The 144179-nt window shown below is 40.2% G+C and overlaps 2 protein-coding genes across 3 annotated transcripts; one reads left to right on the top strand and one right to left on the bottom strand.

Moving 5' to 3' along the window:
• Positions 1 to 1484: 1484 nt before the first annotated feature.
• DPY19L1 (dpy-19 like C-mannosyltransferase 1) lies at positions 1485 to 46944 on the top strand. The gene is made up of 23 exons (XM_062509761.1): positions 1485 to 1776; positions 2750 to 2818; positions 7887 to 7911; positions 8430 to 8517; positions 9127 to 9264; positions 14058 to 14178; positions 15696 to 15789; positions 17968 to 18025; positions 21533 to 21624; positions 23061 to 23160; positions 24521 to 24598; positions 26205 to 26291; positions 27753 to 27812; positions 30226 to 30306; positions 31087 to 31188; positions 31889 to 31960; positions 33393 to 33442; positions 34096 to 34120; positions 37774 to 37893; positions 42545 to 42719; positions 43475 to 43574; positions 44883 to 45008; positions 45353 to 46944. The coding sequence occupies exons 1-23, from the start codon at positions 1485 to 1487 to the stop codon at positions 45507 to 45509; spliced, it is 2310 nt and encodes a 769-aa protein (XP_062365745.1). The 3' UTR covers positions 45510 to 46944.
• A 35002-nt stretch (positions 46945 to 81946) lies between these two features.
• NPSR1 (neuropeptide S receptor 1) lies at positions 81947 to 142545 on the bottom strand. 2 transcript variants are annotated; one of them, XM_062497225.1, is made up of 9 exons: positions 142056 to 142545; positions 128706 to 128838; positions 104818 to 104921; positions 104424 to 104517; positions 99636 to 99837; positions 85232 to 85308; positions 84465 to 84554; positions 82163 to 82343; positions 81947 to 82040 (listed from the first exon to the last, which is right to left on the bottom strand). In XM_062497225.1, the coding sequence occupies exons 1-9, from the start codon at positions 142200 to 142202 to the stop codon at positions 81947 to 81949; spliced, it is 1122 nt and encodes a 373-aa protein (XP_062353209.1). In that variant the 5' UTR covers positions 142203 to 142545. The 2 variants fall into 2 exon arrangements, with proteins under 2 accessions (XP_062353209.1, XP_062353217.1); XM_062497233.1 differs by lacking the exons at positions 104424 to 104517; positions 104818 to 104921.
• Positions 142546 to 144179: the final 1634 nt, after the last annotated feature.

Raw genomic sequence — 144179 nt, 5'->3', positions numbered from 1 at the left:
CTAACAATGCGACAGTTATATATCTGTTAAATATATTTTTAAATGCTTTGTACAGTATTTGCCACATTAGGCTCACACCTTGTGTTTCACAGGATAGGATTCATAAAGATAATTAGGAAAAGGAGATGGACATAAAGAGGTTGTAAATGTTTTAGAAGAAACCTACATATGTTATGTCAGAGGAAAAAAGTGGAAAGGCCGGGAAAAGCAAACAGTTGCATGGAAAACTCAAACATAGAAAACTTGGGAGCAGAAACAGAAAACGAAGAGTGCAGGGGGATAAAGAAAAGGCCAAAGATAGCAATGAGGAAGGCAAGGAATAGGTAGAGTCAAGAAAGATAAAGATAAGAAGCCAGGTAGGAAGGAGTGAAATTGATCTGTTTGGAGAAGTTGCAGTTACTAAAGAGGTTATACTCTGCTATATTTCATCAACACGATCAAAAAGTGGTAATTAATATATTTTTATCAGATGAGCAGCTGCCTGAGCACTGTTCTGTGCTGAGTAGGAGAGCACAAGGAGGAGGAACAGTGGCTTTGCTGTAGCTGGGTCTTGTTCCAAAGTTGCTGTTTATTCACTGCTCTTCAAAGAGGAGCAGGAGGTTCAGGGATTGCTACTGAGAGCTCCTGAAGATAACTGCTTTGGAAAAGTCATGAAACATCTCATGTCTCAAGGGTCCACGTTACAGAATTTATGTGCAATGGGGCCTTTTAACCTCTGAACCCAAAGCAAGGGTTTGGCTGGATCTGCAGGGTGCTCGTGAGCAAAGATGCTGCATTACAAAGGCAAACCCACAATAAAAGCCCAGAACAAGGAGTAGGAGAAGGAAGAGGGGTGTTTTCTGTGGTGAGGAAGCCCTGTAGGACATAGCAACAACACAGACGTCTTATGGGAGTTAAAATTTTGGGAATTTGGGCGGTGGGAGAGGTGACGGTTTCTTCTGGGGTGGACTCAGTTTAAGCAGTCCTGTTACAAAGCCGAACGGCACAGGACAGGGAAAGGCAACTGAGCGAAACACCAAGACGTGCCGGAGGACGAGGCCGCCGCAGCACGGAGGACACGGCAAGCCCGCCCGTACAGGGACCGGAGGACGAACCTCGACCCTCCGTCAAAAGGGAGATCGAACGAGTGAGCGCACGAGCGCAGCCACCACCGCCGCCTCCATCCCCCCTCCTCGCAGGGCTCTGGGGCGGTGCGTCCGTGAGCGGCGAGGCGGAGCGGGGGGACGCGGAAGCCGCTCACCGCCCCGCCGGCAGCACCGCCTCGCCGGCAGCACCGCCCCCGCCCTCACGTGTCCAGCCGGGCGGAGCGGGCAGCAGCGGCAGAGCGAGGACAGACCGCCCCCTCGCCCCGTTACTACGAGCCTGCCGGCTGCGGCTCCGCCCCGTGGCCTCCGGGCCCTGCCAGAGGGTGGGGGAACCTTCTCGCAGAGCAGCGCCCTCCTCGGCTCGGCTCGGCTCCCAGCCCCGGCGGGGACTATGAGGAGATGGTCGTCCCGAGCAGAGGCAGGAACAAAGAGTCGCCGCCGCTCAAGCCCGGGCAGCAGCATCAGCAGCAGTCACCGGGCGCCAGCCCCAGCCGCAGCCGCCGGCCGCACTCGCCCGGCCGGCAGGGCTCCGGCGGGGCCCGCACCATGCGGAAGGGAGGCGGCGGCCGGCGGGGTGCCAGAGGCGACCCTCGGGGACCCTACCGGGAGGGTCTCGCGACGGACGGGGAGCGGGACGCGCTGGGCCGCGGTCCCCTCAGTCTCCTGCGCGTATGCGGAGACCGGTTCCGAGGTGAGGTTCCTGCCCCGAACCCTGCCCCAACCCGCTCCTTCTGCCCCCTCTGGGATGGGAGCCAACCCTTCCGCCTGGGGTAAGTGCAGTGGGGCTGAGTACCGCTTCCCGTCCCTCTTTCCGGCAAGTGGCGGTGTCCTGGCCCCATGGCACGGGGTGGCTGTTGCCGGGGAAGGGAACGCCGGGACGGCTTTCCCTGGGAAGCGGCGATCGGGATGCGGCAGGCGGGAAGGTCCCTCCCTCAGGAGGAAAGGAGGAAGCGAGGCGGCGGGCGGTGTCTGGCGCTGCTTGGGGCAGCGGCGGCGAGGTCGCGCTCCCTCTATGTTCGGGGCCTGTGCTCTAGCCTGTCACAGCGCGGGGACGGTAAAGAGAGGGAAGAGCTGACAAAATTCACACAGGGCTCGGCGAGAAACGGGGACGAGGGAAAAGGAAAGGGCTTCAAGGAAACCACTTCATCATCCTTTGGGGGAGAAGTGGGGAAACGTGCTGTTTGTGTAACTAACTCGTGTTACAACAGCCTGTTTGGGGTGTTGACTGTCGCATCTTGCGGTGCTGGCATGACCAGCGTATTTCTGCTGGAAAGCATGATGGGTTGTGTATTCTTTAGAAGTCTGACTTTCTGTTTGAGCAAATTTGCCAGTAACATAGCTATGTAGAAATTCCCTTTTGACAAGTTATTCTGTAAAAGTTACTTAAGAAATTAAAAACCTGATGATTTATATAGTCACCTTAGTAGTCTATCTGTGATGTTTAAAGTTTTTATGTATAGTCATGAACTTGCTGTATGAAGTTTCTTTCATACTTTTTGAGGTCTAGTCAAGATTTTTAATAAAATGTTGATAAATAAAAATAATAAATAAAACTAACAATTTAATAAAATAATAAACAATAAAACTAATGTTGCAGAGTTCACATTTCCTTTTATAGACGCTGTGCTTAAGTGATGCTTAAGGTGCTTCTGTTCTTTTGGCAGTATTTGTTGTCGATAGAAAGACCTTCATCACAAAAGCTGATAGCAAGATATGGCTTACGTTCCTTCTGGGTAAGTAGAAGGACTAAAACTGGGGTGAAGGGAAGTACTGATCTTTTTTACCTTGCTTTCTCCGGAATTGTAAGTTGTGTCAAAATATATTTGGAAATACAGCTTGGAAAAAGCTAAAAAAACATAGCTGATGTTGAAAATGGAAGGAAGTAACTTCCTACCTGGTAACTTCTGTAAAGCTGTTACTGTAGCAGTTGATGTGGTATCGCAACGTTTGTAGGAAAAAAAAAATCCGGATATTTATGGATTTGTCCTATCCAGTCATTAATTTCTAGGAAAAAAATAATGGAAAGGCAGCAGCTCTCATTAAGTAATGTAATCACAACAACTTGTTTAGGAAGATGGGTGGAAGTATGTACAGTTGTAGAGGGATGTAAATTTGGATGTTACTATGTTTGGGAATATTTTTTGTGTAAATAATGGCTAATGACCAAAGTCTTGAAAAAAACACCTGAAGTATTTGCAAAGAGATGCATTCCTAAAATTAACAAATGTTAAGTAATAGCATATTTGTCAGATCCACCATTAGATAAATACCCTTAAAGTTATTTTAGTGAAGACTGTCAGGATATTCCAAAGATGTTGGTACTGTTAATCATATCACCAGTAGTCCTGGTTCCCAGAGGGAGTTTCTTCAGTTTGATAAATTACATTGCAATGTAGTAGCAGGGAAACGGCCCTTAGCTTACAAACTAATTAATGATTGAAGTGTTCCTGAATTGCTTTCCTTGCATCTGTTTATTCAGCATTTCCTAGACTTGTAGTTACTTAAATGACATAGAAATGCTAAAATGATGGTCAGAATTGAAAAATGCTTTCCTCTGATTGAAATTTGACAGCAGACTAGGGAGAGACCTTTATAATTTCTGGAATTTGAATTTGTCTGTGAATCTCAGATAACCTATTAAGTATTTCTGGGAGGTTTCTTTTCAATTGGAGTAAAACCTTAATAGCAAAGTATGTACTAGTGTACCGTATTTGGAGTAGTAAATAATGTACTTATACTAAATATGAAAAAATGAGTTTTGATTAAGTTTAGTTGCATTTGAATTTTTGTTGTTGCTTTGGTTAACATTTCAGGCCCATATATTAAAAACAGAGGCTCACACAGCTGGAGCTAGTTTAATTATGGGGTATGAATGTTTCTCTTGCACATTATCTCCAATTCATGTGAAGCAGTAAAGTTGTAAGACTTTCAAGGATATTCTTATGCAACTTCACCCTTTTATGTTGTTCGAGTTTTTTTTTCATAATAACCATTGACTTGAAGCCTTATTCCTGAGGACATCCGTATTACCTTACCCAGAATCTCAAAAGGCAACGAAGTAGTCAAGTGCTTGCAGGTTCCTCATTGTTCCCAGTTCTGCTGGAAACAGAATCTCTTACCTAGTCACTTTGTGGATATTTGCAAAATGTGAATCATTTTATTACACCCTTTACATCCTAATGGATTATAGTGTCTCAGGATTTGTTGCTCTCTTGGTAAATAAAGCCAAAGAATGGCCGTGTTCTTCAGTATTTAGTTTCCAGAATTAGAATCTTTTTTGTATGCCATTCATACTGCTTTTCTTAGAATAACACACAGGCGAATATAGGAAATCTATCAGATTTTACATAATAGCCCTAGTCTGCAAAAATGTTACTGTATGCTTTGCTTTTAGGGCTTCTTAGGCTGGTTGAGAAAATGGGATCTACAAGTTCAAGTACATAGTAGCTGTGTAAGTTTCTATAGCATCAGGGCTATAGTATTCCCTTCCTGTCCCTTCTTTCATTCCCTGTCCAGTAAGGACATTAATGAGATCAAAGGCTGGTAATTTAACAGAGCTGAGCTGCATGTTTTCCATCAGAAACTGGCTTAATGCAGTCTGTTGAAAAATGCAGATTGGGACTTAGAGTGAAAGTCTAAGAATTAAGCCCATTGTCTCTTGAAATACGAGTAATTAACATTAATTGCTGTGTGATTATGAAAGGTCTTTCACTTTGTACTTATAATAGAATGATACTGTGAAAATATGTATGAAGTTCTCCAAAATAACTGTGAATGTATTTACCCTTACTGCATTGACTTTCTATAAAACATTTACTGATGGGAAGAATCAGATTTAAAGACATTATTTTCTTTATGAAATAAGTGTTATGTCTGGTTGTGAAATGTAATTTCCATAATAATAGATAATTTATTTGCATCAATAAAACACTGCATATTTGCCGTATTTGGAACCACATGAATTTGAGATAATGAAAGTACTGGTAACTAATATGCATTGGACTTTACTGTATATTCTTACCTAACATGTGATCTGTTATAAAATTGTTATTTTTTATAGCTGGTGTGTGTGTATAAGTGAATGTATTTCAACATCTAATCTTACTGGGAATCTTGGGAATGTTGTTGAGAAATGAAATAATGCCTTGTTAACTTGTGTAACTATTACTCAATAAGCAATAACTAAGAAAGGTATGGGCTGCTCTGTTTCTTTCCATACAGTTGCTGAAAAACATGTTTTTTATATGGAATGTGGTTTGCTGCATTGCTGAAAACCTAATCTGCTTACCTGGAATTCCATATCATATCAATACCTGCTCTTCTGAAAAAGATATTTGCAGCTTTCCATGGGAATTAATGTAAATGTCCTTAGTATAAAAATAACCCCTGAAGCTCCTGAACCTTTCCTAAAATGTTAAGTTCTGCTCACACCAATTTTGGTGATTTTTTTTTTCTTCTAAAAAGTATATAAAAAGGTGAAGTTTTAAGTGAAAGATTGAGGTCTTCATTTTCTAACTGGAACCCAGGCTTGTCTTTGAAAAACCTACTTCAGTGATGGAAGTGGAGCTGTAAAACTCTGAGGGAAGCTTCAGTGTAGTATAGTACCACCTCACCTGCTGTGCAAAGTGTTAAGCATGAGGTAAATGTTGTTAATTGTACCAGCAGCTAGTTTAGCATTTTTTTGTAGGTAATTTTTTGTGTTTTTCTTTCTTTGTGGTGATAATTTGTTTTGTTTTGCTGTGGGGTTTTTTAAATTTTATTTTTATTTTTTGTCTTACCCAGCTTCACCTTGGATCTCCTTGCATACAAAATTTAAATTTTAAAATTTGGTCATAATGCAACACACTACTGTTAGGAACCTTGTTGTGACCATGATAATAAGTACTGTCAGCAGCAGCAGCACTTCCAGGCTCTGTGTTGGAGGAATATGTGGAATATATATATGAAATACACTTCATGCCTTAGTACATATACCCAATATATGTATATTAAGTCCACTCCCATTTTACATAAATTTAGTGGGTTTGCAAAGGTGTTATTCTTTCTCTTATCCCTGCTGCTTTCCAGAAACAGACAACCCTAGTCTTGTAACATCCAGCCTGAACAAATGTACATTCAGTAACTCTCAGACTATGTTCTGCATCAGCATGCAGGCATTGCTGTGTGTTTTACCAATGTCCAAGCAACGTGACTCAATCCACATCTTCAGAGAGGCAACAACAGTGTCCAGGTGCCAAAACGAGGGAAGGTGCGTGCCAGTTGTCACCCTGGAGAGGGACATGGTGCTTAGCACCTTTCTGGCCACAGCTGGGTCTAAGCAGGGAGGGTGGTTGTCCTCTCCACTTTCTCTCTGATCCATTCAGCTTATATGAATAAAAGGGTTCTTCATTAACCGTAAGGATTTTCATGGATTAAATACAACTAGTCTGCTAGATCTTTCTTTGGCAGAAAGCCTAGAGGACAACCGAGACACCTCCAGTCTAGGAGGAGCGCTGTGGTCCCTTTAAATGCCTTCCTATTATTCTCACCCATGCAGGCTTTGCCTCCATGGTAAGCTGCATTTGTTTTTAGCACTGCCCAAGTGAAATGGAGTGGCTCCTGCTCTCTCTGGATCTTGTCATGCTCAGGAGGTCAGAGACCTAGACTGTTAACCCACTGCTTTATCAGCATTTGTCTCTTCCATTTGTCCCTTGTATTACCTCCTGTGTTCTGTGCCTACGTGGCAGCAGTGCAGATAGTCTTCAGATGGGACCTATTTATGTGCAGAGTCTATAACTTTTAGTGATTTCAGTCTCAATTAGATTTGTGTTGGCTGTTGTAGTTCATTTGGATTTCTCATATTTACAGCACAGTGTGCTCTGTAAGTTAAAATTTATGGGTCCATTAGGAAAGAAGACAAACAAACATGACAAGCAAAGGCCACTTTGTGCAGGCTAGTCTAACACAGGAATTCACTAAATCATCATTTAAGGCATGAGGTTTTGAACTCACAAGTTCTCTAGTTCATAGCTCAACTTGAAACTTCTAACTTGTGCACCTCTGAGCAAAATAATTACCTAGATGATGTTGGTAGTGTTCATTCTTCCTTTTTCATCATAATGCTGTGTCACCTGTATCACACCAAGAAGCGTGAAAGCCTCAGGAGTCCAGCTGCTGCTGGATCTGCTTTAGAAGCTTTTTGACTAAGCTAATGTGCTTTCACCTTAGAGCTTGAAATTTTGGTCTGTAGTGTTTCCATGAGTTAGCAGATTTTGAAGAAGCTGCCAGACAATCAATACATCAGGAGGTACAGGAGATGGCTGCAGGAGACAGCAGGCTGCAGAGTGACCTTAAGCCCTTTCAGGCCACCAGGTCCTGCCTGTTGGTTATACTTGCTTTGACCTAGCAGTGCTCCTTGTAGTGTGCTTCAGGCCTTTTAGCATGAGTTAGTGAAAATCTGAGCAAGAGTTGAGTAAACAGTCACAGTAGGCATCATAAAAATGCTAAAAATATTTATGCTTATTAAAAAAAATACTTGTAATTCAGATTTGTTGTTGAGAACTGAAATGTGTGCATTAGATAGGTCAGCTTGAGTGATGCAAGATGTAGGTGGAAATGTTGCCTAGTGCTGAATACCACAGAAAATTTTCAAAGACCTATCTGTTGAGGTTAATTCAGATGTTCCTATTCTTCTGTTTTCTGGGGTCTTGAGTACCTTCTGTGCATCTCTGAAGTAGTTTTGCAATTACAGCAGTGAACATGATTTCATGTTCAGTAATTTAAATATTTGAGTAACTTTTGCACCTTTTGTTTGCTTTACAGCTGTTCTTGCAGGAGTCCTACATTGGTAAGGTTAAATTTATTGCTTCAGAGTAATATGATATTTTAAAATAATAAAAATATAATTTTTAGTTCTTTTTAGAGAAGGTATTGGGGTAATTTATATTTAGAACTTTCCTCTCAAGACTAAATTGTCTGTGAGCTAAATAATTCTGTTCTTGTGAAGCTGACATGAGAGGTTGCTTAAGCCTGTTCAGAGAAGCGTGAAGCCTGCTTTTCAGGTGAAAAATTGCTGCTTAATCCTGAAGTGTCTGCACTTAAAATACATTACAGTTTTATATATAATATATAGTGTTATAGTATTATTACTAATCCCATAATAGAATTTAATAAATACTCCATGTTCATACATTTTCAATTTAAAATTATCTGAATAGATGAGGATATTGGCATAATATATGAGTAAACTACAATAGCAGTTTGTAAGTAAACTTTGGGTATTCATTGAATGTTCTTTGGTATCTGTGGCTTAGTACATATTCTAAACCTCTTTATTCCATTTTAATTGTTACTATTTTTTGGCAGGTATCACATAACAACTCTGTTTGAAAATGACCGTCACTTTTCTCACCTGTCAACACTAGAAAGAGAAATGGCTTTTCGCACGGAAATGGTTAGATTATGTTTGAGTGTTTGGAAAACTTCTGTCTGTAATCTGACCATGGGCTTTCCAAACTTTCTTAATACAGACTGCATAAATATACATACTGATCTCTTACAACTACTGTGTGTTACACTTTTGCATGCAGGGTATTTGTGTGACTTGCAGCTGTTCCCTATGAATGTATCACTTCACAGTTCATTTAAAATATAATCTAAAAGTGTGGTTCTGGAGGACCCAAAATACGAAACTGCAAGTACCTTGTACCTTGTTTTTAGTTCTAGTCTTCTTATGCAGCCTTTTTTTCTAAATATTTTGTCAATATTTGGCATGCATACACATACACACACACACCCCTTTTGTCTGCTTTTATTTTGAGATTTGTGAAACGTCCAAATGAGAGATTGCCATGTATGCTATGAAACAAAGTGGAAGGAAACCCACGTTGCTTGTTTCAGTGGCAGTAATAGAAGAGATTTGAAAAACTGGGGTAGTCATCTTCAGTAAGCCTGTCCTGTTTGTTACGTTACAAAATTTGTTTTAAAATGAAGCTTGTATGTAGTGGTTCCTGAAGCAGAAGTGACATCTCTAATTGTAAATAATAAATCTGTTCTCCTGTAGGGTCTTTATTATTCCTACTTCAAGATCATTACTGAAGCACCATCATTTTGGAATGGAGTACGCGCAATTATGAATGACAGACTAACTGAATATCCTTTAGTGATTAACACCTTACAAAGATTCAATCTTTACCCAGAGGTGAGCTATGTTTTAAATATAATACCTTCTGCAACTCCTTGGTTGTTTTAGCTTTGACAACAAATTTTTAAGAAACGTTACTCTGGAAAATGTGGTTGTAAAGATACAGAGACTAATGAAGTGTTGCTTAATACTGTGTTTCAATTCCAGATTTCAAATGTCTATGTTAATTCATACATTGTGATCAATTTCCGAGCTTCAAGTATTTTCAATCAAGAGTGAAAGCTTTCTACATTTTAGTATTTTGTGCCCAAAAGTTCCAGACCAATTCTGTGTTTCTTACCTTTTTTTGTTCTTTTTCCTGAAAGCAAGTGGGTTGCTGACATTATGTACTTCAGGAAATAAGATATATGAAGTTTCAGCAGTATGTGAAAATAATGACTGCAGTGATGCAGGTTGCAAGAGGTTATTTAGTTTTCCATTTTGTGTAGGACACAGAAACTGACAGAACTAAGCATTTCACAGTTCCCAGTGGCTGTGAAATCCTTGAGTGGTAATAGTTTCTTTAGATGTTGCAGAGGAAATTCCTCTGTGGAGGACTGACTGCTGTTGTTTTGTGCATACTTAATGCTGGACTTGTTACCTGGTTAGATCACATTTCTACTCTGCTTTGTTTTTCAGTAAAAAGAACATGTGTTTAAAGTAATGTTGAGGTTTCTGTCTCTTAAGATTTTGCCAGCGTGTCTCAAACATTTTGCAAAAGGAAGATTTCTTTGGTTAATGTACATTGCTGTAATTTCATGTGTCAGCAGCAGTTTATTTTTATGAGAACCAACTAATGAGTGTGATTGTTGGGTACTAGCTTTTATACTCGTTCTCTGCTCTGTTGGAACAGATCTGCTTTCAGGAGCTGTATGTGTAAGAGTTCTTGGTGTGCATGTATTTGTATAAGTTGCATGTAGTGGTTTCATTTGCTTCTTAAGTCCTTGCTTGGAATAGCTAAGTGCTATATAGATTAGCACTTTTTGTTGCTCTCTCACTTATTTAGGGTTTGCTTGGCATTTTTTTCCTAACTCCAGAGGGATTGCAGTTCAGTTCTAGAAATGTCCCATTGTGAAAGATCATTTGAATACTAGAGAGTTATCTTCCTTTAGCTGATAAAGATTTATTGACTTCAGTTATAGTCTTACTTTCAAAAATCAAAGATTACTGGTCAAATGAACTTGTACTTAAAGACTCATCAGTATCATCCTGAAGGATGACTAAGTAAATTAGATTATGAAATCAAAACAAGAACAATTGTCTTGTACCGGCTTGCAAGAATTTGTGATAAGTTATGAACTCATTTATCTTTTCTGTGCCTGTGGGGGCATGCAAAGCAAATAGTCAGCTCTTCTCCTTTGTCATTTACTGCTTAATGTCTAGCCTTCCTATATTTAGTGCTTTGGGGTTTTTTTTAGTGTATTTCTTGAGTACTCTTGTTTCCACATAACTATTTATAAAACTGTCAATAGGTGCAACTTGACATTTGAAATACATGGTCCAAATTTATTGAATTTTCTTATTATTATGATGGAGCTGGGTGGTGATGTTTGTGTATTTCTTTGTTGGCAATAAAATTTTTCCTTCAGATGCTCACTATCCAGTCATGCTTCCTGAAAGTGTTTAATCTCCTGTTTGATATTTTGGGATCTTTCCAGCTCTTTCATCCCATTAGTAGCACTAAAGCTGAATTTTAATAAAATATTTGTTTAGTGGATATTAAAATTAAATTCATCAAAACCAATCTGGAAATCCCATTGCTAAATAGATGTTAAATAAATTAAGATAAACAGAACAATTCACTTGCTTGTACAGCCAGTACTAGCATTAAAAACTTTAAAAAAAGGAAAAAAAAAGGGTCTGTAGCATCAGACATCATTTATGTAAATTATACATATAAGCAGTAAAAAAACTATTGAAAGCAATAAGGTACTCCTTGCAGCTGTACAATGTTATAATCCAAATAAAGTTATTTACCAATTATCTGCTCCATAGTCAGGTTGTTCTTGTAATTGTGGTGTTTTCATTTCTGATGAAAAATGGGAGAGAGATGATTTCTGCGGTGGAGAGATAATGTTTTAAGTTTGCTCTCTCAGTGTTCATTGTTATGGAACAGTTGATATTTCTGTGTGTAGTGGTGATAATGAAAATGTGTGTTGCAAAGATCCATGCAGTTGGCTTTAAAGTGCACATTCAAAGACAGCTAGTGGAAGGGCTTGACTTTTCTACATGTTCTTTTACAGCAAAGGACTGGCCTTGTCCACAGAGCTCTTCTGGGTCTGAAAGCTAGGCTTTTGTTTTCTGGATTCTGTGTTTACTGCCTATCTGACAGAGAACAGTAGAAATTCCAGAAACATCACTGTGCTCCAACTGACCTAGAAATTTTGTACTGCTTACTGATTTGCTTCCATTTTTATGCCCGTGTTAACTGTTTCATGTAAAATAGCTTTTGGCAAAAAAAAAAAAGTTGTTTTTTTTTTTACATGAAGTACCTTGCCTGATACAAGTGAATACTCCCTAAAAAGGTAAAATCTGCAGCAGACACAGGCACCTGTGGCATTAACAGGTTAAATGGCTAACGTGATGAATTAATAATTGGTTTGGGTTTTTTTTGGCGCAACACTGATTTAGCAGGAATGCTTTATATGCTTGGGTAATGTCACCTTCAGGGCTGGTGATGCAAATATGCCATACAGATATCCCTAACAAAGCACAGTCAGGTAATAGGAAAGACACTGATTTGGTTCTCCATCCCTATTGATGTCTGTCTGGAGATGGGGCAGGTGTCTGGTTCATGTATGCACACATGCACTGCCAGAAGCGCTAAGGCACAGATGTTTAGAAAGCTTCCAGGAATTCAGGATACTGTACTTTTTAAGGTACAATGTTGAGGTATGGAGTCTTGGTCTAGAAAGATGTAGTCATATTTTAAATATACAGGATTTCTGTTGTGAGGGTGTGAAGGCCACAGATGAAGTGAACCTTGATGATTGGAGCCTTGGTATTAAAAATTAATGAGTTTTAGAGTCCCAGTTGAGGTTGGACAGGCTGTCTGAAGGTTTTCTAGTCTCAACAGTGCTCAACCAGGGTGAAGTAGAGCAGGTTGCTCCAGGTCTTCTCCAGTTTCAATTTGAATATACTCCATCTATGTGCGGGTTGCTAGTGTTTGACCACTCCCAAATTAAAAAAGTTTTTTTCCTGTGTAGAAGTGGAATTTCCAGTATTTGAATTTTTGCTCAATTGTCTCATCTCCTACCAGCCAAAAAGAGTCTCTCAGTCATCTTTATTCTGTGTCTTTCTTGTCTTGGACAGCCCAGAACTGGGCTCAGCACTGCAAATACAGTCTTAGCAGTGCTGAGTAGAGGGGAAGAGTCTTCTCTCTTGTCCTGGTGACATACAGCTGATGATATATTTGTCTTTTTTTCATCAAAGGCTTGTTACTGGCTCAAGTATAAATTGTCTACCAGGACTCACAGGTCCTTTTCTGCAAAACTGCTGTCTAGGTGGTCAGCTTCCAACTTTACTAGTGCATGGTGGTGTTCATCCCCAGTGCAGGACTTTGCATTTCCCCATTGGGAAGATTCCTGTTGGCCCATTTCATCAGGAATGTCAGATTCCTGATGTCCCTCCAAATGACAACACAAGGATCAGTCACTCCTTCCAGTGTTTATCCTGCAGACTTGCTGAAGATGTTCCCTTGTGCAATCATCTAGTCTTAACATGTAGAGCAGATTGGTACTAGATTAAAAAAATATCCACAGCTGTCTCTTTATCTATCAAGACAGTCATCCCAGAAGGTTATAAAGCTGGGCAGGTATGATTTCAACTTTGTAAATCCATGCTGATTGCTTCAAATCACTTTTTTGTCCTTTATATATATGGAAGTGGTTTCCAGGAGGATTTACTCCATCACGTTCTCACATGTTGTCTGTTTTTCCTTCTTACCCTTCTTGAAGTGACATAAAGAGTTGTATTAATTGTATGGGGAATGAGAAGAGAGAATTATCTTTCTTATACATGTTCTCTGTGGCACAGGACAGAGGCAGCTAATACTGCAGTGGTGAAAGATATTGTAAGTCTGGGAACCTCTGGATTATAACTTTAAAAGCAGCTCAACTGGAATGGCCACATTACTCAGTTATGAACTCTGTAAAGTCAGTTATATCCTGACAGAGTAGCTCGGTAATGTTACTAACTAATGACTTTTCTGTGAGGTGAGTTGTCATTTTTGCTGTGTGTAGAGTACTGATGTTTTCTCTGTCAAGTGTTGAGATTTAATTGAGTTGTTACAAGAACAACCTTTGCATGGAAAATGGAAATGCTTTCTTACATTGTATCTGGAAGCCCTTTGTAATACATGCTTAAAATTAACCTATCAAAATTTAACAGACTAAAAATCCTGAATATTTGGTCTACTAATATGCTTGCGAGGTGGAAAAAAATTAATTGTCTTGAACAGGTTAAATTTGGTCAGCTGTGCTCTGTCAACAACATCTGTGATTTTAATATCTGATAAATGAAAATACTCAAATGAGGAACCTTCCAGACAATATGTAGGGATTTTTTTTCTGAATGTAGCAGTTTGATGCATGAGATTATCTCTGTTATAAAGCAGCTAAATACCAACAGGCATAATTTTAGTCTGTTGACTAAATGATGAACACTTGGTCTGTTAAATGCCTCTAGGAAATTGTCATCAAAAGTGCTAAGTTGCTAAAATAAATTCTGAGTTTGAAAATGATCCTGGATGAGGGCCAGCTGTTATGAGAGGTTACTTTGAGCAGAAACTTCTAATCCTGTTTTCCCTCTAGGTGGTCCTTGCCAGCTGGTACCGCATATATACCACGATTATGGATTTCCTTGGTGTACCAACAAAGATGTGTTGGACTGTAAACAGAGGAAAAGGGCTTAGTCCTGTTGAAAGCTGTGAAGGTAGATGCTGGTTTATTGTGGTTTCTCCTTGGAACCATACAATTGTGGCTTTATGTATTTCAGAAATAAGTATTCCTGTGTTACCAAGGGTGAAAAATGTGGGTTTTGCTTTTTAGCTAAGTCCTCCTGCCTAGATTGAATTCCTGTCCTGGACTTCAAAACTTCACAGTTACAGTCTGAGCCTTCGTAATACTTCGTAATACAAAGAATAAGATGTCCTAAATGTAATTGGAAACCTACTGTACATTATTTTTTTAACTTCTGAAGTATCCCAAATACATCCTAAGTTCCTACATTTCAATATTTCCTCCTTCTATTTTGGATATTTTTGAGAACTCTTACTTAGTAATGCTGCTGAGAAAAGCCCTCTTCCTCTTATGAGCTACCATTCAGCATAAGAGTTTCAAACTCACACCTTGATTTTAACACCAAAGCAAGGACACTGCCACTTCCCCCCCACGCACATTTGAAATACTGGTCAAGTAAGTATTAAACAATAAAAGTACCTACCAAGAAGCTCATTTGAGGTGTTCTACCATCAGTTCAAGCTGAATAATTGGGGATAGTTTGTGAAGTTGTTTCATTGTATCATTTAGAATGCCTTTGTGTGATGACAGAGTACTAGTTTTCCTTTGTACAAAGGCTGTAAGAACTTTGGAGCTTGAATGGTTCACTTTCTCTAATTTTGTAAGAAGCAATAAACAGTGTACAACCTTTCATTCCTGTTTTTTGCAAAAAACAAAACCAACAGAAGCACTGGCTATTCAGACTACTCTGTTTGGTGAGCGTACCATCATCTTACTTTAGAAACCTGTCTTGCTGTATTTTCAGCAGTGGGAAATAATCAGTTCTGCATATGAAACTATGAAGTTTTCCTGACATTCAGTTTAATGAATAAGGCTTTTTATGCTGTATTGCTGAAATTATTAGAGCCAGGAGGGTGTAAAGAAATACTGGGAAAGAGAATAAGAGCGGAAGAGTGAGCGCAGAAGTGTCTGTTAATGAATAAATTGAAAGACTTGCACTACTGGAAAATACCTTGGCTTATAATGAAACAAAGCAAAGAACATTGTGTGTATGTTTAAAGATGGATTTACTCCTGCAAGAGATGGAAAGTGAGAGTCTAGGATTAACAAACCTGTTCTAAAAAGCTCTATGAAGTCAAAATGTAGTCTAGAGAATATTCTTAGCAGTACTTCTACGTTCTAAACCTCACAGGTTTCTCTGTGCAGTTAATGCATCCCTCTTGGCTTATTCTGTCACTGACTGCCCCAATGTTATGTCTACTCCTATTCTTCCTGTTTTCTTTCAAAGCAATGGTTTCCTGATTGAATCTTCACAGTAGTCATAATGATACCTACTTTTTTTGTCTTTTTCTGTAGAAGCACTCAGATATTATACTGATAGTTTATATATAATATAGATACATTAAGGTAGTATACTGATTGTATGGTTCTTTATAACCAGTATGGCCTTTCTTCTATATTTGACAACATATATTAACTGTTTTTTGTTAGGGTTGGGAGACCCTGCTTCCTTTTATGTTGCTGTGATTTTTCTGTTGAATGGATTCATGATGTCACTGTTCTTCATATATGGTACATACCTCAGGTAAGGCGGTTGAGACTGGGCTATTTAGTTGGTATAAGCTGTCAGATTTAGAAAAAAATTGAAAAAGTGAACGTAAAGATATTTTTATGGTATATTGATTATTTGTCTCTATAGCAGTGGTCCTTTTTTTTCCATCTGTGTTGTCACTAAAAAATTACTGAAGTAGAGAATCTTTTTGCTGAAAATAATAATGCTGAAAAAAATTGTGGAAAATGTCATTGAGGTGGTATCTCATTGATACCACCTGATTCTGAATAAAACTAGATGCTCTATATGTTTTAAACAGCTTTTGACATAATTCTGCTCTCAAAATTATCACTGTAACTTATTTTTACACGCAAGTTGAATGACACGTACTTTTAACCAAGATTGGGATTTTCCAAGTGCTTTGCTTCAAGTCATATTTACATGTATTTTGATTTTAACTTAACTAAGAAGGCAAAATAGTTTTGACATAATGCATTCTTTTGGACAAATTGTTTACACTTCCCTTTTTCTGTAAATTTGTGTTTTCAGTATCCTTATATTTCAGGAGCTGCAATACACTTTCATATAAAAATAGATTCCACATTCAGCAGAAAAGCAGAGTGGAATTATGTTTTCTGTTTACATCTGTTTTCATGTGTAGGCTTTGCTAAAAAGTGCAGCTTTTTTTTGTAGCTATATTTTCATCTGAGATATGTGATTAGTTTTCCTCCTCATTAATTTTCTGGCTTCATTGTCATGAGTTTTCTTCTTTTTCTCACTCAAGCATGTGATGATAGTTAAAATAAGGAATAGCCCAGGACACACAGTGTCAGTAAAAATAGGAAGTTGCCTAGTGTATGTTTTAAGGAAGCAGGTAACTTTGAATATTTGTGTCATTAACTTGTAATATTTCTCATAAGGGAGTTATACAGAAATTCACATTTTATATATGAATGTCACTGGACAATCATTGAGCTCTTTATTTCTCACTACTTTATTTAGGAAGCATAGACCTTGAATTTTGTTTCTGGTTTGGGGTATTTTTTGGCAAATTTTTATTTCTAGGGATAACATTTTTAATGTTAAGCACCTTCTTTTTGTCATTTTGCATTTTAGTGCTGAAGCTTTTTGAATTTATGGGATGTAAGGTTGAGTTTTATGTACAAGAATGCACAATACATGGAGACAGTTTTAGCACTCAGTTTCTTTACTCCTCAGATTTTGTACCCAGAACCTACTGTTTCTGTTTGAATTGTATATTAGTGATGGGTGAAGGATCTGGGAGGATTTGAAGGTGTTTCTTTGGTTGGCTTTTTTTATTTTGTGGGGGGTTTGATTTTTGTTGTTGTTTGGTTTGGGTTTGTTTTTTTTAAAGAATCTTAACATCTGCTGCTTTTTAGTACCAAAAATGGAATCATCTGTTATTCAGAGTAGTCGTGAACTTGTGTGTACAAAAATGTTCTTTGCTTTATATCACATAACTTGAGTAATTACAAATCTGTTCAAACGAATAGAGCCTTAGCTATTGCTCTTTTGAAGTGGGAAAAATCAAAGTAATGACTATGAGTTTACTTTTGCTATTTATTCAATGGTGAATTTGATATATATGGAAATGTATAATAATAAAATATAATATTATGTATAATAAAAAGTACTTAACTCAAAGGCTTAAAAATCTTCCTCATGTTTATATTGCAGTATTTCACATAAAAATTAAATTGTATCTTGCATTGACTATATAATTACTTAATTTTTAAGTATGTTTTTCAGATGTGCTTGATTTGATTACCCTAAATTAACCTTTAGATCCAGACCGAAATTTCTTGTTGGGTGATTGAGCATGCAGATTCTGAATTTACTGCTTAGCATCTTAGGGAAGTACTGCATTTATATTGCCTGGTTTTTACAAGCACTGGATGTAATGATATAAACCAAAATTTGTGAGCAGTGGAATTAAGTTTTCCAAGTTATTAAAATTAAAATTGGTGTTCCGCAAAAGAGTTGATGTGTGAAGGACTGATTTGCTCTGAAATAAACACTGACTAACTAGTATTTTAATATTGTATGTACTCTGTTGATTGCCTTCCCTTGATGCTTGAAGAGTTTCCTCCCTCTCCCCCAGTAAACTTACCTGTACACAAGTGCTTCTATACATTTTTAAGCAACATTGACCATTATAAGATTCTGTTGTACCCATTTTTCTTTTCACAGTGGGAGTCGTCTAGGAGGCCTTGTTACTGTGTTGTGCTTCTTTTTCAATCATGGAGAGGTAGGTTTCCCTCTCCCACCACTCCTTTTTGAAAAATTATTATTGAAGTTTAAGTTAATTCTTATTTCATTAAATGTAGTGATGTTGCTAATTTATTTGCGATTGAATTTAAATAACTTAAATTCAATTGAAGACAATTGAAAGCAAAATAGACTATGACTAGAAAATATATAGCACAGTCCAACGTCACTTTAGTGCTTAAAACAAAAAAATCAGAAAACAAATATATTGTAAATTTGTCCTGAGATTGAAAATAGCTCAATGACTTCAAGTTTCAAAACATCAGAATACTCTATTTTTGTGCCCATACCACACATAACTGGGCTATGTGTACTGTATGAGTAAGCTTCAGAAGCTTCTTTAAATCACTATATATTTTACTGGAAATTCATTAATAAAAAAAGTGCAAAGAAACCGCTGGATTACTTATATACTAAGGGTACACAGAATTTAGAAATAGTGTATGTATATAAAGGATTCCAATGCTAAACTTAAGCTGCATTGCAGGAAAGAAGAAAAAAAGAAACTGTCGCTTAAAATATTGCCTGGTTTTCCAGTTAATGCTATTCATGTAATTGTTTCATATTTTGGAAAAAAATTCATAGCTTTCATTCTGATTCCCTTGGGCTGTTTTGTTGTTTTTTTTTCCTTAGTGCGTGTTCTATGAATGGAAATCTGTAAGATATTCTAAATGGAAACTAACTACCTTATAATTTAGTTTAGGTTTGAGTTTACGTTGTGTTTTCTTATTTTACTAAGCTGAACTTGGTAGAGAACACTGAGTTGTAAGAGCATGTATCGTACATAACAGAATTAGAGATGCTTCCATTCACAGTAAGCTTTGACATTTTTCTTGTAAAACAAAAATCTGTGTGATGAAATAGCTATTTTCAAGTTTCATTTGAAATGTCTTTTCTTTAAATATCCCACATGCATGGGGGATATTTAAAGAATTTAAGAATTTAAGCATGTTAAAACATAGTCACCCATGGATATTGAACTCTCTGGTTGAGAACAGGTAAACATTAGGGTTGCTAAACCTTTTTTGCGCTCTGCAAGTGTAAATAAAACATTTTATGTGGATTTCTATTCTTAATGGCATCCTGAAGTGAAATGGTGTTTCATCCTTTGCTAGTGAATACAAATAGAATAGACACTGTTTTGCCAAGTCTGTGAAGGTGTAAGTGTAACTTCAGAAAGACATGTGTTGAAAACTTCAAGGTAGTGGTAGCAAAAAACCTATTTGTTTCACTGTGGTACAGTGCTGTTCTATCCATAGGTAACTGTAGGAGAGTTTCTCTCTCTCTGGGGGGAAGAAGCACAGATACTGTATTTTGGAGAATGGTGTGAAATCAGATCTGCATAGCTCTACACAGATGTAGTCTGGGCTTTGGTAGGGCTTAAGGAAGGCAAACCTGATTCAGGCTCAACTGTATGGATTTCTGGAGAACAGTAGGAAGTACTTGCAGAGGTGCATCATTGGATTTCAGCTGGCCCTTTGTGTTTGGACTGTAGCCGAGAGAAGTAACTCAAACTTACTTGATATTTTTGTGTATATAGTTATGGTAGTATCTGTAGTTAGAGGATAGCAGGGGGTCTCTCCTCACTGCATCTCTGTTGAATCCCATGCTGTGGGTGTGCCTGTGTGTGTGAAAGAAATGCTCAGCTCTTCAGTATGCTTTTGATTATGTGCAAATCATCTTGTGTAGGGTCAACAGTGTGTACAGTCGAGCTAGACCAGCTGCTAAAAGTTTCATTTGCTATTTGGGAAGAATAGAACTTAGCTACACGAGTAAGCCTGATCCGCAAGCCTTGGTATCTCAGCTCTAATGCTATGTAAAAGTGGTATGTATAAAGCTCTCTGGCTTTGAGCTAGTGACCTCAGGCTGTTTTTTTTTTTTGTTTGTGCTGTGTTACTATGTTTTAATGATTTCAAACTTAGGCAAATCTGATGTTTCTACCTGCAGCGGAGTGAGCTTACAGCCTTGATAAATCATCCACAGATGATTGAGTTTAGTTGTTACATTCCAAATTTAGAAAAGTAGCATAACCCACATTAGTCAATCCACTTGTAATATAATGCTTCCTTTTTATGGTTGTATTTGCTCCTCATTTTTTCCCCATCTTACCTTCTTCAGTGTCATAAGATTTGGTAAACCAAGTGTTGCTGTAGTCTTGAGAAATACTCAAAATTACTACACTTGTTTAGAATAATCAGATTATATTAATTAGATTATATTTATTGCTTATTAAAAATTAACTTATCACATTTGTGCAGTCAGCTGAGGACAGCACATTAATACATATATTTATGAAAGGTTTATTTTAATGATAATTGGTGCATCTTCTACAAAGAATGTTCTAGACATCAGGGGCTGTGATTCATGTGATGGGTTTTTGTACTTTGCTTTTATTTTACACTGTTAATTTAACATACATAGGGAAATAGCAAGACAATAACCAAAGAGTTATATAATGTTGATTTCAGTGACTTGTGTGGTAAAATGATATTTTTTAAAATGGTTTAAAGATTCTAGGAAGCAAAGGAGAAGGAACATCCTGGTAACAGTATCCTACAAGCTTTTCATAGATTCATTGTAGCCCATGTTAAGATGAATTACATTTTTCTCCTGGAGTTGTAAAGAGCCTACTTCTAATTTTTAATGCAAATTTCTTGATAGGAATTTTGAACCTATTTTTTGCATGTCAAGGTACTCCTGTAAAGTTGTATTTGTTCTTTTTCTATGGTCAGTGCAAGCACATTATGAAGAGCTGAATATAAACATTGGAGACAGCAGTTGTAGCTGAGCCATTTGCCATGAGGCCATTAATTGTTTGTCATGAACCCCATTAATAAAGAAATTAGTGAGGAAACTGTTCAGTTTACTTCATTGTATTATGCTTTGGTTTATTAGGGTTAAAGAGTGGAATACCTAAGTTATGTATAAGTAGTATAGGACTGTATGAACTTCATGAGGTTAGTGTATTTGCCTGTTTTGGAGGGCAGCTTCAGATTTTATACTTAATGTGCTGTTACTAAGAGAAATGTGAGGTGCTTATAACCTAAAGAACTCTACCATAATGAGGAGTATATTGGTTTATCCTTCAGATTATGTCCCCACACACTGTCTCTAAGTGTGGCAAGTCACTGCATGAATTTGAGAATGATTTACCTGGAAGAGTTTATAATATCAGCAGAACCAGGGACAAGTTGCTGCTGTCCTGCTCTTTTGGTGAATATTCTCTAGCTGCCACATTTCATTTTGGAAGAGCAATGATCAATAGATCATAATTAAACAGTGTAGGTTAGACCTCAAGTGTCAAAGCCACTTTTCCTTCTTGTTTTCTGCTTCTTGGCTTGTTTTTTTAACTTTCTGACTGAGACCTCATATAGTTTGGTTTTTGCTTTATTGGAGTATCTGTCATCATTCATTTTGAAATACAAATGTATGGTTTTATTGAAATGTATCAGTGAATGTTACCATCTAACCCAGTTCTTATTTTTAGTGTACTCGTGTCATGTGGACCCCACCTCTTCGTGAAAGTTTCTCATACCCATTCCTTGTGATGCAGATGTTGCTTTTGACCTATATTCTCAGGTACCTTTCAGTTTATACTGGTTTTTTGCAATACTTAAAAAAAATTGAATGTCACAGAACATTTATCTAAGTGCCTTTATTTAAATATTTATTTAAATGCCTCCATGTGCTGTTACAATGGTATAATTAACAGAGAAACTTTCCTGTGGCTGTTACATTGCAGACGCTGCACCAGTAGAACTGCAGTTGTATTACTCAGTTATTAAAAGGAAAAATTTTGCAACTTGAAGACATGATTAACATAAAAATCAGAATTACTGTGTTGGCAAATACGTATCTAAAGTAAAAATCAGAATTTTTGATTGATGTCCCTTCCTTCCAATGAGAAACAAGCTGATACTTCATCAATTGGTTTTGTCCCTCTTGGAGAGTGGTATGTTGGCTGCACAGAGAGTAAGCCTATGCTTTGCAACAGAGGATGCTATAGGCACCCATAAGCTAGTGTGTTCTTGCAGTTTTCTATGACTAATTAACTAGTCTCATTAACTAGTTCAACGATTTGGAGCTGTCTAATTACATTAATGCAGGGATGCTCTTCAGTTCATTAGCCCTGCTTTTCCATGATTATTTCTGGCTTGCAACATGATTACGTTACTGTCTTGTCTCTGTTTTAGAAAATAAGCATGACCATTCATACTTAAGGGCTTCTCCACCAACTCCGTTGCATCAGATTTACAATGTATTTTTGATTTACCTGAACTTAGTAATTATAACTACCAATTTTCCTTTTTTTGCTCATACTGATTTGTAGTTGTTGATGTTTAAAGCAAAAGTATTTCATGCTTGTCACTAATTTGTGTTGTTTATATGAGAAAAAGATAGAACTTAGTGAAATTTGAAACACGTTTCTTAATTGAACTTCAGTCAACACAGGATTAAGTATTTTAAAGTATTTATTTCAGGACATGGAGAATAGACTGGGGTTTCAGTTACAGATGAGTTTCATATATTTGTCATTGCCTCCTTCCCTGAAACATCACTAAGGATTGCTAGTAGAAAGTTGCAGAAAGTAAATATGGAAGAAATGTGAGAGGAGTTAAATCACTTTCAGATGCAGACCATTCTGAAATAATTGTGATTTCAGCTGAAATGGAAATGGTTGTCACCTGGCTGTAGAGCTGTCACAAGAAGGCGAAGCACTTGCAAATGGCATATTTTGGCCTGCTCTATTGCATACTGCCAGGAGAAGACTTGTTTCATAGTCAGTGGCTCATCAAATGGTTAAGGAACATTAAACATCAGAGCTGTTGTCATGGAAACTCAAGGAAGAAAAGGATTAAATTTACTTGAACAGTGTTATTTGTAGTTGATCAATATTGCTAGGTATCTTCCAAGGTAACTATGTTTTTATTGCATTTTCTTTTGTACTTTTCATTTATATGCAAACAGCTGTGTAATTGTACTTACTGATGCCTATTCTGTCTCTTTTTCCCAAGGATTCCGAGTATTAATACAGGAAGCTTGATTGCACTGTGTGTTTCTAATATCTTTTTCATGCTTCCCTGGCAGTTTGCTCAGTTTGTTCTTCTAACTCAGGTAAGCCCATATTTACCTCTAAATAGCCTCTCTGTCTAACTTGGAGAAATTGTATGCTTTGTATAGGCAGCCATTGAATTCACAACTGTATATCAGCACTTTCCTTTTAGCCAGATTTCATTCTTGCGGTCAGGAAAGATTCTCACTATTTATAACGTCAATATTTTTCTAGTCTTGAGTTTAGAAGTTGACCATTTACATCACCTACCATTCTGTCTCCAGGACTAAAAGTATCTACTTTTCCCAGTAGCCTCCAATCTGAGATCAGTTCATTAGAACAAGAAAAAAAAAAAAACTTCGTATTTTGAAGCACAAAAATAAATAGAGGCATTGATCTTGCATCTCTTCAGGCTGTACCAGTTTTTAAATGTACCAGTGTTTGCATGGCATGTAATATCTGGCATGATTTTGCATGGTTTCCTATATAATTTTGATAAGTCTTTGAGTAGTACTGGAGTCTGAGATTTTGGGTAGAGGTAACTGTAGTTAGCCTTGCAATCTAATGAATGCTGATTGGAACAGTAGAATACTGTCACACAGCAACTTTCTTAGTGTTTGAATTGATTGAAATGTAGCCTGTTGACTGAAATCCATCTGTCTCCAGATCTTTTGTCTTCCTTACTTGAAGCAGATGTTGCCTGGTTTGAGTTGATAGCTTTAAACAATCAATATAAACTGTGGTATGCAAGTTTTCTAACTGCATAAGAGGAAACCAATGAATTCTGTAAAATATTGAGAGAAACTTGTCACTATAACCTGCTTAAAATGCTGAGCCTGAAATTTGAAAATTCAGGTTCACTTTGTAACTCTCTTAATTTCCCATATGACTTTTAAGAGGCTGTTTAATCAATAAGTAAACAAGTCTTATTTTCTTCAGTGACAAACTGTGGATGTTTCCATACTTTGCTGAAAACTTAAAATTAATGAGTAATCTTTTGTGGTTTTGACTGATATTTTGGGGTTTTTGTTTTGGTTGGTTTGGGAGTTTTTGTTTGTTGGGGTTTTTTTTCCCATTTTTGTTTTGTTTGGTTTATTTTGTTTGGGTTTTTGTTTGGTTTGGGGTTTTTTGTGATCAGTTTTCTTTAAAATTTTGTTTTAAGTTTAAAGGTGACAGGTTATGTGTTAGTGCTGTATTTTGGTGATTTGCATTTTTATAAAGTTGAATACTAATTTCTTAAATATTCAACTATATTTGATAATTCTTATTTGGAGCACCAAAACAGGATTTTTTGAAATAAATAGTTGTGAAATGCCTAATACCTAGCAAAAAATAGCAATAAAAATTAATGATTCTTTGAATCTTTTCTTTTGCATGAATGAGTGAAAATTGTTTTAACTTCCCTTTCACTTTTGATTTTAGATAGCTTCATTATTTGCGGTGTGTATTATGGGTTATATTGACTCCAGCAAATTACAGAAGATACTATGTGCTCATATGGTAATACTTTTTAAAAAAAAAAAACTTAAATCTTCTCAAACAGGTCAAAGCATGAAAAGAGACCATTTGTCTGAAGTGTTTTCTGTAGTTGGACAAAGGTTTAAAACTTGCAGTGATAAGGGAGGGAGGGGTTGGTCTGGAATGGAACTAAAACTGGGTTTTGAATATTGTTGTAGTCTTAACCATGCAAAGATCCTGTGGTTTAACTATTTGGGGAGATACTTAGAAAGGAGGACAAGAAAATAAACTGTTAAGTTGAAAACCAGTTTTTCTTTAGTTTCAAAACTGGGTGAGAAAGTCAAGAAAGAAGGGAGATTATATGTAAAAGATGTGCAAGTTTCTCCATAATATCTGATTTTAATTTTTAAACTTGAGATAATGATTAGGCTTTGCTTTTTGAAGTGAGATTGCAGTTTTAAATGTAAAGGAAGATGTAGACAATTTTTTTAAGAAATGTGATGGTGTTTAAAATTTTTTTTGTTGGTGGTGGTTTTGCTAAAATTGTGCTACGATAACTCAGTGGGCAAAAAGGGAATATTTCCCCAGAAAAGAAACTAAATTATGTTTCATATGCTTTCAAACATTTTTTTGAAATACTGTAAATTATAAACTAGAGGTAGTGGTAAATTCTGTGCAACTCATTTCTCATATAAAGCAGGGACAAAATAAGCAGATTTGTTTGGTAGTTTTTTGACAGAACCAGGGTGACATACTTAAGCTTTCTAGCTTATGTCAGTAGCTATATTATAATTTAGGTACTGATGTGCCATAAATAACCTATTTTCAGATGATAAACAGTCATGTTACATTACAGAGACAGCTTAGTGAGACTGGGTAAACTGCCGGTCCATTTTGTGATGTTTTCAATTTTTGCCTCCCTCCTACCCTCCTCCTTCTGTGGAAAATGAAAGTCTTAATTATGTGAAGAGGGGAGTTAGAAGAGTCTGCAAATTACTGTTATTTTTCCTTATTCCTGTGTATAACAGAAGACAGAGCTTGCTTCCTGATTTTTGCCCTCCAAGTTGGAAAATATAATTCAGATTGGCTTCTGCTAAGAAAGAGTATACAGGAGATAAGGATGGTGGATAAAAGTTGTATTTCAGCCTTGACTTTCAGATTAATATAATTAGGTGCATATGATCAAGCAGTCAGAGTTCTGCTTCCTTGACTTTGATGATGGTATTTTAAATATCTGTTTGTTAGTTAGGAAGAAAGAAGACATCAAACATTCTATTCATTTTTATTTTTGTCCATAATTCTAAAAGGTAACAAACAGGATGGGAGAGAACTCATACAGTAATTTAGAAAAAAGGTAATATGTTAGAAATAACTTCAGAAATGTAGCTATTGTATTACATAAATTTATCCTCTGACCAGAATTTGTTCTTGCATACTTCTAATAAATTAAAACAATAATCTGCACTTGGCTACCTGCTGTGCCATTAAGTCCTTACAATCAGTGTTTTCAGAACAAATCTGCAAGTGTGAGTATCAGGCTTGCACTTTGCTGTAAAGTAGGTGATTTTTAAATTTAAAGCTGTTAACAGATTAGGTAATCCTTGCTTTTTCTGTTTTAAATTGAATGACTTTTATTTTCTTCTTTCAGGTATCTCTTCTGGTGTGTTTTATTCTGATGTTCGGTAATTCGATGTTACTAACATCATACTATGCTGCATCTTTAGTAGTTATCTCGGTAGGTTGCTTAAGAAGAATCATATGCTGTGCTAAGACTGCAGTGCTGTACTGTTGTATGTGTATTGATGTAAAATGTGAAACTGCTGCATTACCAGACCGATGAGCAACCTTTCACATGAGAAACAGAATTAGACTATAAAGGTATCTGGTGAAAGGGTAAATACTAATTCAAGAAATCATGATTTATACCAAAACCTCTTTATAAGAGAAATTCAGTTAAGACTCAGCTCTTCTACTTTTACAGTTCTCATCTTGTAATAAGTGTAAAATTTACCACGTATGTAATTTTGACCAGTGGCTGTAAAACAAGAACATGAGCAAGGAGGAACTTAATTTAAATACTTTTTATTGATAGTAAATCCTCTAGTGCAGAACAAATGACTAAACCATATATAACAGTGGTTTAAGACTGCTGCATCATACCACTGTGTTAGCAAAATTATTCTCTGAAGATTTGTAATCTCTCCATTCATTATCTTAATTTTTCTTTAAATAGGAAAAAACTCCACAACCTTCCAGTTTTGTGTAGTTCCTCAAAAAGGATTTATGTACATAAGAAATAGGAGATAGTGTTGTGAACAGATCCTATTTAGCTTACTGCAGATCATCTTAATTTCTGATTCTTTTTTCTTTTTTCTCTGTTCATATTTTGTCAGTCAGTGAGAGTGTGGCAATTTCTCACTTAACGCTAACAGTAAACTGCCTTGGCTGTGTATTTGCTGTAGTATAGTTTGCTTGTTATGAATCTATCCTTGTTTCTTGTAGCTTTTGTTATAGATATATATATATATGTATTTTGTTATATATTAAGTACAGGTTGAGTTGAGTTCTCAACCTGCTGAGTTCCTTGCCTGTTTTTCTGCTTTGAAAAAAGTATTTTTTGTTTGTCTGCTATTTGGATGTTTATATTGGCCTCAGTCTCACATATGGACTGGATTTCTGGAAGCTTTTAATTAGTCTGTTCATCAGATTAGTCTAAAATTGGTCTTCCTTGTGTCATGAAATGAACATGCTGTGAAACTGAAAAACATGACTCCTACTGCCCTCCATGCTCTGCTGTCTAACTTAAAAATTGTTTTCATTATTCTGCCAGTAATTTATTTATTGCTTCAGTCTCTTGTCATTCACAGAAGCAGACAGAACTCAGTTTCCTATTGGTTTTGATTTAAAGAAGCTTAGAACTGAATAATACAGAATCTCCTTACTCATTCAGGAGAAAAGCAGTCTTCCATTAATTGTACTCAAACTACAGTTAGAGTTTTTATGTTGGCAAGTTTTGCTAGTGCAGGGTGAAATCATACTATATATATTCGTGTCTCAGGTTGTATTAATTATGGAAGATTTTTAAATAAATATATGATGAAATAGGCTTATCAAAAGGAAAAACCTCTCATTCAGGGTACTGAACTAGCTTGATGTTATTACATTACCTGAAAGTGTGCATTATTTTTTTTATTAGGGAATTCTTGAATGGAGTCCAAAAGTCTTGAAAAAGCGCAGAAGAGAAGTCTGTGTATGGGTAAGGAATTTCATATATTTTGAATTTCAGAGAAAAACTATGACTTTTTTTTTTTTTGTCAAATACAGGAAACTTCTGGTTTCATTTCTAATAATTGAAAATCAAGGAATATAGCTGAACTACTGTCTTTATTAAATTGTCAATGTTCCCAGCAATTAGTCTTAAATTCCTGAAGAAATAAAGAAGGATAAACACATGTTTATATCAGAAAGCTGAAATAGCCTTTAAATGGCAACACGTTTAATTTTAAATTGCCAACTTTATATGTTTACAAAACCTAAGATCTGTATGGAAATCCTTTTAAAGTAAAGGTCAATTTAGAAAAGGCAAGTAAAATGCTATCAGTGTGTGCAGAAACAGAGATTAAGGTACTGCATTGGATGCTCACTAACATGTGGGTATCTATATAATCTTTAAGGATATTTTTATAACAGCAGGAAACATTTTAAAATTATGTAGGGAAGAAAGTCAGAGTAAAACACTGTAGGGTGTGTGGGTGAGGTTGGATGGTAGTAGAATTCCTGTCCAAACAGGGAGAACACTCCCAAAAACTATTAGGAATAAAATGTAACACAGTAGAGAACATGAGAAGTGATTTACTGCTTAAGACCTAACGTTAACATGTAAAAACACCTGAAATGGGAGCCTACCAAGACTTATGACTGAATTAAGACAGGCATTCATATGAAATAAATAGTAAGCTGTTAGCAAAATTGGATGAAATTCATACAGTTATTATACTGGAATTAGAATAGGAAGGAATTAAAATATTTATAGCAAACTGCAGTGCATGTATATATGCCTGACTGTAGTATCAGGGAAAATCAGAGTGTAGGCAGATTTCATGTCAGTTTTCTTAAATGGAGATCGAAGGCACTTGTGGAACAGCAAACTAATAAATTTTGTAAAAGAATAAGAACTTGTATGATGAGGAAGGTGTTAAGCTGTATGTTTGTGCAGCATAATGAGGGACATCCAATGCAGCCTTTGTGGAATGAAGTCATGCCTTGCAAAAGTGTTTGACTCCTCTGAAGGATGTAGATAAGGGTGTATGGGTGAATGTAATACACATAAATTTCAGGAATTCTTTGGAGAAGCTGTCTAACTGGAACTGTAAAGAAATCAAACTCCATGAGATAAGGTATGAATATTAGAAGGTCAGAAACAAGGGGTGGGATTAAATGTTAAGTTTTCAAAAGACCACCTCAGCCCTAAAAGCATATATAAAATAATTGTTCCCAAATAAGATGCTAGCATTCAGCAGAGAAATCTCAGTATTCCTACGCAATGTTCTCTGAACACACCAATTCATTACTGAGCAGGCACTAAGAAGGAAAATACTTGATGGTAATCACAGAGAAGGACCTGTAGAGAAAGCAGAATTTTTTTTTAATTTTATAAATTCACATGTAACATTGTAAATATTGTGTGTAGTCTCAGTCAATGTCTTACCTAAAAAAAAAAAATTAAAAACTGGAATGTCTTCCCCCAAATCTATTACCACTATGTAGAGTATGAAGATAATTATTAATGTAGATTCACCAAATAGTTGAGATTTTAAAATACATTACGATTCTACATCTTGTAAAATAAAGGTAAATATCACAAAGCCAGTGAATAAAAGTACAGAATATAATTATAGTTTTCTTAGTGCCCCTTATGCTAGCAGCAATAAGATTATAAGGAATAAGAAAGTTACTGTGGAAGAAAACAACCCAGAGCCATTCAGTAAAGGATTAGAATATCTCCTAGTTATTTAGGTTTCTTAGCAGCCATTAAATGAGACAATTGAACACAGCCCATCATCACATAAAATCCCTGGTTACATTAGGGCAAAGATCAGGTTTTTGTTGCATTCTCTCTTAAGGCATCTGCTGTGAGTCCCAAATACAAAATACTGAGACAGGTTGTCCTATTCAGTTGTTCCAGTTTTATAAGAATAAACTAGATTAAGCTACACTGCCAAGAATTTAACCTTCCTGGTACAGGAATAAACTCGGCACATAACTAAAAGCAGTAACTGTACATGCTTTGTTTATATTTCCATCAACTTCTAACATCAGATCATCTTGAGACAGTGCTGTAAACCATCAAATTCCTCCAAAGATTTGAATTACCAGGCTAGCACAGCCTGATAATATGGAGCAGCTCTTGTCCAAAAAAACAATTCCTAGACAGTAATATGTGCAAAACAGATGGAACAGACAGTGAGGCTGTGCCTGATTGAAGATAACTTTGCTACCCCCTCTGCTGCAGTGTTGTATGCAGTGGTACAGCTGTAGTGTAAATCAGTTGTGCGAAACTCTTTCACCTGTAACATAGGAGAGCTTATAAGTAGTAGCTAAATTCAAGAAGCCTTTAAAAAAATATAAAAGTTAAAGATATCAATTTAATTCTAAATATATTTTTGAAGGTCATTGAAGGATGTGCCTGGCTATTTGGGACAGTCACCTTGAAATACTTGACTTCTCTTGTGTTTGGAACAGCTGATGATGTAAGTGCTGTTATCAGAGTATTTGGTTGGTATATTTCAAAAATTGTATCATTCCTTACCTTTTATTTGATTTTGACATCTTACTGATACACTTTTCTGAATTCCTAGAATTTGTTTTGCGCAAGTGGGATAGAGATTGTATATTTGCTTTTTCTTTCCTTATGTATTGTCACTTTGAGATGTTTCTACCAAAATTTGTGAAAACACAAATATCTTTACTTTTGTCTTAGTGGATGCTCTATGTGTTTGTTTTTAAATGTGGATTTATAGGACTTTGTTTGTCTTGGCTTTCTTCTCCTGCACCTTTATTTACTCAGTATGTCAGTTCACTCTTCTCTTAAACTGATTTTCATTACAGTTTTGAAATGCTTGTTGTAACACGTACAGCCTTTGCTGTATTTTAGCCCCTTTATTCTACTGTTAAAAACCTGTCTGCAGATGCGTATCAAGGGCTAAAAGACAGGAAGGTCATGTCTTAAAATATGACTATGCAAAACTATACTTCTGTTGAATACAGCCACAATGGTAACACCCTTTTTACTGCTGTTTTCTGCTTTTTATTTAATACCGCACAATCTGTGTTCGACTCAAAGATGTTATTAAATACCCTGGAAGCAGATTTTTGGTGCTCTTGTAACAATACTGTAAGTGGTATAAACTTCCAATTAAAAATATTTCTCAATACAATATAATTTCTTATATTTATACTGCTTTGTTGTGGAAAACAGGACAGCTTTTGCTTACTACAGTTTGGTATTTCTTTCCTGTGGATCCCACCAGGCTCATATAGGAAATATATTGAAATCTAAATTTATTGGCTACAAGGATTTTGATACATTAATGTATACCTGCGCTGCCGAGTTTGACTTCATGGAAAAAGAGGTAATTTGGTCAAAATATGTGATTTTGGAAGACAGAAGTTCTTGCTTTATCTTTATTTGTAACTTAAAACATTTGAAAACCATGCCTCCTAATGCCATCATAAGTTCAAATACATGCTTGTGAAAAATCAATTAGCTAAAACTAAATTTAATTTGATTTAGTGCATTTAAATGAACTTAAACCAAAGCAGTGTTTTCATTTTAGATTTAAGAAATCTGCTTGCTTCAATGAAAGAAGTGCTTTCTCAGGAATAAATGAGAAGTTACAGTTCTGCAAACAAGATTTTATGGAACTCTCAGTACCTGGTTTTGAGTATATGGAAATTGTACTGAGAGCTGCAAGGGCCTTATGTGGTAGGTTTAGACTACAGAACAGCACTGAAGCTTAATAATGTGGCATTAATAGACGACTTCTAATTTATTAGCACCTAGATATGCATTTGAAATGTTTATAGGTTATTCAATCCACAGTAGTCAAATTCAGATGAGATACAATCAATTTCTCATCTCTGGATGGCTTGCCAAAGAACTGGAAATAATTTACTGATGACCCTAGTATTATGTCTTCAGTATGATTGCTGGGTGGAGTTTATATTTACATTTTACTCCTGGAAGATCTCCTTCTATTAATCTCTTTAAAATGGTGATCAAAATAATTACAGATGAAGGAAAGTGATTAATGAACTTGATTTCCATTTTAGACTCCAGTAAGATACACAAAGACTCTGCTATTACCAGTTGTTCTGGTGGTTTTTGGGGTAATCATCAAAAGGGTAAGTGACTGATTCAGTGAGTTGCCTTTACCTTGAACTTACACTTCAGTTTTTTTGAAGGGATTACTATTTATTTATTTGAGATGGGAAGAAATTGATGTGGTGAGTTAACCTTTGCTGACGCTAGGTCCCTGCCAAGCCATGCTGCCATTCTCTGCTCTCAGTATGATGGGGAAAGAAGAACAGAAAAATCTCATGGGTCAAGATAAGTGTGGGGGCCTCACTTCCTGATCCACTGTCATGAGCTTGAATTGAGGAAGATCAAATTAATTTTTTGTGAATTAAAAATAAAATGCAAGAAGCAACCCAAAAACTAAAAACATCTTCTCATCCCCAGGCTTAGTGAGTCGCTTCCATAGGCTGCAGTTGTTTTAAGAACTGGGTCACGTCCTTTCCATGTGGTACAGTTCTTCAGAAACAGACTGCTCCAGCATGAGTCCCCCACAAACTGCAGCTCCTGCCAGAAAACCTGCTCCTTTGTGGGCTCTTGTCCCCAAGATGCAGTTCCTGCCAGGAACTTTTTCCTTTGGGGGGCTCTCTGAGGGCTGCAGCATCCTTCCAGGCATGTGCATCTGCTCTGGCATGGGGTCCTGCACAGGTCTCACAGGTGAATTTCTATCTGCTCCATCTTAATCTTTCATGGGCCTCTGGGGAAAAAAAAAAAGACTGACATGACTGTGGTGTTCGCCAAAAGCTGCAATCTCATGGTTCACATGGAGCACCTCCTCCCGCTCTTTCACTGACCTCGGTGACTTCAGGGTCATTTCACTCCAAATTCTCCCACTGCTCTCTCTTAAACCTGCTGCAGTGTTACTTTTTTGTAAAGATACTATCAATAGAGGACCCACCAGTGTTGGTGATGTGTTCAGCTTTGGCCACTGGTAGATCTGGTATGAAGCTGTCTGAACTGGCTCTCTCTCTGACATGGGGAGCCCCTGGTCTTTTCCCACAGAAGCCGTCCCTGCAATGCTTCTGCTGCTGAAACCTTGACATATAAATCCAATTCAGTCAGAAAAAATACGGGTTTTCAAAAACATATATTTAAAATTCTGTGTTCTCTTTACAAAGATTTTTGCAAAGGTCCAGTCCTGAGCCCTGATAAAACTTGATTTGATGTTAGGCACCAAAACAATTTCTGTTACTTAGCTGATGAATACCAAAACTGGAGTTTGTAACTGTTTTTGTAAATTTGATTATGTATAATTTGTGTAAAAACAGCTTTCATTTTCCACAGGAACAGATGGGATAACTGCTAAATGCCTGGCTAATTAAACTAAAACTCTAAAAGAAGTTTTAGCTAAAACGTTGCATGTCTTTTATCTTAGCATTATCTCAAAAACAGATTACAGTTCAATTTGGCGAATGTTGAAAATGAGTCAAAATGCTTTTGAAAGTTTTGTTCATACTTTCTGTTGTCTCTTGTTTTCTTCAGGCAATTAAATATATTTTGTGGTCCTTATCTCGTACAGGCCGATATGAAAAGTAAGTATTGTCTTCTTTTTCAATGTAAAACTGAATTTTCTGCTGGAAGTTAATTTGATTTGCTGTATGCTACATAATTCAGAAGTCCACATTTTGTTAGTCCTTTTTGAAAGGTTAGTTATGTGCAGTTTGGTAACTGAATGGATGTATTAAAAATGGTATTTTTATATTATAACTAAAACTGAGGCTATCTGCTAAACCTGTTTTAGACATCTTAACCCATTTATGCCTAGATTTTATATTTAATGATGTAGTTTTTTTGCTCTGTTCCTAAACCAGTAGTTATGTATTACGTTTATGTTATAGCAAAAAAGCCTTTTTGCTTTTTTTACTATAGTGAGTGCAAATTCTTTTTTCCCTATTATTTTCTTCCAGGTTATAAAAGATACCAGAGTTTGATTTCATGGAAGTAATTAAAAAAAACCTGCTAAAATCAAAACTCAAGATTTACAAATAGATACAGGGATTGAGGAAGATAGTTGTGATTTGCAATTTATTTCAGAACTTGCAAGAGGGGAAAAAAGTTTTGACACTTGACTTAAGCTTACTGGATTAGTTGCATTGTCTAATGCTGTTAGAGATGATTTTAAAATAGAACAAGTGCTTGTGTATTACATAAATAATGTTGAGTTTTGGGTTGTTATTTTTTTCAGAGAAGAACGCTTTAATAATGGTGAGGTAAGATTCTTTTTCTGCATAATTTTATCAGTATTGAAATGCAGGTTGTGATGGGCTGATGCTGATGCACATAGTTTATTTGAAGGTAAGTATTTGCATTGTTATTTCCCTCATCTTAAGTTGGGTCTGGTATGTCACCAGAATAACTGGAATATTGGACAAAGGAATATACTGGCTTATGTGGGTGACTGTGCAAGAGAGGAATCTTGGGATTCTACTGTAGCTGCTCCAAAAGACACTGAAATTAGGCTGGATCTTCCATTTTCAACATGGAGACTGAGGAGATTGGTTCCTTCACATGATGTTCAAATTCTGTTTTGAGATATGCCATAATGAATGTTGTAGTACACATGGTTCTTTTTAGTAAAACTGTGCAAAGCAGTGTAGTGTGTCCCACTCTGGAGCCCTTAGCACAGGAAGAACATAGACCTGGAGCAGGTCCAGAGGACATCCACAAAAACAGAGCTATAGAACACTTCTCCTATGAGGACAGACTAATAGAGTTTGGGTTGTTAGACCTGGAGAAGGCTGCAGGGAGACTTGATTGGGGCCTTTCATTGCTTAAAGGGGACCTATAAGAAAGACAAGAACAACTTTTTAGCAGGGCCTGTTTCAATAGGACAAGGGATAATGACTTAAAACTGCAGTCGGGTAGATTTAGGCTAGCTATAAGGAAGAAATGTTTCTACAATGACAGTGGTGAAACACTGGGATCAGGTGGCCCAGAGAGCTGGTAAACGTCTCCTGGTTTAACCTCAGGTTGCTTTAGAGGGGGTTTAGATTGGATATTAGGAAAAATACCCAAAAGTATTGTCAAGCAGTGGGATAGGCTGCCCAGGGAAGGATTTGAGTCACTATCCCTGAAGGCATTTAAAGACATGTAAATGTAGCACTGAGGTCATGATTTAGCTGTGGAATTGACAGTGTTGGATGAATGAGTAGACTTAATCTTAGAGGTTATTTCAAACCTAAATGATTCTGTAATAATCAGATAAAAGCACTGATTTAAAAAATGCCTCTGATTTAGCACAGCACTTTAACAAGTAACATAGATTAATGTTAAGTAGTGAGTGACATATTGTAATAGTTTGGGATTGCCAATTCTAATATATTTACCTTTTGTTGCGCTATAAAATTAGGAGTAAAAGCAAAGCAGGCCTAAAACCTAAAAGGGACTAAAGAAAAACTTTATTAACAACACAAAGAAGAATAATAATTTCAGAATAGATCTTCAGACTACTCCTTCCTTCCACTTTGTCACAGTTTAACAACATAGAGAGACATTTCAGTCAATTTCCTTACTTAAATAATCTTTTTCAGTTCACTTTAGGGAGAGGAGTTTCTTCTCGTTTAGCTATAAGGATCTTTTGTCAAGAGAGGAAATAACCAGTTCTCTCCTAACTCCACTTTGTTCATGAATAACAGCCGCCTGGGATCTGCTATCATGAATCTCCTCCCACTTTACAGTCTTTTCAGAACTGATACAGTCTTTTCAGAACTGAATTGCGGGCCATGTTTAAAAGTCATGGGGTATTACTTTTAAGGATGAGCTACTCAAAGGCAAAAGTTCTCTTTATCTCACTTCTCTCTATTCATACTTCAGTTCCAGGAACAGAGATCCCCCTTTTTCCCTCGGTGGAAAGGATTCTTCAAACACCTTACACCTTGCTCCACATCCCCCCCCCCGCCCCCCCCGTCTCTCTTTTCTCACGGTTTAAAGGAATTTTTTCGTGTAGTACAGTCCACCCCTATAACTTACAGATTTTTCAGCCAACCTTCATGGCGTCTCCTCATTCTCCTTCCATCTAGAAACTCAGCTTTTACTTCATTGACTTTAGTGTATTCTTTCTCTTCGCCCTCTCACATAAGGAAAGATGAAAGTCTGTAAGTCTTACCTGAGCATTGGAAAATTACAGTCTCACCCAGAAGTTGCAGGGGTTGGGCCAGGCCATGCTGGAGCTGTGTCAGGATCTCAGGCCGCCCAGGCAATGCTGGAGGGGAACGGACGAAAACTGCAAAGTCCATCCAGAGGAGAAATGGGTGCCAAGGCCGTGTGTCCATGGCTTTCCTCCGGCGCTGCCCGCCCCCAGCTCCAGCCGCAGCCCGGGGGTTCTCCCTCTGCCCTGCCCAGCACACAAAGCCCTGGGGGCTCTCCCGAACCGGGCCCGGCTGCCTCCCCCAGGGCCGTGAGGGCGGCTGGGCGGGCTCGGCCACCCCAGGGCTGCTCCGAGCCGGGGCAGGGCAGGGCCCCGCTGAGCTACGGCCACACCGGGAAAAGGCGAGGATCCCAGCAATGGGCCTCTACTTCCCTTGGCCACTGGAGCCCCTGGTTAAAAACGGGGCCCAGCAGCCTCCAGAGCCCAACCTTGCCTGGCTTGGGCCGCACTGGAAGCCGGCCCAGGCCAAGTTAGTGTTACATTGTAAAAGGCCGGAAATGCAAGAGAGCTCTCCCGGCGTTTACTTGCTTCAAATGTGATTCACGGAGCGAACCGACTTTTCGGATTGGTTTCTCAGGCTGTCAACAGCTAAACCAGCCTCCGATTGGTCCCATCAATTCACAGAGGATGTTCTCATGGAGAAAAAACTTCCTAGTGTGCCTCCCCACAGGATAAAACCGGCACACATATCTGCTTTTTAGAATATTAAGCAAGCTGCCACTGATTGTGTGATTATCAAGGATGATCTTAATTAGCTTCTCTTTTTCCGTACTTGGGTATTTTGGGCACTAAAAAGCAGGGTCTCAACTTCTATAAAGAGGTTATACAAGAAATTTTACATATATAACTGTGTGATAATTGATAAAAGATTCGTGTTAATCATAAAAGCATTGGGCTTTGTATAAACCAGAATACTTAGGTCTGAAATGAAGCATGGACATTAGATAGAGAAAAACAAATATGATTAAATCATTCTGTTGAAATCCCTCTGTTATGAATATTGAGGTTTCTAGGAAATTGTATTTGATACCAGTTTGTAAAACAGGGGTTCCCACGACCTGAAAGATATTGCAAAAATCAGTTTTCCTGCCTTTGTATAATCAATTGCAACCTGAAAGATTTTGCAATACCAGATTTCCTGCCTTGGTGTAATCAATCCCAACCTGTCTGTTAAAACCAGACCCCCCACGTCTACTGTTCCTTATCTACCAAGACCATGTGGCTACTTGACAAACTGTCCGGAGACTACCAGGAAAACCCTACTATAAAGAGGAGCTGCAGACCAAGATTCGATGGAGCATGGAGTGGGCCGTGACCCCTCAGGTTCCCCAGTGCTGCTTGCTCCGTCTATATCAAATAAAACAATCTAAATTTTGCTAAATATCGAGATTTTGTTTCTCATTTATAACAATTGTCTGTTAATGTCTAAGGGTTTTTTAGACAGCTAGCTGTTTTTCTAGCTCCTTTTTCTTTTATTGATAATGTTTCTTCTTCCTGTTATTCAATTCCTTAGATGCACTCCATGCACTTTAGATAAAAGATAACAGAAAGTCATTATCATCATCTGAAATGTGAATATCTTTACTTTGACTTGGAGTCTTTCAGACAAGTTTGTCATTTAAGCTATACTGGAAGTGAATTTGTGTGTTTTAAGGCAGAAATTGAAAGTATGTAAATTTGCTTCTGTGTCTTGTGGTTTCTTTTTTTTCTTAACAGCTGGTATTCCATGCACTGCAGCTGTTGGCATACAGTGTCCTAGCGATTTTAATCATGAGACTAAAATTGTTTTTAACACCACATCTGTGTATTATGGCTTCCTTGGTGTGTTCAAAACAGGTAAGGTCTCTTTTTTTTCCTGTAGCTATCTCAGTACTTTGAGTATTGCACAGATATTTGTCCTGAAACAGTTTTCTCTGTGTGTAATTACTAAATATGAGTGTACCAGATAAAAATAAACCAGGTTATATTGTTGCCTATCAAAAAATGGTTCCATTCTCTCCTCTTCCCAAATAAAACAGAAGACGTGCTTTATGCAACTTGTCCAACTTCATTATGATACAAGTTAACATGCTGTGTATCAAGCTTGAGCACAGGGAGACAGATTTTACTGTGTTTGCACACCTCTATGCCACTGCAAGTTTTTATTGACTGTTAATTTTATCCAATGTTTGTCTTTGTTTATGCTGTATTTTCACAGCTCTTTGGAGCTTATTGCCTTGCATATTTCTTGCCTATTAATTATTTCCAGAAGTCTCATTTGCAGTCTTGCATGTTGAAAACAGTCTTAAAAATCAAACTCGTATGCCTAACTCAGACTTAATCTTTCTACTTTGAAATAATTTATAACATCAAATGTTACTAGATTTCCTCCAGATATAAAAGATCTTAGAATAGGCTTTCATTATCTGTGTTTTTGAGACGTGGATGTGATTAAATCTCTATTTAAATAGCTGTTTTAGCAGCTTTGAACATGCAGCAAAAATAGGGTAAGTAGTCTTTTGTCTGGGAAGCAGGCAGGGCGGTAGATTGAAAACTGACTAGCTGGGCCTAGAGAGGGGTGATCTGTGATGCTAAGTCTAGTTGAAGACCAGTAACCTGAGGGGCCAGTGCTGGGTCCAGGACTGTTCAATGTCTTTGTCAGTGGAATGAATGGTGGGACAGAGTGCACTCTTCAGCAAGTTTGCTGATGGTACAAAACTGGGAGGAATGGCAGGGTCTTTTACATGGTGCCCAGAGGCAATGGGCACACACTTTCCCTCTGAGCATGTGGAAACTTTCACTGTGAGGGTGGTCAGCATTGGCACAGGTTGCCCAGGGATGTGGTGAAGTGTCCATCCTTGGAGGTATTCAGAAGCTGTCTGGACATGGACCTGGGGCACTTGGCTCTGGGTGACTATGCTGAAGCAGCAGGGCTGGATCTTCAGAGGTTCCTATCACCCTGCACTGCACTGTGATTTTGTAGGAAGTGTCTAAAGGGGAATTAGGGTGGTATGGTGAAGGCAGTTCCTGTCTGTGAAACAGCTGATACCTGTATCAAACGAACTGGAATATGAGTGAACGAGATGGATGTATGCGAAGAGGTGAAAGCTGTTTAGGCTAGCTGAACAAATAATTGTTTTGAGTAGGTGAAAGTGCTGAATGTTTGCCAGCATCAAATTAGTCTCTACAGTTAAAACATAAAATGCTAAGAAATTGTCAAAACCTCTTTCTTTAGTCATCTTATAATTGAGTATTGGGACTTAGGAATTTTCTCTACATGCTTGCTATTCTAGAAGATTCACAGGTGTTCAGTTTTGCAGCTCTTAGTTCTTGAAATGCTGGCATCCTTTTAGGTGGTCTCGTTGTTCAAGCAATAGCAGTTGCACTTGGTTTTTTCCTAAGTGAACTTTCATAAGGTGTTTCTGAGTAATTTGAAATGAAGCTGCTTTTCAAAGGTCAGAAAAACAAAAATTGTTCTTTCAATATGCAACATCTAGATAACAATTATTATTTAAATTAATGCTGTCCAATGTTGATTTGTTCTTAGTTCTTTTTTTAACTGTGTTTCTTGATGGGCTTTTCTGCCCTGTTGGTGGTGGTAGCAGTAGAGTTCTGTTGTGAAGTTCAGAACTAAAAGTATTTATATATTTTGTGTCACAGTAAAATCTGTCCTGATTTTTTTTTAGATGCATGGTGACTTTTTTTTTTTTTTTTTTTAAAGCACCTGAGTAATAGCATTTCAGTAATTCTTCCTGCGTTGTTATGGATGTTTAGTATTGCAGCTGAGGTCATCAGGCCAGTTAGTGAATGGTGGTGCTTTTCATAATTGTTGCATGTTGGATCTTAGAGGATGCCACAAGTTGTAAGTGTGTAAATATTGGAAGGGAGGACAGGTTCAGAGTATTTTGTCAATATTTTTTTATCTGTGCTTCCAACTGCATTTTGTCCCTTTGTTCTTCTGTTTCCTGTTGTGGAGTGAGAGTAAGCTTCTCAGGGAGCTGCAATTGCAGATGATAACCTTCTAGGAGTTGCCATAAGCCACCATTGAGCAGATCACTTCTAAGACTTAAGCAAACAATAAGAAAACTTCTTTTTTTTTTTTTTTGTTCTTGTTTTGGTTGGTTTGCTTGTTTTTGTAGGGCCAGGAAAATACCAATTGTTTTTTAATGAGCTTTTCCTATAATACTGGCTGCTGAGGAGAAGTAGTTTTTTGAGGCTGAAAAATCTGACTGTATGTGCAATACTGATCCAGAATTTCTTGGGTGGAGGAAGATGGGACTTAGGACCAAATGGTTGATTAACACTCGGTACACTTTATTACTGGATAAAGTTTTAGAAGTTTGAATGAACATAAGTTAATAAGTGACAATTTGGTTTTACAGATGCAAGAGAAATTTAAGCAAATGTAAGATAGGCAGTTATTGTAATTGAGGTCAACACTATCCTTTCATCTAGCAGATTGTGGAAGTTTATATGCAGTGGTATGTTAGTATATCTGATTTGTTTTGAGGCTAAAAATTACTATTTGCACATGGAAAAGAAATTTTGTATGTTGTGTTCTTTCTGCCCATTGCATGAATCCCTGCATTTTCCATTTTTCCATTACCAGCAGCTTGTGGCAGCTGATGGGCAATAAAAATGATAATGTTCTTTTTCTAGTAAAGAATATTTTCAGTGTCTGGAATGCTTTCTGATGAGAAGAAGTGACCTAATGCTGATTTTCATGGGAAAGTAATTCACGTCATAACACATTTTCAATAAAGGATTTTTAATGAAATAAAAATATAAAGTGTTTGAGAAGGGAGTAATACCCTTCTTCCGTACAGCTGCATTTTAACCATGAGAAACCTGTGATTAGAATCTTTACTTCTCTTAAGCTGAACCAAGAGCAGTAAGTAAATTAAGGATCAGTTCATTTTTGTCGTTGACTTTACTGTTTGTGCTTCAAGTTAGATTCATATCTGCTGTTGTTTCTGTTGAGACTTTTAACCATTTACATCCACGCATTTCCTCTTTCTGTTAGGGGAAATTATACTATCCTGAGTAGAAATTTTGAAAACAAACTATCTGGAGAAAGACTTGAAGTATTCATTTGGGAAGAAAAACCCACATAAAACATTGAATTGATTAAAAAAACACCACATACGGAACAGCATCTCATGAAATAAATGCTGCTTTTGCATTTGCATATATATTCAGTCATTCTAGGCTCCTTGTGTAAACAAAATAGTGCTAAATTCAGAGACTTTGAACATTAATGAGGTTTTTTAAAAGCATGACAGTAATGTAATTTTCTTTGAATTTAAAAACTATGGGAGTGTTAAAGTTCTAACATGTCTGTGAAGTTACATTTTTGCAGCTATTGGTGAAAAGGAGGTTTGCTCATGTCGAGCAGCCTACAAATGAATTAATTTCTCTTCATCCTTCCAGATCCACACAGTGGTCAGGCCTGTTTGGGATCTTAACTTCCCCTTGATAGTATTGCTGTTCTTCTCAGAGTGTTTAGTGAGTCTTTAGGGGTGAGAGAGTACACTGTATTTTTGGAGAGGTGGCTGGAGAATTTTATTATTGTGAGGTAGTTTGTGGTTAGTTTATAAGAAAGATAACACACACTACCTAATTGGTGTAGTCAGCCTACTGTGAGCTTCTACTGAGAGACTCTCTTTTATTGTTTTGTGCTTTAGTTTAAAAACCCCAGGTAATGGTACTGTGAATGAAATTTATTTATTTAATATGGGTTTCATACTTTTAATGTGTGGAGCCTTCTAATTGCAAAAATAATGTAGTTTATACTTTCTTATTTAAGGTTTAGTTCCAATATGGATGTGGTAAACTGTTACTGCTCAAACTCAGCTTCAACACAGCAAATTTAGTGCTACTTATTTAACTACCCATTTTCATGTATTAATGAATATTTAATTAGAGCCTCAAGCAAATTGTCTTTAGGAAACAATGCAAGCTCCAGTTCAAGAAAGGAAAGATTGGGATATAAAGCAGCATTAAGCTTATTATCCTCAAAGTCTGTTTTTCTAATATGTTTCAAAAGTTTGCAGTACAATCTCTAATCTGTATACTACATATAAAAACTCTAGATGTAAACAGGAGATAAAATACTGTAAAAGTCCAGTTAGCTTTATTGAATCATCTTTATTTGCAGATTTTTACATTTGAGCTACAACTTTAAAAGTTTGCATTAATGTGAATTTTTAATTCTTTTTTATTTATTTAGAATTGCAAATGTAATGTAAAATAGTTTTTAAATCATTAATAATTCTTAGTCATTATGTTCTGAAATATAATATATATTGTATATAATATTATGTTCTGAATTGTAATACTATGAAATATAATACTGTGAATACTATCTGAAGTTTAGTGGAGAAGAAATAGCAGAGATGTTTCATAGTGCAATATATGTTAGGTGCCTCATAGAGAAATAAAAGTTAATTGTTCTGCATACAACATTAAAGAATTGTTGTCTAGGAATTAACTGATTCTTGCATTTCAGTTGTTTGGATGGCTCTTCTATAAAATCCAGCCCAAAACATTGGTCTTTGCTATTTTAACATTGATGACAATAGAGGGATCTGCAAACCTTCGAACTCAGTGGAGCATCATGGGAGAATTTAGCAATTTGCCACAGGAAGAACTTTTAGAGTGGATAAAAGTCAATACCAGACAAGGTAAGCTATTTAATAATGTAGGATGTCCCTATTTACTGTGAGGCTGAACCACAGAACCTGTCACAAATGACTGCAGAGGTGTTGCTACTATCTGTGGCTTTGGCATGTCTACTTGTCCACATAAAAGCTATCGCCAAAGAAAAAAGCATCAAAAGCTGATTCTGTTAAACTCCAGGCTACTGATCTGGATGTTCTAACTCCTGGTGTAGTATTTTCAACAAAAACATCTTTGCCCAGTCCAATTAAAACAGATTTTTACTTAAATGACTCTGATCCTACATGTGGGTACATGATCAGCATTTTGCAAGAAGAGAATTAAAAATGTCTGTGTGCTGTGGTTGCACCTCTCCTTTTCCTAAAATCCATCAGAAAACTGGTTGGAAACAAAGTAGTTGCCTTTCTAGAAGGAAAATACGTTGAAGCCATAGTAGGCTGAGATTTTATTGCCCATTAAACACTGAGGAAAGTGACAAATAGAAGTCTGGTGTTATAATGAGTGTTATTCTACCAATTCAAGAAAAACAAGATGCATTAAATCTCCATTTTTTGATTCATAGTTATCTAATGGCTTATATTCAAGATTAAAAAAAAACCCAAACTAAAACACTGATTTCCTGTTGATGTCATGTATGGCCTTTTAAAAAGGCCTCTATGCTCTTCATGGTTTTTCTACAGGATTACTCTTCAGATATTTGAATTGCTTCTCTAACTGTTTGATTTCCTGTTTCAGAAATGCCTTTGATTGTGTATTTCAGATGCAGTTTTTGCAGGAGCAATGCCTACAATGGCAAGTGTTAAATTGTCTACACTTCGTCCTATTGTAAATCATCCTCACTATGAAGATGCAGGTTTAAGGTGAATTTTGCAGTTGAGGTTTTATTTGCATTTGCTATTGATTCTCGTAATGTTTGTAATGCACAGTAGGAATGGCATCATGTTATATTGTAAAATTTGTTAAAACCTCATAAAACTGGATTTGTTATTTCAGTCAAACTGAAAACACATGCATTATTTCTTCAGGGTTTGTGTTCATCAGAAAGGATACACTCCAGGGATAGATATGGCTTCAAACTTGCATACAAGAAAATCAGAATTAAGTTAGGGAATTGGATTTCATCTGTACAATTATATCCTTCTTTCATTCTGGTTACTCATGACCTTGTAGACAGATACTTTTTTTTTTTTTCCCCTAGGATAGCTAGGGTATTTATTTCTACTAGGTTTCTGTGATTGGCTGCCATTTTTTGTGATAATTGGTTAATTATTGAAGCTGAAATTTTGTAGTGGAGTTACTAAGATTGGTACTCTTGTTGCAAGCAGCAAGATGGGGATAAAAAGAGAAAGGACAGGGATACATTTTACTTGCCTTATGTCCTTAGTTCTCTGGCTGGTGTTAACTGGCTTTAGCTTTTGGTAAGCCCTGAATTGGTCAGACAGTGGGACTTGGATGATCACTGTAGGTCCCTTTCATTTGAAATATTTTGTCCTAGTTACAAAATCGCAGGACCAGGGCATGTTTGGGAAAAACAAGGTACAGGCAGTACCTATATTAAGTATCAGAAAATGAATGGGCTTTAACAGAATTGTGCTTTGCACATTCAGAGGAGGATATTGCTGGATGTGATATGGACTGGCCTGGTTTGGAGTGACCTTAAAGGTCATCTAGTTCCGAAACAGGATCATAGTGTCCAAGAGCTGAATTTGCTTTATCACTGTAGGCGGACTCCAGGTCTTGTGCTCTGCATTTCAGAATGTTCCAGTAAAAGCAGTATGACCATAGTGACACATATTGCAAGGATCTGGAAGGACTCAGCTGAGGATTGATTCCTACTGATCACTCGAGTCCAAGCAAGGTCATTTCTGGCCTTCAGTATTACATGGTGAATGCATTGCTTTGACATCTTTACACTTGCAGTTCACAATAACCATGGATCTTGTTACAAAAGTTGTCTCCTGCTACAGAAAAACCAAAGGGCTGTATAACTTGTTCTTGGAAGTACTATATTTGTGAAGATGTAATCATACTTAAGCAAATGGCACTATTAATGTAAACTTTGCTTTAGCATAGTTACCTTGTGAAATAAAGCCTTCTCTCCAGTCTAAGATTGAAGCTTACATTTTCATGCTGTATTGCAGCTAACCCTTATTTTTATCTTTTTGAAGGGCCAGAACTAAAGTAGTGTATTCCATGTACAGTCGAAAACCTGCAAGCCAAGTAAAAAGAGATTTGATAAAACTAGGAGTGAATTATTACATCCTTGAAGAGTCATTGTGTGTAAGCAGAAAAAAGTAAGTAATGTGTATCACCCTCCATTTTATTGGAAGATTTAAGGGTCCCTGGTAATATATAATGCGTTGCATAATTTGCATTGTTTTACATGCTTCCTCCTCCAAATTAGTTCTTTATGAATTACATAACCACAAAAGCCAGATGTATTTTACACATCCTCAATACTATTTTTAAGTTACTACTATATTTATTGATTTTGTAACCTGTTCATTTTTGTAGTATAAAGACAAACTTAAAAAATACAGATGGCACAATCAAGTACTCATGGGGCATGATGAAGCAAGCTTCATGGGTTTTTTTTATGGCATTTCTTAATTTTTGTTTTCATACTCCTATTTTTTAGGCCTGGCTGCAGTATGCCTGAAATTTGGGATGTTGAGGATCGTGCTAATAGAGGAAAAATTCCTTTATGTACCCTTATGAGCAAGGATTCCAGGCCATATTTCATCACAGTATTTGAAAACAGCAATTACAGAGTCTTGAAGATTCCAAACGAATAACATTTCAATGCAAAGAAGCATTCAGTCTTTCAAATCTTTAAACTAGTAACTGTAAGAATTTTAAATCAGAAATATCTTTTTTTACTAGAGTTAAAATGGAAAAATGTGTATTTTATTTTTTAACATTTTAAGCGAATTCTGATTGTAGAAATATCTTAAACCTAACAGTTTGGATTTCTATTTCAGGGTCAATCCCTTGAGATTTGCTATGCAAATGATTATATGTTTGCACATTTTATTTAACACTGGTCCAAAAAGAGCTAAAAATAGCTATGGAAAGGTTCATAGGTGGACTTGAAACTTCATTTCTTCGGTGCATGTTATTGGAATCCTATTGATATTAAAAAAAGACTAATAATGGTAATATTTGCAGTAGGCAATAATTTAGTTTCTCACTGTCCAAGGGTTTTAGCATTTTCTTATGCTTTCAGAATAACCTGGCATAATATACATGAAATTTTTAAAGGAAAACGCTTTATTCAGGAAAAATCTGTTATAGCCTTAGAAGGATACTAAAATAAATCCTTCACTGCCTTAATAAGACCTTCAGCGCCTAACTTGATAAGAAATTGCTTTCAAAATTTAATGCCCTTTTTTCTTTCTCCATATATTAGATCCTGCCTGAACTTTTTCATCAGCTTTTAAGAAAAATTAAATTTATCCCAGTTGTGCTATGGCTGTAGTCAGTTGTGTGGGTATAATTGCTCCAGCATTATTAGACTGGTTCTGCTGTTTTTCTTGATGTCATCTTGATGTCACACCAGTATTATTATTAGATAATAGAGATCTCACTTTCCAAGATACCCAGTGCAAGCATACCCTTCAGTTGTTTAACTGACTTGGTAGAATTTTTGTATGTTTATTGCCATTGGTAGCTATCACAGCTTCCTGTGATTCTACAGCATTGTAAGACTTCTAAGGTCTGATGTTTCAACATGTATCATTCATGGTCTGGATTTGTTTCAGCTCAGTTTTTTTGTTCACATCAGTCTATTGGTATGACTGGTCTTTTTAGCCCTAATAGCATCTGGTGATCCTGGATGTTATAGGGACACCATCCATCACACCTGTAACAGTGTAAATTAAATGGAAACCTGTGATAAAGTAATAGTATAACAACTGATCAGTATTCTAAAATGTATTATTTTTTTATAATCTGTTTTATTGAGAGGCTGAGGGAGAATGGCTGAAAATGCATTAGCTTTTTAACTTTTGCAGAATAGATTTTGGAAAAATTTCTATAAGGAAAGGAAACTCACAAAAAAAGGGCTTTTGGGAAGTCACTTTTTAAAATGTTAATTGAATTCAAGGAAGCAGGAAAAACGTCTTTATATAAACATTGTGACTAGTGTTTCGGCACAAAAAGGTACTGTATTTTTATGAAGTTTATGCCAACTGTTGACATGTACTCGCGGTTAAATAAAAAGGAGAAAGATGGAAATTGTTCTCATGTTTCTGGTAGGTATTACACTTCCCTTATGTCTGTTAAACTGAAGTTTAACAGAGTTATCACAGCAGATATGATTGAAGCTGAACTTTCAACTAAAAAAAATGCACAGAAAGGCTGCAGTTGATTAAACCAAAGTCACCTCTTTCTGGCTTCCTTTTTATTCAAAATATCAGTGCAGGAATATGCAAGAAGACTGGTGGAATGAAGAAACACTTGAAAGTTAAGGTTCAGAGATGTGCTTTAGTAAATATGCTCATCATTTGTTGAGGAGGTGACTGTTACTCAGTACATGGCCAGGCAATGCAAATTTCCATCTCCGGGGATGTTAAGCTGTCCCTCTCTTTGAACTGTTCTGAAACCCAAATAATTATTTTCATCTGTTTTATATTAGTGTGATAAAATTTAGTAATGAAGAAATACAGAGTAAAAAATGCAACATATTGTGAGGAAGAAAATGTGAACTCTTGAATCAGATGTCTTATCTTAGAAAATTTCTTGTCATGTCAGTAATTTGCTGTCAGTTACAATGAAAATAATTTTTTGTTTAAATAACATATTTAACACATAGAAGCACCATGTTAACATTATGCTTATCACTGCAACCTCAACTAGAAAATACAAGTTGTAGGCTTCTTCTCTCTCATTGAAGTTGCTTCTCTCTTTGCAAGATCCTAATCAATAGATGTGTAACACAAGTAAGTTCAGCTTTGAATACATGCAGGCCTTGAAGTAATTTAGGCACAAGACTGGAATACTTCGATACTTGCAGACAGTTTCCATTACATTTTCATACTATGGGATGTTTGGGCTGTGGGCTGTGTTTTGGCAGAGCCAAGGCAAACTGCCACACTGGCCAGGAAGTTGGGGGTGCTTGGGAGGTTGGGAGGAGACACAGGCAGGACAGGTGACCCAAACTGACCAAAGGGATATTCCTGACCATGGCATTATGCTCAGTGTATAAAAACGTGGGGAGAGGGAGGAGGAAGGGAGGGATGTTTGGAGTGATGGTGTTTGTATTCCCCAGCCATTGCTGTGGATGATGGGGCCCTGGTCTCCCAGAGATGGCTGAGCGCTTGGGAAGCACTAAATTATTTCCTTGGTTTTTTGCTTGTGTATTCAGCTTTTGCTTTCTCTCTTAAACTGTCTGTATCTCACCCACAAGTTTTCTGGCTTTTGCTCTCCTGATTCTCTCCCCAGTACTGCTGGTAGAGGAGTGAGAAAATGTTTTTGTGGGGCTTGGCTGCTAGCTTAGGTTAAACTATGACAATCTGCTTGATTTGTCTGTTGGAATCTGAAATACTGCTTGTTTTTGCATTCAATTTCTTCAGTACAATGGGCACAATTGCAATTTGGTATGAAAGTTCTGATAATTGTGCCAACTTAATATTCAGTATGGAATCCAAATGAAACAGCTTTGTGAAATGGTGATAAATCCTATTCTGTACTGCCCTGTACTTCATTCTATTCATATACCATTTTAAAAAATGCTCTTTTGCCTTTTTTTGCAGTTCATTTGAAACAGTGAACTTGGATCAATCTCTGAATTTTTATGATTAAGACATGGAGTTCCAAAGCACAGGACTCGCTCCAAGTGAAGAGAACTCCTTTAGCAAAAGCTGATATGTAAGGAAGAGTACAAACACAGGGTTGTCAAACATAAGCATTGTTTTTTTGCATGGCATTTAGAAATTCTAAAAATGAGAGCTAGTCAGCTGTGCAGAATTTTCTTGGGTAGTGAAACCTTTCAGTGCTATAGTAAGTTCTCAGCTGTAGCTCTACAATATAAACACTTCTATTACAGTACAAAATCAAAGTCAAGTATTGTGATGAATTGTTTGTAGTGGAGATTTAAACCAGATTGGGTGGGGGTCTAGTGAAGCAGATATGTGAGATGGGCCAGATGCTGAAGGAGTACCTTTCCCCAGCTCTTGAGAAACCCTCCCTCTGCCTTAAAGAGGAAGAGTCTGATGATACAGCAGTGGAACCCACAAACATTATTACAACATCCAGGTTCCAGCTGAACTGCAAGGGCACTCACAGCCAACAGCAGTCACCCCCATGGAAACTAGGAGGTCTAAAATGAAAATAAAGCATCTAGAAAAAAAGGATCAGAAAGGAGGGCCCTCATAACCGGCAGGGAAGCCAGAGGTTGAAATCATCACTGAGTCCCTGTCGTATGAAAGTCTCTGTAAGCTGCGAAAAGACATTGTACAATGGGGACATGAGGCTTTTACAACTTGATTCCTTCATGTCTTGGACCTTATGGGAACAGGTGTGCAACTGGATAGTACTGAGGCAAGGAATTTGGGACCCTTGACCCAGGACTCAGATGTCAATCAGGGAACCAGACCTCCTTTCCCTCTGGAGTGGCTGTTAGTGAGTGTAAAAGAGAAGTTTGTCCAAAGAGAGAGAATGCAGAGTAAAATCATAGAATGCGCTGGATGACCCTTGAGGAAAGGATCCAATGGCTGAGAGAAGTGGCAGTATTAGTGGTACTCTGGGAGGGAAGGACAGCATGACAATGACCCCAAAAAGGGCAGGTGTACTGGGCAGATGTTGTGGAATCTGGCACACCTAGAGCTATCTCAATATGCCACCTTTACTGCAACAATTAATGCTGATACCAACCAAGAGACAGTGGGTTCTGTTGCCAATAAGCTCAGAAAATTTGAGACTATGAATCAATGACCTGAGACAGGCTCATGTCTCTGCCGTGGCTAAGGAACCCAAAGAGAAGTTTACGAACAGATAAGAGGGATGAGGGAGGAGATAAGGAAGATCAGTGTAGCACTTGTACAAGTCACAGACCTAAAGTTAAATCCCAATGTCCCCCAGCTAGGGAGAGAGGGTACATCCCACCAGTGGACCTGTGGTTCTTTCTGTGTGACCATGGGGAAGACATGAGAAGGTGGGATGGGAAACCCACTTCTGCCCTGGCAGCGCGGGTGTGTCAACTCTAGGAGGGAAACACTAACCAAGGGAGCTCCACTAAAGTGAAGGTAGCCTCAACTTCCCATAACCAAGATGCAGGGTATTACAGAAGGGAGGATGATCTATCATATCCCCTTGAGGGAACCTCCAACATGTATGCCCAGGAAAGAAGATAATAACCAGTGCTAGAGGGGCCCTGCCTCTAGCCAGGGAGAGATACGGGAAAACCAGGTCTTTTGGGTGGTGTGGATCTGATGGCCTGGCACATCAGAGCCACAGAAACATAAGGCATTAGTTGATACTGGTTCACAGTGCACCCTAATACCATTAGGACGTGTGGGGAAGAACCTGTTTCTGTTGCTGGGGTGACAGTGGGATTGCAGGAACTGACTTTGCTGGAGGCTGAGGTGAGCCTGGCTGGGAAGGAGTGGCAGAAGCATCCAATTGTGACTGGCCCAGAGGCACCGTGTATTCTAGGCGTGTTACAAAGACCCAAAGGGACTCAGGTGGGCTTTTGGAATAGCTGCTGTAGAGGCAGAAAACATTAAGCAATTGAACACCTTACTTGGACTATCTGAAAACCTATCTGCAGTGGGACTCCTGAAGGTGAAGGAGCAGCAAGTGCCAATTGCCACCTCGACAGTGCACCACCGGCAGTACAGGACAAATCGAGATGCCGTGATCCCCATCCACGAGATGATCCGTGAGCTGGAGAGCCAAGGTGTGGTGAGTAAGGCCCACTCACCCTTCAACGGCCCCACCTGGCCTGTGTGCAAGTCTGATGGAGAATGGACTGTGGACTATCGTGCATTAAATGAAGTGACTGCACTGCTGAGCGCTGCCATGCTGGACATGCTGGAACTCCAGTACGAGCTGGAGTCCAAAACAGCAAAATGGTATGCCACCACTGACATTGCCAATCCATTTTTCTCCATTCCTCTGGCAGCAGAGTGCAGGACTCAGTTTGCTCAGGAACCGACTGCCCAAAGGGTGGAAACAGTGCCACCATCTGCCATGGACTGATCAAGACTGCACTGGAAAAGGGTGAAGCTCCAGAACATGTGCAATACATTGATGACATCACTATGTGGGGGAACACAGCAATGGAAGTATTTGAGAAAGGAGAGAGAGAAGATCATCCAGATTGTGCTGGGAGCCGGTTTTGCCATCAAGAAGAGCAAAGTCAAAGGAGCTGTGCGAGAGATCTAGTTCCTGGGAGTAAAGTGGCAAGACCGATGGCACCAGGTTTCCTCTGAGGTCATCAATAAGATCACCGCGATGTCTCCACCAACCAACAAGATGGAAACACTAGTTTCCTAGGTGCTATAGGCTTTTGGAGAATGCACATTCCTGAGTAAAGCCAGATCGTGAGCCCTCTCTACCTGGTCACCCGGAGGAAGAACGAATTCCACTGGGGCCCTGAGCAGCAGCAAGCCTTTGCCCAGATCAAGCAGGAGATCACTCATGTGGTAGCCCTTGGCCCAGTCAGGATGGGACCAGAGGTGAAGAATGTGCTCTACTCTGCAGCTGGGAACAAGGGTTTGACCTAGAGCCGTTGGCAGGAGGTGCCTGGTGTGATTCAAGGCTGAGCACTGGGATGGTAGAGCCAAATTTACAGAGGGCATGAAGCCAACAACGTTTCCACAGAAGCGTAGAGAAGGAGATCTTGGCTGCCTATGAAGGAGTTCAAGCTGCCGCAGAGGTGATTGGCACAGAAGCACAGCTCCTCCTGGCACCCCGACTACCAGTGCTGGGGTGGATGTTTAAAGGGAAGGTCCCCTCTACCCACCACGCCACCGATGCCACATGGAGCAAGTGGACTGCTCTCATCATACAGTGTGCCCATATTGGAAACCTGAATCGCCCTGGGATTTTGGAAATAATTATGAACTGAAGGCAAAAGGTGAAAACTTTGGTCTCACTGATGAAGAGGAGATGGATGATGAAGAGCAAGAACAAGTGACCCGGGCTTATGAAGCCCCACTGTACAACCAACTGCCAGCAGATGAAACACACTATGCTGTTTTCTGTTTCCAAGCATCCTGTTGAAGCACCGGGATTGACACTGCCCGAGAGTTCGTGACCAAAGCCTCTCTTTTCCATCCCTTCCCATCTCAGACACAGCCGCAATTACCCCCGTGCTCCCTGCAGCCGTGTGGGGATCATCACACCTGCCCTGCCCACTGGGAACCTGCCAGCGCTCCCTGCCAGCTGTGACGGTAACTGCACCAAAGGGAGAAGTGTCTTCAGCCGAGAGGACTGTTACTGGATTCCTGGTTCTGTTTGTTATTAATTCCATAGTTGTTGTTCTGTTTGTTATATATGCAAGTAAAGAACTGTTATTCCTATCTCAATATCTTTGCCTGAAAGCCTCTTTATTTCAAAATTATATTAATTCAGAGGGAGAGGATTTACTTTCTCAGTTTCAAGGGAGGGCCCTGTTTTCCCTAGCAGACACCTGTCTTTCAAACCAGGACAACCCCACTGATGAATTCACTGTCCTCCAGCCAGCTCACATGCCAGAATGAAATTTCATGCAGTCAGGGGCTTAAACCAGATCAGGATATGGTCCAAATGAAACTCATCTGGGAAAATAAATATATATTTTTTTACATCAGCTGAATTTGTCATCTCATTCATCACACAGCTACAGGAACTTCAAACGACCAAGGAGAAAAGGCATGTAGAGATACACAGTCAACCAGCTTTTTTTCAGTGCCTGGGTCAAACAAGACTGATAGAAGCCTGGGATACTGGACCTTCAGAACAGCCCTGCTCTGTCAGGCCCACCAAAACTCTTCTGAGCTCTTACCTAAGTTCAATAAAATTTGATGGGGAGGTAGAACTGGAATATGATATTTCATGCAGGTTTTGGTGAAACTGGTACACAGGAGGAAGGCAAGAGAGGTCAACACTTCCTTCTGCACTGCAAAAGCAGCAGAACCCAGCAGTCTGACAACCTCTTCCCGAAAACACTTCTATCTGTGCAGGTGTAGTGAGGACATGGCAAAAAGGGGGTTATTATGGAAAGGAGGGAAAGCTAAGGAGATCAGGCTTTACTGTTCATAGGGCTATTTTTTTTTTTTTTCCTTTAGAAAGTGCTTATATTTCAGAGCTTTTTCTCACAGCTCTGCGCATAAGAAGCACAGAGATACCTTTCACTGGAACAATCGAGATGCCTACAAGCTATCTAAAAGGTATATTGGTTGCATGAGCCTGATTTTAAGATTTTATTTCCATCTTCATACTCCAGACAGAAAAGCCCCTTTCCTGCCTCATATACCTAGGTTGTGTTTAAGGAGTGTTTGTGCATCCCTGCCCCTTTCATGGCACCCCTACAGCTCAGGGGCTTGGAAGTGATGGCTCCAGCTGCCGCCCTTATGGAGCACTCCCAGCCCTTTCTGAGTCAGCACAGGTGGGACCAGCACCTGCTGCAGGGAGGACCCAGAAAAGGAGGCTGTCTGAATGTTGTTTGAAGAGTTGTGGATACTCTAGCAAATCACCCTGTGGCCTGCAGGGACTACACTCCTGCTTCCAAGGTTAAAACAAACCACCACAGGGAGCTGCAGGTAGGTCCAACCTGAGGTCCTGGAGGCTTGCAGGCATAAGCATCAGCACATGGAGCTGAGGCTTGTGCTTGATGCTCCAAGCACAAGCTATGGAGCTGAGGCATTTCTGTGGGTCTTGTGAGGTGCACAGGTTCAAGGGGACTGGCTTGGGGACAGCAAGGATGTGGAGCGCGTGTTTGTGTCTGCATTTGACCTGCAGACTCCCACTGCTCTGGAGGAGACAGTGATGTGTGCTTCTCTAATATAGTGGGTTATTTCCTAAGGTGTGGTTGAGTCATATTTATCCCTGTTATTATCTGCTGATAGTTTAACTAAGCCAATAAAATATAAAGGTGAACAAGGCTTCCTAGTTTGGGCCCCTTCACCGATGCAAGTGGAATCTGCTGCAAAGGGCTGAACACTTGCAGCTGTGCATGCAGCCACTAGGAAATTTGACTGGAAAGTATCAGTTTAGACCAGGTGATGCGAGGCTCATCTTCATGTCCATAGAAATGAAAGGATGGGCTTCCTCACAAGGCTGTTGGGGACATAATTTCATTGATGTGTCTAATGCAAACTTGTAGTGTGGTATTGGGTATGAAATAGGAATCTAAGTCAGCACATCTGAAAAGCCTGGAGTAAAGGTGTATGGCCACATACTGAACATTTGGGATAAGGTAAACTAATGAAATATAATTAATCAGGCTAGCCTATTTCATGTGCTGTATAAATCAAATATATTTTGTGGTAGTAATCCTGTTCTCTAAGATATGTCCACATGTAGAAAGAATGAATAAATTAACTGTCACACCCAACCTTAATTTTGGCTTGTGTTAGTTTGGGAGGGATTAGCTTTGACACATTTGTGGGTTTTCTAGGGTCTAGGCATGCACACGTGTGCTGTGTGGTCCAAGGGCATGCAAAGAGTTAGGCACAACACTGGATCAGAGTCATCCATGGTACTCTTGCAGTGCTTTGTCCTCAGAGTACATTTTACCAGACAGTTATTTTGGAAAGCTTTGGCAGCTCAAAAGGCTGCCTGTTTTCTCAGTACAAAGCCAATGTCAGCAGCTCCACAAACTGCTGCTGCTGCCAGAAAGCACAGTCTGCTGGTTCTCTACCTCCACTCTATCCTTTGGTTAGCTGAGGCAATCCAGCAGCTTTATGAGGAACAGGATATAGGAAACAGGTCAAGGTAATACTTGGTGTTGCTGAAATTAAAGCTAGTTTAAAGTGCTTGTGCAAATTATGTATAGATGTGTGCAGCCAACAGCTGAGAGATGAAGGAAACATGCATGCTGGAAAACCTCTAGCATGCCCTCTATGACACTTGCTGTATGTTGCAAAGTCACACCCTAAAGCCTGATATTGTGAAAAGTGGGGACTGGTTTTATGTTGAAGTTGAGTATGTGCGAAGATAAGTATTGTAAGGTTTGAATGTGTCCTGAGTAGAGACCTGACCACAACTGAATACCTCTCCAGCTCTACTTGAGTGCTCTCCTGTTTCAAGGAAACTCCATTATTAAAGCTGCAGATATTTTTTTCCATAAGTTATAAAATGTTGGATGGTTCATGACAATCATTCAAGCTTATATTCAGATTGTTTTGATTAAGAGGGGACAGAAAAGTGCATGATAAATAAGGTGCATAGCAGTTACCAGCCTGAGTGTGCATGCACAGGTGGAGAGCATGAACTTTAATTGTAGGGTGGAGCTGTATCTGAGATACCTTGTCTACAGTAAATGTTTCGTTATTTTTATTTAGTGTTCCCCCTAATCTTCCTCAGATATAAAGAAAACAACTGTGTGATATGTAAAGGAAAGCTTCAGTCTGCTGATATGGCTAAAAAGGGGGAGAACATCATTATGCCATCTCATGTGTTGTCAAGAGCTAATACTGACATAGTTATGAAAATCCAGAACAAAATGTAAAGTGATTGAACTGTGCCAAATATGAGAGGAGAAAATGTCTGGTTTTCAGCTCAAATAGCCAGAGATTTGGAGCGAAGTCAGGCGATAATTGCCAGGAAGTATTGGAATAGTAAGTCTTTTGGTTATGGTATATGGTTGTGTTGAACAAAGCAAGCAGGCTTAGTAGTGCTGTAGGTAGGTGCCACCTGTATCACCTAGAAGGACAGGTACTGAATACAGACTGCCCACCCTAGCACTGGTCAGCTGTATCTATCCTGGGCAAAAGTGTTTTAGAATCACAGAATCATTTTTGCATTGAAAAAGAGCTTTAACATCATTGTGACAATCCACTAATCTAGCACTGCCAAGTCCACCTCTAAAGCATGTTCTTAAGCACCACATCTATGTCTTTTCTAAGTATTTCTGGGGATGGTGACTCAACCACTTCCTTGGGCAGCCTGTTCCAGTGCATGACAACACTTTCGGTGGAGAAATTTTCCTAGTATCCAAGCTAAACCTCCTTAGTACAGAGCTGTAAGATTTTAGCAGTTGTCCCAGACACTGAAGTGCTGAAAAAATAATGACTGATGTATTGAACATGACTCAGTGCCCAGTAGCAGCCCATATGGAGTAGTACAGATCTGGTGCCCTCCCATTATGCAAAGGCTGAAGGAATTTCTGGAATCTTGCACATCCAGGATACCTGGCACCTAGAAGACCTGAATAACCGTTGTCTGGTTGAAAGACTGTTTATTTGCTAACTGAAATCGGTTTGTTACCTGGCAGCAGAGTGTAGCATCTGCTAATTGACTGGGAATGAAGCTCAGCTGGCAACCAGGAACTTGGTTGAACTGAGGGAACACTGAACTGAGGGAATGTGCATCATCAGCTTCAATCCAAGGGTACTTAATCATAGTCCAAAGTGGCTGGGGTTTGCTTTCAGTTCAATGTTTCATATGCTCTTATCTGTATAAATTCAGTATGTCAGAGCTCGAGAAAATAGCTTTTCTTGCCTTTTCATAATCTCTGTATGCTTTTGTTCAGGTAAGTGCAGAAACACAGCTCATTTCAGTGTAAAATTTCTTGGTTTATCTTTTGTAAGCCGATTAGATGCTAATATGTAACCCAGAAACTTTAAATGGAAATGCAAAAATAATGGAATTTTGCCATTCTGGAAAGAGTTGTTTTCCTTTGGACTTAGGCTGATTTAAACACTCTCTTTTTTCAAGTGCTGATTTACAGCTAGGAACAAGGAGTGAGCCTGAAACCTGCAGCACAGATGCTCCTTGACGTGGTGTAGCTGCTTGTGTACAAATAGGGATTGGGTGGATAAAAGACTGGGAGCATATCGACTCTGCAGGCAGGGATTTAAAGATTGTAGCTGGCGTAAAAGAAGAGGCATAAAGCTTTCATCTCAGTAGCTCAAATGACAAAGGCAAAGTAGCTGCTGCAGTGCTGACCCTGAATGTTTAGGCAGACATGCCTCTGAGTTGCAGTGATCTTAGTATCCTGTCTGGCCAGATGAAAAAACACCTCATGTGCATCTGTACAGCAGTATTTGCATCCCTAACAGTGCTCTGCCAGTGTGAGGGAGAGCAGAGAGATGCCCAGGCATCACTAAGGGCCCTGCAGCCTAGAGAACAGTTGGCGATTTGGCAGGAGTGTGGGGCTCTTGTCTGAATTGCGAGGGGCCTGGGAGGCACAGCCCTTGTTCCTCCTTCCAGACAAATATATTTCAAAGAAGGTAAAGAACAGCCTCAGAGCCTTGCAGCAAGCTCAGTGTGGTGTAAATTCTTCATGCAATGCAAGAAAAGAGGTATTCGAAGTGTAGTTAAAGGTCGTGAACTTTGCTTTCAATACTACAGTAAAATAGAATTAAAGAGGCATATAAATAACAAATACATGTGTTGATGAATATACAGCATTTTGAAAAGGGCAAAGGATTCCCTTGAATAATATTTAAACTTTAATGTTACAAATTGCTTGAATGAATAAAAATTACATATTCAGAAGGTCAAAATGTGCTTCAGAAAGGTATCTAATCTTTAAAGTTCAGTAAAGAAATCTGCTTCTAACAGCCATGCTTTTGCTTATGTTGCTCTGGACTCACTTCCAGGTGAGGAATCTGAGCTGTGGTGGAACTGACCCTCTTTGTGGATTAAGGTGTATCAATCTGGACACTGGCCCTTCCCAGAAACTTTTCATTAGCACCAGTAACTGTGCAAGCTCAATAAACCTCTAGGTAAAATCCATCCCTGTTCCAAAGAAATCTGAGGGGAAAATTCTGAGCATTCTTTGCAAATTGAAGTCTACATGGCAAAACAAAAATAGCTGTTGTAGCTGCCAGAGGAGGCTGATAGGATTTTCTGTAGATGTGTGGTTGGCACTGTTTTCCTTCAGCTCTGTATGGAGCCTCTTAGTGAGCTGCCTGAAGCATCCATGCTCTTGCTTTTGTGCTTCTGTTCTCAGATTAGCAAGATTAGGGGTGTCCTGGTTTGAAAGACAGGTGTTTGCTAAGGAAAGCAGAAGCCTCCCTTTGGACTGAAAAATGTGATCCTGCCTTTCTACAGATTATTAGGATTTTGAAATTAAGGGAGCTCTCAGGCAAAGATATGGGGGTAGGAGTAACAGTTCTTTACTAGTATATCTAACAAGACAAACAAAAACAACAACAGCTATGAAATTACTCACAAACAGAACAGTAACTCAGTCCCAGTCCTTTCTGGCTGCAGGCACCTTTTCCCTGAGCTGCAGTTCCCGGTGCTAGGGACGGGCAGGTCCCACAGAGCTGCAGGAGGGCTGGGGGTGATGGCAGCGCTGTCCCAGAGGGAGAGAGAGACGGAGAGAGCCCTCCACTCATGGTGTCGCTCCCAGTGCTCAGCAGAGTGCTGGATGGTGGCAGGATAAGGCGAGAAAAAAAACAGCAGTGAGGATGGCTCCTGGCGCTGGGATGGCAGTCGTGGGGCAGAGGCAGCGATTGACCTTCTTGTCCGAACTCCGCGGGGGAAATGGGCCGAGCCCCACCTTCCGCTTCCTCTTCTGCCTGTTTGAATCTTGTGGGGTTTCCCTCTTCTCTCCCCTCCCCCTTGCCACCAGGGCCCAGTCAACAGGTATCTTAGCATGACAATGGGGAAAATACCACAGAGGGAAAAGGGAAAGAACCAACCCCCAACAAGGTGTTTCCTCACTTTCTGGGAGATGTTTAGCCATGGGTATAGAGTGTGCTGTAGATGGGGGTCTGGAAGGTTGCAGGAGAAGTAGGGGCTCCCCCAGTGCAGGCAACTCAGTGTCCAGTACCAGGAACCCATGGACTGAACTTGTATTTTGGTGCTCAGTCTATCTCCACTCAAATACACACCCAAATGTGTTTCTGGCATCAGTGGTGTCGCAGACAATGCAGTTAATTTCATGTCATCATGTCAAAGGAGTGTCCCTGTTCTTAAACCTTATACTCCTAAAGCAAGGGATTCCCTGGGAGTGTCCCAGGGAATGCAGGAGGATGGGGTTGGAGAGACGGTAGCATGACCTTTTGTAGAAAGGGTAATTGGTGGGATAAAGTTGCATTTTTCAGTACCCATCTGAACTGGAGCTCTTATCCAAAGTATGGAAGGGCAGTGTCTGGCTTGCTTTGAAAAATGCAGCCAGCAAGGAGTAATGTTGTCCTTTTGGAAATGTCCTCTTCTTCCTCTCCCTCCTTGCCTGGCAGATGAGGAGAGCAGGGGATAAACCACATTGCCATCATTTGTACTGGGTTAAACAAGCATTGTGGGAGTTTTGAGCTGCCAAAATCACACTCAGAGTTTCCCATATGGGAGGGGAATGTGGCACGGATACAATCTTCTGGGCTCCGACCTCCCCATGACAAATTCTCTTTCTTGGCCTGTCTTGTTAGTCTTTTACATACTGTTGGGGGTTGGTTCTTTCCCTTTTCCCTCTGTGGTATTTTCCCCATTGTCATGCTAAGATACCTGTTGACTGGGCCCTGGTGATAGGGGGGGGGGGGGGTTGGAGAGACGAGGGAAATCCCGTGAGATTCAAACAGCCAGAAGAGGAAGCGGAAGGCTGGGTCTTGTCCCATTTTCCCCCCATGGAGTTCAGACGAGAAGGACGATCGCCACCTCTGCCCCACAACCGCCATCCCAGCTCCGGGAACCATCCTCACTGCTATCGGACCCTGCCCTGCTGCCTTCTCACTTTAACCTGCCATCATCCAGCACTCTGCTGAGCACCAGGACCGACACCATGAGCGGAGGGCTCTCTCCATCTCTCTCTCCCCCTGGGACAGCGCTGCCATCACCCCCAGCCCTCCTGCAGCTCTGTGGGACCTGCCCGCCCCCAGCACCAGGAACTGCAGCTCAGGGAAAAGGCGCCTGCAGCCAGAAAGGGACTGGGACCGAGTTACTGTTCTGTTTGTGAGTAATTTCATAGTTGTTGTTGTTGTTCTTGTTTGTCTTGTTAGATATACTAGTAAAGAACTGTTATTCCTACCCTCATATATTTGCGTGAGAGCTCCCTTAATTTCAAAATCATAATAATCGGAAGGATCACATTTTTTCAGTCCAAAGGGAGGCTTCTGCTTTCCTTAGCAAACACCTGTCTTTCAAACCAGGACAGACTTTGGCCGCCCAACGTGAGGCCCGAGGGCATTGAGAGGAAACTGTGAAAAAGGAATAACAGTTCTTGAGTTACCTCAGTTTTGTGTTAGGTGGCATCATGTTGTCCAGCTTACCGTGGTTTGGGCTCCATGTGGCCACAGCTTTATCTCTCCCATTTGCAATCCCTTACTTGAACATGGGTCCTATAACTCAGGCTGCTGTAACTATTATCCAGTTCCTTTTGTGGGCTGATAACGTGAGAAATTCATGGATTTTTAACTTCCTCTGGAAGGTGGGCACATGGATTCAGGGCTATCACACTCTAACTGTATGTTTTTGGGGTTACTTTAATAATGGCCCATACTGTGAGGATATGACACCAGGAAAAATTTTGTCCCAACCCCTTACACAGTTTTTTGGGTCTGCTCCACCAGCTTTTGAAGGGTTCAAATCTCTTCTAAGTAGTAATGATGTCATACAGTGGCTGACATTGCTAATAGGCCTTGTAAACATGTTCTATTTAACATTCCGAGATGAGGGGAGATTGACTTGGATGACAACCCTGATACGTCCCCCAAGGAATAGGGATTCTGCCTCACAGCCTCCCCCTGCCCCAGAGACTAAGGACTCTGCCCCAGAGACTAAGGATTCTGCCCTAGAGACTAAGGATTCTGCCCCAGAGACTAAGGATGTTTCCCCTGAGCCTGATTCTGCCCCAGAGCTCACCTCAGAAAGGAACCATCCAGAGTGGGTGGGGTTTCTAGTGACGGAGATGGGCCAGATGCTGAAGGAGTACCTTTCCCCAGCTCTTGAGAAACCCTCCCTCTGCCTTAAAGAGGGAGAGTCTGATGGTGCAGCAGTGGAACCCACAAATGTTACATCTCTCCAGGCTCCAGCTGAACTGCAAGGGCACTCACAGCCAGCAGCAGTTGCCCCCGTGGAAACTAGAAAGTCTAAGATGAAAACAAAGCACCTGGACAATAAGGATCAGAAAGCAGGGCCCTCACAACTAGCAGGGGAGCCAGAGGTTGAGATGGTCACAGAGTCCCTGTCATACGAGAGTCTCTGTAATCTGCGTAAAGATGTTGTGAGAAGGGGCCGTGGTTACTGCGGGTCTGGGACCTTATGGGTACAGGTGTGCAGCTGGATGGTACTGAGGCAAGGAATTTGGGACCCCTGACCCAGGACCCAGGTGTGGATCACATATTCGTAAGGGAACTAGGCCCCCTTTCCCTCTGGGAGTGGCTTTTAGTGAGTGTAAGAGAGAGGTTTGTCCATAGAGAGAGAATGCAGGAGCACCACCATAGAATGTGCTGGAAGACCGCTGAGGAGGGGATCCAACAGCTGAGAGAAGTGGCAATACTGGAGGTACTCTTTGGGAGGGGTGGACAACATGACCATGACCCCGACAAGGTCAGGTGCTCAGGGCAGATGTTGTGGAATCTCGCACACCTAGGGCCATCTCAATACACCACATTCATTGTAGCCATTAATGCTGACACCAACCACGAGACAGTGGGTTCTGTTGCCAATAAGCTCAGAAATTTTGAGAGTATAATGAATGGCCCAATGCAGGCTCAGGTCTCTGGTGTGATTAGGGAACTCAGAAAGGAGTTCAAGGAGGAGATAAGAGGGGTGAGGGAGGAGATGAGGAAGGTCAATGCAGCACCAGTGCGAGTCACAGATCCCAGAGTTAGAGCCCAACGTCCCCCAGCTAGGGAGAGAGGGTACATCCCACCAGCGGACCTGTGGTTCTTTCTGTGTGACCATGAGGAAGACATGAGAAGGTGGGATGGGAAACCCACTTCTGCCCTGGCAGTGCGGGTGCGTCAACTCAGGGAGGGAAACGCTAACCAAGGGAGCTCCACTAAAGTGAAGGTAGTCTCAACTTCCCATAACCAAGATGCAGGGTATTACAAAAGGGAAGATGATTTGTCAGATCCCCTTGAGGGATCCTCCAATATGTGTGCTGAGGAAGAAAATAATAACCAGTGCTAGAGGGGCCATGCCTATAGCCAGGGAGAGGCAAGGGAAAACCGGGTCTTTTGGACGGTGTGGATCTGATGGCCTGGCACATCAGAGCCACAAAAACATAGGGCATTAGTTGATACTGGTTCACAGTGCACCCTAATACCATCAGGACATGTGGGGGAAGAACCTGTTTCCATTGCTGGGGTGACAGGGGGATCACAGGAATTGACTTTGCTGGAGGCTGAGGTGAACCTGGCTGGGAAGGAGTGGCAGAAACATCCAATTGTGACTGGCCCAGAGGCACCATGTATTCTAGGCATAGACTTCCTCAGGAATGGCTACTACAAAGACCCAAAGGGACTCAGGTGGGCTTTTGGAATAGCTGCTGTAGAGGCAGAAAACTTTAAGCAGTTGAACACCTTGCTTGGACTGTCAGAGAACCCATCTGCAGTGGGACTCCTGAAGGTGAAGGAGCAGCAAGTGCCAATTGCCACCTCGACAGTGCACCACCGGCAGTACAGGACAAATCGATATGCCGTGATCCCCATCCACAAGATGATCCGTGAGCTGGAGGGCCAAGGGGTGGTCAGCAAAACCCACTCACCCTTCAACAGCCCCATCTGGCCTGTGCGCAAGTCTGACGGAGAATGGAGATTGACTGTGGACTATCGTGCATTGAATGAAGTGACTCCACCGCTGAGCACTGCCGTGCCGGACATGCTGGAACTCCAGTACGAGCTGGACTCCAAGGCAGCAAAGTGATACACCACCATTGACATTGCCAATGCATTTTTCTCCATTCCTCTGGCAGCAGAGTGCAGGACTCAGTTTGCTTTCACCTGGAGGGGCGTGCAGTACACCTGGAACCGACTGCCCCAGGGGTAGAAACACAGCCCCACCATCTGCCATGGAATGATCCAGGCTGCACTGGAAAAGGGTGAAGCTCCAGAACATGTGCAATACATTGATGACATCACTATGTGGGGAGGACGTAGCAATGGAAGTATTTGAGAAAGGAGAGAAGATCATCCAGATTCTGCTGGGAGCCAGTTTTACCATCAAGAGGAGCAAAGTCAAAGGTTCCGCCCGAGAGATCCAGTTCCTGGGAGTAAAGTGACAAGACAGGCAGCACCAAATCCCCACTGAGGTCATCAATACGATCACCGCGATGTCTCCACCAACCAACAAGAAGGAAACACAAGCTTTCCTAGGTGCTATAGGCTTTTGGAGAATGCACTTTCCTGAGTACAGCCAGATTGTGAGCCCTCTCTACCTCGTCACCCAGAAGAAGAACGATTTCCACCGGGGCCCTGAGCAGCAGCAAGCCTTTGCCTAGATCAAGCAGGAGATCGCTCATGCGGTAGCCCTCGGCCCAGTCATGACGGGACCAGAGGTGAAGAATATACTGTACTCTGCAGCCAGGAACAAGGGCTTGTCCTGGAGCCTTTGGCAGAAGGTACCTGGTGAGACCCGAGGCCGACCTCTGGGATTCTGGAGCAGAAGTTACAGAGGGTCTGAAGCCAACTACACCCCAACAGAGAAGGAGATCTTGGCTGCTTATGAAGGAGTTCAAGCTGCCTCAGAGGTGATTGGCACAGAAGCACAGCTCCTCCTGGCACCCCGACTACCAGTGCTGGGGTGGATGTTTAAAGGGAAGGTCCCCTCTACCCATCACACCACCGATGCCACATGGAGCAAGTGGATCGCCCTCATCACACAGCACGCCCATATCGGAAATCCAAATCGCCCTGGGATTTTGGAAAAAAATTACAAACTGGCCAGAAGGTGAAAATTTTGGTCTCACTGATGAAGAGGAGCAAGAACAAGTGACCTGGGTTGATGAAGCCCCGCCATACAACCAACTGCCAGCAGATGAAACTCGCTATGCTCTTTTCACTGACGGTTCCTGTCGCATCGTGGAGATGAACCGGAAATGGAAAGCAGCGGTATGGAGCCCCACACGACAGGTTGCACAAGCTACCGAAGGAGAAGGTGGATCAAGTCAACTTGCTGAACTCAAAGCCGTTCAGCTGGCCCTGGACATTGCTGAAAGAGAGAAGTGGCCAAAGCTCTACCTTTACACTGATTCATGGATGGTAGCCAATGCTCTGTGGAGTTGGCTGGAAAGATGGAAAAAGGCTAACTGGCGCCAAAGGGGAAGACCAGTCTGGGCTGCTGGAAAGACATTACCACTCGGGTAGAGAAGCTACCCGTAAAAGGCCACCATGTAGATGCCCACATCCGCAGGAGTCGGACTAATGAGGAGCACCGACACAATGAGCAAGTAGATCAGGCTGCAAGGATAGAGGTGTCACAGATAGACTTAGACTGGCAACACAAGGGAGAGTAGTTCCTGGCTCGATGGGCCCACGATGCCTCAGGTCACCAAGGCAGAGATGCTACCTATAAGTGGGCACGAGACCGAGGGTTGGATCTCACCATGGACAGTATTTCCCAGGTTATCCATGACTGTGAGACGTGTGCTGCCATCAAGCAAGCCAAGTGAGTGGAGACCCTCTGGTATGGAGGGCAGTGATCCAAATATAGGTATGGGGAGGCCTGGCAGATTGACTACATCACACTGCCTCAGACACGCCAAGGCAAGCGCTACGTGCTGACCATGGTGGAAGCCACCACTGGTTGGTTGGAGACCTACCCTATGCCTCACGCCATCCTGGGCCTGGAAAAGCAAGTCCTTTGGAGACATGGTACCCCTGAGAGAATTGAGTCAGACAATGGGACTCATTTCAAGAATAGCCTCATAAACACCTGGGCCAGAGAACATGGCATTGAGTGGGTGTACCACATTCCTTATCACACACCAGCAGCTGGGAAAGTGGAACGGTGCAATGGGCTGCTTAAAACCACCTTGAAGACACTGGGTGGGGAAACTTTCAAGAACTGGGAAATTAATCTACCAAAGGCCACATGGTTAGTGAACACCCGAGGTTCCACTAATCGAGCAGGCCCTGCCCAGTCTGAGCCCTTGAGAACACAAGATGGAGATAAGGTTCCAGTGGTGCACATGAGAGGTATGCTAGGAAAAACTGTTTGGGTGAACTCTGCCTCCAGCAAAGACAATCCAATTCGTGGGGTGGTTTTCGCTCAAGGACCAGGTTGTACCTGGTAGGTGATGCAAAGGGATGGAAAGACCCGATGCATACCCCAAGGAGACCTTGTTTTAGGGTGAACTACCTATGCTACTGTGCCTGTATCTGTAACTACATGTATGCCTATAATTTGAAGATTTTAATTTGACGTAGCATGATGGTAGAGGAAAATTCGGGGTGGATAATGTTGGGGGTTGGTTCTTTCCCTTTTCGCTCTGTGGTATTTTCCCCATTGTCATGCTAAGATACCTGTTGACTGGGCCCTGGTGGCAAGGGGGAGGGGAGAGAAGAGGGAACCCCGCGAGATTCAAACAGCCAGAAGAGGAAGCGGAAGGCTATGGCTCGGCCCATTTTGCCCTCGGAGTTCAGATGAGAAGGATGATCGCCGCCGCCGCCTCTGCCCATCCCTACCATCCCTGCGCCGGGAGCCATCCTCGCTGCTGTCGGACCCTGCACTGCTGCTTTCTCACTTTAACCTGCCACCATCCAGCACTCTGCTGAGCACTGGGAGCGACACCATGAGTGGAGGGCTCTCTCCATCTCTCTCTCCCTCTGGGACAGCGCTGCCATCACCCCCAGCCCTCCTGCAGCTCTGTGGGACCTGCCCGTCCCCAGCACCAGGAACTGCAGCTCAGGGAAAAGGTGCCTGCAGCCAGAAAGGACTGGGACTGAGTTACTGTTCTGTTTGTGGGTAATTTCATAGCTGTTGTTGTTTTTGTTTGTCTTGTTAGATATACTAGTAAAGAACTGTTACTCCTACCCCCATATCTTTGCCTGAGAGCTCCCTTAATTTCAAAATCCTAATAATCTGTAGGAAGGAAAGATCACATTTTTCAGTTCAAAGGGAGGCTTCTGCTTTCCTTAGCAAACACCTGTCTTTCAAACTAGGATACCCAGTGACTTCAAACCCCGTGTAGAGTTGCTGCCCAAAGGTCTAACAAGCTGTGATCCTAAATGCTGTTACAGGATGCCCATCCCTTCTTTCTCAGTACCCCTGTATCTAAGTGTATGGAAATGTAGGTGGAACTGTCATCCCTGCTGTTATCTTCTATGGAAATAATGAAGAGGAATCCAAAGGAAAACAAGGAAGTGGGATTTATTCTATCACAACCAAAGGTCCTGCTCATGCTTCTAGATGTCTGCAGTTTGCAGAGAATATGGCCCAAAGAATTTTTAAGTGAATAAGCTTCTAAGAGTTTGTTGTGGTGGAGGGTGAAAAAGAATTTAGTTCAATTCTATCACTCAGAGTTTAGGTGACATTTGAGAAATCCTAAATGAATCTTCAAATTGTCTCCAAATGTCTGGTTTAGGAAAAAAAAGAAGGACATTCAGTCTGGGTAAAACAGACAATGAATGAGTACATGTAAACAAATTCCCTAAAGCATTAATAAATGCGTTTCCTCAGCCTTCAGTGTTACATCTGGTAATGAATTATTTTCACATCTGTCTTATTGAACAAAAATTACCACCATCTGAGCTTGAAGGTGAAGAGGGAGAAATATATGTAAACTAAACCTGGATGCAGTTGAACACAGAGAGATTATTAAAAAAAAAAAAACCCTGAACATTCATAATATTGCTTCCCTGCTCAAATTAGAAAAAGAAGAAAACAGGCTTAATTCTGTCCTTTTTTGATACTACAACTTCGTGATTAGTTTGTGTGATTCCAATTTCAGACCTTAAAAAATCTGAGATTAAATTGAATGAAATATTTATATATGTTTACTCTTGTAAAGATCATTACAAGGCTTGCCTGTTGCTTGTAGGCCATGTGCTTGTACTCCCATACATGAGATGCTGACAGATACACATGTACTTTCAAAGACAGCCTGCCTTTTGAGGACAACTCAAGCATGCTGGAGCCCCAATATTGTTTCTGGAGCCAGGGACTGAATAGATTTTTCCTTGCTGGTCTAGGTACCAGGGCTCTCTCAAGGGGAAGCCTGGTCGACTGCTGCTTGGCTAGAGGCTTCCTGGCACTTAGACAAGGCCAGCTGTCAAGTTTTTCTGAGGCAGTACATCTTAATAGTCACAGTGGACCATGCTCCCCATGGGCATCAGCTAAATACACTGCCTTCAGGTCGGATTATTGCTCTCTAATCCTCCACTCAAGAGAAAAAGACTCAGGTTTTTGCCAGGCACCAACAAGCCAGTTTAGTCCTTTCCTCCCTCTCTGCATTTCTTTAAAAAAAAAAAATTCCTTTTTAAAATTACGAAAGCAGACCCAAGCAGTCACAGTGACTCAGCTGAAGAGCCATAAGCAGTCCACATTGCAGACTAAAATTGCAGTTGGTAATATCATTGTACAGCTCAGTGAAAATGTAAAATCACTCTCTTCCTACTTGCCACATGCAAAGTACCACATGCAAAGATTTACATCAAGCCAGAACAGTTGCTAGAAGAGGAAAAGGAGGAACTGACATCCTCAGAGGGGCTAGAAACCATCTCCCCCAAAACCCTGTTTTACCACTACAATGATCTTGGCTGGGTTTATCTGAAAAGGAGAAAGGAGACTGACTTAAAAGCAATATATGACAGGGCACTCATTCACAGATTAATGTTGCAGGGAGTGGTATTTCACCACTTTTCTGTGATATTTTTACTTCCAAAGATAGCAATCATGATATTTTTAATCTGAAATCCAGAGCTACAATAACTGTAGGTGCTGCTCATTTCAGTCAAGCATTCAAGAGTTTACGAAGATTTAAACTGATTAAGCATTAGAGAGAGTGATGAATTCCAGATACTGATATGCAATAATGCATAATGATTACAATAATGCATCTGTATTGATTGCTTACCAGTGTAATTGCAATCATTGAATCCAATTCTCTTTGTTCCTTGGTCATGGGACAAAATAGACAGGAGTGTCATCAAATCTCTGGAAACTGGAATAAAACTCCTTAACAACAATTTATTGTTAAGAATTCAATCATTTATTCAGGTACCTGGTTTCACAGCCTGTTCTTTATCTCTTTTACATGTTATTCCTGTTCTCATAAGGCAACTGTCCCAACAGTGCATAAATAGTATCACAATGTTGTCCACATTCTGGCTTTTTTACAGATAAGCTAAACAATGTTTGTCTGTTCCTTTTAATTTCAACAGCAGAATTTCCATTGACAACAATAGGAACAGGAAATTTCCTTCATAATCCTCTGCATTTCTTCTGCTACCCAACCATGGTCTTGTTCATCCCCTCTGTTAAGATGCTCTGTTTATTCTGTGTCCTGCTGGGATGAGGTTAGGAGTTTGCTTTATGCAGACTTCACACTGTTTTCCCTGTGCCACTTCAACATATTCTAGAAGATACTGGGGCATTTGACTGATTTTGATTCTATATTAATAATCATTTTTTTGTTGCTGTCTCAAAACAAGGATGCAAAGGTCTTGTTGGAAGTTGGGCAACCATTTTACCTTTCTTTCTTCCATTATCCATTATGACTAGCTATTACTAGAAGGGATGAGGCAAAGCCATGCAGAATATAACTCTGCTTTTCAAATACCATAAACTGAAGAAGGACTGCTGAACTGTGCTTATAAAAGAGAAGCTCTTCAGCTTTGATAAGAAAACAACCAAGATGAGGAACCTAGTATTACTTCCTCATGGGAATTCCCTCCACTAGTTAAAAACATCCAAAGTCTGTAAAGGCTTTTTGAAAAAGGTGTGATTTTTATGTCTGTCCTTCCCATTGTGTGTGGAAGGGTATTGAATGACCCCTTGTTTCTTTTCCCTGATCTCCTTTGATTCCCTGATAACACAGATAGCTCATGCTTTGTTCATTATTACTATCATGTCTAGTCTCTTTCTAATCTAGTCTCCCTTTGCATCCACTTCCCAGCACCACTTTCTCTACATTCTTTTCCCTTTGATGCTCATACACTTTTTGTGTAGGACTAATTTACTGAATGTCCTTGTCCTGCTTTTCTGAACATTCTGGCCCCGTCAGTGTTTATCTGTTCCACATCTGCATAGCTTAGCGGAAGTGATTTCCTTCATATTTTCAAATCACCAATAAGTATACTGAATCAGATCAGTATGATATTTTTCCACTTTCTTTTTTGATCTGCCAACTGGGTTCAGATTGCATAACACTTGGTAGCAAAGCAATTGCAGGAGCCCTGGGGAAAGGACCTTCAGTGGTAGGTGATTCCTCAATGCCTTCTCTGCCTGCCCAGTCCTGGCAGAAGGCACCTACAGCCAGCTCTGCCTGTCCCCCACTAATCCCGCACATTTTCTCCTGTCCCCTTTCTGTATAGCAAGTGGAGCTGGAGGATTAGATGGAAAGGAGACCCCTGCCATCAGGGATGGTGTGGGGATTGCTCTAGATTTCAACACACTGCAACATGGTAACAGGAAAACTTCCAAAGGGATTTATGAAGCTGCAGTGGGGTGACAGGAGAAAGCTCTAAATGGAGGGGCTTGGTATACCACAGTGTCATACTGCAGTTCTGATCGTAGCTGTGGGTTGTACTAAACAAATATTGGGGGTTGGTTCTCTCCCTTTTCCCTCTGTGGAATTTTCCCCATTGTCATGCTAAGATAACTGTTGACTGGGCCCTGGTGACAAGGGGGAGGAGAGAGAGAGAGAGAGAGAAGAGGGAACCCCGCGAGATTCAAACAGCCAGAAGAGGAAGTGGAAGGCTGGGCCTCGCCCCATTTCCCCTGCAGAGTTCGGACGAGAAGGACGATTGCCGTCTCCTGCCTCTCTGCCCCATCCCAGCGTCAGGAAACCACTATTGGGCCCTGCCTGGCTGTCTTCTCGCTGTGAACTACCACCATCCAGCACTCTGCTGAGCATCGGGACCCACACCGTGAGCAGAGGGCTCTCTCCGTCTCTCTCTCTCCCCCTGGGACAGCGCTGCCATCACCCCCAGCCCTCCTGCAGCTCTGTGGGACCTGCCCAGCACCAGGAACTGCAGCTCAGGGAAAAGGTGCCTGCAGCCAAAAACACTGGGACTGAGTTACTGTTCTGTTTGTGAGTAATTTCATAGCTGTTGTTGTTCTTGTTTGTCTTGTTAGATATACTAGTAAAGAACTGTTATTCCTACCCCCATATCTTTGCCTGAGAGCTCTCTTAATTCCAAAATTATAATAATCGGAAGAATCACTTTTTTTTTGTCAGTCTAAAGGGAGGCTTCTGCTTTCCTTAGCAAACACCTGTCTTTCAAACCAGGACAACAAACTTTCCTGATAGTCGCTTCACTTGAAAAGTCAATTTTTCCCCCTCTGCTTTTTAGTAATGCTTTGAAGAACTTAAAAGCAGCTTTAGAGAAGAAGTGCCACTTCTGTCTCTGCTTGCAGGTATGCCACCTGAAATAGTATGAACCATAAATCACTTTGATAGTATCAGAAGCTTCACAAATCCTTGTGATTCAAACTTCAGAGGCAGTTAATGTAGCAATTTAGAAGAGGAAAACTCGAAAATTGTAGCCTTATTTTGTGCTGCTGGCTGAAAAGTTAATGAAATTAATTCAGCTAATCACATAAAGATTGTCAGTCAATAGAGCAGTGATTCTGTGTTTAAATGGTTTAATGACTTGACTGGTGAATGTCTTGTAGTTTGATAATCATTTGTCTTTGAGTTAACTATCTCAGTCATATTAGCTTTATGAAGTAGAAATGGGGTGGTGGGAAGCCTTTATTACACCATGGAAATATTAAAATCAGACTGCTATACTGTTAATCTTAAACGAGAATGTCTTGGCAAAGCTTTTACCCTGAAGCTCACCTTCTTCTTGAACAAACAGCAGAGCAATCAGGCATGCTGAGTCTTTTATCCAAAAGCTTTTACTTGGATTAGAAAGACAGATGTCAGAGTTGGTATGACGGTCTCCTAGACAGAAGGGTGGTATATATGCAGAGGCAATGTCTAAGGATGCAGCTGGGTGTAGCAGCATGCAGAGATATCCAAACTGGCTCTGAATATGGAGTAGAATGACCAGGGTAGTGTGGCCCCTGACTTTCTGCCTGTAACCTCATGCATGCACAAGAGTGTCATACAGAAGGCTACTCAAATTATGGGCTTGGACATGGCTTTTGACCATGAGTAAATATTTCCTGGACTTCTTCCCTTCTGATTCCTTCTCTGTCCAGCCTGGGATTCAGGCTGCAGGCACAAGTGCATGGTGCAAATTACCCCACAGAAACCAGGGTTCCCTAGGGGGAGAGGATGAGGAAGATGACAATGAATCCCCAAACTCTCCATGAAGAGTGACACCTGTGAAATACTCCAAGCCCACTTTTGAAAGCCTATCTATGACTTTTTGTCACAGTCTGAGGGTAGGATAGTTTAAAACTTTAGTTCCTACAGATGTGACTCTGAGCATACTTCATGTAGTCATTTTGGTTTGCCAATTTGAAATCTCCCAGCCAATTCACCAATTTATGTTGCGAATTTGGCATTGGCAAAATTGCACCCACTAGAATTCAAAATTGCACCCACTCATTTCCTGCTGTGAGATAGGATTAGGAGGAAGGCAAAGCAGGCTCAAACTTTAAAGGGTACAAAGAAAAACTCTATTACTAGAAATTATAAGAAAAAAAGAATAAAACTCAGAATAAAACTTTTAGAACATTTTCCCTTCCCCCCCAGTTTCTTTTTTTCCACTGACAACATAGAGAACAAATCAGTCAATTTACCATCTTTTTTTTTAAAAAAAAGGTCCTTCACCAATTTACCTGGGAGACTTCTCTCTTTAGTCTATGGAGATTTTTACACAAGAAACAGTTTTCTTGTGGCCTTGATGTCACAGTGAATCAGCTGCCCGGGAGAATAGAAATCTGATCACTATGTAAAAATCCCTTCCTTGACCAACAGTTTTCCAACAAGCTTTATTGAGGACCATGTCAACTGATGGGGCACACTTTAGCAATTATAAGAGTTCAAACAAAAGCTCTCTTCATCTTTGAAAACAGAGGGGGTTTTTTTCTTCTTTTTTCCTCTTCTTCTGTCTTCTTCCTTCTTCTTCTTCTTTTTTTTTTCCTTCTTCTTTCCTTCTTTTTATTTTCTTCTTTTTTCTTCCCTGGGAGGCAGCAGGGGTCTTCTCTCCTCTCTATTCAAACTTATGGGATCACAGCTGTTTCAACATCTGCTCACTTTAGCACAAATGTCTCTACTCATATTTACAATTAGAACATTCTCCCACCCCATAATGCTTTTGAGAGCGATAGGGAAACAAGATTCTCTTCTCCATAGCTTTTTAAAAAAGGAGAAATTTCAGTCCATGACTCTCCTCCTTGCCTAATCTGGGACCTGACTCTTCCTTTTGTCTGACCTCAGTGTTTTCACGCTGTTTCTGTGCCTATCTTAATCTTGGTCCTTTTCTTTCCCTCAGGAGAGAGAACAAAGCATCCACAAGTCTCATTCTGAGCAGTGAAAGAGTGAATACCTTGCCCAGGACTGCAGATGGTCATGTGATCTCTTCCGGGCCACGGCCAGGAATTAGAGTTTTTTCAGCAGTTGCCTTGGGCTGGACTAGGGTCTTGGCAGGGGCCCAGGCAGAAACAGTGGTGTGTTGCTTGGCTGCATTCCATTTTTTGGGGGTGGGGGAAACCTGGTTTAGCCCCTCCCTCCCCGGCTGCAGGGGCCACTGCAGGCAGGTCCGGCCTGACCCTCTGGGGTGGCCCCTGCCTGAGGGTGCTCCTTGGAGTGTTAGCAGCGGCATTTCTGCCGCGCTGTGGGGGAAGGAGAAGCAGCCAGGATCTCAGTGGCCCAAGGACCTCCCCAACCCAGCCCCAGCCGCGGGGCCTGGCCCCAGCCAGACTAGTTACCGTCTGAGAATCTGGAAATGAAAGAGCTTTCCCGGCATTTGTTTTAAAATGTGAGAGGCGTATCCATCTCTTTCAGTGGTTTAACCAGTTGTCAGTTCTCAAAACCAATCACTGATTGTTTTTTGTCAGACATAGAGGAAGCCTAGCTGCTCCTCTGCAGGGGGGGGGGGGGGGGGGAAATCACTTGGGTTGTCTTTAGTGCCAAACCAATGCACTTGGTGACCCAGGAACTATACCACTGCCAAACCCATAAAAATGTCAAGAACATATCTGAGATTCATACAAAAATCCTGTGTCCCATAGTGTTAGCAACTATATGCTGTTTCAAGACTGCTGGTATTCTATAATATTCCTCTCTTGTCTGTAGTGTGATTTGAATCCACTGAATTTCAGCAGGGTATCAGGGCATTCTTTCAAGAAATACGAATGACCTGTGAAGTAGGAAGCAAATATTTGTCTCAGTATTCTGTCACCATTTCAGTGGTTCCTCCCATCTCATTTCTTAGGTGTTTTGTTAGATAATTCTTTGTCAGTGTGCACTATTTTTCTCCTAGCATTTTGCTTGGCCGACCTGAAAAAAAAAGTCTCTGCAACCTGTTTTATAAAATGTCAGTTTGTTTTGAGGTGGCAGTTAAATCAGTTCAGTCCTGCCTGAAATAGTACATGTAAACACATTAAACAGGTCTTGTGCTCTTTCTAAACAGAGCCTGATCAACTCCTTCTGAAACCAACAAAAAGAACCTTCCTGACTTGTTATAGGGCTAGGTTAATCTACCAGAAATATTTATTCATCACCCAACAGGCTTCCTCCAACAATGCAAACTGAAGTTCATGCTGCTTTATCTAAGAAAATAAATTAAATTGATTAGATACTTTCAAAATATAGCAGCTTAATTGCCTTCAGGCTTTTGCAGTCTCCAGATGGCTAGATTACTAATCTTCTGCAATTATTCTCATAATTATAAAATTAAAATTATGCCTATTTTTGATGACTGATTGTGGTTCAGAGTGACTCATATTTGCATTCCTCAGTATATGGAGGTAGGCCTGATCTAATGAACCCCCCATGTCTTCAATTGAAAGGTGGTAAACCAATGGGCCAGGAGACCAGCTCCCTTTCAAAAGCCTTTATTAAGGACAGCTCTGAGCAGGGGCCTGAGGGGTTGCACACACCATCAATGCTCCCACTGGACAACCTGAAGAAGGATCTAATCTCAGCTTCATCTTTTGGGAAAGCTGGGACTCCTGCCCCTACAACAGTCCCTAGGGAAACAGCTGTTAGCTCTTGGTCTAGAGGTGTCATGGTGGTCAGATGCTATTTAAGTTGTAGCGACAAATCAAGGTAACTCTGGTTGGTAATCTGATGTCCCTCACTTTCTGCCGACCTGGTAATGTTACTTTCAGTCTTTAATTTTGCATTGGCTCATTGTCCTTGGGGTCTTTTTTGTTCCAAATGATACTGGATATCTCTAATGTGCATGTAGCCTTGGGCACACAGCCTCTTGGGAGTAGCAGGGGTGATACCCGAGGGAAGGGGATACAGTTACAGGGTAGGTGGTAAAAGGGGTACCAGCTTCGACTAACAATCCATTTTAGAACATTAACATTTAACAATTGAACCTCAACAGTCTTGGGACCTTAACGTTTAGCAATCAAACCTTTACAACCTTAGGACATTAACATTTAACTAGTAAACCTTCAACAATTAAATACTCTTTTAACCAAGGACCTGTATTTGAGGATTCCATTCCCCACAGTAAAGACCAGCTCAGCTACATAAACAGAGAACCTGTCTCCAAATATTAAACAAGTTCAAATGTGTAATGCTGAATTCCCAGCAGGCCTTTTCTAATATCTGAGTCCCTGAGTGAGCCATATAAACAGCTTGCCTTCAGACATTGTTAATTAGGTATCTCACCCCCTGCTTTGGGATTTGAAATGAGCTTTTACTGTATTCATGCAGTGTGGTGTGTTGCAGTGATTCTTCCCAGCCAAGCAGTGCTCTTTAAGAAAACTGAGGTAGAGTAGTTTGCCCCCTCTTGAGTCAGGTTAGACTCATTTATATTAAATTTATCTCTTTTTTCCCCATTTTCTTAAGAATACAGATGTTTCTGCAGACTCAAGAAACTCCAAGCCACATGAAAATCTTGGTGTAGGAGGGAAGATAGGCTAAGAACCAGGGGAGGGGCTGCAGAGAGGTGTGGAAGCAGAGGCAGCTTTTCCTGTTTTTGCCTGAGATAAAGTTAATTTCTTCTAAGTAGCTGGTAAAGTGATGTGGTTTGGATTTAGTATGAGAATGAAGTTGATAACATACTGATGTTTTGACAGTTGATAAGCAGTGCTTACCCTGAGTCCAGGACTTCTCAGTGTCTCATGCTTGACCACTGAGCAGGTGCACAAGAAGCTGGGAAGGAGCACAGCCTGGGCAGCTGACCGCAACTGGCCAAAGAGATATTCCATACCATAGAATGTCATGCCCAGTATTTAAACAGGGGGAGTTACCTGGACTGCTGGTTACCAGGATTACTGGTTTTTGGGATGGGGTTTGACGTTGGTCAGCACATGATGATCAACTCTATTGTGCATCTCTTGGGTTTTTTGGGCATCCTTTCTTTCTCTCTTTCTTTTTCAATTTACTACTATTATTGTATTTCATTTTGTTTCAATTATTGAACTGTTCTTAGCCTACAAGTTTTACTTTTGACTCTCCTCCCTGTTTCACTGGGGCAGTGTGGTAGGGAAGTGAGCAAGTAGGTGTGTAGTGTTTCGTTGCCAGCTGGGCTTAAATCACAACACAGCTTGAGGGTGCTCCTCTTTGAGGGTCTTTTCCCTAGAATGGGGAGTCATGAGATGAATCTGAGGGGTTCAATACCACAGAGTAGATGCTGGACACCATGTGGGAGTGGAAATCAGGAAATGTGTTTTTATTTCTAGCCCTGGGAATTTTGGATCTGAGAAGCTATGTGAAGACCTTGCTTAAGCATGTTGCTTATCTCTGTGGCCAAGGCCATGGTGATACTGAAGTGCCTCTCTTTTCCATTTGATCCAGAAAATGTTCTCTGCATGCAAAAAACTTCAAAATAAAAAACTTCAAAATCAAGGTTTTCTCAAAAATAATATTTTTGCAAGAGTTTGCAATTGTTTGATTGGCAAGAGTTTGATTGGCAATAACTATTTCCAGATGACCCTATACTTTGTCCCACAATACCAGTCCATTCTTTGGGGAATATTCTGGGCATTATCAAGTGTTTGATGACATTTGACTTTCCTCTATGAATTATCTGACACCCACAGAATCTCTTAAACACCATAATGCTGAGTCACCTTTCAATTGCTATTTTGGTACCATATTAAAAGTGAGTGTGTTTCCCCCCCTATATTCCCCCCCCTATACTAAAGCAGTAATTCCCCTATCTAGGTTTTTAAAAACTCTCTTGGAATAATCCTCCCAATGAGAAGATTAAGCCATGAGGTGCAAATGGGACTTGATGATATTTTGCTACTTGATCACTTTAAAGTCTCTTTTAACTCCCTAGAAGCTACATGAAGTGCCTTTTAAGGGAGTCTGACTTGTCTTTAATTTTCTGTGTAAAGCTTTAAAGGGACCCAAATCCTTTAAGTTAAGGACGCTTTATCAATTTACAGTTACAAAAACTCCTCCCCTTTGGCATTAGTCTTCCTGCCCAGGAGGCTGAGTTCTGCTGTCACTCCATACATAACTTATGCACTTACAGGTTGTTAGTCACTTTTTTGTAAAACCTTGAGAACATGTGAAGGTAGTGGAGTAAGAACCCAGACAGTGGTGAGTGGATCAAGGTTGTCTGCAAGCCACCAGTGTAGCTGTGGGCTGCCGCTCCAGCATGAGGTTGTCATGGGAGACCAAAGAGACTGAATATCTTGGGGAAAGAGGACAGAGGATTATACTTCAAAGAGCACTGATTGTATAACTCTGCTCTCATCCAGCCTGAAAGCCTGAACACGAGCCAAAAGGCCAGCTGGTACCTTGTACTTTCCTGAAATCTGTGATATGAGTTGCCAGGGCAGCAGTGGGGAGAGTGTGTTCATGCCTGAAAGTTCATTAGCTTTTCTAGCTCTCTCAGCTTGACTTAAGAGGATATTATCTCACCTAATAGAAGTCCCTTTGATACTATTCATATTAGGTCTCCTCGATGCGCCACTACACAGGCATGGTCTTTAGCAAGATCCAAAATGAAAGGAACAACTCCCGATCCCCTTGAAAATCTTGTAGAGAAAGCCTTGCCTTGCCTTGCTGTGGACTTAGATCTCAATAAACAGCCATAGCAGAAACTAGAAGGGCTCTCTTATAATACAAAAGCTTGCTTCCAACCCATGCAACAAGGTCTGGGTAGGCTGATCGTTATATTGGATGAATTTATTCAAATTTATTAATAGTAAGATTATTTCAGGGGGCAAGGTTTGTTGCCCTGGTTAGGTTTTTAAGTAGTTTTTTTACTTTTCCTCCTTTTCCCACTGGCATTGTCTTAACAGGCAGCAGAAATACCCCTTTTCATCTTTCCATTTTACCAGCCTCAACAAACCAAAACTCAGATTGCTCTTTTTCACGTTCCCTCTTTCTCTTGTTTAACACCAAGTGGTCTCATCAGAGAGCAACAGTGACACTCACACAGTCTTAGAGTTCTGAAAAATGCTTCACCAGATACCTGTGAAGATCTTATTAGTCCTCTGACCCCACTGACTATGGTGGTGTCAGTAACCAGGCATCCTCTGGCTAAGGGTGCTCAAGGCTTTCTTCTCTTCAGACATTTCCAGCTGATGAGTTCCCACTTTACAACAGAATTGCTCATAATTGATGTAATTGATTATTAACAGTGTTGTACTTATCATATTTCTGCTATTTGTGTCTTGAAGATCATCTTTCTATATGATTCAGCTTCTCAGATTCTGTTCATTTTTACTGAGTTTATTAAAGTTGCTGAATTTTAACCCATTTTCATTTGCCTTGCTTGAGACTAAATCAACAACTAAGATTCTAATTATGTACCACTGCAACCAACTCAGCCTGAGGAATCAGCAATGTCTATTTGTAAATTCATTCAAATGCCTGTATGCCTAACCCTCTACCCCCATATTTTATGCATACTCAGAATGTGATGCCATCAAAAATGAAAAAATATTATCCAATGAACCATTCAGCTATAATGCTTATCTAAATTAAACACTGTATAAAATAAATTAGTTTGCTAGAGAAAATAAAGCATTTTACCTTTCAATAAATATTGCATTTAGTCCACAAATCAATCACATTTCTCAAGGTTGATGAATAAAGTAAAATCTCTTCTCCTGTAAGCACCAAGGCTTTGTGTTGTAAGGTACACACAGATAGCTTCTATACCAGTTTATTTTTATTTGTGGAATGATTCCTCTCTTGACCAACAGGCACTTGTGCTCAGAGCATATATGTATAATTCCCTTTTTTAGTGTGTTTGCTGCAATTTCTTTCTTTTGTTCTTTTTCCATCAAGTGTTTCTGAAAAGTACATGCAGTCCTTGTGAGGGGTAAAGTGAAGTAGCAGGTAGTGTGATGCCTTCTGTGTTCTTGTCTGAAACATATCTGCACAGAGAATTAGGACTTCTGAAGGAGCACTGAACTTGAGGCCTCTTATCAGCAAGTGTATCCCTATAAAGAAAGCCAAGAGACTATTCTGAGTTAGCTTGGTTCAGTTACCCTGAAGTGCTCATATCTTGAGAAATTCTTTGCCAGTGTTATGGGGGGTTGTTTTTCTTTTGGGTTGTCTTTCTTTTGTTTTTCATAGGGCCCTATGATTTGAGAGAGGATTTTCCTGATTTCCTGCATCTTGTATTACCAAGAAAATATGTAATCTGAATAGACACAAAGATCTCTGGTATTCAAATATCAGGGCTTGAACTAAAATAAGTATTAGACCTGCTTTTACTTCTGCTTATGTGTCTTTAGAGACTGCTATTAAGAGGGTTCTAATGCTTGTAATGCCTTATACTCCAAAAGGATGTTTTGTAAGTCCACTTTTATAATGACATGTGCTTGATTCCCACTAAAACAAATAATATTTAAATGTTTAGGTAACTTGTAGAGTACGCCCCCTTCATTGATTTATGCCTTGCAAAAATTGGAGATGTCTAAGAATAATCTTTTTTGTTATTCTGTGCAAGTTCCAAATAAAATCTGAATGAGAAAGCAATTTCATTCTCTCTTGGATATTTTTGATATAATTTAAAATTCAGTTCTCTTAGACCAGATTTCCATCTCTTGCTAAAAGTCTAAAGCAATATTTCATCTTTCAACTTGGTTTTGCTTTGGAAACTTCTGCCTCCTCTTTTTGTTTTTACTTTGAAAAAACTAATGCAAGGCAGCAAAATTCAACATTGTTAGTTTGGAAAGTGTTAGTTTGGAAAGTATCCTAGTCCTATGCTGTTTTATGTGACTTCTCTGGGGGATGAGTATCTGATTTTTCATGCTTCTCAGGAATCTACAGTAAAATAGGACTTTATCATCATACAAGGCTTTATGTCCTAGCAGTCATGCATATGAATATTTCTGTTCACTGTGGGAATGTCAGAAGGATCTCACAGATGCCTCTTGAAGTGTTAAAGCTGTTGAAAACGAGAGCTCCTCCTGGGCTGATATGGACAAGCCAGCTGGGTGCCCTCTACTTGTTGTGTTCAGCCCCCCTCTCTGGGCAATCAGACCTTGACAGTAGCTTTTGCTACCTCCTCCTAAGTGGGGGGTCTGTTGGAACAACTCTGGCACTGTTAAGCAACTAAACAGTAAACAGATGTAGAGTGAGTAGCAGACAAGGAATAAGAAACCTACTGGAGACAGATGAAATTCTCTAAATCTCTCGCCCCAAGACACAAAGGAGTACCGTGCAAGTGTTTTCCAGACTAATGGAAAAAACTCAGCTTTACAACAGAATATGTGGAGAACAGAAAAAGGTAGTAAAATACCATCTCCGGCACAGTAAGAAAGCAGCATAGAAAATAAGATGAATTATTTATTCCTATATTTAAGCACTTGGAAGGGATGCAGACAAAAGCAGTGTGAGGTCATATAAACTGAAGGATTCTCATATGAGGAAAGGCATCACAATAATGTCCAAAGAAAAAATGATAAGAACTCATAGTACAATAATGAATGAAACAAAAGCTGTTTCTTTGAAAACAAATGGATAATGACTTTATTTCAGTTCACAGTCCTACATATGCTTAATTTAGATGGATTGGATAATGCATGTGGTGACCCCAGTAAATATTATGCAAATTTTAGTGGGATTGAGTCATCCTAAATTTACAAATCAAAATACTGCTCAAAAATGTTATGTGATTTCCAGGTATTAAGTCTAAAAACTCCATTAATTGCTCAAAAGTAGGCAGAGAGTGTACATTTATGAGATGAAAAAGATAAAATCTATAATCTATGAAGCTTAAACAAAATAGTCCAATTTTAGGGAAGTTATTATATGCCTATGGGAAAAAAAGATTGTCTAGTTCTTATATACAACCTATCCAAGGTTGCTGGTGTAAAGGCTGCTGTAGATTCATAGTTTTAATTAAGCAGTAGCAAAATTTAGACATAGAGTCTAAATAACAGAACTTCATGGTAATAAAGACAGATACCTTATTTATTTTCTTGAAAACATAAAGCCCCATTATTTTATATATATCCTACTTAGGAAAATGTATTTTTGTAATATAGGCAATTGTAAATAAATTTTATTTAGTTCTTGCTTTAGAGGGTACAAACACATTGCAAAAGATCATAATAATAAAACCCCCTTTTTAAATTCAGTCCACTTAAGTAAGAATATTTTTTTCACTGAGAGGAAACAAACTCACTTGCCATACAGCTGGTTAGAGTTAATTTTTAATACAAACATTTCAAGCTGCCTTGTAGTAAAATGAACATTGAAGTTTACCCCCTCCCCTGTATGAGAAATTTTTCCCTTCAATTGAGAACAGAGTGGTGGGAAGATGCCCAAAGGGCTGGGGAAAGGGGATGCCCAGGTGCTTGGGTGCACAGCAGCAAAGTTCTGCCTGACTGTTGGTCCTCTGTGAAATCTACAATGAGCTCACAAGACTGTACCATCAACAGAATATTTTTCCTAAATGTAATTTGAGATTTGTGGTTTTGCTTGAGTCTTTTTCCAACTATGAGTTTATGGAAAGATATGTGTGGTTGCCTGCATGATTTAAGTGACAGGGATGATTTACAAGGGGTATGGATAGGAAAATGCTGCTGTGTAGGTGGTGAGAGAGATCTGTGCTGGCTAAGTGCCCTTCATGGCAGCTCCCCATAGGATCCTGAAGAGGCTGCTCAGGGCCTTTGCCTCAGAAGTGTGGAAGGATCCGCACATGGGGTGCACCATGGGGTCTGGGAGGGGCTGGTGAATCATTTGCTAGTAGCCCAGAAATAAATGGCTGTCGAGATGTGTCATGTATGAGTCCTGCTGGGACACTGGGACACTGGGTCACTGGGACACTGATGTGCCAAGGTAGGACAGCAGGGAAATATCACACTAGAAGGGGAGGAAGAGGTACAGTGACAGCACCACTGATGTGAGCTGAGAAGCTGGGCCAGATGATGTGGCAGGCAGTATCCCAGCCCTTCATTCCCCTCTTTGTGACTATGACTGTACGTGGTTCTGTATGAAACCCAGATACAGTTACATAGAGAGACCAATGGCATTTTCTCATTGGAAAAGTGCCTGTGTTTTCATTTTTAACTGGGGTCCTTGCTCTGTAATTGCTTGTAAACATTTCTATCTGTTATAAGAGCCAGATGGTGCAGTGGATGGCTTTTAGTGACTCCTGAAAAATAGAGAAGACTCTGACTAGACACCATTCACAATTATTTTTTCTGTTTCGAGCACATAGATTACAGCTTGCTTTAAACAGAGAGTCAAGATGAAGTCTCACAACAGAGGCATACAAACCCCTCATGCTGAGCTTGGCACTGGCAGTGTACAATTGATGAAGCTGCAGTGCCCACCCACAATATATATGTTCTAAGAGCACAAGGTGCGGGCTCTTGCTAGTCAGTGTCCATCCACTTCCCAGTGCACAGGGCTTGTGGGCGACCTCCCTTTTTCTCTGTACAGGTGCCAGTTTGACTTTGCAGAGCATTGTCTATGCTAGATGTATTCTGGTTTCGACAGGACCTTCATCTCCTGCCCTCCATCACTCCTTTCCCGAGAAGTTCCCCCCAGCCTTTGAGTTCTTCTTTCCCTACAAAAAATAAAGAAAAGTCAGAATTAAAGGAGTCAAAAATAGTTAATCAGTTTAGGGACTGTGTTTATGTGTTCTCTCCCTTCTTAGGGGTAGTCAGAGTGACAGTAAAGGACCAATACTCAGAAGAGGGGCAGAAGCTGCTGCTGAAGAAGCAGTAGATGAGGGGGTTGACGGCACTGTTCAAGGCTGGCAGGTTCTGAATAATCACAGATGCGTAGAAGCGCTCTTTGGTCTTGGGGAGTATGTTGAAGTTGTCCAGGATATCAAAAAGAAAGTAAGGGCTCCAACAGAGAATAAATGCTGCAGACAAGACAGAAAGAGGAAAAGCTTGACATTGGTTAGTTTAGCAGTTTAGGGAGGTAATTACACACTCATGGAGCAAAACTGTCATAATGTATAAATATTTGTTCATAAAAAAAACAACAAAAAACCCCTCTCCCCATTCAGGATCTTATTTAAGAGAATAGTTATTAAATTTTGCTTTTATTTGCCTTTATTTTTATTTTAATGCCTATAAAATACATTACATATGTTTATCTAAGTGTTTAGAGTGCTCCCTCTAGACGTACTGAGATACTTCTGAACACTACACTACACATAAAGGGCAAATAGGTAGCCAGTTAAAGCATCATCAGTTATAGTGATATGCTCTTTTAATGGTCCCTCGAGTGAGTAGCCAATCTAAATGTACACATAGCCAAAGTGCTGCTCTGTGACAGCACTTCCCATCACAGACACCTACCTATTAAAATAAGGTTCTCAAACACCCCGGAGCAAGGAATGACACTCTTTCACACTGCATTATGGCAAACCAACATGTCATTTGGCATGCTGGTTGCAGGTGCTGTATACATGGAGTGTGCAGGAAGATTCTCCTAATTTCCTGTACTGCCATTTGAGAGATGAATTTGAGGAAGGGAAGAGAGGACTGTACTGCTCATAGCTTTTGCTTTTGTTCAGAGATGGTAGGGGAAAAAGGTTAGCCACAATCTACCTTTATCTGCAGGCATAGGGAATTAATCTGTCCCTCACAATTTTCTATGCCATCTCTTCTCACAAAGGCTTTTTGATTCAGGATTTGCATAGAAATGCTGGGACAGGCAGTTCACTCAACTAATCTGTAAGCGCCTGGGTTGCATACCTACTGTGCAAACTGTGAAATCAGACACATGATCACATCCTAACCCAGATGAGACAGAAGAGAAACCCCGTGCCTGTTTTCTTGTCACATTAATCAGAATTTCTTGGCTGGCAGTTAGCTGAGTGCTCACTAAAAGTGCAAAGGAAGTGGTGAGGTAAACTCCCCTCCTGTTTTCTAGAACAACCAAACAGGTGGTGTCTATGCACAGATACATGCAAAACAGCAATACACAGTGTCAGAGTGTGGATCATAGCACTCACTGTGCAGAACTTTCAGTGGCTTTAAAAAAATCCATGGATGTTAGATGTCAGTCTGCTCACACATCAAGAGATGCTGGGTGTCTAATATTCTCAAGGTCTGCTGAAATACTTGAGCATCCATGTGAACTCTCAATATCTGATGGCCTTGCAATAGTAGTTTTGTCTGACAAAAGCTTTCTCTGATTGCCATGCAGAAAAGTTCAGACACAGAGAAGCTATTCTTGGGTTTATGAAAAATATGAATCACACTGGCCTCTCTCATGTCTGCAGATGCTGCCACTAGACAGTGAGCTCAAGTGGCTGTTATCACAATATTCTCCAATCTGAATTTTGCAGTGTTGGAAAGAGAAGCAATCTCTTTTTCAGTGTCAAGGGATGACTGTCAGCACTTGGGAGTAAACAGCTTTGGTTCCTTTCCTGCATGTCTCTGGCAGCTAATCACAAGCTCTGTGTGATGCTGTCTTTATTCATTTATTCTTTATTCATTGTCAGCCTCCTAATTGCATCAAAATAATGTCATTTCCCTGGGAGACTGGAACACCTGCATTAAGTGAAGTTGGGAAAGGAGCGCTCATTCTTTCCATTTTGGCAGGCAACACACCTGTGACATTGAATACAATTGCACATCTCATCTCTTCTGTCCCTTTCACCACCCCAGCAGCTCACATGCCTTGCAGTGTCTCTAAGCCTAAAAGACAACTCAGTTGCCAAATCTTTTGGCAGTCTGGATAGGAAAGAGATGACTTCTTCCTTTGCTCCTTTTAGACATTTAGACATCTTTACTTTCTTTATGCACATGAGGGGCTATGCATCTAATTTAATTTAAGGCTTATGACAGATACCTAAAATAGAAACCTATCAGCCAGAAGAGAGGGGAAGGACAAGCTCAGAAGGCAAGTCAGGTGTCTGAGTAAAGTTCCTTCTCCAAGTCATCTGCTTTGTCTGCTGATGATAGAGGCTACCGAGGAAAAGCAGCTTCCTAATGTCAGCATCCTCCCAGCTGTGGGGCTTTTCACTTACCAAGGATAATTACAATGCTGTACTTGACCGCTTTCACCTTCGCCCTGGATATGAACCCACGACTGGTGTAGGCACTGGAGGTTTTGCCACCTGTGAAAAGAACAGTTTAGCTAGTGAAAGAATAGGACTGGTGTGTGGATGTGTCCATGTGTACCTTGACGGGAAAGACAGGAATACACAATCCCATTTTCCCTGGTGGCAGTCAGGACCTCAGTAGTTCCTGAAATTTGGACACTTACAAGTCTGCTCAAGTTGGACAATCAAAACCTGAGCCAGCCAAAATAAAAAGAGGAAAATGAACCAGGGAAGATCTTCCTGAAGCCCTGAGGCATGTGTAGTCTTGGGATGGAATACTCAGATCATTTTATAGCATTCTGTTATCAGGAATTTCTGATCTTGAGCAAAATTCAGACTTGCAAGCACATGTGAAGACACAGAAAAAGTGTTGCTGAGTATATGGTAGAAAAAACTATTCTGGAAATGGACAAAGTTATAGGAATAAGAATTCTAGCTTCTAGAATAAGTAGTTCATATTTTTTATTCATTTTCTCACAGATGTTTTCTCTAATATCTCTAAAGAGAATTCAGTGTCAAAGGAAAGAAGGTAAATAATGTAGAAATGAGTTATGAATGAACAAATGCAGAAACCCCATTCCCACTGCAGCGATGGGGGTCCAACATGACACTGCATGTCCCAGCACTCCCAGATTTATGAGGATCAGCTGGAATTGAATCACAAAGCTGGAGTCAGGTATGATGAGACTCACCAGGACAGCTGGATATGATGACAGTCTGAGCTTTGCTCTTCATCCAGATAGTTCGAATCACAATCAAGTATATGATGCTGCAGAAGGGGAAAGGTTGCTGGTATTAGCCACAATAAATTTAACAGGTCGTGATCCCAGTCATTTGTGCTCTAAGCATCTATGCGTAAGCATCTATGTGTAAGGAGTTCACGGAGATGGTGGGACTGCATAGGAATAATAAGAGTAAAAGACAATGATAGTAATAGTAATAATGAATATGATATGAGTCTCCCACAGTATTTTTCAGAAGGAGATCTGAAGACTTTTCACCATGGAAATCCTTATCGTTGTCCTGGCTTTGTAGATGTCAAATCTGAGGCTCAGAGGAATGCAGTGATTCAGCCAAAAATCTTTCAGGCAAGAGTTCATTGGTGATTTTGAGCCAGCCTGCCCTGGTTTGAAAGACAAGTATTTGCTAAGAAAGGCAGAAGCCTCTCTTTAAAATGGAGAGTGTTATCACCCCTCCCTCCATATTATTATAATTTTGGAATTAAGGGAGCTCTCAGGCAAAGATATGGGGATAGGAATAACAGTTCTTTACTAATATATCTAAAAAGACAAACAAAAAACAACACCAGCTATGAAATTAACAACAAACAGAACTGTAACTCAGTTCCAGTCCTTTTTTGGCTGTAGGCACCCTCTCCCTGCACTGGTAGTGGGAGGTAGGATAGGTCCCACACAGCTGCAACTCGACTGGGGTGATGGTGTCGGCATCCCAGGTGAGAGAGGGATGGAGAGACCCCTCCGATCATGGGTGTTGGTCGCAGTGCTCAGCAGCGTGCCTGGAGGTGGGAGGCTGAAAGAGAGAAGGCAGCAGTGCAGGGTCCGACAGCAATGAGGGTGGCTCCTGGCGCTGGGATAGTGTGGATGGAGAAGCAGTGGTGGCAGTGGTGGCAGTGGTCCTCCGCCAACTCCAAGGGCAAAATGGGGTGAACCCTCTCCTCTTCTGGCTCTTTGTATCTCATGGGTTTTTCCCCTTCCCCTTGCCACTAGGGCATGGTCAACAGGTTTTTTTAGCATGAAAATGGGAAAATTCCACAGACAGAAAAGGGAAAACCAACCTCCAACATTATCGACCCCCAATTTTTCCCATACCAGCATGCTACATCAAATTAAAATCTTTAAATTATATATATATATATATATATATATATATATATATATATATATGCAGTTACATATACAGGCACAGTAGCATAGGTAGTTCACTCTAAAACGAGGTCTCCTTGGGGTATGAATTTGGTATGAATTAGGAATTCCATCCCTTTGCATCACCCACAAGGTGCAACCTGGTCCTTGAATGAAAACAGCCCATGGATGGGATTGTCTTTGATGGAGGCAGAATTCACCCAAACAGTTTTTCCTAGCATACCTCTCATGTGCACCACTGGAACATTATCTCCATCTAGTGTTCCCAAGGGTTCAGATTGGGCAGGGCCTGCTTGGTTAGTGGAACCTCACGTGTTCACTGACCATGTGGCCTTTGGTAGATTAAACTCCCAATTCTTCAAAGTCCCCCCACCCAGTGCCTTCAAGGTAGTTTTAAGCAGGCCACTGCAACATTCAACTTTCCCAGCCACTGGTGCATGATAAGGAATGTGGTACATCTACTCAATGCCGTGTTCTCTGGCCCAGGTGTTTATGAGGCTATTCTTGTAATGAGTTCTGTTGTCTGACTCAATTCTCTCAGGGGTACCATGCCTCCAAAGGACTTGCTTTTCCAGGCCCAGGATGGTGGTCTGGGAAGTGGCATGAGGCACAGGGTAGGTCTCCAACCACCCAGTGGTGGCTTCCACCATGGTTAGCACGTAGCGCTTGCCTTGGCGTGTCTGAGGCAGTGTGATGTAGTCAATATGCCAGGCCTCCCCATACTTATATCTGGACCACTGCCCTCCATACCAGAGGGTCTCCACTCACTTGGCTTGCTTGATGGCAGCACACGTCTCACAGTCATGGATAACCTGGGAAATACTGTCCATGGTGAGATCCACCCCTCGGTCTCGTGCCCACTTATAGGTAGCATCTCTGCCTTGGTGACCTGAGGCATCGTGGGCCCATCGAGCCAGGAACTACTCTCCCTTGTGTTGCCAGTCTAAGTCTATCTGTGACACCTCTATCCTTGCAGCCTGATCTACTTGCTCATTGTGTCAGTGCTCCTCATTAGTCCGACTCCTGCGGATGTGGGCATCTACATGGTGGCCTTTTACGGGTAGCTTCTCTACCCGAGTGACAATGTCTTTCCAGCAGCCCAGACTGGTCTTCCCCTTTGGCGCCAGTTAGCCTTTTTCCATCTTTCCAGCCAACCCCACAGAGCATTGGCTACCATCCATGAATCAGTGTAAAGGTAGAGCTTTGGCCACTTCTCTCTTTCAGCAATGTCCAGGGCCAGCTGAACGGCTTTGAGTTCAGCAAGTTGACTTGATCCACCTTCTCCTTCGGTAGCTTGTGCAACCTGTCGTGTGGGGCTCCATACCGCTGCTTTCCATTTCCGGTTCATCCCCACGATGCGACAGGAACCGTCAGTGAAAAGAGCATAGCGAGTTTCATCTGCTGGCAGTTGGTTGTATGGCGGGGCTTCATCAACCCAGGTCACTTGTTCTTGCTCCTCTTCATCAGTGAGACCAAAATTTTCACCTTCTGGCCAGTTTGTAATTTTTTTCCAAAATCCCAGGGCGATTTGGATTTCCGATATGGGCGTGCTGTGTGATGAGGGCGATCCACTTGCTCCATGTGGCATCGGTGGTGTGATGGGTAGAGGGGACCTTCCCTTTAAACATCCACCCCAGCACTGGTAGTCGGGGTGCCAGGAGGAGCTGTGCTTCTGTGCCAATCACCTCTGAGGCAGCTTGAACTCCTTCATAAGCAGCCAAGATCTCCTTCTCTGTGGAAGTGTAGTTGGCTTCATGCCCTCTGTAAATTTGGCTCTACCATCCCAGTGCTCAGCCTTGAATCACACCAGGTACCTCCTGCCAACAGCTCTAGGTCAAACCCTTGTTCCCAGCTGCAGAGTAAAGCATATTCTTCACCTCTAGTCCTGTCCTGACTGGGCCAAGGGCTACCACATGAGTGACCTCCTGCTTGATCTAGGCAAAGGCTTGCTGCTGCTCAGGGCCCCAGTGGAATTCGTTCTTCTTCTGGGTGACGAGGTAGAGAGGGCTCACAATCTGGCTTTACTCAGGAATGTGCATTCTCCAAAAGCCTATAGCACCTAGGAAAGTTAGTGTTTCCTTCTTGTTGGTTGGTGGAGACATCGCGGTGATCTTATTGATGACCTCAGTGGGGATTTGGTGCCGCCCATCTTGTCACTTTACTCCCAGGAACTGGATCTCTCGCACAGTTCCTTTGACTTTGCTCTTCTTGATGGGAAAGCCAGGTCCCAGCAGAATCTGGATGATCTTCTCTCCTTTCTCAAATACTTCCATTGCTATGTCCCCCCCACATAGTGATGTCATCAATGTATTGCACATGTTCTGGAGCTTCACCCTTTTCCAGTGCAGTCTTGATCAGTCCATGGCAGATGGTGGCGCTCTGTTTCCACCCTTTGGGCAGTCGGTTCCTGAGCAAACTGAGTCCTGCACTCTGCTGCCAGAGGAATGGAGAAAAATGGATTGGCAATGTCAGTGGTGGTGTACCACTTTGCTGTTTTGGACTCCAGCTCGTACTGGAGTTCCAGCATGTCCAGCACGGCAGCGCTCAGCAGTGCAGTCACTTCATTTAATGCACGATAGTCCACAGTCCATTCTCCATCAGACTTGCACACAGGCCAGATGGGGCTGTTGAAGGGTGAGTGGGCTTTACTCACCACACCTTGGCCCTCCAGCTCACGGATCATCTTGTGGATGGGGATAATGGCATCTTAATTTGTCTGATACTGCTAGCAGTGCACCGTCGTGGTAGCAGTTGGCACTTGCTGCTCCTTCACCTTCAGGAGTCCCACCGCAGATGGGTTCTCTGACAGTCCAAGTAAGGTGTTCAATTTCTTAATGTCCTCTGCCTCTACAGCAGCTATTCCAAAAGCCCACCTGAGTCCCTTTGGGTCTTTGTAATAGCCATTCCTGAGGAAGTCTATGCCTAGAATACACGGTGCCTCTGGGCCAGTCACAATTGGATGTTTCTGCCACTTCTTCCCAGCCGGGTTCACCTCAGTCTCCAGCAAAGTCAATTCCTGTGATCGCCCTGTCACCCCAGCAATGGAAACAGGTTCTTCCCCACACGTCCTAATGGTATTAGGGTGCGCTGTGAACCAGCATCAACTAATGCCTTATGTTTCTGTGGCCCTGATGTGCCAGGCCATCAGATCCACACCACCCAAAAGTCCCGGTTTTCCCGTGCCTCTCCCTGGCTAGAGGCAGGGCCCCTCTAGCACTGGTTATTATCTTCTTTCCTGGGCACACATACTGGAGGTTCCTTCAAGGGGATATGACAGATCATCCTCCCTTCTGTAATACCCTGCATCTTGGTTATGGGAAGTTGAGGCTACCTTCACTTTAGTGGAGCTCCCTTGGTTAGTGTTTCCCTCCCTGAGTTGACGCACCCGTGCTGCCAGGGCAGAAGTGGGTTTCCCATCCCACCTTCTCATGTCTTTCCCATGGTCACACAGAAAGAACCACAGGTCCGCTGGTGGGATGTACCCTCTCTCTTTTGCTGGGGTACGTTGGGTTTTAACTTTAGGTCTGCGACTTGTACAAGTGGTACACTGATCTTCCTTATCTCCTCCCTCATCCCTCTTATCTGTTCGTAAACTTCTCTTTGGGTTCCTTAACCACAGCAGAGACATAAGCCTGCCTCAGGCCATTGATTCATAGTCTCAAATTTTCTGAGCTTGGTGACAATGGAACCCACTGTCTCTTGGTTGGTATCAGCATTAATTGTTGCAATAAAGGTGGCATATTGAGATAGCTCTAGGTGTGCCAGATTCCACAACATCTGCCCAGTACACCTGTCCTTGTCAGGATTATTGTCATGCTGCCCATCCCTCCCAAACAGTACCACTAATACTGCCATTTCTCTCAGCTCTTGCATCCCTTCCTCAAGGGTCTTCCAACACATTCGATGGTGGTGGTCCTGCATTCTCTCTCTGTGGACAAACCTCTCTCTTACATTCATTGAAAGCCGCTCCCAGAGAAAGGAGGCCTGGCTCCCTTACAAATACCTGATCCACACCTGAGTCCTGGGTCAAGGGTCCCAAATTCCTTGCCTCAGTACCATCTAGTTGCACGCCTGTTCCCATAAGGTCCAAGACATGAAGGAATCAAGTTGTAAAAGCCTCATGTCCCCGTTGTACAATGTCTTTTCGCAGCTTACAGAGACTTTCATACGACAGACTCAGTGATGATTTCAACCTCTGGCTTTCCTGCTGGTTGTGAGGGCCCTCCTTTCTGATCTTTTTTTTTCTAGATGCTTTGTTTTCATCTTAGACCTCCTAGTTTCCATGGGGGCAACTACTGCTGGCTGTGACTTGTGGTTAAGCTGGAACCTGGATGGTTGTAGTGTTTGTGGGTTCCACTGCTGCACCATCAGACTCTCCCTCTTTAAGGCAAGGGAAGGGTTTCTCACCAGCTGGGGAAAGGTACTCCTTCAGCATCTGGCCTATCTCCTTCTCTAGAACCTGCACCCAGTCTGGGTGGTTCCTTTCTGAGGTGGGCTCTGGGGCACGGTCAGTCTCTGCAGCAGCATCCCTATTTCCTGGGGTAGGTATTAGGGTTGTCATCCAAGTCAATCTCCCCTTATCTCCAAATGCTAAACATAACAAGGCATATCAGCAACATCAGCTACTGTAAAATGTCATTAGCATTTAGAGGAGATTTGAACCCTTCAGAAACTGGTGGAGTAGACCCAAAAAACTGGGTAAAGGGTTGGGACAAAATTTTCCCTGGTGTCATTCCCTCATAGTATGTACCATTATTAAAGTAACCCCAAAAACATACAGTTAGAGTGATATCCCTGAATCCATGTACCTGCCTTCCAGAGGAAATTAAAAATCCATTAATTCCTCACCTTATCAACACGCAAAATGAATTGGACAATAGCCACAGTGGCCTTAGTGATAGGACCCATGTTCAAATAAGGGATTGCAAATGAAAGAGATAAAGCTGTAACCACATGGAGCCTGAACCAGGGTAAGCTGGACAACATGATGGCACCTAACACAAAAAAAAACTTATGTAACTAAAGAACTGTTATTCTTTTTTCAACATTTCCTCTCAATGCCCTCAGGCCCCATGTGCTGGGTGCCTGAAAATCAACCCTCAACACAGCCAGTGCCAAGTCCATCTCAGTATCAGCCCTGGAACATTAGCTCTGATGATGGAAGGAAGGGAGGGACCTGGTTTTTCTGTATGTATACTTTGATTTTGCTGTTACTTTTTGGATATGAAGCTGGTGAATAAAATTTCACCCTGGGGAATTTGATAAGGGCAAGATCCATGAGAAATGCAAATAAATATAGCAGTGCTCAGTTTTGAGTCTCAGGATCCTGTGGTGGAAATCAAGGAGGACTGAAGCATCAGATAAATGCCAAGAGTTGGATGATTCAAAACTGGACCCACCACAACTTGCATATTTAGAGAAGTTTATATACTTTCAATAGGAAAGATGAAAAGTGCCCTACTACACAGGGTGTATACTTGGATATTTATGGGCTTTCCCTGTGCAATAGCCAATCTGGACTTCTATTGATTTTATACAGAATAGATAAAAATATTTCCTTCATGATGAGCTGTTTAAACCCGTGTCCTGCTTGAGGATGTTAATTGCCATTAACCTTAGTGGTCCTTTTGTGAAAAAGCTGCAATGAAGGACATAATTTCAGGGTATTTTATAGAGGCAAAAATTTGTTTTACTGCTATGTGCCTTATTTTTGCTATCAGAAGAAGCATTATTCTCATTAGTCCTTTTGGACTGATATATGAGTCTTTCCTACAACACCCTCAATTGCTAGACATGCTTGCAAAGGCAGAATTTGTGCTCAAAAAACTATGAAGGTTTGCAGGTTTCCTTTCTGTGGAAGTTAGAGCCATATGGTTTCCTGGCTCAGCAGGTGAGAGCTGCAAATTCAAGGCGCAGTCTGGGCTCTGCAGCAGAGCAGTAGCGTCCTTGCCCAGTGAGGGGTTTGCTCGCATCTGCCGTGGACTACAACTTGCTCTCCTTAATCCCTTTAAAAGTCTGTCTTTGCTCCTAGCTGATTTGAACATTTTCCTTTTATCTCATGGCTTTTCAAGAGCCTGTTTATTTAACAGATCATACACTTGAGAGTTTCTTTGTACTTTTTACAGACAATGGTGGAAAATTCGCATTTTGTTTCTCATTTGATTGCCCCAATGAATCAGAATGTATTATAATGATAATTGTTGTCATCTCAAAAATTTTACCAGCTCACTCTTGAAAGTCCTGTTTCTGTTTTCTTCCTAGCCTGCTGTCTCTAGCCTGACCTCTTTATTTGTAGTTGAGACAATGTCCTCTCTGATGCAGATTTTCCTTTGTCCAACAGAACATATTCTGAGTTTCTTAAGCATCAGGACAAAGCAAAATGTCATAAGGATTGAAATATGAGGCCAGGCTTCTCACTTGCTTTCCCTCTGACCCCAGAATTCCTGCCCTCTGGCTGCAGAGGCAGGGGGGCATGTCTTTTTGCAAGATACAGTTACAGTATCTGTCTTCTCATTGGGATTTCACATATGAGATTACATGCTGATTCATCTGAATCCTTAATTTTTGGAATTCCAGAGGAAATCTGAATTGTTGTTTTCATCCATCAGCTTATAAAATGCTGCCAGCATAGTGGATCTGTGTGGGTGCTTTTGCCTCTGTTCATCTTTCTCTGTAGCTGAAGCCACTGGAAGCTTCCTTATCAGGAGTGGACCAGAGGTGGTGTAAAGCTGCTCAAGGTGGGTGTCAGGAAATTTTACATGCTAGGTAAACTTCTGAGCTACTCTTTTGTCAGCCACAGTTATTCATTTATGATTTGATCTCTCTGGGACTCCAGTTCATAGTAGTGCCTAACCCTTTTTTTTCCTAGCAATGTTGACATGGTGCTGAGAAACTGGACTTTCCAGAAACGTGTTAGCTAAAGCATAGGAGCGAAACAGGCAACTGTATGTGTGTTTCAAAGCCACAGAAGCAAAAAGAGGGCTCTTGTGGAAGAGAAGTATTTTTCTTACAAGGGAAAACCAGCTCTTTTTTCAGACTACATTTGTAGCTCCTTTCTTTCTTGTAAAAGGAGGCTGGAGGAGGATGCAGGGGCTGGTCAAATCTCAAAGAAATTCTCACTTGAAAATGAAGTGGCAGATAAGCAAAGAGCAGCAGGGAACAGATGACAAACTGGTATTCAGAGGAGTGTTTGGAAATAGTCTGCACCATTCCAGTCATATCCTAATCTCTCTTCCCTTCATCTGGACACTGAATTGCTCAGCCTTCACTGCCAAGATGTAAAAGTGCATGGTACACATTGCCACAAAGCTTTTTCCAACCCATGTATCATGCCTGCATGCTGCTTGTTGTGGTCTCCACTGAAAGCACTGTGAGATGTGATGTGCAGCTCTTGAGCTCCAGATGTTGCCAGGCTTCTTCGTGTCTGTAAGTACTCAGCGCACTGATCTTCCAGCCCAGGTTGTAGGCCAGAGACTAATGAAAGGGTACTAAGTTGGAAAAGTCAAACCTGGATGGAAAATTCACCCAAGCAATTCTGAAAAGTAGCTGCTCAGGCTTTGAAGACCACAGGATAGAAAGGACATGCTGTTGACCTGAAAATGTGATTATTTTTCTAACTGTGATAAAATGCATATCTCAAGAGGTGGCAGGAAAATACAAAAATATGGCTCACTCTATGGATATATCTCTGAAATGAAATTCTTCGCATCTCTAGAAACATTTTGGCTAGATTCAAATTCTAAAGGATTAAGAGGCATGTTCATCATAGCCTGCTATTAGTTAATATGCCTCATTGGTAATTACAGCATTTTTTATCCATGTAAATACGTAACTTATGGTTAGTTGTACAAATGTAACTGTGAATAATCACACCCCATATGTATTTTTAAATCAAAGACCATTTTTTTTTTATTAAATAAAATATCTTCTGGTAAAGCTATGTATTGATATTAGCAATCGTGTTATTGAGCCTGCTCAAAAGCCTGCTCTTTAAATGCAGATTTCTAAAAAAGTAAATAATTGCACTATGACAGCCTCAGAATTTTCTAGTAAAATGAGCCTTTACAATGGCAAAAGTGCACTTAAGCTCCCTGTTAATTACTTCTATTTATCATCCACTATTGTCTATTGTTCCTTATACTTCATTTGTGCAAAGTGGTGCAGCTGCTTTGTTTTATGGGAGCCAATTTACAGCATTATTTGTCTAAAGAGAAAAGTAACATCATCTCAACAAACCACTGCAGGCACATGTAATGGGTAAGTGACGAGATGAGATAGGCAAATATTAGAACGTATGTGCAAGATCTAGGGTTTTTATTTAGGAATTGAAATTGCAGGCAGAAAAGAATGGCCTCACTGAAACAGTTCAAAAAAATTGCCTTTGGTGTTTTTATTAATGTCATTTCCAGTCCTTTTATTTGATTTAATTCAGAGAAATACCTTTTATTTAATCTATTTTTTATTTTATTGCAATGCTTTGGGTTTAATTCCATATTTTTCCTTTTAGCTGATTTTGGTCTTTTTCTCTTTTAACTATTTTTCAGCTTCTCCAAAGCAAATGTTTTCTTTGGAGTTTAGATTTTAAACAGCAGATGGATATCTTTTTCCTCTGTGCTTCAAGAGGAGCTTTAGCAATATTTTTAAAACATGACTTTTTAATTATATTAAATGTCTATGTATTTATAATATTAAAACATAAAAAATATATTTAGCAAGAAAGAATAACAGCCAAAAAAACCTCTGAATTCTGGATACTCAAGTGCTGGAACATAATTAGGTTTTGTCATAGAGTAGCAATGCAGAATAGAAACACACTAGCTCTTCTGTCTCTGCCTCACAGGTTCTGAGGGGGCCAAGTGCAAATATTTGCAGAAGACCAGTGTGTAGTCTTAATTTGACCCATATTTAACCTCTTCAACAGTGCCCCAGAGGTTTTCAACTACCACAGATATCATTTGAGCTTTGCTTGATGTATTTTAGAATAGGAGAAAAGGCTTTGGTTATAGCTGATGACATTTGTCCCAGAAGAGAACTAATTACTGCATGTTCCCTAACTGCTTTTTAAAAATTTTCTGGGGTTTTGTACATTGATAATATCAACTGCAGAAGAAGTGGTAGAACAATGTAAATAAGAGAGAGCAGACCAAATCTTTAAGCACTGTATAAAAGTACCTGACTCAGGATCCGTGGGTCTTCCTGTACAACAGTGACACAGTGGGGACAAGGGAAGTTTTAATGTGAAAATAACAAATATTCTCCATTTTCTTCAGTTCTCAAAGATATCCACACACTTGGGTTAAAAATACCAATCATACCTTTTAATTTTCTTTTCATTATTCAGGTCTTGTTCACTGGTACTATAATCAGATAAAAAACTTACTGAAAAACCCACAAACTCTTTGATAATTAATTGCTGATTCTCTAGTTGTGAAGAAGTGGTAGGAATAGATGTCAGATGTATTAAAATCTTTCAGACTGTTACAGTGTTCTTCCTAAATACCTTTCTATATATACATTAAATTTTAAAATGCAGGGGGTGAGGGGAAGAGAATGCTGAATTCTTCTAGTTCATATTTTGGCTTGGAATCTGCAGAGTTTGCTCACACCACATCTGGGGGTTTAACTCATCAGTGGAAGGGTTTTCCAGACTGAGCATAAGGTTATCAGCTAAATAATTCATTCCATGGACTGCAGTGTTATGAATAACATAACTCCTATGAGTTAGTTGAAGGCTGTCAAGAGCATGTGAAATCAGCTCTACTGAGAGAGCTGAGGGCTGGATGGGAGAAGCTTAAAATATGGTGTCTGGACTGTAACAAGTGAAAACAGCTCAGCCACAGCAGCATATCTAGTGTGGAATTAAGTCCAGCTCCTGAAAAGTAAGATTTTATCCTTTGTATGCACTTCAGATGAACAGCACCAGAAAAAGTGCTGTCATCAGTGAACTGCTTTGCTCTAGAGGTTAGGTTTTCAGCAGATTCATGCAGCAGAACTAATTAAGAATTAACTCTGCCAGCCAGCATCCAACATTGCATCAGACTCTTGCCATGCAGCTAAATCAGAGTGCTTCAGCAGAGAAAATAAAATAGCTGTGCAAACAATATGAATTCTTGAAGGTTTCATTTTTTTTCCCTGTGTGCACTCAGCCTCGTTTCCTCACTAAGTGTGGTGGATGACTTGGTTTCTGGCTTATATGTATTCCACTCATCCTTGACTTTTCAGTTGCATGTTTATGGATCTTCTCTCCATTTTTATGTTGTGGCCTTTTAAAAATAACACCTTCAGCAAAAGGTCATTAAATTAAAAAAAAAAAGCCTTCCTAAATTTGTTAAATAACACCTTTCATTTTATAAATAATCTCTTGACAGAGTAACACACAACTGGAACACATGTGATCTCTCTCACCCTTATGAAATAGCATCTCATTTCTCATCAAACCTCCTGTGCATCTGAAAGTATTGGGTGGAACAAAACTTTTACAGAGAAACTGAGTCCCCGGAGATGTTAACAGCCATTCCTGCTGTTCTTGAGCCACAAACTGCTTGCCAGAGTAGTTGTATGCTGCAGCCACATCAGGTGGATTAGCTTTAAAATCATGGACTGCCAATGATTTTTAAAGAAACAGATGTCACACCTTCAGGCTATGCTGCTAGATATTTTACAGATACATCAGCTGGGAAGTAGCAACCTTCACTTTTATGCTTGAGACTTTAAAAAATGTTCTAAAAAGTAGCCATTTATTTCCAAAGTGCATGGCATTTTTCATAATTTCTCTGCTGACCTTGCCCTGACGCTAATCTTGTTTTTCTGTGGTTTTAGACAATCCTCTCTGTTCTGAAGAAAATAGTATCACTGACAACTAGAAATAAATAAGCACAAAATAAATCCTTCCCTGCACCACTCCCCTTCCTTCCTTCCAGTGCCAGACACCACTTTGGACCTGTCAAAAATCTGACTTCTGCTGGCAAGGACACAGGAGCATTTGCATTAATAAACACTTACAACAGGAATGTTTCTTGGCGTGATGGACACTGTGCTGCCCCTGACTCCAAAACCAGTGGCTTTAGTTCCTGTCCTGCCATAAACTTCTCGTGTGAATATTGGTTAAGGTTAAAGCCACAAAATTTCAGGATGTAGGATGTTTTATTCATATCTCAGATGTCAAGGCAATCTCATGAAATGCCAGTTTCACTGCCTTTCTGTTTCCCCTCATGTCTTCATCACCTTCTTGCTTCTGGGGTTTTACTGCAAAACAAGTCACAGAGCTGATCTGGTTTGAGGATCTTTCTTTGGCAGGAAGGAGGGGAGCATAATGTCAACAGCTCTGAAATATTTCCTGCTCTGCAGCTTGCCTTTTCTTGCCAAACAAGTATAGATGGTGTGTAAAAGGAGTGGCTGGTCTGTAACAGAAACCATGCAAATCTGTATGTTTGAGCATGAAAGAGATGTTTCACACACCTATGAAATGACTGGTAATTGGGCAATCTGTAGGCCTTTTTTCCTGAAACACTTATGATGCTGCCTAGAATTTCCCAACTGCTAGCTATGTGAGGAAGCTCATAAAAGAACTCCTTTCACAGTAACAGCCAGCCTCAAAATTTTCTAGTGCCATTTCCTTTCACTGTTAAATTGCTTTTGGTCTGTGCAATATATGTTTATTTTTTTTGCTGCTACTGCTGGGCTGCAGATCTACCCACATTCTTATTTACATATTCCCAAGAATATTGTTTTAATATATTGAAAACTAGGCTGGCTTTCAGACACAGGAAGACATTCAGAGAAATGATCCCATCTAAGGGGGATAACTTGGGAGTAGGTTTTCCTCTCTTGTCATCCTGTCCTTTTTTGAGGAAAACTTTCTTGATTTTTTTTTTTATTATATCTATGCAATCTGGAACAAAAAATGGAATGTTTAGCAAATTGAAATGCTATGAAAAAAGTGTAAAAATCATCCCTTCTCTCTAGGGAACAACACTGGTCCATTTTGAAGCCATATCAAAAAGTCAGTGAAATGAGTTTAAGCTCCACAAGGTTTTGATTCTATCAGAGATAAACTTGTTGCCATTAAAAACTGCAGAACTTAATCTCTGTGATAAAACAGTAATAAAGTTTGAGGCATTTATTTAGGTTATGTAGTCAGTCCTGCCATAATCTAGAAGAGATCAGCCTCTGCCCACCCCACTCTCACCTTACTAATGAGCAGGAAGCTAAGGGAGACTCATGGCTCATCACTTGCTGGAAAAGCAGATGGACCAAGAGATAAATCCAAGGGACATTACAAAAATAGTTCTTCTCTCAGAGTCCAAGCAGCCTGTCACCAAACTATGGGGGGAGAAAAGGAGCCCCAGCAAGTCTTTCTTGCTGCTGACAAGAAGAGATGAACAGCAAGAAAAACAACTGTAACCTTGCTAATAGAAGAAAGAAAGAAAAATAAAGGCTCTGAGAACTGTCACTGCCACTGGCAGCATTTTGAGGCAGTAAAGAAGCCTCATTCCCCTTCCACATCTGATTTTGACTGTTCTTTTGCATTGGTGGCTCCTCATGGCTAGTTAACTTCTGTTTACCAGCAGCTAATGGCAGTGCCCTAGAGTGAGGCTGATCACTAAGCGCAGTCTGCAATATTGATTGCAGTTTAATACAGTTTCTGCAGACTGTCTTTGTTTTTTGCCTCTGATTTGAGGCAAATAATCTCAAATACCCTCAGTTTAGATTTTCTATCTCAAAACAAGAAGAATTACATTTGTTCATATTTTAGGAACAGACGGCAACTTCAATGCTTGGAGATTTCTTTCCAATCCTGCTGAGGGAACACTTGTCAAGTATTGTGAAGCTTAAGAGCACTTCAAGTTAATTTTAGTTTAATTAGTGTTAAGTGCAGTTTCCTGTTCTTCTATTAAAATCATCTTCTGTAATAATGGATAAATATTCATATTGGATTTATAAAGATATCTTTTAAGCCTGAAGCTGTGGAGATAAGTGGACACACTTAGAGTTTCATTTCTTTTTTTCAGAGAAAATGTTTCTGGCTCTTAATACCACACACAGAACACCCAGGGTAAGTAAAAAGACCTGTGCATTATGTGACAAAAACCAAAGCAGCTATGCAGCAGGTATGAAAATGAAATTATAATGAATGAGTAGAAATTAAAGCATTAAGTTGATTGCACACTTGATAGCTTTCACCACACACTTGCCGACTGGGATTCAGCCTTACCTGATAATGATCAGAGGAATGAAATACACCAGGAAAGCCACAACTGTCATGTAGGGGATCCAGTAGGAGTCATCAGGCCAGAGAGCCCAGCACTGCACTTCCCCATTGGAGAGCTGCCGTTTCCCAAAAATAATCAGAGTTGGTATGGAAAACAGGAAAGAGAGGGTCCAGGCCACTCCAATAAGCACTTTCGCCTGCCTTTCTGTGTAACAGAGTGAAACAGACACTGTCAGTGGGGTTGTTAGTGTGAGTGAACTCTTGCAGCACTATTGACAGTAAGTCAGGGAGAAGGAGGAAATTCTGTGAAGAAAGGGAATTTTAGGCTGCAGCTGGCTGATGCTGAACAGGCTTCAAAGGAGAAACAGGGTTTAATCTCTTTCTCATGATAAATTGTCATGTCATTATGAGCTTGTATTTTGCAAGTTTTATTTAAGGATGCTTAGGGCCTATTGAATCTGAAACACTATGTGAAAGGCACTGGTCAGGTTCAACAAGTCAGAAACATGAAATGCAAATGGCATCACTATGACACCAAGAGAACATAATTTATGGATGTAAAGGACCTCAGGCCTGCCCTACTGCATACCTAGTGATGCACCTTGAAGTGAGAAAGATTGCAAAACTTTTCCTATGAGGAAAAAGAAAATTCCTCTGTTGAGGATCAGAACAAGACTGCACAACCAGCTGCTCTTAACTCCATCTGCAACTTCACTGTCCCAAAGAAACATGGGCCTGAAGAGCCTGGGCATCTCCTGCACTTCTCTGTATGATGGTGGGGATCAAATTTAGCTCCTGCTGATGAATCCAAAGCATGCCAGGAGTAGACTGCTAACCATGAGACGCGTCAGATGATGGTGCTCTAGTGCCCAGACCTGTTTTATCTGCTGCAAAATACAGGAAATGGGAGATCCTGCTGGACTTCCTGGTAAAGAACAGGAGCTAAAGGACCCCAGAACCTCTATCAGGTTTGGGTTACTGCATCCTCTTGATTTCTGGCCACTGCCAAGTAAGAAAAAACAAGTGGGAAATGAAATTATGCCTGGTGGCACCCACAAGATTTTGTAAATATCAATGAGTTAGCACAAAAAGTCCCAAGGCTTTAATTTTGAAAAACCTCCATCTTCTGGCCAAAATTCAGTTAGCTGTAGCTGAAAAGTGTGGGGGAAAAGGGCTTATCTGTGGAGTACCCATTATTATCAGTGACACTTATTCCTCCTAAGCCAGATGTCCTAAAATGGGGACAGATTTTTTTATTTTTTTTTTTAATCTGGGGAGCTTTAGTGTTCATATACTTTATTGTCCTAAAAAGTAACCAAGGTTGTGTGTGAAATAGAAAATTGCATTAAATTATGCATATCAAGAAGAATGTCCTTCCTCCTTGAAGCTCAAAGAGCAATACAAAACCATGTGAGTGAAACATTCAAAAAGTAATTTTATGTTTTATAAAACATCAGTTGCAAATACTTACTTATCCTGCTCCTTTTTCAAAACTACCCACATTCAGGAAAGTATGGTCTTGCTAATCTAGGGCTTAAGGGAACTCTGATGACATCTGCGTAAGTGAGAGGGTTAGATTAAGGCTATAAATATTGTACAGGCAAAAGAGAACTGTGAAGTTTCCCATACCATAACAGAATAAACTTAGCAAAAGAATATTAAGAATTAATTTCACAAAATATTTCCTGACAGAAAAGACATTTCAAATGTGAGCTAACTACTTAAACTATAATCATGCAAGCCTCAGTGGGGCCTACCTGTGTTTTTCCAACTAAAGAACATCAGAGCTGAAAAAGAAATCTTATTTTTTGTACTGTATATTGAACAGAACAGGGCAATTTTGGTTGGGCAAGAGAGGTATTTCTTTGTATTTCATAATACTTTTCCTGAAATGTTAATTTCTTTTTATTTTTAAATGTCCCTTGCATTTGGTAGAATATAGCCTTGCTAGTTTAAAGGGCTTTACAGGGCAATGATAGGTAAGCAGATTTTTGTTTTATTAGAATAATGTTCATTTTCTGCCTCACCAACAGGGCTTTTTTTATGCTGCATTTTTAATAGTTGCTCTAATAGGTTCTAAATGCCAGCAAATCACATAACTAGAGCTGCATCAGTTAAAAATGAAATCAAACAAATAACTTCAGAAATACAATATTTTCCTGAACCAGCCTGAGAATTTCCATTTTGAGCTTCTTAACCTGTGGTGCCCAAGACTAACTGTTAGGGTTGGAGTGGGAATCTCAATTGTGAGCTCTGGCTCTGACTCTCCTAAAAGGTATGACTGCCCCCTTTGTTCTGCTCCCACCATCCCTGCACTGTGACAGTGGGTTTGAGTACATCTCTCCGCTCCCAGCAATATGGGACAGGGGGTCACTTCTTGGGAGGATCTTTACTTTCTGCCATCAAGAATGTCAATGCTATGCAATACTTTCATAAGTTGAATGCCCCCTTAAAATTAGTTTTAAATCCAGAGAGAGCAGAGCTGTTCTGGAATCTCAGTGATAACACTGTTTTCGGCCCAAAGCCACACAAGGATCAGTTTACCTTTTTTGGTTGTGTCATTTACTTAAGCAGTTCTTTTTCCACCTGTTGTTTAGCTTGCATGTGGTTTGCATATATCTTTCCAACATGATGAAGCATTCACAAAATGTCTTCTATAACTTCTCAGTTTCTTTTCTTTTTGATCCTAATTTTACATTTTTTTTATTAATACCCTTTTGGTTGTAGAATTAGGTATCTCATAGTAAAGACTTTAGGATTAAAAGGCATATTTCTTTCCCATACTGTACTTTCTCTGGTCATTTATGTATATTTAAAGTATAAAATATTCAGCTGTTGAAATTAGTTTTCTTAAAAACCATGCAAAGAATAGCTTATTGCAAATATTTTGTAACAGGGCTTGAGGCTAGTAATAAAAATACAATTTAAAAAATTGTGTGACATTTTCAAGCTGGAATGTTTGATTTTTTTTTCTAGAATGAAATTTCAAGGCTACATGGAAACATGAGTTTTCAAATCAGTAAGAAGAAAGAATTATTTTGTTTCTTGATTGAAGGATTTTGGGGGGGATGAGTGTTTCATTTTACAAAGGAAATTTGCCACAGGTAGACTCAGAACTGTTCATGAAGCTCTTCTGTGTCATCACCAATGACAAAGATTTGCAAATCTCTTTGTTCTCTATCTATAGAATAGCTAAGAGGGCATTTCAAAAGCATCCCACATGGTACCTCTGCAAGGAATAGCAGGGTGCAAAAGGTGAATATTTTATGTATATTCCAGAAAATTGCTATGATAAATATACCTCTCTAGAGCCTTCTTTTGGATTTATAGCTGCCTTTTTTTTTCCCTTTGAACATGGTCTTTGCTTGTGCATCAGTGTGTAGCCAGACCTTGCAAGAGGCAGATGGGAGATGTCAGTGCTCTCTCTGCTTGTGACCTTTTTTCCCTTACCAAAGCTGCACCCAACTGATGCTTTTGCTACCCTCAACTGGAAGCAATGTCTGCTTTACTGTAGTTTAAAAGAAAAACAAACAAACAAAAAAAACCAAAACAAACAAAAAAAACCCAAAAAAACCCCTTTATGGTGTATAGGAAATATGATTTTTAAAAGGCTTTTACAAAAATTTGGAGTGATTTTTTATGGGTTCTTTTTCAACTTCAAAGTGCTTTTCAAAGATTATCCATCAAAATCTTTACTGTACCCAGGTGGTAATTTAACAAGTGCTGCTTTTCCTATACCATGCATGAAGAAGAAATGCCAGCATGTCTGTCCCACAGCTCATCCTGCTCAGCCAGGTTTATGAGCTACTACCCTTCCTGGTTTATGAGCCCTCCTGAAGGAGATGTAGAGCAATGTCATCCCTCCCAAAGCCTGCTGGGAAAACCTTAATACCCATCTCCCTGTTTTGAAAGACTTGATCTGCAGGCTGGGGAATATAAAGCTAAATTTCACAGAAGTATTTGAAGCTTTCAGACCTTAACATCTGCCAAAGCTGCACCACTGTCTCAGCTGTGAGTGACTCACAGGTTTTTAAGGCCAGGAAGGACCATTAATCTGATCCCCTGAATAGAACCATCTGGCAAATGCCATCATCACTCCAAAACAAGAATGATATTTGTATCTGATTAAAGCATCCTCTGGACCTCATGGTTCTTGTAACTGTTCTTCTTCCTCCCCACCTGCTATTTCTGTTCCTTCACTCAGAGCAACATATTTAACGCCCCACTTTGGCTCTGTGGGAAAGAAATAATTTTGTTTAAACTCTGCTGCTAAGAGGCCAGGATATATCTGAATGCTGTAAAAAACCCTGAAAACAAACAAAGAGAGGAAATGACAAGAAACAATAGATATCCAAACGTATATGCTATCTCTTTTCAAGATACATCAAATGAATACATGAATTCTCAGTACCACACCCTGCACCCAAGTAATTTTTAAATGTGAATAAATAGACAGTATAGATGTTGCAGCTTCTACATCAGTATAGTGGAACAAGGGATAGCTTTTTCCCATTAAAACCTAAAAATGCTGAAATATAATGATAGCAATTATACTTTTTAAAATGTCATTTCATTCTTTGCTAATACAATATTTATAAAAACTGCTGAGGGCTTAGTGGAGTTTAATAAACCTTGAAACCACATCTACTTCTTCACTTGGGAAACTGTAACAGAGTTCAAATGTAGCTAGAGCAGGAATGAATAATTCATAGCAACAAGGTTAAGAATTTTGAAAACTAAAAAATTATCCAATAATGTCATAGCAATAACAAGGTACTGAAATTCTCCTACCTCCTTGCAAGAACTTCATGGGGTAAACTATGGCGTGATACCGGTCTATGCTTAGTGACACAAGGACGTAAGTTGAAGCATAGAGAAGGACCACCTGGGGCAGTAAGTAACAAGACAATAGTTGAGACACATCTATTGCAGAAGATGATGTCAACAAGAACTCTGAATTAGGAATGTTTCAAAACTTACTAAAAAAAAAAAAAGAAAAGAAAAATCCCTTTGTATATTCAACCAGGTATTTTTACTTTTCATGTCCACAAAATTTACAAGATTCAATATGCTTTAACTAACATGTTTCACCTTTAAATTAACATTTTGCTGCTAGAAAAAAATCTACACAGCATTTTTGTCAGAGTTTACTGCTATGGGAGCACAAAGCACAAGGTTTTTATACCTGGAAGTAGCGAACAACCCTGCAAATGATATCAGGGGCCATAAAATCTCCAGTGTAGCGCCAAATGATGTCAGTCATTATGTTGATGAGTCCTGTGAATGAATCTACAAAGAAATAAAGTGAAGAAGCATTGAAAGAATAAAATACATGACTTTAGGTAAACCACAGAGGCAGGTAGGACCCTTGGGATGTATCAGCTCCCCATTCCTAGGGGCAGTCAAGCCATGACTGCTCAGCCCAGTGTGCCAGACGAGTTGGGAGAGCCTCAAAAAACACTCCCTAATTAGTATCTAAGTGTATCAGCTTGATTACAGCTGTGACAAATACTGAACTACTTAACATCCTTTATTTTTTATCTGTTATTTCACTTTAAAAAGTCTCCTGCATAATCATCTGGAGTGGCAACCAAATGCTGCTAAAATTAATGGAAATTTTGTCAGGAGTCAATTTGAAAACTTAATTAATGACTAACTGTCCCTTGTCAGCTTGAAGTTAACCTACTTATGCCTGTACTTTTATATTTGCCAAATTAAATACACCTCAGGCTATCTTTTCTTTTTTCTTCTTCTTTTTTTTTTGTCCCCCAAGAAAATCTAAAGAAAAATTACAGCCTTTGTTCTGTTTCTTATTGAACAAGTGAGTGGTCACAGAGATGCACACTTTACAAATTAATCACAAGAACTGGTACTCCTGGTTTGCATATGGGTGATATTGAGTTTTGTCTTTAAAACCAACTTCTCTCACTTGGACAAGATAAATGTTTTCAGTTCAGTCCATGGAAGAAAATATATACCGGTCCAATGTCCTGCCACTTCAAGTAACATTTCGTGTTGTTCTTCTTGCACAGATTACCACAAAGGGAGAAAACAGGTTAGGAAAACTTTTCGTGCAATTTTTGGGGCAAAACCAAACAATATGAAGAAACAGTTTCAATCTTTATTTTAAAAAAATTAAAGTGATGAGGTAAAGTGTTTCATTTTGCTGCCACCATTTTACACATTCAAAAACCATCTCTAAAGTTTAGTGTGATATTTTACCTCCCATATTAGAAGATTTTGATTTGAAATTTATGCCTTTGGAAACAAGATATTTCAACAATTTCAAAAAAATGTTTTGAGAAATAAACAGTTTGGGATGGTATTTCTAAGAAAATAGGCATGTGTTTTGCAAAACAGTTTCTTCTAAATCCTTTGAAATTCCAGAAATTCCAGATATTTCTAGTTGGCAATTGAGATTTCAGCTTAATGCTTCATGTAATAAAAACAACATAAAAATTGTTCATTAAAATAGAAGGACTACCAAGAGTTCAATAAAATAACAAAGAATAAAACCAGATCTGAGAGGGCACAAGTCATGCACCCGTAGTCCATAAGAATGTCTTGATTAGTTTGAGCTGAGTTAATTAACCATACTTAAGTATCCATTGTTTAACGTGTAAAAAGGATCTACTGATAAGGCAGAGGTTCTGCCGGGAAGAGGAGTCTTCTTCATTGCAACGACCACCGGAGGGCAAAGTACGACCCCTATCAACAGGCAGCGCCAGCGGAGACACGATTGCAAAAGAGACACGTACACCAGAAACAAGGGGTATAAAACCCAAAGGACTGAGAGAGGAAAGTGCGCGCCGTTGGTGGAGTGCTAACTCCCGGCCGCCCAGCGCTGCTTTTGCTTGTTACCGCTTGCTTAATAAATTCCCCTTGTTGATGTTCAATTGGCTCTGAGTCAGTGTGTGTGACAAACACTTATAACACTTCAGAAGATTATTTTACTGAAAAACCTGTTTTGCTTCACTGTAAAATCGGGGTTATTTTTTCTGTATCAGTAATCCTTTATCTCCTCATCTTCTTCTTCAAGGCTCAGTTAAAAACTAAATTAGTGTAACTACATTGCCTGCCTCCTTATGACTACTGTTTAATTAGTACGGGTTTGGTTTGCTCTTTATTCTCACAACGTTCCCCAGCCCCATTTTCTCTCTCTTCTCTCTTCCCCTGGCTCCAGAGAGGCTGGATCAGAGACAATCTCTGAAAGGAAGTCTGTCGTTTGAAACATTACATTAAATGTTGGTCATTGATTAGGGTGATGGGGTAAGGAATGATTGTTCCTCTGATGAGTACAGTGGCTTTAAGACGTTACTGAAAAGACCGTAGGCATATAATTAAGGTGGTCTTTGAGAAAACCACAGAGTTTAAGTGTTTCAAAAAGTGAAATGCATCCTTCAGCAGTGGTTCCAACCTATCCCTTTCCCTTTCCTTACTCCTGAATTATTGATTCACATTCTATCTCTCTACAGTAATGAAATATATATTGGTTCAAAGTATTACACATCAATAGAGCCTCACCTCAGGGTATCCTTCTACTTTTGATGGTCTGAGCATCTGCCAAGCAGGTGCTAAATGAGGGTTCAGCAGTCCTCAGGAGGGGGACGGCGCAAAGACTGCTCTCCCTCCTGCCAATCTCAGTGCTCTGAAGAGGAAAGGGAGGGAGAAGGGACAGCACCTCATGTATCTTGTCCTTTCCCTCTTCTCACATCCATCTTCCTATTCCTTTTCAATGCATCAAGACAGTACTTTAGAGGTGCATCCTGCAGCTGTGGTGGAAGATGGGACAGCATCCTGGTGGTTTCCTTCAGGTAAGCAATTTGGCAGTCCCAGACAACATACTTCCAGCTTATGTCCACATCAGCTCTTTAGTTTGCATCAGGAGTGTGGTTTTTAACCTGTGGATGGTCCCCACCTCACTGGCTCATGTGATGGAGATCCACAGGGGAATGAACCTTTGTTCAGCTGATGCTCGGCCCAAAATTACTCTCCAGGGTTGCCCTCCTTGCATCCCACACCATGCAGCTGCCAGACAGTGCTCAGGTTCAGGAACCATGACAAAGTTTATGCAGCAGAAGCAGATCTCTCTCCAGAAATATGGAATATGGATATCAGCTCTGTCTTTTTCATACTACAGGTCTCTACCCACCATGTGTCATTACCTACAAATATATCTATAGCCTTAAATACTTCAGGAGCTTTAAAGACAACTCAGAATTGTCTTTTCCTTGAGAGCTGTTGAGTGAGGTTTTTCAGGTGACTGCAGAGGCTTTTAAATGAGGCATAAACTTCACAGCTTTTTTTGTGCTGGAAGCCTCAGCTCCTCTCCCCCAGCAGTATGTTTTAAGAGTTCCTTGTGTTGAATTTCAGAATTACTGTGGAGGGCTCAGCATAAGCCTCCAAGCATGTGCCTCTGAACACAGCACACACACGTGTACCAAAGCCAATGCATCCAGCTGCGTGAGTGGGCCAAATTTAACTAGATTTCTCAATGCCCTTTAATTATAGAAACATTCTCCCACTCAAAACTCTCCTCAGGTTTTAGAAATATCTCTTTTCTTTTCAACCCTAAAAGTACCAGACTAACCTTTCTCAGAGGATCGTTCAGTCCTCTGCTACCTGCTTCAGAGGGTGTTTCTTATCTCATCTCTGCAAAGGACCAGGTTCTCTCAGTATGACCACACACGTCTTGAGGATTTGTCCTGCAGACTTTACATAGGTTCACCAAGTAAATAATGTACTTTGTGCCGGTGGTCAGATAGCATGAAGGGAAAATGCAGCAAACCTACAAATTATTACAAAGGATTGTTATATACTCTCCAGAGACACAAGAACCTAGTGCAAAATTTATTAGTTATTTTGACACTGAATGTGTTGCTGAGTGCAGTCATTGCCTCTATACTTTTAAGCCCAGGAACCACTTGGTTCAAGGAGGTGATTTCAGTAGCTTCGGTGATGGGTGCTGCCTCATACGACATTGGTCTCAGAAATCTCTACAAAAGAGTGATAGACCCTTAAAAATAAATGTGGCATCATTGCCCTATAACAAAAATAAGGTCCTGTCCATGATTTTTGAACTGATGAGGCAGCCACTGCTCTCTGACCTTGCTGCTCTGTGTCATGCTTGATGTGCTGTCAGCTAATCTGAGTCAGTGCTGTGAACTTGCCTTGCAAGTTAGCAGAACCCATATCTGGTATTTCTACAGGCCTGTGGGTGCAAGCAATTTATATTAGGTGTTCTTAGGGGTCCTGGAGGTTGGCTTTAGTACAGGCACAGGACTGAGAGAGCAAGAGAAGCTGCCCTACCTCCTGCAAACACCCCTACAGCTGGTTTTCTCCCACTCTTCCCATAGTCTTTGCATTCCACTGAAAATTTCACAGGTAGCTTTGCAAGTATTCACTGCTCTAGCAATAATTTTGTAACCACATTTCCTAAAAAAGCTACCCAGCCCACTGCTCTCATTCAGAAGCTGATAGTGAAATAGGTTGTGTCCCTCATCTGGGTATCTGTAGGACAAGATACTTAAAAGATACTTAGAAGATGCCTTTTCAAATCATGACATTTTAGCTCTTTAAATGCTGAGCCATGAGAGCCTCGTATATGGCCTCTCCGTGCAGTCATGGTGCAGTGAGGGGCTGTGTGTGGAGCAGGGTGGGTGCAGGGGGCCTGGGTGCAAGAGTTGCCCTCATGCTTCGACAACTTATTCCTCCTCTTCACAGCCCCTCCAGGTGCATTTATCTGAATTTATGGTGGTTTGCAGCCCCTTGCTCCAGCATTGCAGAGCATCTGGACTCCATGCTGGAGACAAGGCCAATAGGGAGAAGGGACAACCCAAGGAGCTGCCATGAATCTGCCAATCTTGATTTTGATTATTTTAGAAGTGTTGATATGAAGCAGATATGATTGTGCTTACACAGTGCAAGGATCCCAGCCTCTGCCAGATAGTCTCTGGCAAAGGGATGGAAAATGTGAGCCAATATTTGGGGTGCACTAAATTTTTATGAGGAATAAGCAAGGAAACTCACAAGCACTTTGTTCCATTGTGGTGCCTGCATTGGAGCACACATTTTACATTGGAGCAAGCAGCAGTTTTGCCACAGGAACCAACAATGTGTACTGTGATGTTCTTGGGCATTTTCTCCTCCAGTCTGGAAGAGAACTCCAGATGTAATGTATGAAGCAAAGCACACTTGAAAATGGTCAAGGGCAAACCTGTTCAATTGACCTGTTAAAGCTGGGGGGGGGGGGGGGGGGGGCGGTTCTGTAGCAGAAGTGGTGCTTTCTTTCTCTTTCTGACTCATAGGAAGTGACAGATAATTTTGTTGATCTGTGTGAGCATCTAATTTCTTTGTTGCATTTCTTATATTTCTGCTCTGGGATTCACTTTCTCATACGATGAGGCAGGCCCTGATAGGCTAGATGTTGCAAAGGATTGATGCAGTGATGTTGCAGCTTCACTCCACAGCTCATCCAGGTTGAAAGATGAAAGGCTGAGAATAGCATATACTGCATGATACTGACCTCTTAAGAAACAGCACTTACAAGAGAGCTGGAGGTCAGGTCTCCAGGAATTAAAATTCAATATGCTTTGCCATTGTGAAAGGCACTGAGGTTTTGTTTAATTTGTCTTTATTGATATATCTCTTCCTACCATTATTTCCTACTGCACCATTGCTGTGGGGCTACAGCTGGAGGGGGCTGGACTGATCCAGCAGTTCTGCCAAGAAGGACCCACAGGGGGGGCAGGATAATGGGAACAGCAGCAGCACATCAAAAACAGGGTGGAGGGGGGGAGGGTGGGCAAAAAGGTGGGCTTCATTACCACATCAGCTGTGGTCTCATTATTCAGAAAAAAACTGGTTCCTCCCACAAAGTTTAAGAACTGACTGGAGAATTGTTTTCTTGTAAAACCAGGATGTATTATGAACCAGTCAGGACAGTACAGGCAAGTAATTTTCAATTCAGATGTCCCCTTCTTCAGACCTCTGTGGATACTATGGTTTAGGGTTGGCAGTTGCCCTTAGGGGGAATATGTGGGAGCAGATGGAGTTGGTGATAATTCTGAACCCTGGAACAAGGTTTCATCTTCTCATCCTGTGTAACTTGCACACAGTTGAGACCACTGTCTACTAGATGAAATATTATTCTGTTGCATGCAGTTGCTCAATGGTTCATTCTGTGTAAAGAGAATATGTCTTGGTGTAAGTGCACAAGACACACTCCTGCAGATCAATTTGTCTTAAACACAGAAAAACAAGGATATGACTCCTCAAAAGATAAAGGAATCACACTGTTTGTAATTCATTGCTTCTGTATACATTTCAAGTGGTGTCTGTACTTGCAGCATTTTCCAGAAAAAAATTACCTTCTGAGATACCAAGTATCATACAATTCCATTTTAAATTATTTCCTTCCCCAACATCTTCTATATAGATGCTTCTGCTATTTCCTCTGAATCTTCTATACTGATCCTTTTGCCAACTCTTTACCTCACGCATTTGAAGGACTACAGATTAATATATTGGTCAGAACAGAAACTGTATGATTATTCACATTTAAAAATGTGGACAATGTTAGGAGTATTTTCTGTTGGCGTAGTTCAAGCACCCAGGTCACTATAGTCATTGTTTATCCATATTTCTTCCACTGCTGCCTTAGTTGGCTCAGATATTGTTGATGCAGATACTTTAGTTGAAGTAGGAGTGGTAAGGATAAAGCCTTCTTTCTTCCCTCACAGCAAACTGTAAATTAGACTCCCATGGTGCTCAAGCAGTGACATTGCATGCTGCAGCTCAATTTGTGTTGATGCTTAGGCTTTCTATTTCAGAATAGTAGAATAGTATTCATTCCCATTTTTGTATCTGCTTTGTTTCCCCTGGTGGCATGAACAAAAGCACTCATTAAGTGTCACTGGCAAATTCCCATGCAAAATCATCATGTGGAAAAGGTAGATGCACACTGAGCTGTTTTCCATTAAATATGCTGCAATGCCAGAACAGGCTGAAAATTCATTACATGTGTTCTGGATCTCAGTCCTGAAACTGACTGGAATATGGCAAAAATGGACTTCTGAGCATTTGGCCTCAATAGAGCAACTAAGTCTCTGTAGTGCATGGTATCTTTGACCTGAATTCCATAAATCCTGTTAATACTGTGTAAACATTTGCTAACCAGCTAGGCAATGAAGTTGAAGGAAGTGACTCTCCAGAGAAAACCTGTAAAACAGGTGAATGTGAGGTGGACGTATTGACAGGTGATGAACTACCACATGAAAATGTTGTACGTGTCATCCTACAGCCCTTTGCAAAGATGGGTAGAAGGAAATGTGTTGGTGTTATTGTCAGTGACACAAATGTGCCACTAACACATTTAGTGACACAAAGACAATCTAAGTAAATAAATACCACTGCCTTAATATGCAAGAGGGGAATAGAAAAACCCTAATCTTCTTAATGTAACTTTAGTGCATGCAAAGGCTATTTCCAGAATAATTTCTGTTTGATTGCAACTAGATGTGCTGCAGTACTGATGATGGACTAAAAGGTACTAATGATGTATTTGTATTTTGATGTCAAAAGTTTAAAGTCATGTCTTTTAATGGGAGATAATGAGATCCTAAGTGATGATTCCAAGTAAAATGTAGTCATTATGGCCATGCTGTTGGCAGCATCACACTTGTGCAATCCTGTTTCTCAGCATTCACTGCTGACACGTGAGGAAGCCAGGTAGAAAACTCCACACACCTAGCTATATTTAACAATATTAGCCTAACTCTCATGTAGAGTAACTGCTAAATAAATGTCTTCTATGTCAGGTGACAATCCTGCCTGGATATCTATCTGAGAATCATAAAATTTAGAGGTAATGTTTTCTAAGTAATTCAGAAGGAAATCAATTTCCCCCCTTAATGTGAAATGTTGGACCCAAAGGATTTATTTACCAAGCACCTTTTATTAAAAACAAAACCAAAAAGAAACATAACACAACTGTAATTAGGATTTGAATGTCTGAAACAGGCTGAAGATAGGAAAACCATAATCAGTCCTTCAGGACCACATAACAATTTTGTAGCTGTCAAAACAAGAATTAAGGCTTCCTATAAACTGACTTAAATTGGCACAGCAAAAGCTGACTGCTGCTGATGTAGCAAATGTATGGTTCATTTTGTTGACTGTCAAGTATGTCCACAAAGTAGATTCAGCCACAGGAAAGGCTATCAAAATAACCTTCCTAAAGTTATCAAAATAACCTGTCCAAACCATCCTCATGTCTGGTTTTGCTCTAGAGCCCCATAGAAAACCTTGAGTTCACCTCTTGCCCTTCAGGTTTTCCCTGTGCCTCACTACATGCAACAAGAATAAAGCCACACCTGTTCTTGCACTCTGCCTTGTTTGAAAAATGTGGTGTTTCGAAGAAAGTATCTTATGAAAAGATGCATTAAACAGGACCACTGTTTTTCCATCCAGACTTAGAGATGCTGCTGCTCTGTTTTCCCAAACTACATCAGTGATGTGAATAAAGGCTGTGCCTATGCCCCCCATGCACCATGTCAGGACTGGTGTACTTCATGGAGCTGGTGCATCAGATGTTGTCAGTGTGGCCAAGTCAGACCCCTCTGACAGTGCTGGATGTAGACACTCCTTCCCTGGGCTCCCAAAGGGATCAACCTGAGACCGATATGAAGGCACAAAAAACCTTCAAGACCTACACAGAGCTTTGCTATAATGGAGTCAAACTTCCCCACCAGTGTCAAAAGTATTTGGATTTCACCTAAATTTTAGTTCAAGGGCCAGCCAGGCAGAAGCTGTGTCAAGGTTGCAATTGCAACCCAAAAACCCAACTCCAGCATGCTAAAATCATGAAAGACATTAGTTTTTTCAAAATGTCTTCTTCTCCTGTCCAAAAAATGCTTGAGCATATTTGAGATTAATAGCCAGATAATTAGATTTTCCCTGAAGGTAATTCACAGAGATTGATTGATTATAAAGAGTGTAAACAACAACTCCAATTTGAAAGCTAAAATCAGTTTACTTGTGCCTTTTCGACATCCTGCCAGTCAACACCCTAGAAAAGTACTTCTGAAATTGGCATGTCTTCCCAAATGATGAATTAATATTAAGTTTTGTGTTTATTTACAATTCACACAGAAAATGTAAGTGTGGGAAAATATGCATGAAGATCCAAGTATGTTTATCTACATATGAAGCAATGAATGGTCAAGAAAGGGATGTGAGTATTTTTACAAACATCTTGGAAACATAGAATTATTTAGATTGGAAATTATCTTTGTGAGGAATAATTAGCATAATCAACAGATTTCATAAATTCAACAATATGAAGAATTTATTACCACTGTCATTTCAAGAACATTTTCTGCAAGGCACGAAAAATGTATTGCGGAAATATTGTTAGTTAAAAACAATGCTAACCTACCAAAGCACTCATATTGAAAATGTATTTGGTATACTAATGAATGAGGGTTTAAGGATTTGGAAATAGAGTTGAAAATGCAAAACCCTATCTTGCAGGAGTTCATTCATTTGTGATGTTTCAGAATAATCAAATTAATCTTGAGCAAGACCAAACTATTTTGTTTGTGATAGTATCTGTGCACAAAGAGGTCAAGTAGAAGAACCCAAAACCATTTCCTTTTACAGATCCTTTCAAATTCACATTGATATTATAAACTGTGTAAGTCGAGCACAGAGATATTTAAAAGTGTACCTCCAAGGGGCACGGTTTTGGAAGCAAGGCTTTCTTTTTCCAACGATTTTGTGGAATCAATTTTTTCCAGTCTATTTGTATTAGCTGGGTAGAGGATTCCCAGAAATACAATTGTGTATTGTAATTTGACTTTGATCACAGTAATTTTCTTTCTTGTGTCTTCCAAATTCAGCATTAGAAAATACATACAATATCTAGAAAATACAGCATTAATGGTATGCAGCAGTGGATATTGAACTGCTTGCAAGCCACTCGGGCAGTTCATAAAAACATTATTAAAAAGCAAATGTCCTTTGTGCTCATAACTTCTAAACTACACAAGCTGAAGTGCCTTAATACTTCTAATGCATTGTAATATAGTGACGTGTGCTCTCTTGGAGTTGGTGTCATGGCTTTCCAGCTGACAGCTTGTGCTCTCCAGCCAGTCACCACGGTTTGGTTTGACTCTGACTCTTCTTCAAGTTCAAGAAGTCAGGAGTCTGAGAGTGGTTTGCTGGGAAACTCAATGACTGGTAGGTGGGACATACATTCTTTCTGGAGTAATCTCATCTCTTATAGAAGGAACCTTTTCAGAACATCCTGAACCATTTCCCTTCTACTAATGAATGTTCTCCCAAACCACAAAGGTTCTGGAGATGCCCAGTCCTGCAAAGGTGCTTTGGCTCACCTGCTGATGTGAATCTGCTCCCAAGGTGAGAGTTCTGGGAGACCTGTGAAGGCCACAGAGGGCAAGAATGTTTTCTGTGGCCACATGCTGTGTGTGCTTTACCATGTAGAATAATAAAGGAACCATTTTAAAGATAATCTTGATGTCCACTAAGAAAGTGGAATAGTGCTTTATTTTCTGATTGTGTTAAACAGCAATCTTCCCATCTCCTAAGGTCATCCCTTGCCTGCCAACATCCATGAATGCTATGTTCAGACATATGAGTTTTCTCCTTTGCATGAAGAATTTGGAGCACATCTGAGGATGTGCTTTCTCTCAAAATCAGAACCTTTGCAGGTGACCTGGAGCTTTCCCCAGAAAGAGAAGAGCAACAAGACTTGCTGTAGAGTTCAACAGCTGAGTAAGTATTCCTAATCCTTATAGTGTGCTGGGGAATTCCTTTACCATTTTTATTTTCTGTAGATGTTGATGTTATATTATCTTCAATTTTTTTCTATCTTGCCTAGTTATTTTGTAAACTTTATGCTGTCTACAGTGTCCAGGTTTTGTGGCCTTGAGAAATATTTCTCCAAACTGCAGTTAAAAAGGACTATGAATATGTTGGAACATCTAAGACCTTGACACAGACAATAGGCACCATTCTAGTCAGTATCAAATTGTCAACATATGATTTATTTTTTCAGTTGGCCTCAAGATCTTTATCCCAAATAACAATTTCTCTATTGGCTCATTATTTTCCCTAAAATAGAAATTACTTTCTCTTCTGGTTTATTTTGGTGTATTAGGGACTCCCGTTTAATAGTTAGTAAACTGTACTGCCTTCATTTCCTCCTCTTCACTGCTTCTCTCCCCATTCTCCCTTTCCAGCTCTGAATGTATATATTTGATTTGGACAACTTTGGTCTAGATAGGAGTGTGAGTGCTCCTTCCAAAATGAGCACTTGAAAGTTACTTTCAGTGGCGGAGTTTATTGCCCCCACCATTACCAAAAATAGTTAGTAGGCAGATGGCTGAAATTCAGTTTTAAGTATACAAGTTGTTTCATGCTCCATGCCTTTGGACATGGTATGCACTTACAGTAAGGTAACTTCAGAGTGCAAAACATGATTTTAATGCCATTACTGACAGAAAATCCATACTTGAGGCAATATAAACACACTTTTCACTGCACTGGACACAGTGCAAAACAATTCCATGCTGATTTCCATCAACCATCCATTTTCTCCAAGGCCTAAGAAGATGACCAACACTGAACCTTGTCTCACCCCATTCTACCCCATTCTACTACCAGGTCCCAGTAATCTGAGGTACTACATGCCCACACTACTCGAAAACTTCCTGTTTAACAAGCATTTTGTAGACATACAAGTGCCTTTGAGAAATACCTGAGGGGTGCAAAAGGGGTCTATTTTGAACAAACCCAGTTGGTTTATTTACTGCATAGAAGGCAAACTGGGAATTTGGGAGGCACTTGATGAGTACCATGTTGTGGTGTCCCATTGAACGTGGCAAGCTGTAAGTATCACCATACTCAGGCAGGGAGACTTACAGATGGTTTTCACTTACAACCAGATGGTAAAGGCACAGGATACATTACTGATTTGTTTGTCTAAGAAGTTTCAGTGTTTGAGAGAGAAGATTTTACAGCATATTATGGAGGAAACTTCAGAGAAACTAGGTTGATGTGCAATGATGTAGTTGTCACTTCTTAATATTAGATTAGATGCCTTGGCAAAGCAAAGATTTCAGGTGGGTAGTTTTATCATTGTGCAGTCTTTTGTGCACGAAAATTTCATTAGTTTCTGTTTTAGAGCAATGAGATTTGCCACTAATAACTCTTTGACACAGAGAAACTTATTTGATATTTGAGTAACACAAAACTATAAAACGTCATCAGAGCAGATCATCAGAGATTGGAGATGCATGGATTCCATGAGTGGATTGGTACTGTTAGTAGAGTCTTCATGGGTTTCACGCTCCCAGTACTGTGAGGATTCTTCAAATGGAGTGTGCCATCTAACAAACTCAGTCCTTAAAATGTGTCAAGCTTGTTGTGTGCCTGCATGTGCTTCTGACAGGGATAAGAAGGAATCCAAATTTAAATTGATTCTCTGAATGAAAGATGCAAGAAGTGTTCATGGTATCCTCCTTTCAAAAAGATGAACAAAAAACACTGAAACACCCTTACTTTACCAGGGTTATGTACAAAGTTGTCCTCAGGAGTAGTGACACTACATTCCATGCTAAGGATGAGAGAAAAAGCCACTCTCCTTTTCAGCCCTTTTAGAGGGAATCTGCTACCAACTTCCATGAGCAAGCAGTTGTGACCTTGCAGTTCTTAAGAAAAGGGTTTAAATAAGAGAGAATGCCCCCTTGATTTCTAAAAGTTTTGCATGTTTCATTAAAACAAAGATGACTGAGCAGCAAATGGTATTTCCTGTATTTCAGCTGGTTTATCAGATATTGCTGGAGAGACAGTTTCATAACGAGCATTGAAATTACCACATTTAATATACCTTAATTTTTTTCTCTGGACTTACTAGTAATATAGCAGTAACTCCAGAACTCCCACAACACATTAGAAAACCAGTGACTATACAGTCCCTATCTCTGCAGCATGGAAAAACATTTTCTAAGAAGGCTTGCCATCCTTTCCATTAGTGGCATCAGCTCCTGATTTTCTCCCTGCATATAGGAGCTGGAAATGAAAATGTGTAGAAATCATTCTTCCATTCAAGACTAGAAAATGTTAATCAAAAAAACCAATGCCATCTCAAAATGTATACAGGCTTTTGTTCATGTTTTTTTAGGAAACAAATAAACATTATTTTTTGCCATTTATCTTCAAGTTTCCACAATTTCAAAGCAAACTGCTTCCTCATGCAGACAGCCCCTTGTTCCCCTCTTCTAGTGTGCAGGTTTCTGGCATATTTGAATAACGTTTTGTCTATAGTTCTCTTTTGCTAATTTTCAATGAAAGTAAAAATGTCTTGCTGGAAGAAATTCCTTTCGTTTGTTATCAGTAAACTCTAAGAAGCTGGCTTATCAACCACTTCTGCTTTTCAGTGCTGTTATCCCTGTTCTTTAAGAACTAGCAAAAAAGTTTGACTTCTGAATGAAATATTTGGAGATTTTTCCAAATGTAATTTCCATCCTATTTTGACTGATCATATTCTTGTTAAGCAGGTCTTCACTCTTTTTTCTTGTTTGCTACTGCCTGCTAACATAATAGGAGTGGAGAAACATGTGACTTACACGCAAGTCTCTTTTGGATTTCAGGGCTATGGTGTGTGTGTATTACATGTGCGCAAAAACAGAATCAGATCCACATTGCATCCTTCAGTAATTTCAGGCGGTTCTTTCCACCAACACAGTGGAGCACAGCATTTATATACACTGAACTCAACAACCCTGGAAGCTTTTTCCTAACGTAACTGATTCTATGATCCTAAAGATTCTCCTTTAAGGCTAGTCATGCAGCTGTAGTGTTAATGCAGAGGTTTGGAGTAATATTTTTCACTTAAACTACACTTTTGTTCCATATCCTATTTAGATCTCTGCAACTACCTGAAAGGATGCTGTAGAAAGTTGGGGGCTGTCTATTCTCCCTAGTATCAAGAAATAGAGTGAGAGAAGATGGCCTCAGGTTGTGCCAGGGGAAGTTTAGCTGGAGTATTAGGCAAGACTTCTTCACAGAAAAGAAGCACTGGTCAAGCATTGGAACAGGCTGCCTAGGGAAGGGGGTTAATCAGCATGTCTAGAAATATTTAAAACATATGTAGATATAATATGCCAGGGACATGATTTAGTGATGGAGTTAGCAGTCTTAGGTTGAAGTTGATTTTTTCCAACCTAAATGATTCTGTGATTTTATGAACAAATTGTCTTCTGGGCAGCGCCTAGAAAATCTTGGGCAAGTTCCAGATGGCAATTAAGAAACAAATCTGAGCACAAAAGAAATAATCCTGCACTTTCCATCAGGTAACATTGCTATGCTTTGTTGTGCTTAAAAATAAACAAATGGAAAGGTTCTGAGAAACACCTTCTCTGTAAAACTTCGTGTTTGGGGATGGTATTTGAGTCAGAGCCTTCTGAGGTCTGATTGAAATAGCGGAAGCTTGGGTTTGTATTTGTCAAAAAATAATAGTAGTTCTGATATATTTGATAATATACAAACACTGGAGGGATTTATATAGTCAACTTTAGGGATCTAAATAAGGAATTGAATCATGTGCAAGTCAATGAAACTTAAGCCCAAGTGTAAAGCTGATTGGAGTGTTTTGCTCTATTGGCTATAAAGTGAGCATGGGGAGGGCAATTTGTATCTTACATACCTACAGTGAGGCGCCTAAAATAGATGGCAGGAATAATCCCTAAAAGGAATATCAGTGTGCAAGAATGCAGTCATGAGATTTAATCCAAATATCTCTGTGACAATTATTTCCCATTTTTCTTCCCAGGACTGATGTCAAGATGTGGGCTTTCTTCAGACCTACTTATGTACACATTACAAGAGACTTACAGGGCATCTGCCCTCCAACATCCCTGCTATTACACAGAATCACAGAATATTCTAAATTGAAAGGGACTCTCAAGGATCACCAAGTACAGCTCTTAAGTGAATGGCCCATATGGAGATCAAATCCACAACCTTGGTATTATTAGCACCAAACTCTCACCATCTGAGCTAAACTCACTATTAATGATGTTGCATAAAGCAAAAGGTGTAATGTTCCAAGCAACAGTAACTTTCTCAGATGGAGAAGGTCACAGATTAAAATTGCTTTGGTCAAAGATCTGCAAATGTAAATTGTCACCTACGCACGCAGTCAACCACCCAGACAACAAAGGTGTTTGAAGATCCTTGCCTGATCTGCATTTCACTCAGCTGACTAGAAAAGTTACCAAGATTAGAATTTTTTTTGTTCTTTTTACTGTTTCTTTCAAATGCCACGTGGCTGCTCCATCATATGCACCCAGACCATCCTGCATTTTCGTCTTACAGCCCTAAGAGTGCTGTAGTTGCCCATACATACCTTTATAATCTCCACACAGCCCTACTGGTATCAGCAGAACTGTGACAGTGCAGTAATTTAGCTACACACTGCAAGTCTCAGCACAGGGTTAGAGAAATTATATTGCAGGTGAAAGTGGAGGTAAAAAGCTACTGGCAAAAAGAAAAAAAACAGCTGAAAGGAAATGCTTTCATTTAAGTCACACAGATGTCTAGTCAGGAAAAGCCTTTTTATGCAAAGATCTGAAGGAATGACAGCTTGTTTTGAAAGAACAGAAATGGTGGACCTCCTATGTGGAAATCTGTAGGTGGGTAAGTGGAATCAAGTTTAGGATGTGTGTGTTTGTTGAAATGAGAAAACAATGCCTTTGATAAAGATAGGGCATAGAAGGTCCATTCATCACTTTTAATCCTTTCAGAAATTACTTATTATCCAGAAAAAGCAAACAGAACAACTGATTCCATCTTAGTTTAAAACTACATGATTTGGGGTGAATCTGGGGAGATAGGATTGTCACTTAAGATGTTACTTTAACATTTCTTATTTCTTTTCTGGGGATGTCCATGGGCACAAACTATAGTGATGGCATTCAGAAGTCTGGTGCCTGCTTGTGATTTTAAAAGCACACATACACTGCAAAGGAATAAACATTGCACACTGTATTGCATATTTATAGGCATGTTGTAGTTAGTTTTTCCCCTGCTTTAGAAGCAAGAGGATTTATGAACTGAAGCCCATTAAGTCCCTTAAGGCTATATAAGGAAATACTCAAAAACTTTGTACAAGAATCAAAACGTCTACTGAAAATACTTTATAACTCAAAAAAAATACAAATTAAAAAAGGATATACCTGGCTTCAGAATGTTAAAGAGATTGAGATGAAGCTGAAATGAGGGCATTTCATCTTTGTTGCTAAATTCTCAGGTCCCAGACTGTCCACCGGAATATGAAAAAAAAAAACACATGACCATATCCTACATTCAAAGTGGTACTGGGACTCCTGATAACCGGAGAGAGTCTGCTATTTTGCATTTGCAAGGGACATACAGTTTATATCCCTACATGTTCTGAAAATTGCACTCTGAGTCCCTACGTATGACACACAAACTGACCCCTTCCCCAGAAAAATTTAGTACAGCATTTAGGTACTGTACTTTGAGGAAATAAAATTCTTTTTTCATGAGTTCTTCTTGCTTGTGTGAAACTCAGCTCTGTACTTGGATTTAAGCTGCAGAGTGATTTTTGCTACCTGAAAGGGATCTGAAGACCACTGTTCACAGAAAACAGACAGAAAAACACTGGTTTAAGGATTTCTGCCTAGTGGGTTGTGATTGCATTAATTACAAATCATGAATCATGGACATCTTGTTCCTGCATTTGTAAGATTAAAGTAGGCTATATAAATAGTAGACATTACAGGGTTTTTGAGGGGATGATGGCACTTGCTTCCAGTAGCAAATTTGGATAGCTCATTACTTTTATATTGCCAATAATGTAAAGGACACTGCATTGTAGTCTTCTAGTTACTGCATATCAGCTTTTTTTTTTTTTTTTGTACTAGTGCTTCTATTTCCTACTGCAATGAGGTCCAGTAGATAGAGTCTTAGCAAATACAAATACTGTGTCCAGCCCATTTCTGCATTCTCCAAATGTCCCATCTCTACAATAGCTCCCAGACAGCTTTTTGGGGTAACTCATTCTGGCCTAAAACCCTCTGGTTACTGCATCAAGATTTGCTCCATTGCTGTTTCTTTGTCTTTCCTCATATACTTGCTTGACTCCAATCCTTTTAGAAGGCAGAGGTGATCCAACTGCCTTAGACCCTTGGATTACTGACAAGTCTGCAAGGCTACCTTTTTTCCTTACAGTCCCAGTCTTCTAGTATCATAACTTTACTTTTTCAAGGAGGTAAATACTGCACCAAAAGAAGTTTCTTTTGCTTTCGACCTCGCAGGGAAGTAGCATAACTTCATGGATTGTTTGAGCTCTAGTCCCAAATTCAGTGTTCCTACACTTCTAGACTGGACAAGAACAAAATATTTTCAGGATACCAAGTCTTCTATGTCAGACTTCATGATTTCACCTCTAAAACATGAAATCTACTCTGTTTTCTGTGAGCATTTTCCTTTGGCTGCCTGACCAAACACTGTGAAATAGAGACCCTGATTCCGCTTAAAAAAATGTATCTTCTTCACATAAAGCTTCTTTCTGTCTCTCAGTTTTGATGCTGAAGTTCACTTCTGGTTTCCTTTCCTACCTTCAGAGGATATTCCACTTTTTACCCCACCTACTTCAGGACTGCTTTGGGAGAAAATGCATTTTAAGAGGAATGCATATATTGGGTATTTTCCTTGGGAAATTAGAAACTGTGTTTTTGACTAACAATTTATGCAGAGATAAATGAATACATACAGACATACAGAAATACTTGCGGCTCTTTATATAAGAAATCTTAGGAGTATAAAAGATGATCATCATTCATTCATGCTGGAATTGTACAGCACCAGTGTCCAAGTTGCATATTACAAACTAGGGAACTATGACTCATCTTCAAATCTGAGTAAAAGTTCGAAGGAGAATTTGAGTTTCTCCTAGATGTTATTAAAATCCACCAGGAATGGCAATGGATATCAAATCTGTTTAGCCTCGTGCTTACACAGGGTATTGCAGTGACAACATTTATCTTATCATGCATTATGTCCCAATTTGTGGGGGCATGCTAATACATACCTAACTTAAAGTAAGTCTCACGTTGCTTTCTTCTTACTGAATTAGTCTTCTTGGCAAATCAGATTGGAAAAATAATTCCTTCTTTTCCAGGCAACTAATGAAGCCATGCAACAAATTTTCTTATTCACATAGTTTCATGGGATGCATTGAATAAGCAATACTAATTTTGCTGTGTTTACTCCCAGAGACCACTTTTGCTCTTGGTAAATTGAATCACATTTATTCTGTAAATGCAAAATGAAAGTTGCACTAAATGCTATTGTTTCCGTAGCCTATGGGGGAAAGGTGGATGTAAACTATTTATTTCCCTGTTTATCAAGCCATGCATACTGTCAGGTGACTTGCAGAGTTCTTAGATTTCCAGCTAGGTGTTTGGGAATCAAGCTGCTTACAAAAGCAGGGAATTTGGATGCCATTGGGTTTACCGTAGAATTTCAGTGTCTGTGCCTGAGAGAATATTAACAAATTACACTCATTCTTCCCAATCTTGACAAACCTTTGTCAGCAGTGATGGGAGCATGCAGTGCAGAACACAGATGATCCATTAGCAGAGACAGTTTCCTTACATTAATTACACTTTCAAGAGGTTTTAGGACATAATGAATATAAGAAATGCACAGGTCTTTCTTTCAATTCAACAATTAATTCTGCATACAATTGTAACTTCCTCAACGTTTTCTTTTCTGCAGGTAGGATGATGAAACCTCCCACCCTTCATCAGCCTTCATGTTCTTCCTACAAATTAGCAGTGTGGAAAGAAGAGGAAAATAGATTTCTGGAAATTAGTTCAGTATTGTGCATTAAGTTTCTGTGTCTTCGGCGGACAATCATGTAAATCATATTGGCAGGTTCCAGCCAAGATCCAGCTGGCAAGATAGACAAGTTTTCCAGTATAACTGGAAACTCTACAGAGTTTTTGACTGCCAACAGTTCACCTCCGTTAAGGTGACTTGCTGATTTAGCTGATAATTGGCTCTGTGTAATTAACTTCCAATGCTCATAATCACTGTGATGTCTAAGATACTTGTAAAACTGATGAATTTGTATGTGTGATTTCTGTAAATTGCAGAAATATTCCAAGTATCATTTTCCAGATGAAAAGCTGGAACAGAGACCATTATCTGTTAATAACGTTCTACATGTTAGTTTTGGTAATGGTGTTATTACATTAAGTTTTTCTACAGATCATGGAGTAACAAGTCATCTTCATTCCTCCAAGTCACACAGAACAGTGAAGAAAATTATTGAAGGACAGACACAGTCCATTCAAGTAGTCAATGCCCTACTGGTTTTGGTGTACAGGAAAGAAAATAAGGACAAAATTTGTTTATGTTTAGCTCTTGCAGCTGTACAGTTAGATGAACTCATTTGGTGTATTTAACTGGAAAAATTATTTGGTAGTCTCTGCGTTCAGTCATCTAATCCAAACCCCCCTAGAAGTTAGTGATTGAGCCCAGTTGGTTTTAGTCTCACAGTCATACTCTCTCTGGGCTGTTAGAAGCAGACAGAAATAAAGCAGTAGTCTTTGCTTTAGCAGGGTCCATTTATTTCTATTACTATATGCTTGCATTGCCCTCCCATAGCAGGTTCTCAGCGTATTGGCTTTTTACCAAACACTAAACAAAATGAGTGCACCAGATAAAGACTAAGGCCTTCAACTTTCTGGGAGCAACTGCAAAAGGTGGCAATGATACAAGTATCTTTATATCACTTTTTAAATTACCACCTTGTCTTTTTAATATCAGTTCTCAAGTCATCCCTTAGGATTTGGTATTTATACCATAATATGGACTGTATAGCTACATATGTTTACAGAACATCTTGTTCCTGTTTATATGCAAGCTACCATAGAAGTTAGGTGGTGTTCTTTCTATTTTCTCTCTTCATTACAGCCACAGCAATACTTATGTGAGCACATATTTCCAAACAAGACTGTCAGACTATAACTTAAAATCTGGCATGCAGAAAAGTGTCTACATGCATTTCTGCCTCTAACAATGGACAAAATAGAACACTGCTCCTAAAGTACTGATCTCTGTTAAATGAATGGAATAGAAACACACTGAGCTAAAGGTCATGACATTTCAAGTTTCAAATTTCCAGATGTTAATGTTGGAGAAAAAGTTATAAGTAAACTACCTACTTCTGGTCAATAAAAAGAACTTGAATATATTCCTCTGTTAGTAGTTGAATGGAAAATAATGAGAAGCAAAATTCTTTATTTTCATTCATTCTTTTCAATTCATTTCATTCAAATTCAGACTTTTTAATATGTATTTTTTGATTGGTTTTGGACTTGTCAAATAATAACAGTTCTTCCTGTATTAACTCTGGCCCATAAATTGCATTTTTTATCCACTACTACTCAAATAACTGAGTTTGATTTTTGCCTCATGTCCATTGCTTTTACATTTTGAGAGTAAACTTAAGAAGGCCTTCATTTGGTAGAGCTGGGGAAACTGACCTCTACAGATATAAATGTGTGGACAAACCACCTTTTCTGAAAATAGTATTTCATTTCATTATTTCCAGCTTTATACAGCATCTGTGAACTCATTCCACTTTTTGATCTTGAACCACTTGGTGATTTCAGTCGGAGGCAAACATCTTAAATACACTAAGACAAACATCTTAACTACACTAAGACATCTTAAATACACTAAGATGTGAAATGGCACCAGGTAGGGAAAGATGTGAGAGACTTCCTGCCAGGAGAGATAGCTACACCATGAGCATAACTTGTGCTCAACTCAGAAGAAATCTATTTGGGGAAAAGTGTTTAGAAATATCCTCCTCACAGGATAATCTTCAGAGCTTGCTCTTTCTGAGAAACTAAATTTCGTTAGAGACAGAAATTTGTAGGCAACCTAGCTTTAGTTTCAGTCTGCACAGACACATTTGTTTCTAAGAACAACATTTTTACAGAAGAGGAATATGCCTAAAGGCAAACTGAAAACTGAACACAAGGCAAATATGGCAATATTCCTTTTTAAAATTAGCTGATGCTGAGTGATTAGTACTATTGTTCAGCTCAGCTGTTAACTCTTAGCTAATTTCCTAGTACTTAATTCCTAGATAATTTCAAAGAGATTTATGCATGAACTCAGAGTTAGACATAGACTTAAATGTGGTACTGACACAAGCTTTGTATAAGTGTATCTTTAATGTGAAATATTGTGAATCCAGGCTTCAGCAACATCCTTAAGCATTCTGAAGGGATTACTCACATTCCTACAGATTCCTGAAACCTTGAGCACCCCATTGACTTATGATGTAGTAAAGGATCAGTAAGAGTCTTCTCTAGATTTGCGGAGTGGGTTGAACCACTGAATTTTGTTGGTGTTGAAAAAAGCCTCAATCAATTAATTACTTCTCATCTGCATCTGGCTTGGCAACCAGTCAAGAAGAACAACAGCGCTCACTTCCTATTCATGTATCATGCACAATTTTGCTTTGAATACCTTGTTTATTCTAACATGAAGGCTGTATTTTAATGTCATTTTGGCACTACATTAGTGGGAAAATGTGAGAATTGAGGGCACCACTCAACTATTGAGCCACAGCTCAATACACAAAAAAGTTTTTAAATGGCTTTGAAATGCCTGCATTGATAAAGCTATATCCATTATTCTTCTTTCTGCTACTGGGCAGAAATAAGAAATATTTTAAGAACCTAAAAACAGATTGAAGTAGTAATACTGACTCAGCAGAAATTGTTTGCCAGGAGATTAAGCTTTAGTTGGTAGGATTTAAACATGCTTGGCATGTCAAAGCAATGTGACAAGTCAGTTTTTTCATAATGTTCTGTGTCTACTTCATAACTTGTGAAAGGATGAAGGCCATTGCCAGCTTGCTTTAAAGATAAGAAAGTGAAATGGCTCAATTTCAGGAATTAAGTCATTTCCTTGTGCCAAAACACTGACAAGCAGTCATGGTGCAGGAAGATAAATCAGAGTTCTTACTCCTGCATCACAAAAGAAGAAATCAACATTGCTGGAAAGGCACCTTGCTGTTCAAGCTGGAGTTACTTATTTTAATGTTGCAGATGTTAATGTCAAGTGAGTTTTCTATGTGAATTTTTGTGATATGAAATGGAACAGACAGTTGAACTCAGGCAATTTTAAATATCAAGGATAATTTTAGAGAAGGGGAAGTCAGAAGAATCAGCAAGTGGAACACACAAATCTCAGTCAAATTATAACATCAGCTGTATAGCACTATTTACTGCCAACATCTAATGGTATATTTGCCTTCTTGTCTTTGCCACTGTCACTGAGTCTCTCAGCTCCTTCAAAACTGCACTTGCAATGCCTTCCTCTCTCTTCATGCTTACAGCATTTAAACCCCTAGTGAATAGTTCTCCATGCACCTCCACTCTAATACAAAAAAGTCCTCTTTCCTATGGGTACAAAATGGAAAAATTCCCACTCGGTTATCCAGCACAGCAACAGCAGTAGACTCCTCCCAGTGCACCTGACAGTAAGTAGAAAACTGATTATGTCCATCTGGGGCTTCCTCTGCTCTTCTGTTCTTTGCCTGTACTTCTGCTTGGCTGCCTGAGTACATTCCATTCATCTGAGATCAGGAACTCTTTGAGCAGAGACTGTTTATTTTGAAACTCCTGTGAACACTGTAATGCTTGATCTGTGACTGATGCTTCCAAGCTATGGGGTGAGGCTGTATTGGCCTGCCTCACCTGATAGAAAATACCACTGGCATGTGAAGGAAGTGGCATAAAGGTCATGACTGAGATAAGAAGTAAAGCCATTTATTACAGATTACTCAGGCAAACAGGAAAACCAGGTGTCAGCACTTCAGAAGAGGAGTTACTGCAAAACTTCACCTCCTCACCTTGCAAGGATTCTTACATCACCTGTTACAGGTCTGCTTCTTTGCATCAACTTGCACACTCCAGTCTATCTGTTTTAGCTGAGTAGTTCTTCAAACTGAACATGCTCCTGAGCAGATGTGGTTTGAGACCATGAAGTTCATTTATTTACAAAAACACATGTTGAAAATTGGGCAGTGTAGTGCCTCGGTTTTCCAGTTTAAACACAGGTACAACAGACAATAAAGGACGATGCAGTATTGTTAGAAAATCATATATTAAATGGCTCTTTAGTGAAAAAAATGCTGTAATTCCTACCACAGCTTAGGAGGGGGAGAAAAAAGCAATTGGAATATAAATATAAATATATACTATACACAAACAGTACAACACAGATGTCTTGTAAGAAGGGATTAGTAGCAGGACACAGTTATAGAAATAGCACATATTTCCCTTGGGAAACTTAAACCCCCACAAATGTAGTCCATTCAAGACCACAGAGAATGTGCTGCTTATGCTCATTTCCTTTCCTTCTTGCTGAGACTGACATTTTACAAACCAGGCTTCTGCACATTTCACATTCTGTTTAAAAACTACTAAGTCCTTGGATCAGCATCATTTTGTCCATTAAAAAAAAAATCTAAATGCATTCCTCTCCACCTTTATATTGTTCTATTTCCCTTACTTTGTTACACCGGACAACATGAAGTTATTTTCACTCTCCACTTCAAGAGTATAATTGATGGAGTAGTTTTAGTAGAAAAACACAAGAAGTTCATCTTAAACTAGTTAATTTAAGCAATACCATGACAACAGCTGGAGACATAGCTTCTGGGAACTGCAGATGCAAACTCAGACTGGAAGAAAAGATTTAGTGACATCAACGAGTTGCAGCCGTTGCATGCTACTACATCTAGCACCATATTTTTAGATCAGAGTGTGACTGAGCCCTAAGCTAAGCAGCCTTCCATTTGCTTTATGGCAAACTGCAACTGGACATTAGGTAGCAACTGAATTCTTCACCACTCAACTCACATTTTCTTAGTTGTCATTTTAATAGGGATTCCTGTGCAGGCCATGTGCCCTTTCCTCTCCCATACACTACCTGTGATTGCCAGCTGAGTAACAAAGTAGGTCATTCGAGATTTCTGCTTCCTCCTCCAGGTAGAGAAGAGCACGATGGCATTTCCAGCAATTGTGACAATAAAGAGAATCCAAAGAGTCACCAGCTGCTCTGTCTGGAAAGGAAAGAAGGGAAAAAAACACATCGATGGGTGGGTGGATAGACAGTCACTTATCCTCAGACAAATGAGATGAGAATGAAAAACAGGAGTGCAATTTGAGTTTTACCAATTGATTTCAACTATTTGGCCTAAAAGACATTCTTGGTTGTTTTCAGAAAATACTTACCATGCATCACTTCTAGTGATGTTCACTCCAGTTTGGTTTGCAGTGACTGTATATTACTTCCCTCTTCACAAAACCACCAGCGGTATCTGTATTCTGCACTTAGTGCTAAAACGAGAGTCAGCTCTCAGCTTTCTTGTGCTGCTCCAGCAAGCTGTGAAATAACCAGCTGCCTCACTTCAAAAACAATGTTCACAGATGGGCTCCTTTGGAGAAATGGGGGAAATAGATACTTCTCTCTTTCCCAGCTTCACTGAGTCTGGGTCATTCATGAGCCCTATGAAATTCAGACACCAACTCCATGATCTAGATGAGCACCGAGACTGAAAACGAAGCATGACTCATAATTGTGTAGTGACTGAAACGTGATGACAAAACGTCCCCTAGTGGTGCGTGCACAAAGAAAACAAAGTAAGAAAGCTATTCATGCCCTCAAAGCATCAGGATGCTCTGGCTGCCAGATCATGTGTCCATGTTTGCTTGTTTGGTGAGTGCATACCCAATCTCTACATTCTAGCAACTGGGATGAGTTTTAGATAATGCCAATGCAATCATTCCGGATCTTTCCGTTCCAGACAGCAAACCCACAACGTGGGAGTTAGAGGGAGATGGAGGAGGCAAGTAAGGGCTGCAGCTGAGGAGGGGTGCCAGGTGCTGGCATTACAGACGTGGCCTCAAGGACCTGTCCTGAGCAGGTTGGGAGAAGAACCCTGTCAGTAAGACCCCACCTACTTGACTGGGCTGATGGTAGAGCAGCAGCCAGGGAGAACGCTCATTAAAAGCATCTGTAAGCCACTATGGCTGAGCAGAAACCAGAGCTCCTTCTGCTTGCAAAGAAAATAGCTCACTGTGAGCGTAGGGAGGAAGGTGAAATGAAAGGAATGGAGCAGGGACATGGAGATTCTTGCTTTATAATTAGCCTTAGTGCTTCAGTGCCTCCTCAGCACGTAGCCCCACTCCTGGCCAACAATCATTGTCCCTCCTCGTCCCTCCCCTTCTCCCTCCCTCACCGGGCAGCCTCTCCTGGGAGCCAGCCTCAGCTTTGCTCTAGGCAGGGAGCCACACTACCTTGTGGATCGTGTGGCCATTCAGGGAAAGGAAGGCCTGATGAGGAGCAACTTGATGTTGCACTCTGTGCCTGAGCCCAGATTAGTTTAAGCAAACAGTGAAGGCTGTGTAGAAAGGATTTCACTTTTCCCAGCATGATGATTTTCACCATGAATCCACCATCTCTCCACCATCTCACATAACTTTAAAGTTCCGAAGAGACACAATGATTCTAAATTGTCTTAGTATTGTCTTGGTAATAGCAGTGTCTCAGAGATGAGTCATCACTCATCTCACCTACCTTGGGATGGGCTGTCTCCACTGAATAGAGAGTGATCTAGATGAGGCAACCTGCGTGGGCTAGATACTTAGCTTTTAGATTTTTTTAAAAAATCAATTTTTTTGGGTATCTGCAAATCTCTTTAATTTCTTGGAAACAGAATTCCTTTAAAAAGTGTGGCAGAGATATGGTGAAGCTATTTTTATGGGGATGCTTTTCTTAGTACAGGAATTGCAAGGAAATGTCTTTTTGGAAGACAATAAAATCATAAAAGATAAGATTTCACATCACCTTTGTCCTTAAAATCAATGATTTCTCCTCAGGGTTTGTTTTGTTTTTTTTATTTCATAAAATTTATTTGTCACATGAAGAAAACTAAGGGACTAGACTTGTTCCTATTTTCTTTGGTATAAAATCAGATAATTGTTTCCTTGAAAGTAATTATATTCTTGTATTATACTGATATAGATAGGAACAGAACAAGGATCTGACACTCAAACCTTCTTATGATTCCCACAGAAGAAATAGCTGTGGAGCAACAGAGGCTGTGTTAGAAGGATGTTTCCCCGCCACTGGAGCACAGCACAGATGGCCAGATTAAATCTCTTCTGCCGATTTAAAAGCAATGCCTAACAGTTCAGCAGTGTTATACTCCAGAAATTAAACCAGACTGCAAAGGTAACTTAAAAATGCAAACATTAAAAATTCAGGTAAGTCTGGACGGACTGTGGACAAAGAAATAAAGCTGAAATTTCTATTAATCTATTTGTGGGAGCTGCCATTCAGACAAAAGGGGAAAAGATCCCATTTCTGGGGATTAAGGAGCCATAAAAATAGGCAACTTAAATCACCACAGCCTCTCCCAGTCTGTGTTAACTTGCACAAGGAAAACTTCTATGGTTATTAATGGGATGCCCACTGTGAAAAAGGCCTTTGCAGGAGCTAGGATTGAAATTCAAAATTATCTTCATGAATTGGAAATGTGTACTGAGAAAAAAGAAATATGCTGTACAAAAAGAGAAGTGCAGGACTGCAGTGTAGTGAGTGTAATCACACTTGGTTGGACCAGCCTTCAAAAGATCAACCCTCACATGCAGCACTCATGCAAAGTGTTCCAGAACATCATGTCATCACCCTAACATGAGCACAATAGCCACCATTTTGGGATCAATACCAGGCTCATGTGCCTCTGCTCTAATCTTTCCACTGGGTCATAACCACTCCTGGGCACAGTGCTTCAAGAGAGACACACAAATGAGTAGACATAAAGGATATAGTGAGGCAAAACAACTGAAGGAATCAAGTTGCTAAATCCAGCAAAAGCTGACTGCAAGAAAAGATGAACATAGCCTTGAGGACAGAAAAAGACTAATGTAAAAAGTAAAGGAGTAATCTCTTCTTTAGATCCACTGCAGACAGGACAAAAAATCAAAACTACGGTACAGAATTCAGAATGAAAATATAAAAAGAAAAAAAGGCTTTAAAATATATCATAGATAGAGAGACTGATTGAGCCTTCACATATTTGAAGGCTTAAAAATAGTTATTAGAGAGATAGCTGATGGATCTTTGAATTTCACTCCAGCTGAATTTTCTCTGGTATCTTGAGGTTGTTTAGACATAGAAGTGTTTAATTTCATTTTGTTCATTCATCAAACAAAAATCCTGGACAAGGTAATATACAAAAAAACCCCATTTCTCAATAATATATTGTGCAAACTACAGAAGTATTCTGATAAAAAAATGATAATAATATCTCCCAAACCTCTGTTGATGAGGGCTTCTTTTAAAATGGGCTTTAGTAATTACACTAGATGAGAATGCCATGAGAGACTAGTGTCATGCAGAAGTTATTTCAGGTTAGAAAAGCAAGAGATGCTGTTGACATTATTAAGGTCACCAACAAATGAAGGTCAATAGAATATCCTTGGCTTGACTTGAGTCATTGTACATTCTGTTCCACAAGGTTGCTGTGTTTGGAGCATGGAAGTGCTTGACATCCAGAGAGCATATTAATGTTTTGTTATGTTGCTCCAAGATTAAAATCAGGTTTAGTCATGCCTCTTCATGGGCGAAATGTAAGCCAGAAAACCTGTCTGAAGATTGTGTGCATTTTCCTTTGGCTATAAAAAGGGCTTGTCATTTTCTTCTTCTAATACAATTTCTGAATTCAGAGGCTGGAATAAGTCTAACAAGAGGTATATTCTGCTTTGTATTTGAGGCAAAAGCACTCCTGCAAACCCCTTTAATCAAGATCATAGTTAAATCCTTTTGGAGATACTGGGTGGCATTTTGGTACTACAATGCCATACCTCCTTCCAGTTCTCGCCAGCCAACTTCCTTGCTTTGTCATCTCTCAGGATTTGTATCCCTACTGCTGGGGGGCACCAGCTGTGACTGTGGAATGACCTGATAGCTCATTCCAGTGGAGGTGCTGTTCCCCAGGTCTTGAGGTGTGTCCTGGTTTACAATACAACATACTTATTCTATTACCATCTGAGAAGGGTGATCATCCTTATCTCTGTGGGAAATGTCTTCTGTTGATGGGCCATAACTGATAAGGGTGATCATCCTTATCTCTGTGGGAAGTATCTTCTGTTAATGGGCCATTGAGTCCTACTGTATAACTGATAAGATTACATCATCCCATTGGGAGATGCTCCAGCCAGGAGGACGAGCCAAGCCTTTCCTACCTAGATAAAAACTGAGGTTTAGAACGCCAAAGGTAGCCTTTTTCCACTGGATTCCAGATGAAGACCCAGGTTTTTATCCACATCATCGCTGGACCCTTTGGAGGAAAACTGCACCAGCACCCTGACTGACAGGGTATCAGGTTGTATTCTGACTCTGTCAGTGGTTTTATTTTTATTATTGCATGCATTTTGTTTTTTCTCTCTTTTTTTTCCTCTTCCCTATTAAAAATTGTATTACTGACTTGAAGTCTCACTAGTTTTGCTGTTCAAACCAGTACAAGGTGCAAAAGCCTTTGTCTGATATTAGAGGAGTTGCCTAATAGAAAGAGGGGTTCAACTATCAATGGACAAAAGCTTGTTTGAACCTGAACATGGACGCAATCAAAGGCAGTTTAGCTATAGGTGCTGAGGCTGCTTGGGAAACAACCTGGAAAAATAGGTTTCCAGGTAAGAAATATAGAAATTTCTATTCCTAAGCAAATATAAAAAGAAAGATACACTCCATGCCTGGAGTGGCTGACTGGCCTCTTAATATGAGGACTGCAGGCCTATGGTAAATTCTTGGTCCTGCTGACCTAGTGTCTTTTGCACCATGTACTCGGTCTCTTGGCTGAAGAAGAGGCATGATCCCTCATATCACAACCCAGCAGCAGCTTAAGTCACTGAACAGCTTTTTCTTGACAGTTGATAAACACTGGGAATACACTAATGATCTTGCCTTTGGTATGTTTTTAAAATTATGGGGTTAAGCATTGCAGCAATTGAGATTGTAAGAGACCTGCAATCATGGAGTAAGCCAAGCAATTTTGCAAGAGTGTTCTTAACACATAAGAAGAACATATAAATCCCCTTGTTAAATTGGGTAACTGTCATGCTCATGGTCAGGTTTACCATTAGTAGATTGCATTGCACTTTCTTGAAAGAGGGATAAAAAGAGAAAAACCTTTTCTCATTCTCTTAAATAATGATATTAATTGAAAACCAGGTAGGAAAATGGAGCAGTCTAGATTAGGAATTTTTTTAATCCTACTGTAGAAGATCTGGACTCCTGAACATTGAAAACTGAAAATGTTAGGATGGATTCGCTATTTTAAAATCCCCCATTTATGATGCAAACTTAAAACCCTTAAAAACTTCTAAAAAACAAAAAAACAACAACAACAAAAAAAACCACAAAAAACCACCCCCCTCCAAGAAAAAACAAAAACAAAAAAACAAACAAAAAAAACCCAAGCCAAACAAAAAAAAAAAAACCCAGGGGAATAATTAGCTAAGGCACATTGCACTTTGGACTGCAACACTGAAAGGAATCAAAGAAATACACCCATTAACCCAATTATGGAGTTTTAAAGGTACTGGCTAAACCTCTGATGTAATTGATTGAATTTTTAAATAAATAACCAAAGCAAAAATAATAAAACACTTCATTTTCATACTGTCAGATTCCTTCACAGCAGAAACCCTAGGGGTTTCTGGGGTCTAAATGCTGCCTACAATTATTTGGCAGGGGGGTGCAGAGAAGATGGAGCCAGATTCTTCTCATATGTGCACCATGAAAGGGCAAGAGTCCCTAAACAAGGGTTGCAATATCGGAAGTCTTGGTGAGACATGAGGAGAAAAGTGTTCTTCATGAGGGTGGTCAAGCACTAGGTTGGAAACCCAGAGAGGCTGTAGCATTTCCATCCCTGGAGATATTCAGAACTTAAATAGACACTGCCCTGAGATATCTGGCATTGTTTGGATTTGCTTTCAAGTTGTTGGTTCAGGTGACCTCCAGAAGTCCTTCTCTACTTAAATTACTATGCACAAACAGAGGTATGCATAAGACCTATTTTCTTAAGGAATATACTTAAAACTAAAAGGTACTTAGACATAATCAGATGAGTGCTTTGCACACATTGCATATTATTTATTGTATCACAGAAACATGAACAGCTCAGGTCTTTCTGAGAATCTTTATGTAAATGAAAATTTGCTCTGCAAGTGAAGCTTATGAGTCTAAATGCTACTGGCATGGAAAGGGCAAAAACATATTCGTCTTAGGAAAAAGGACTTTAAATATATAAGATGGCACTTTTCTTATATTTATTTGAAGTCCTAAGATGAAGAATTTCTGCAAGGTGTGACCAGCTTGAACTCTGGGCTTCCAGAAATGAAGTGCAATGCCACTGAAGGGGTCATGACTATAGTTATGCTTACCATCTACAAAATAAAGGTTCTGTAAAACACAAGAAAAAGAGAATGAACTTGGTTAAACTGCCAAGGAAACATCTATATTTCTTCTTGTGTTGGAATTTTCTACACAAGCTAGGTTGTGAAGAAAAACCCACAAACAGCAATGTGCTTGAAGAAAAGCTGTAGGTGCATTGTGTATACTTTAATTGTAGACAACAGTTCTGAAACATGCTCAAACAACTGGAAAGGTGACTGAAATCTTCAGCCTTAGCTGTCACAAGCAGCAGGAAGTTGTACTGTCCACCCCTGTAATACAAATATGTTTTGAAAGAAGGTTCTCAATCCAACAAGGCAAAACTGAGAAGATGCTTCTACACAGAGTTCACACAAGATATTCCTGAAAGTTATGGGAAAACAATTTGATTGACACTTAGAAGCCCAGAGAAAACTCAAGTGAAGGAAAAAAAGCACTGGGAGAAAATTCAAAGCTAAGTTTTATATTTTGTCATTGAAAGTGCTTCCATCATGATTGAATTTGAGAGAAACACATTTGGGCAGGCAACAAGCCCTCTAGGAGTTCTTTTTTTCTTTTTAATTTGTTTGGCCTGGAATGGAACCTGATTCAAAGTGCATAAACACCAGTTCAGCCCCAGGTATGACTCTGGGACTGCTGCTTTCTCATTTAAATGCTACCTGTGCTTGATAGGCCTCGTATCCCCTGTGCAGAGGCTGCCTCACTGAGCTGCTTTCTGACTGCCTGGGTTATCCTCCCAGCCCAAGGTTATGGAACATTCTGGCAAAGCTGGGATGCATTTCCACATGAAACCTTCACAACACATTAAACGTGCTGGCAACTGTCACTTCCCAAGGAGTCCTTACTGTAAGAAAAAACACACAGCTGGAAGGAACACAAGTTGATTTTCTCTGTTCTGTTGAACTTGAAAAGCAGTTTTGTATGAGTTTGTGTCGATAAGGTATTCCACTCATAGTCTGTTATGCTTGTGTGTTACATACAGGAAAGATGTGTATTATTTTATTCCTTTTCGACTTAGGGAAACAGACAAGCTGAGAAAGTCTATTCACTAAACCAGGACACTTTCACATGGAAAAGGACAATTTTGCTATTAAGATTACTTTCTCATCTTTTTGAAATCCAGCAAAGCTGTATATATTTTTTTTCATGAACCTCTGTATTTTTAAAAAACTTATTTCTTAGTTCTGACTTCACCACCACGGATGAGCAGGGTCCCTTCAGTGCACACAGTCTAATGCATGCTAGTGGTTGTAATCTTTCCAACCTCAACAACTGAACAAGCCCCCACTTTGCCACCAAGTTCTCCATAGATGTGATGGTGACAGTCAGTAACAAATGTGATTTATTCAATCTGATTCTAACACCAGATTGTAGAGGCCTAAGGGCCTGCCACTGGGAGTGTAACACAGCATCTTTCGAGGTGCAACAACAAGAGAGAAGAAACAACCCTCTGAGGTTATGGCGAGAAGTATTAAGGCCTTACATCGGCCTTTGGAGGCATATGTTCTTAAGTTCTATTGGTTAGCACAGTTGTTTCCACCCCTGTTCTGCCCCGTTCACCTCGTATGTACCCTTTAGGAAATGTTCTTCAGTTCCTTGATCTCCATGTTTTACTGCCTTGCTCCACCCCTGGCATCCTATTGGTTTCCCTGGTTGGCTGCCCTACCTCTGCATCACTTTTCCTGTTCCCATTGGATTTTGATCCTCAGACCCACCACTTCGGTCCCATATTTAACCCTGTGCCCTCTACCTGGCTTTTGACATTGTCCCTGGGCTCTCTTTGAGAGCAAATAAACCTTCCCTTGAGTTTCCATACAAAGACCCGTCCTTTGCCTCTTTCGTCAGTTTTCTTTTAAGCAAGAGTGCTCCAGGCCCCTAAGACGCAGGTCAGTCTTGGAGGAACCCACTGAAGTGGACCGCTTCACGAGATAGTTCTTATTTGCCATTCTGTTGTGATTTGGTATGAGACAGATAATAAATGTGGGCTGTACTGCTCAGTTATTGCAGGATTTTTACCCATTGCACTCTAGGAAAATTCCACAGAATTAGACAGATATTCCTGATTATATGTCAGCAGGAAACATACATTTTTAATGGTGTACCTATCTATATTTTTGTAGAATATTTTCAGTGTGGAAAGATAATATTATGTCACTCAAAGGCCCATCCATAATTTTTTGATTTTTAACAGCTCTATTTAAAACTCTGAAGTGTTGTTTTTCTTACTCAAAATTATTATGCATGCCTAATCGGTAAAATTAAAATATCTCATAAAATGTAAAAAAATATAATTTCTAGACATATTTATATAGGAGAGGCAGACAAGTACAAATCATGTGCCTGTGTGGAGCACAGGGACAGAAGTATGAGGGTTGCTAGTGTAAAAGAGGCCAAATCAGCTGGCTCAGAGCTGCTCCCTGTTGGGCTGTCATACTGCCAGGTCACTTCTGTCTTGCATTTAAACCACTGGATGAGGCCAGCCTGGCCAACAACACTGCAGCATCAGTTTTCCAAGGAGATTATTCTCACGCAGCATCTCAGGAATAGCAACAATCATTACAGCACATTGCAGGCGCTGTGTTCAGGAGTTCCTAACACTTCATTTGTGTAAACATAATCCTTCTCTCCCCGCACTGAAAGTTTGCAGAGTTACCTCTGAATTATTTGATATGTCTATTTTCTAAAATGTGTGATTGCATTTTCAGAGATTACTCCAGAAGTTTGACAGCACCCATTATTATTTTCCTATTACGTATTCAATGATGGGATGCTCTGTGATATTTGCTCGAAAATCAGAATAAGCAATAGCATAAGCAAATGCTTTTCAGGAGATAAAGCGACTCCTACATTTGGATGAAAGAATAGGGACATCAGACTGTGACTTCAGCAGTCTCTGAGAACACCTGGAGCCAAGTCCATGTAACTAGATAGTCCTACAAAACCTCTCAACATGTTGGTCTCCTCAGCTCTTTGCTGGTGGTAGTAAACCCCCATGTTTGTAAAGAGCATTAACTCCATGGATATGCAACCCCTGTTGCACTGTCCTGTTAAATATATGAGTCTGGGCTAAAACACACAGGTACAGGGAATGCTACAATGTGGGGGGAGGACAGTCAAAGACATATATTTAAAATAATTTGTGATGGTTTTGATAGGCACACTGTTCCTCCTGAGAGCTGTAACACTTCTGTGTCACTGCTGTGCTTATGCTGCCTGGCACAGGGACCAGAGCTCATGGTGCCAGAGGCAGGGGCATATTAACATTTGGACCAGTGGTTGGGGTTCCTACTTGGCAGGGGAGACACTGGGGTTCGCAACAACCTTGGCTATAAACAAAACCTTTGTGTTCTGCTGCACTCTACACACCAGGAAACAAGAAGTACTGCTTGATGGATTCCCAGCTCTGCTGGGAGGTAAAAAATGATGGTGGGAACACAGTCCCACTGAGACAACTCTCAGGTGCTATTCCTTTCTCCTTTTGAGCAATCCAACCTTTACTTTCCTGCATAAAAGCACGGTATCCCCTTTCTCCTTAAAACAGATAAGGTCCCTCCCTAATCTTTCTGAGGACAAGCACATGCTTGTGAAAGCTTGTGAAAGCTTCTGGGCTGCATAGTATCTGGCAGGAGGAGATGCTTCCTCCAGCCCTGACAAAGCCTCCCAAACCTTGCACAAAATTGGGCCAAACCTATTCTGAGATTCCAGCTTTTCTCCAGGCAGGTTTCTGGTTTGTACCTTGTCAGGTCTGCAGAGTTAAGAAGGGCCTAAAGTAGAGGAAGGCTACAGTATTTTGATTATTTCTGCTCCTTCTGTACTGCCATATTTGGCAGGTGCAGTAGATGCTTACATAGAGCCCTTTTACACATGGATTAAGCACCTATGGAGGAGACTGTAAAGGGTTGTATTGAACTCTCCTTTGGCTTGGGAGGTTGGAGCTGTAATTTATGCCAATTTGCACATGTGTTTGGAATTAGGTGCTGAAACAACCAGTAGAATTCCTTGTAGTTTGAGTCAGTAACCTACCTGTGGATACCCCACAGAAAGGCACTCAGGAAGAAAGATGATCTGGGTTTTCAGGACAATTTGCCATAACACAACTGCAAGACCTAAACGGCAGTAGGAATGAGGCAGTGCCTTTGCCATGGGAAGCACCAGCTTATCTTGTATGGAGTGGTGCAAGAACACACCCAGTCCTTCCCCAAAAGCTGCCATTCTGTATGCCAGGAGCCAGTCTAGTTAGCTCACATGACCCCAAATCAGACTTCATTAGCAAAGCTTTGGTGAACAGCTGGCCCTTCCGTAGTAATGACTACCAGGAGAAAATCTGCATTTCTCTAAGTAGAGAAAATGCTCCATTTCTGAGCTAAAATAAATCAACAAGATCTCCCCCGGTCTTTCCCCCAGAAAGACAATAAAAATCTGAACTGGCAAAACACTCTGAAATCTGAAACTGTGCAGGGTTTAGTTGTTAAGCAGAGGAAGGCAGAAGCTCCAATTTTTCTGAAAGAGAAGCATTCACAGCTCAGCCCTTAAAAGGACTTTCTGGCACTGAAATTCTTTCTGGCTCTAATGCACATTATTTTATATTTGTCATGTTGCCACAACAGTATAATATAGAGACACTATCCAGGGTGGGTACTGGCTATCTTTTTGCACCTGGGGAGGAAAAGAAGACACCAGTGCATGCTCATGTAGTTTGAGCAACATATGAGATACCCTGTCATTGGGTAAAATCATTAAAAAGTCATTAACACAGGCACGAGGTGTCACTCCCTAGTCTCTGTTTATCAGTTTAGATCATGTTTTCCTATGACTGCTTTGATAAGGCAGGTTACACCTACATTTTCCAAGCAGAAATAGCTTGTGTGCTCTATCTGCATCCTGACATACAAGCTCTGGGGTCAACCTGTGTAGTGACCGCTCACCCACCCTGCCTTCATAGTCAGCCACAGGCTGCAGTGTGTTTGAAAATCCAAACCCTATTTGTGAGCTACATTTTGAACACTGAACTCTGTTTTTCAAATTCATTCAGCCTGTTCCAAACTGAAACTTGAATTGTTTTAGCTGCTTAACTACAGCATTATGAAGAGGGAGATGATGCTTCTTGACTTGCTGAAGTGGGCAAGGATGCATCCACAACATGGGCAGAGCTGGTGGAGGATGGCCAGCTGAGTCAACTGGTATCAGCAGCACTTTCCACATGTGAGTTTTACGGAGTTCTGAAATTGATGTCAGGGAGCCCTGTCTTCCCTGAACAGCAGTCATCAGAGCCGGTGCTTTCTCCTTCTTTCCTACAGCTGCACCAGCTGTCACTCATCTCTAGAATCAAAATATTTCTATGCCTATCAACAGCTAGTAACTGATGTGAAATCAGTGAATCTCCTTGCAAAGTTCATGCTACTTGTGCCAGAGCCAGGCATCCGGCAGAGACTCAAGTGCAAGTCTAATGAGAAGCCCTCAGCTACAGAATCGTTTCCTTTAGCAATGAATGAGTATGCATGACTATCCTTGGTTTCCTAATTATTGTAATTTACCCAATCTCTCCTATTAATGAGCATTTTTCTGCCTGGGGACTTTCTAATAATGGGATTAACTGTAACTTTTACCATTATAAAATACTGCTCCCATGACATTGTTCAGATTTACAGCCCTGACTGTGAAAAGAAGACAGGAGATAAAGTTGTTAAAATATTTTTCTTGTTCCTTGTGGTTTTTTTAAAGAGCATTTTAGGAGTCTAACATGAAGAGGAAAAAAAATGGAATAAAAATAATTTAAAAATAATTTTCACCCTTGAAATCCTAGGTAGGAAGTATTACCTTAGCAATTATAACCAGAATGTTAACAGAGACCCTCATTAAGATTAGCACTATGGATCATCCCTTTATTAGGGCTGGGAACCTGCTGTAATTCCACTGATTCCACTAGGATTGTGTCAGAGCACTACCAATCTCATGCTTCTGAATATATTCCCTTTTACCTCATGTGCTGTCAAATGATATAGACGCCTGTATCTTTCCAGCTGAAATTGATCTCTCTTGTTGAGCTCTAGAAGGAATGGCAGGTTACTCCTAGTCAGACCTTTTTAATGACGAGCTTGTACAGCATACATAAAAGTAAAAAGATATGGCATTTAGAACGAAATTAGGCAGTAGCAACCGGCATAGAAACCTGAAAGAAATATGAACTTCAGAACTTCTCTAATCTTTTTCCTACATTCACATATTGCTAGGGTGATGTTTAGTTTTGGAGATGACTGAATACACTTCCTATTCAATTCAACAGCATTCACTACTGAATGATTCATCTGAGGCATTCTTAACAACAGATTTCAAGAGACACTGCAGACCCCACTCGACTTACCAACCAACAAACAAATTAGAACCTGTCCCTCATGACTAAAAACCCCAAACAACAGAACACCCCTCTCAGTTGTGTACAACGTTCATTACAGCTGGAAAATTTGAAAAAATACTATGTCAGTATGATGCCTCTAAGAAATTACATTAAAAATATGTTAAAAATAATACAAGCTTTTGACTAAAGATGTATGTGTTATTACAATACCTCTACAGAAAATCAGTACTGTCCTCTCTTGGAAGGGGATAGAGTTAGCTAAGACATGTAAATATGAAGTCAAAATTCTACAAGTATTTTGCTTTTCAGTAAATGCTTCACACATGCTGTCAGCTGTCTTTGCAGGGAGAAAACCCCTCCAATATCTAAGAAAAAATAATCTTAGTTGCCTCCCCACATATGTGCTGAAAATGCTCCAAAGCTGCAGGCATTTGAGAAAAGTAAAGCACACCTTAAAGTAATACCTTAAAGGAATAGTAAAAGGATCCCAACTCCTCTTCTGCCACAATTTCTGTGAAGGTCATCGTTTCAGTGAAGGTGACAGGGGTAAGATCCAGACAGCCGGTGCCTCCTGGAGAGCTGCTGCGGGCTTCTATGGAGTTGACCTCCATCACCAGATTACTGGATTTTGTTAAAGTTGTCTAGGTGCTTGTTTTAGTAAGAGTTAATGCAGCCAGGCTTCTCCTGTAAAAGCACAGCACAAAACCAGCTTCTCACTGGCTACCAGAGGTGTCAGGCTTCAGTGCAGCTGAGTGATAGGAAAAAAAAAAAAAAGAAAAAAGGAAAAAAAAGGAAAAAAACCCCACAAAACACCCAAGCTAGCATTCCTTTCAGCTTTCTTTTGGTACAACTCTGACAACAGCAATCCACATGCTCTTTCCAACAGCAACAGCCTGCAACAAAGTCAGCACATACAGACTCAGCCATGTGCTTTGTCGACTCTGGATTACCTTGCACCCCAAGCTGTTAGCTCTCTGGAGTCAGACACACTGTACTGGTTATGTCTTGAAGGCACCTTCACGAGAACTTCTGTTAATTAATGGGACCAACTGGAGGTTGTTTTAGTTGTTGACAGCCTGAAAAAACAATCGGAGAAGTCAGTTTGCTCCGTGACACATTTGAAGCAAGTAAACCCTGGGGAAGGGTAACACTGACCTGGCCCGGGTCCCTCTCATGTGGCCCGGACCAGGCAGGGGTGGGCTTGGGAAGCTGCTGGGCCCCGTTTCCAACCAGGGGCCCCAATAGCTAAAAAGAAGAAAAAACCCATTGCTAAAATCCTCGCCCTCCCCTGGTGTGGCCATGGCTCGGCGGGGCCCTGCCTTGCCGGGCCCTGCCCTGCTCCGGCTCGGAGCAGCCCTGGGGTGGCCGAGCCTGCCCAGCCGCCCTCACGGCCCTGGAGGGAGGCAGCTGGGCCTTGTTTGGGAGAGCCCCCGCGGCTTTGCTTGTTCTAGAGACTGCAGAAACCTCTGAGTGTCTGAGCAATATTGAGACTCTCCAGAAGGTGCTGGAGTCATTAGAGTCATTCAGCAGAGTCATTTAGAGGAGGGAATCAGTCTAGACCAATACAGATAATCAGTACCAGTCACAAAGCAATCAACTCTGACTAATATACACCAGTAATCAATATTTAACAGTGACAAATAATTCATGGGTTGGAACATGAAACAGATAACAAAATAAATATTATTAAAAAAAGGATAAAAAGAAATATTATAGAACCACAATATTTTGCTGAAAACCACTGAGGAAATGCTCATATATATATATATATATATATATATATATATTATATAAAAGAGAGGGGTAATACTTTTGCATTTTTTTCCGACTGATTGTACAGGTTGACTTTGAAACTCTGCTAAGAAGTATTTAAGTAGCATCCAAGCTTCTTGAAAATATTTTACACATTTTTCCACTCTTCTTCTTATATTTCTTTCTTATATTTACAGAATTCTCTTAGCTAGAATTAAAATTTATTACACTGAACTTTTGGGTTTGGTGTGTTTTTTGCACTTTCACTCCTACAGAGCTGTTAAGCTCTGTACATTTTACAGGCACTAAGAGGCTTTTCATTATCTACACCACATGCCAGATCATGTGCAGCTCTCAGGGCTAACCTAGAGTGACTTGTCTTGTGGCTTTCCCAGGTACTTTCTCTGAGTAGTGTTTAAGGTGCTGCAAAAGGTTATACCATGCCCTGCTCCAGCATTCTCCAGAGTACACAGGGCTAATTAAGGTTTTCCATCACTATTAGTCTTTGTGCCAGTATTTCTCAGTTACTGTCATTGTCATGTTTTATTGAGGGCTAGTTTTGTCAAAACGCTGTTTAGCTGCAGAATTTGAAGCCATGGGCTGTCTGCGGTACCGAATCTAGAATTAAGCTAATTCTCTCAAATAAAATACTTTGGTTTTAAACCACTACAAGTCATTACAACTCTTTGAAATTTGGTATTCAGCACTTTTTCCCCACCCCACTCTCCATGGTGAGATTAAGCAAATTCTGAAATGAATGGCTAAATAAAATACTTTCAAAAGGTTAAAAAAGGCAACATCAAATCCTATAAACTCTTCTGTGCTGAAAGAATAGC

The sequence above is a fragment of the Cinclus cinclus genome, chromosome 1 (assembly GCF_963662255.1).
Source record: "Cinclus cinclus chromosome 1, bCinCin1.1, whole genome shotgun sequence".
In the NCBI taxonomy this organism is placed as follows: domain Eukaryota; kingdom Metazoa; phylum Chordata; class Aves; order Passeriformes; family Cinclidae; genus Cinclus; species Cinclus cinclus.
The sequence above is the reverse complement of the archived record's forward strand: the minus strand, read 5'-3'. Positions and strand labels throughout refer to the sequence as shown.

What these genes read in the sequence shown, in the direction of transcription:
- DPY19L1 (XM_062509761.1), top strand. Translation starts at nt 1,485, where the DNA reads ATGGTCGTCCCGAGCAGAGGCAGGAACAAAGAGTCGCCGCCGCTCAAG. An exon ending in GAAGAGAAGTCTGTGTATGG is followed by an intron (nt 27,813 to 30,225) that starts GTAAGGAATTTC and finishes ATATTTTTGAAG; the next exon opens with GTCATTGAAGGATGTGCCTG. An exon ending in TTGACTTCATGGAAAAAGAG is followed by an intron (nt 31,189 to 31,888) that starts GTAATTTGGTCA and finishes TTTCCATTTTAG; the next exon opens with ACTCCAGTAAGATACACAAA.
- NPSR1 (XM_062497225.1), bottom strand. Translation starts at nt 142,202, where the DNA reads ATGGAGGTCAACTCCATAGAAGCCCGCAGCAGCTCTCCAGGAGGCACC. An exon ending in TACTCAGCTGGCAATCACAG is followed by an intron (nt 104,922 to 128,705) that starts GTAGTGTATGGG and finishes ATTTCTTTGTAG; the next exon opens with ATTCATTCACAGGACTCATC. An exon ending in GGGTTGTTCGCTACTTCCAG is followed by an intron (nt 104,518 to 104,817) that starts GTATAAAAACCT and finishes TTACTGCCCCAG; the next exon opens with GTGGTCCTTCTCTATGCTTC.